Genomic DNA, 144,179 nt, shown 5'->3' with positions numbered 1-144,179 from the left:
AAACATGAATTTAATATTAATACACTGAACATGTATTTAATATTTATACACTAAACATGTATTTAATATTCATAAACTAAACATGTATTTAACATTTATACACTAAACATGTATTTAATATTCATACACTAAACATGTATTTAATATTTATACAGTAAACATGTATTGAATATTCATACACTAAACATGTATTTAATATTATACACTAAACATGCATTTAATATTCATACACTAAACATGTATTTAATATTTATACACTAAACATGTATTCAATATTATTACAAAAACATGTATTTAATTTTAATAAACTAAACATATATTTAAAATTATTACACTAAACATGTATTTAATATTTATACACTGAACATGTACTTAATAGTTATACACTAATCATGTATTTAATATTAATAGACTAATCATCTATTTAATATTCATACACTAAATATGTATTTAATATTCATACACTTAACATGTATTTAATATTTATACACGAAACATGTATTTAATATGTATACACTAAACATGTATTTAATATTCATACATTAAAAATGTATTTAATATTCATACACTAAACATGTATTTAATATGTATACACTAAACATGTATTTAATATTCATACATTAAAAATGTATTTAATAATCATACACTAAACATGTATTTAATATTCATACATTAAACATGTATTTAACATTTATACACTAAGCATGTATTTAATATTCGTACACGAAACATGTATTTAATATTTATACACTAAACATGTATTTAATATTCATACATTAAACATGTATTTAATATTTATACACTAAACATGTATTTAATATTCATACACTAAACATGTGGTTATTATTTATACACTAAACATGTATTTAATATTAATACAGTAAACATGTATTTAATATTAATACACTAAACATGTATTTAATATTAATACAAAAACATGTATTTAATTTTAATAAACTAAATATATATTTAATATTCATACACTAAACGTGTATTTAATATTCATACACTAAACATGTATTTAATATTAATACACTAATCATGTATTTAATATTCATACACTAAATATGTATTTAATATTTATACACTAAACATGTATTTAATATTCGTACATTAAAAATGTATTGAATATTCATACACTAAACATGTATTTAATATTATACACTAAACATGCATTTAATATTCATACACTAAACATGTATTTAATATTTATACACTAAACATGTATTTAATATTTATGCACTAAACATGTATTTAATATTCATACATTAAACATGTATTTAATATTCATACACTAAACATGTATTTAATATTTATACACTAAACATGTATTTAATATTCATACACTAAACATGTATTTAATATTTATACAAAAACATTTATTTAATTTTAATAAACTAAACATATATTTAATATCAATACACTAAACATGTATTTAATATTTATACACTAAACATGTATTTAATATTCATACACTAAACATGTAGTTATTATTTATACACTAAACATGTATTTAATATTAATACAGTAAACATGTATTAAATATTTATACACTAAACATGTATTTAATATTAATACAAAAACATGTATTTAATTTTAATAAACTAAATATATATTTAATATTAATACACTAAACATGTATTTAATATTTGTACACTAAACGTGTATTTAATATTCATACACTAAAAGTGTATTTAATATTCATACACTAAACATGTGTTTAATATTAATACACTAAACATGTAGTTATTATTCATACACTAAACATGTATTTAATATTAATACAAAAACATGTATTTAAGTTTAATAAACTAAACATATATTTAATATTAATACACTAAACATGTATTTAATATTTATACACTAAACATATATTTAACATTCATACACTAAACATGAATCCAATATTAATACACTAAACATGTATTTGAGATTTATACACTTAACATGTATTTAATATTAATACAAAAACATGTATTTAATTTTAATAAACTAAACATGTATTTAATATTCATACACTAAACATATATTTAACATTCATACACTAAACATGAATTTAATATTAATACACTAAACATGTATTTGAGATTCATACACTTAACATGTATTTAATATTAATACAAAAACATGTATTTAATTTTAATAAACTAAACATATATTTAATATTAATACACTAAACATGTATTTAATATTTGTACACTAAACATGTAGTTATTATTCATACACTAAACATGTATTTAATATTAATACAAAAACATGTATTTAAGTTTAATAAACTAAACATATATTTAATATTAATACACTAAACATGTATTTAATATTCATACACTAAACATGTATTTAATATTCATACACTAAACATGTATTTAATATTAATACACTAAACATGTATTTAATATTTATACACTAAACATATATTTAACATTCATACACTAAACATGAATCTAATATTAATACACTAAACATGTATTTGAGATTTATACACTTAACATGTATTTAATATTAATACAAAAACATGTATTTAATTTTAATAAACTAAACATGTATTTAATATTATTACACTAAACATGTATTTAATATTTATACACTAAACATGTATTTAATATTAATACACTAAACATGTATTTAATATTAATACACCAAACATGTATTTAATATTTATACACTAATAATGTATTTAATATTCATACATTAAACATGTATTTAATATTCATACACTAAACACGTATTTAATATTCATACATTAAACATGTATTTAATATTTATACACTAAACATGTATTTAATATTCATACACTAAACATGTATTTAATATTAATACACTGATTATGTATTTAATATAAATACACTGATTATGTATTTAATAATCATATACTAAACGTATATGTAATTACACACTAATCATATATTTAATTTTCATACAGTAAACATGTATTTAATATTTATACACTAAACATGTATTTAATATTCATACACTAAACATGTATTTAATATTAATACACTGAACATGTATTTAATAATCATATACTAAACGTATATGTAATCATATACTAATCATATATTTAATATTCATACTGTAAACATGTATTTATTATCCTTTAAATAAGGCACACTTGGAAATAATGAATTTCTTTATGTGTGCAGTTGCGGCAAAACTCCACAGGAGGGCGCACGTTCCCTCTTAATAAGTCCGGCCCTCTCCGTCTCTCTCCGTCTCTCTCTCTCTCTCTTTTTCTTTTTTTTTTGTTTCTTTTATTTTTTTTACATAAGTTTGGTTTCTCATACACTTATATTTATACACTAAACATGTATTTAATATTAATACACTAAACATGTATTTAATATTAATACACTAAACATGTATTTAATATTAGTACAAAAACATGTATTTAATTTTAATAAACTAAACATATATTTAATATTAATGCACTAAACATGTATTTAATATTAATACAAAAACATGTATTTAATTTTAATAAACTAAACATATATTTAGTATTAATACACTAAACATGTATTAAATATTCATACACTAAACATTTATTTAATATTCATTCAATAAACATGTAGTTATTATTCTTACACTTAATATGTATTTAATATTAATACAAAAACATGTATTTAATTTTAATAAACTAATCATATATATAATATTAATACACTAAACATGTATTTAATATTTTTACACTAAACGTGTATTTAATATTTATACACTAAACATGTATTTAATATTAATACACTAAACATGTATTTAATATTAATACACTAAACATGTATTTAATATTTATACACTAAACATGTATTTAATATTCATAAACTAAACATGTATTTAACATTTATACACTAAACATGTATTTAATATTCATACACTAAACATGTAGTTATTATTTATACACTAAACATGAATTTGATATTAATACACTAAACATGTATTTAATATTTATACACTAAACATGTATTTAATATTAATACACTAAATATGTATTTATTATATATCCACTAAACATGTATTTAATATTCATAAACTAAACATGTATTTAATATTCATACACTAAACGTGTATTTAATATTCATACACTAAACATGTATTTAATAATAATACACTAATCATGTATTTAATATTCATACACTAAATATGTATTTAATATTCATACACTTAACATGTATTTAATATTTATACACGAAACATGTATTTAATATTTATACACTAAACATGTATTTAATATTCATACATTAAAAATGTATTTAATATTCATACACTAAACATGTATTTAATATTCATACATTAAACATGTATTTAATATTTATACACTAAACATGTATTTAATATTCGTACACGAAACATGTATTTAATATTTATACACTAAACATGTATTTAATATTCATACATTAAACATGTATTTAATATTCATACACTTAACATGTATTTAATATTCATACACTAAACATGTATTTAATATTCATACACTAAACATGTATTTAATATTTATACAAAAACATGTATTTAATTTTAATAAACTAAACATATATTTAATATCAATACACTAAACATGTATTTAATATTTATACACTAAACATGTATTTAATATTCATACACTAAACATGTAGTTATTATTTATACACTAAACATGTATTTAATATTAATACAAAAACATGTATTTAATTTTAATAAACTAAATATATATTTAATATTAATACACTAAACATGTATTCAATATTCATAAACTAAACATGTATTTAACATGTATACACTAAACATGTATTTAATATTCATACACTAAACATGTATTTAATTTTTAGTAAACTACACATATATTTAATATTAATACACTAAACATGTATTTAATATTTATACACTAAACATGTATTTAATATTCATACACTAAACATGTATTTAATATTAATACAAAAACATGTATTTAATTTTAATAAACTAAACATATATTTAATATTATTACACTAAACATGTATTTAATATTTATACACTAAACGTGTATTTAATAGTTATACACTAATCATGTATTTAATATTAATACACTAATCATGTATTTAATATTCATACACTAAATATGTATTTAATATTCATACACTTAACATGTATTTAATATTTATACACGAAACATGTATTTAATATTTATACACTAAACATGTATTTAATATTCATACATTAAAAATGAATTTAATATTCATACACTAAACATGTATTTAATATTCATACACTAAACATGTATTTAATATTTATACACTAAACATGTATTTAATATTTATACATTAAAATGTATTTAATATTAATACAAAAACATGTATTTAAGTTTAATAAACTAAATATATATTTAATAATAATACACTAAACATGTATTTAATATTCATAAACTAAACATGTATTTAACATTCATACACTAAACATGTACTTAATATTTATACACTAAACCTGTAGTTATTATTCATACACTAAACATGTATTTAATATTAATACAAAACATGTATTTAATTTTAATAAACTAACTATATATTTAATATTAATACACTAAACATGTATTTAATATGTATGCACTTAACATATATTTAATATTAATACAAAAACATGTATTTAATTTTAATAAAGTAAACATATATTTAATATTATTACACTAAACATGTATTTAATATTTATACATTAAACATGTATTTAATATTCATACACCAAACATTTAGTTATTTACTATTTATACACTATTTTTTTTGTTTCTTTTATTTTTTTTTACATAAGTTTGGTTTCTCATACACTTATATTTATACACTAAACATGTATTTAATATTAATACACTAAACATGTATTTAATAATTATACACTAAACATGTATTTAATATTAGTACAAAAACATGTATTTAATTTTAATAAACTAAACATATATTTAATATTAATACACTAAACATGTATTTAATATTAATACAAAAACATGTATTTAATTTTAATAAACTAAACATATATTTAATATTAATACACTAAACATTTATTTAATATTCATTCAATAAACATGTAGTTATTATTCTTACACTTAATATGTATTTAATATTAATACAAACACATGTATTTAATTTTAATAAACTAATCATATATTTAATATTAATACACTAAACATGTATTTAATATTTATACACTAAACATGTATTTAATATTCATACACTAAACATGAATTTAATATTAATACACTGAACATGTATTTAATATTTATACACTAAACATGTATTTAATATTCATAAACTAAACATGTATTTAACATTTATACACTAAACATGTATTTAATATTCATACACTAAACATGTATTTAATATTTATACAGTAAACATGTATTGAATATTCATACACTAAACATGTATTTAATATTATACACTAAACATGCATTTAATATTCATACACTAAACATGTATTTAATATTTATACACTAAACATGTATTCAATATTATTACAAAAACATGTATTTAATTTTAATAAACTAAACATATATTTAAAATTATTACACTAAACATGTATTTAATATTTATACACTGAACATGTACTTAATAGTTATACACTAATCATGTATTTAATATTAATAGACTAATCATCTATTTAATATTCATACACTAAATATGCATTTAATATTCATACACTTAACATGTATTTAATATTTATACACGAAACATGTATTTAATATGTATACACTAAACATGTATTTAATATTCATACATTAAAAATGTATTTAATATTCATACACTAAACATGTATTTAATATGTATACACTAAACATGTATTTAATATTCATACATTAAAAATGTATTTAATAAACATACACTAAACATGTATTTAATATTCATACATTAAACATGTATTTAACATTTATACACTAAGCATGTATTTAATATTCGTACACGAAACATGTATTTAATATTTATACACTAAACATGTATTTAATATTCATACATTAAACATGTATTTAATATTTATACACTAAACATGTATTTAATATTCATACACTAAACATGTGGTTATTATTTATACACTAAACATGTATTTAATATTAATACAGTAAACATGTATTTAATATTAATACACTAAACATGTATTTAATATTAATACAAAAACATGTATTTAATTTTAATAAACTAAATATATATTTAATATTCATACACTAAACGTGTATTTAATATTCATACACTAAACATGTATTTAATATTAATACACTAATCATGTATTTAATATTCATACACTAAATATGTATTTAATATTTATACACTAAACATGTATTTAATATTCGTACATTAAAAATGTATTGAATATTCATACACTAAACATGTATTTAATATTATACACTAAACATGCATTTAATATTCATACACTAAACATGTATTTAATATTTATACACTAAACATGTATTTAATATTTATGCACTAAACATGTATTTAATATTCATACATTAAACATGTATTTAATATTCATACACTAAACATGTATTTAATATTTATACACTAAACATGTATTTAATATTCATACACTAAACATGTATTTAATATTTATACAAAAACATGTATTTAATTTTAATAAACTAAACATATATTTAATATCAATACACTAAACATGTATTTAATATTTATACACTAAACATGTATTTAATATTCATACACTAAACATGTAGTTATTATTTATACACTAAACATGTATTTAATATTAATACAGTAAACATGTATTAAATATTTATACACTAAACATGTATTTAATATTAATACAAAAACATGTATTTAATTTTAACAAACTAAATATATATTTAATATTAATACACTAAACATGTATTTAATATTTGTACACTAAACGTGTATTTAATATTCATACACTAAAAGTGTATTTAATATTCATACACTAAACATGTGTTTAATATTAATACACTAAACATGTAGTTATTATTCATACACTAAACATGTATTTAATATTAATACAAAAACATGTATTTAAGTTTAATAAACTAAACATATATTTAATATTAATACACTAAACATGTATTTAATATTTATACACTAAACATATATTTAACATTCATACACTAAACATGAATCCAATATTAATACACTAAACATGTATTTGAGATTTATACACTTAACATGTATTTAATATTAATACAAAAACATGTATTTAATTTTAATAAACTAAACATGTATTTAATATTCATACACTAAACATATATTTAACATTCATACATTAAACCTGAATCTAATATTAATACACTAAACATGTATTTGAGATTTATACACTTAACATGTATTTAATATTAATACAAAAACATGTATTTAATTTTAATAAACTAAACATATATTTAATATTAATACACTAAACATGTATTTAATATTTGTACACTAAACATGTAGTTATTATTCATACACTAAACATGTATTTAATATTAATACAAAAACATGTATTTAAGTTTAATAAACTAAACATATATTTAATATTAATACACTAAACATGTATTTAATATTCATACACTAAACATGTATTTAATATTCATACACTAAACATGTATTTAATATTAATACACTAAACATGTATTTAATATTTATACACTAAACATATATTTAACATTCATACACTAAACATGAATCTAATATTAATACACTAAACATGTATTTGAGATTTATACACTTAACATGTATTTAATATTAATACAAAAACATGTATTTAATTTTAATAAACTAAACATGTATTTAATATTATTACACTAAACATGTATTTAATATTTATACACTAAACATGTATTTAATATTAATACACCAAACATGTATTTAATATTTATACACTAATAATGTATTTAATATTCATACATTAAACATGTATTTAATATTCATACACTAAACACGTATTTAATATTCATACATTAAACATGTATTTAATATTTATACACTAAACATGTATTTAATATTCATACACTAAACATGTATTTAATATTAATACACTGATTATGTATTTAATATAAATACACTGATTATGTATTTAATAATCATATACTAAACGTATATGTAATTACACACTAATCATATATTTAATTTTCATACAGTAAACATGTATTTAATATTTATACACTAAACATGTATTTAATATTCATACACTAAACATGTATTTAATATTAATACACTGAACATGTATTTAATAATCATATACTAAACGTATATGTAATCATATACTAATCATATATTTAATATTCATACTGTAAACATGTATTTATTATCCTTTAAATAAGGCACACTTGGAAATAATGAATTTCTTTATGTGTGCAGTTGCGGCAAAACTCCACAGGAGGGCGCACGTTCCCTCTTAATAAGTCCGGCCCTCTCCGTCTCTCTCCGTCTCTCTCTCTCTCTCTTTTTCTTTTTTTTTTGTTTCTTTTATTTTTTTTACATAAGTTTGGTTTCTCATACACTTATATTTATACACTAAACATGTATTTAATATTAATACACTAAACATGTATTTAATATTAATACACTAAACATGTATTTAATATTAGTACAAAAACATGTATTTAATTTTAATAAACTAAACATATATTTAATATTAATGCACTAAACATGTATTTAATATTAATACAAAAACATGTATTTAATTTTAATAAACTAAACATATATTTAGTATTAATACACTAAACATGTATTAAATATTCATACAGTAAACATTTATTTAATATTCATTCAATAAACATGTAGTTATTATTCTTACACTTAATATGTATTTAATATTAATACAAAAACATGTATTTAATTTTAATAAACTAATCATATATATAATATTAATACACTAAACATGTATTTAATATTTTTACACTAAACGTGTATTTAATATTTATACACTAAACATGTATTTAATATTAATACACTAAACATGTATTTAATATTAATACACTAAACATGTATTTAATATTTATACACTAAACATGTATTTAATATTCATAAACTAAACATGTATTTAACATTTATACACTAAACATGTATTTAATATTCATACACTAAACATGTAGTTATTATTTATACACTAAACATGAATTTGATATTAATACACTAAACATGTATTTAATATTTATACACTAAACATGTATTTAATATTAATACACTAAATATGTATTTATTATATATCCACTAAACATGTATTTAATATTCATAAACTAAACATGTATTTAATATTCATACACTAAACGTGTATTTAATATTCATACACTAAACATGTATTTAATAATAATACACTAATCATGTATTTAATATTCATACACTAAATATGTATTTAATATTCATACACTTAACATGTATTTAATATTTATACACGAAACATGTATTTAATATTTATACACTAAACATGTATTTAATATTCATACATTAAAAATGTATTTAATATTCATACACTAAACATGTATTTAATATTCATACATTAAACATGTATTTAATATTTATACACTAAACATGTATTTAATATTCGTACACGAAACATGTATTTAATATTTATACACTAAACATGTATTTAATATTCATACATTAAACATGTATTTAATATTCATACACTTAACATGTATTTAATATTCATACACTAAACATGTATTTAATATTCATACACTAAACATGTATTTAATATTTATACAAAAACATGTATTTAATTTTAATAAACTAAACATATATTTAATATCAAGACACTAAACATGTATTTAATATTTATACACTAAACATGTATTTAATATTCATACACTAAACATGTAGTTATTATTTATACACTAAACATGTATTTAATATTAATACAAAAACATGTATTTAATTTTAATAAACTAAATATATATTTAATATTAATACACTAAACATGTATTCAATATTCATAAACTAAACATGTATTTAACATGTATACACTAAACATGTATTTAATATTCATACACTAAACATGTATTTAATTTTTAGTAAACTACACATATATTTAATATTAATACACTAAACATGTATTTAATATTTATACACTAAACATGTATTTAATATTCATACACTAAACATGTAGTTATTATTCATTCACTAAACATGTATTTAATATTAATACAGTAAACATGTATTAAATATTTATACACTAAACATGTATTTAATATTCATTCAATAAACATGTAGTTATTATTCTTACACTTAATATGTATCTAATATTAATACAAAAACATGTATTTAATTTTAATAAACTAAACATATATTTAATATTAATACAATAAAAATGTATTTAATATTTATACACTAAACATGTATTTAATATTCATACACTAAACATGTAGTTATTATTTATACACTAAACATGTATTTAATATTAATACAGTGAACATGTATTAAATATTTATACACTAAACATGTATTTAATATTAATACAAAAACATGTATTTAATTTTAATAAACTAAATATATATTTAATATTAATACACTAAACATGTATTTAATATTCATACACTAAACATGTATTTAATATTCATACACTAAACATGTATTTAATATTAATACACTAAACATGTATTTAATATTTATACACTAAACATGTATTTAATATTAATACAAAAACATGTATTTAATTTTAATAAACTAAACATGAATCTAATATTAATACACTAAACATGTATTTGAGATTTATACACTTAACATGTATTTAATATTAATACAAAAACATGTATTTAATTTTAATAAACTAAACATATATTTAATATTATTACACTAAACATATATTTAACATTTATACACTAAACATGAATTTAATATTAATACACTAAACATGTATTTAATAATTATACACTAAACATGTATTTAATATTAGTACAAAAACATGTATTTAATTTTAATAAACTAAACATATATTTAATATTAATACACTAAACATGTATTTAATATTAATACAAAAACATGTATTTAATTTTAATAAACTAAACATATATTTAATATTAATACACTAAACATTTATTTAATATTTATTCAATAAACATGTAGTTATTATTCTTACACTTAATATGTATTTAATATTAATACAAACACATGTATTTAATTTTAATAAACTAATCATATATTTAATATTAATACACTAAACATGTATTTAATATTTATACACTAAACATGTATTTAATATTCATACACTAAACATGAATTTAATATTAATACACTGAACATGTATTTAATATTTATACACTAAACATGTATTTAATATTCATAAACTAAACATGTATTTAACATTTATACACTAAACATGTATTTAATATTCATACACTAAACATGTATTTAATATTTATACAGTAAACATGTATTGAATATTCATACACTAAACATGTATTTAATATTATACACTAAACATGCATTTAATATTCATACACTAAACATGTATTTAATATTTATACACTAAACATGTATTTAATATTAATACAAAAACATGTATTTAATTTTAATAAACTAAACATATATTTAAAATTATTACACTAAACATGTATTTAATATTTATACACTGAACATGTATTTAATAGTTATACACTAATCATGTATTTAATATTAATAGACTAATCATCTATTTAATATTCATACACTAAATATGTATTTAATATTCATACACTTAACATGTATTTAATATTTATACACGAAACATGTATTTAATATGTATACACTAAACATGTATTTAATATTCATACATTAAAAATGTATTTAATATTCATACACTAAACATGTATTTAATATTTATACACTGAACATGTATTTAATAGTTATACACTAATCATGTATTTAATATTAATTGACTAATCATCTATTTAATATTCATACACTAAATATGTATTTAATATTCATACACTTAACATGTATTTAATATTTATACACGAAACATGTATTTAATATGTATACACTAAACATGTATTTAATATTCATACATTAAAAATGTATTTAAATTCATACACTAAACATGTATTTAATATGTATACACTAAACATGTATTTAATATTCATACATTAAAAATGTATTTAATAATCATACACTAAACATGTATTTAATATTCATACATTAAACATGTATTTAACATTTATACACTAAGCATGTATTTAATATTCGTACACGAAACATGTATTTAATATTTATACACTAAACATGTATTTAATATTCATACATTAAACATGTATTTAATATTTATACACTAAACATGTATTTAATATTCATACACTAAACATGTGGTTATTATTTATACACTAAACATGTATTTAATATTAATACAGTAAACATGTATTTAATATTAATACACTAAACATGTATTTAATATTAATACAAAAACATGTATTTAATTTTAATAAACTAAATATATATTTAATATTCATACACTAAACGTGTATTTAATATTCATACACTAAACATGTATTTAATATTAATACACTAATCATGTATTTAATATTCATACACTAAATATGTATTTAATATTTATACACTAAACATGTATTTAATATTCGTACATTAAAAATGTATTGAATATTCATACACTAAACATGTATTTAATATTATACACTAAACATGCATTTAATATTCATACACTAAACATGTATTTAATATTTATACACTAAACATGTATTTAATATTTATGCACTAAACATGTATTTAATATTCATACATTAAACATGTATTTAATATTCATACACTAAACATGTATTTAATATTTATACACTAAACATGTATTTAATATTCATACACTAAACATGTATTTAATATTTATACAAAAACATGTATTTAATTTTAATAAACTAAACATGTATTTAATATTCATACACTAAACATATATTTAACATTCATACACTAAACATGAATCTAATATTAATACACTAAACATGTATTTGAGATTTATACACTTAACATGTATTTAATATTAATACAAAAACATGTATTTAATTTTAATAAACTAAACATATATTTAATATTAATACACTAAACATGTATTTAATATTCATACACTAAACATGTATTTAATATTCATACACTAAACATGTAGTTATTATTTATACACTAAACATGTATTTAATATTAATACAGTAAACATGTATTAAATATTTATACACTAAACATGTATTTAATATTAATACAAAAACATGTATTTAATTTTAATAAACTAAATATATATTTAATATTAATACACTAAACATGTATTTAATATTTGTACACTAAACGTGTATTTAATATTCATACACTAAAAGTGTATTTAATATTCATACACTAAACATGTGTTTAATATTAATACACTAAACATGTAGTTATTATTCATACACTAAACATGTATTTAATATTAATACAAAAACATGTATTTAAGTTTAATAAACTAAACATATATTTAATATTAATACACTAAACATGTATTTAATATTTATACACTAAACATATATTTAACATTCATACACTAAACATGAATCCAATATTAATACACTAAACATGTATTTGAGATTTATACACTTAACATGTATTTAATATTAATACAAAAACATGTATTTAATTTTAATAAACTAAACATGTATTTAATATTCATACACTAAACATATATTTAACATTCATACACTAAACATGAATCTAATATTAATACACTAAACATGTATTTGAGATTTATACACTTAACATGTATTTAATATTAATACAAAAACATGTATTTAATTTTAATAAACTAAACATATATTTAATATTAATACACTAAACATGTATTTAATATTTGTACACTAAACATGTAGTTATTATTCATACACTAAACATGTATTTAATATTAATACAAAAACATGTATTTAAGTTTAATAAACTAAACATATATTTAATATTAATACACTAAACATGTATTTACTATTCATACACTAAACATGTATTTAATATTCATACACTAAACATGTATTTAATATTAATACACTAAACATGTATTTAATATTTATACACTAAACATATATTTAACATTCATACACTAAACATGAATCTAATATTAATACACTAAACATGTATTTGAGATTTATACACTTAACATGTATTTAATATTAATACAAAAACATGTATTTAATTTTAATAAACTAAACATGTATTTAATATTATTACACTAAACATGTATTTAATATTTATACACTAAACATGTATTTAATATTAATACACTAAACATGTATTTAATATTAATACACCAAACATGTATTTAATATTTATACACTAATAATGTATTTAATATTCATACATTAAACATGTATTTAATATTCATACACTAAACATGTATTTAATATTCATACATTAAACATGTATTTAATATTTATACACTAAACATGTATTTAATATTCATACACTAAACATGTATTTAATATTAATACACTGATTATGTATTTAATATTAATACACTGATTATGTATTTAATAATCATATACTAAACGTATATGTAATTACACACTAATCATATATTTAATTTTCATACAGTAAACATGTATTTAATATTTATACACTAAACATGTATTTAATATTCATACACTAAACATGTATTTAATATTAATACACTGAACATGTATTTAATAATCATATACTAAACGTATATGTAATCATATACTAATCATATATTTAATATTCATACTGTAAACATGTATTTATTATCCTTTAAATAAGGCACACTTGGAAATAATGAATTTCTTTATGTGTGCAGTTGCGGCAAAACTCCACAGGAGGGCGCACGTTCCCTCTTAATAAGTCCGGCCCTCTCCGTCTCTCTCCGTCTCTCTCTCTCTCTCTTTTTCTTTTTTTTTTGTTTCTTTTATTTTTTTTACATAAGTTTGGTTTCTCATACACTTATATTTATACACTAAACATGTATTTAATATTAATACACTAAACATGTATTTAATATTAATACACTAAACATGTATTTAATATTAATACACTAAACATGTATTTAATATTAGTACAAAAACATGTATTTAATTTTAATAAACTAAACATATATTTAATATTAATGCACTAAACATGTATTTAATATTAATACAAAAACATGTATTTAATTTTAATAAACTAAACATATATTTAGTATTAATACACTAAACATGTATTAAATATTCATACACTAAACATTTATTTAATATTCATTCAATAAACATGTAGTTATTATTCTTACACTTAATATGTATTTAATATTAATACAAAAACATGTATTTAATTTTAATAAACTAATCATATATATAATATTAATACACTAAACATGTATTTAATATTTTTACACTAAACGTGTATTTAATATTTATACACTAAACATGTATTTAATATTAATACACTAAACATGTATTTAATATTAATACACTAAACATGTATTTAATATTTATACACTAAACATGTATTTAATATTCATAAACTAAACATGTATTTAACATTTATACACTAAACATGTATTTAATATTCATACACTAAACATGTAGTTATTATTTATACACTAAACATGAATTTGATATTAATACACTAAACATGTATTTAATATTTATACACTAAACATGTATTTAATATTAATACACTAAATATGTATTTATTATATATCCACTAAACATGTATTTAATATTCATAAACTAAACATGTATTTAATATTCATACACTAAACGTGTATTTAATATTCATACACTAAACATGTATTTAATAATAATACACTAATCATGTATTTAATATTCATACACTAAATATGTATTTAATATTCATACACTTAACATGTATTTAATATTTATACACGAAACATGTATTTAATATTTATACACTAAACATGTATTTAATATTCATACATTAAAAATGTATTTAATATTCATACACTAAACATGTATTTAATATTCATACATTAAACATGTATTTAATATTTATACACTAAACATGTATTTAATATTCGTACACGAAACATGTATTTAATATTTATACACTAAACATGTATTTAATATTCATACATTAAACATGTATTTAATATTCATACACTTAACATGTATTTAATATTCATACACTAAACATGTATTTAATATTCATACACTAAACATGTATTTAATATTTATACAAAAACATGTATTTAATTTTAATAAACTAAACATATATTTAATATCAATACACTAAACATGTATTTAATATTTATACACTAAACATGTATTTAATATTCATACACTAAACATGTAGTTATTATTTATACACTAAACATGTATTTAATATTAATACAAAAACATGTATTTAATTTTAATAAACTAAATATATATTTAATATTAATACACTAAACATGTATTCAATATTCATAAACTAAACATGTATTTAACATGTATACACTAAACATGTATTTAATATTCATACACTAAACATGTATTTAATTTTTAGTAAACTAAACATATATTTAATATTAATACACTAAACATGTATTTAATATTTATACACTAAACATGTATTTAATATTCATACACTAAACATGTAGTTATTATTCATTCACTAAACATGTATTTAATATTAATACAGTAAACATGTATTAAATATTTATACACTAAACATGTATTTAATATTCATTCAATAAACATGTAGTTATTATTCTTACACTTAATATGTATCTAATATTAATACAAAAACATGTATTTAATTTTAATAAACTAAACATATATTTAATATTAATACAATAAAAATGTATTTAATATTCATACACTAAACATGTAGTTATTATTTATACACTAAACATGTATTTAATATTAATACAGTGAACATGTATTAAATATTTATACACTAAACATGTATTTAATATTAATACAAAAACATGTATTTAATTTTAATAAACTAAATATATATTTAATATTAATACACTAAACATGTATTTAATATTCATACACTAAACATGTATTTAATATTCATACACTAAACATGTATTTAATATTAATACACTAAACATGTATTTAATATTTATACACTAAACATGTATTTAATATTAATACAAAAACATGTATTTAATTTTAATAAACTAAACATGAATCTAATATTAATACACTAAACATGTATTTGAGATTTATACACTTAACATGTATTTAATATTAATACAAAAACATGTATTTAATTTTAATAAACTAAACATATATTTAATATTATTACACTAAACATATATTTAACATTTATACACTAAACATGAATTTAATATTAATACACTAAACATGTATTTGAGATTTATACACTTAACATGTATTTAATATTAATACAAAAACATGTATTTAATTTTAATAAACTAAACATATATTTGATATTATTACACTAAACATGTATTTAATATTTATACACTAAACATGTATTTAATATTAATACACTAAACATGTATTTAATATTAATACACCAAACATGTATTTAATATTTATACACTAATAATGTATTTAATATTAATACTCTAATCATGTATTTAATATTTATACACTAAATATGTATTTAATATTCATACACTTAACATGTATTTAATAATTATACACGAAACATGTATTTAATATGTATACACTAAACATGTATTTAATATTCATACATTAAACATGTATTTAATATTCATACACTAAACATGTATTTAATATTCATACAGTAAACATGTATTTAATATTTATACACTAAACATGTATTTAATATTCATACACTAAACATGTATTTAATATTAATACACTGAACATGTATTTAATAATCATATACTAAACGTATATGTAATCATATACTAATCATATATTTAATATTCATACTGTAAACATGTATTTATTATCCTTTAAATAAGGCACACTTGGAAATAATGAATTTCTTTATGTGTGCAGTTGCGGCAAAACTCCACAGGAGGACGCACGTTCCCTCTTAATAAGTCCGGCCCTCTCCGTCTCTCTCCGTCTCTCTCTCTCTCTCTTTTTCCTTTTTTTTTGTTTCTTTTATTTTTTTTACATAAGTTTGGTTTCTCATACACTTATATTTATACACTAAACATGTATTTAATATTAATACACTAAACATGTATTTAATATTAATACACTAAACATGTATTCAATATTAGTACAAAAGCATGTATTTAATTTTAATAAACTAAACATATATTTAATATTAATGCACTAAACATGTATTTAATATTAATACAAAAACATGTATTTAATTTTAATAAACTAAACATATATTTAATATTAATACACTAAACATGTATTTAATATTAATACACTAAACATGTATTTAATATTAATACACTAAACATGTATTTAATAATTATAGACTAAAATGGAATTTAATAATAGACTAAACATGTATTTAATATTTTCACACCAAACATGTATTTAATATTAATACACTAAACATGTATTTAATATTTATACACTAAACATGTAGTTATTATTCATACACTAAACATGTATTTAATATTAATACACTAAACATGTATTTAATATTAATACACTAAACATGTATTTAATATTTATACACTAAACGTGTATTTAATATTTATACACTAAAAGTGTATTTAATATTTATACACTAAACATTTATTTAATATTAATAAACTAAACATGTATTTAATATTCATACACTAAACATGTATTTAATATTAATACACTAAACATGTATTTAATATTTATACACTAAACATGTATTTAATATTAATACAAAAACATGTATTTAATTTTAATAAACTAAATATATATTCAATATTAATACACTAAACATTTATTTAATATTAATACACTAAACATCTATTTAATAATTATACACTAAAATGGAATTTAATAATAGACTAAACATGTATTTAATATTTTCACACCAAACATGTATTTAATTTTAATACACTAAACATGTATTTAATATTTATACACTAAACATGTATTTAATATTCATACACTAAACATGTATTTAATATTAATACACTAAACATGTATTTAATATTTATACACTAAACATGTATTTAATATTTATACACTAAACATGTATTTAATATTAATACAAAAACATGTATTTAATTTTAATAAACTAAATATAAATTTAATATTAATACAGTAAACATGTATTTAATATTCATAAACTAAACATGTATTTAATATTTATACACTAAACATGTATTTAATATTCATACACTAAACATGTAGTTATTATTCATACACTAAATCAATCAATCAATGTTTATTTATATAGCCCCAAATCACAAATGTCTCAAAGGACTGCACAGATCATTACGACTACAACATCCTCGGAAGAACCCACAAAAGGGCAAGGAAAACTCACACCCAGTGGGCAGGGAGAATTCACATTCAGTGGGACGCCAGCGACAATGCTGACTATGAGAAACCTTGGAGAGGACCTCAGATGTGGGCAACCCCCCCCCTCTAGGGGACCGAAAGCAATGGATGTCGAGCGGGTCTAACATGATACTGTGAAAGTTCAATCCATAGTGGCTCCAAGACAGCAGTGAGAGTTCCGTCCACAGGAAACCATCTCAAGCGGATCAGCAGCGTAGAGATGTCCCCAACCGATACAGGCGAGCGGTCCATCCTGGGTCCCGACGAGCGGTCCATCCTGGGTCTCGACTCTGGACAGTCAGTACTTCATCCATGGTCATCGGACCGGACCCCCTCCACAAGGCAGGGGGGGACATAGGAGAAAGAAAAGAAGCGGCAGATCAACTGGTCTAAAAAGGAGGTCTATTTAAAGGCTAGAGTATACAGATGAGTTTTAAGATGAGACTTAAATGCTTCTACTGAGGTAGCATCTCGAACTGTTACCGGGAGGGCATTCCAGAGTACTGGAGCCCGAACGGAAAACGCTCTATAGCCCGCAGACTTTTTTTGAGCTCTAGGAATCACTAATAAGCCGGAGTCTTTTGAACGCAGATTTCTTGCCGGGACATACGGTACAATACAATCGGCAAGATAGGCTGGAGCTAGACCGTGTAGTATTTTATACGTAAGTAGTAAAACCTTAAAGTCACATCTTAAGTGCACAGGAAGCCAGTGCAGGTGAGCCAGTACAGGCGTAATATGATCAAACTTTCTTGTTCTTGTCAAAAGTCTAGCAGCCGCATTTTGTACCAACTGTAATCTTTTAATGCTAGACATTGGGAGACCCGAAAATAATACGTTACAGTAATCGAGACGAGACGTAACAAACGCATGGATAATGATCTCGGCGTCTTTAGTGGACAAAATGGAGCGAATTTTAGCGATATTACGGAGATGAAAGAAGGCCGTTTTAGTAACGCTTTTAATGTGTGACTCAAAGGAGAGAGTTGGGTCGAGGATAATACCCAGATTTTTTACAGAGTCACCTTGTTTTATTATTTGGTTGTCAAATGTTAAAGTTGTATTATTAAATAGAGGTCGGTGTCTAGCAGGACCCATAATCAGCATTTCCGTTTTTTTGGCATTAAGTTGCAAAAAGTTAGCGGACATCCATTGTTTAATTTCATTAAGACACGCTTCCAACTGACTACAGTCCGGCGTGTTGGTCAGCTTTAGGGGCATGTAAAGTTGGGTGTCATCAGCATAACAGTGAAAGCTAATACCGTATTTGCGTATGACGTCACCTAGCGGCAGCATGTAGATGCTGAAGAGTACAGGGCCAAGGACCGAACCCTGGGGAACTCCACACGTTACCTTAACATAGTCCGAGGTCACACTGTTATAGGAGACGCACTGCATCCTATCAGTAAGATAAGAGTTAAACCATGACAGGGCTGAGTCTGAAATACCAATTCGTATTTTGATACGCTCTAATAAAATATTATGATCGACGGTATCGAAAGCAGCGCTAAGATCGAGGAGCAGCAACATAGATGACGCATCAGAGTCCATCGTTAGCAATAGATCATTAGTCAGTTTTGCGAGGGCTGTCTCAGTCGAGTGATTTGCCCTGAAACCGGATTGAAAGGTTTCACATAGATTGTTAAACGCTAAGTGCTCATTTAGCTGCTCTGCAACAATTTTTTCGAGGATTTTTGAAATAAAGGGAAGGTGAGACACCGGTCGGTAGTTTACCATGAGGTCTGGATCGAGGTTAGGTCTTTTAAGGAGAGGATGAATAACCGCTTTTTTGAATGCAACGGGAACAGTGCCCGAGGAAAGTGATAAGTTTATAATATTTAGCACTGATGGACCTAATAATACAAAAAGCTCCTTGATAAGTTTCCCAGGAAGTGGGTCAAGTAAACATGTTGTTTGTTTTATTCCATTTACACGTTGTAACAATCCTTCTAATGTTATTTCATCAAAACGAGAGAAACTATTTTGGATATTTGCAGTATCCGCCGTATATACAATCGTATCTGTGTTACTATAACCCCGTTGTAGCTGGGACGCATTGTCTTTAATCTCCTTTCTAATAAGTTCAATTTTCTTATTAAAGAACTTCATAAAGTCATCTGCCGAATGGGTGGAGCTACTGGAAGGAGTCCCTTGTTGGGTTAGCGATGCTACTGTACTAAACAAAAATTTTGGATCGTTTTTATTAATGCGGATGAGATTTGAGTAATAATTAGTTTTAGCTAAGGTAAGCATGCGTTTATAAGTTATTAAACTATCACTCCATGCTTGATGGTGCACCTCAAGTTTAGTCGTGCGCCATTTGCGTTCCAGCTTTCTACATAATAATTTCTGAGCTCTAGTTTCTTCAGTAAACCATGGCGTACGCCTTTTTGGAGCCTTTTTTAACTTCAGCGGTGCTATACTATCAATGGTTTCGCGCAGGGCGTTGTTAAAGTTTTTAGTGAGGTTATCAATAGAGCCCACATACTTTGGGAACGGTGCCATTACCGAGGGCAGTAGGTCCGCAAGAGTCGTCGTTGTGGCAGCATTAATGTTGCGGCTGCTATAGCAGTTATTATTATTATTAGCTTGCCGAACATGAGTCTGAACTTCGAATTTTATAAGGTAATGATCGGACATTACTTTAGTATACGGGAGTATCATAACTTTGGAGACGGTGATACCTCTGACAAGCACTAGGTCTATCGTATTACCGCTGCGATGCGTCGGTTCATTTATTATTTGTGTAAGACCACAGCTATCAATTATAGTCTGGAGCGCCACGCACGGTGGGTCCAATGGGGTATTCATATGGATATTAAAGTCCCCCATTATAATTATATTATCGGCGTGCGTCACTAGATCAGCAACAAACTCTGAGAATTCACTAATAAAGTCCGAATAGGGCCCTGGGGGGCGGTAGATAACGGCCAGGCACAGAGGCAGAGGTGTGGCAGACTTCATAGAAAGCACCTCAAACGATTTATATTTATTATTTAAGTTAGGACTAAAGTTAAAGTTTTCGTTGTATATTAGTGCGACACCCCCTCCCCTTTTGAGGTGACGGGCAATATGCGCATTCGTATAGTTAGGAGGGGATGCCTCATTTATCGCAAAAAAGTCGTCTGGTTTAAGCCAGGTTTCGCTAAGACCGATGACGTTAAGGTTGTTGTCTCTAATGACCTCATTGACTAATAACGTTTTGGGAGACAAAGATCTGATGTTTAGAAAGCCCATATTATAGGTAGTGGGCTGTTTTAAGGAGTTGTTGATAAAATTATCCGTAGTAGCAATATTAATAATGTTGCGTTTATTATGCGCAGTGTACTTAAAATAATTACGACCATATCTAGGAATTGATATGACGGGAATTTTCAGATTGTCTACTTGGCGCTGCGATAAACTGAACGCATCATAATTTGCCACCTCAGTAGAACGCATGTCTAATTCTGACGAAGTCATAGACACAGTAGAAAAAACATTTTGTGAGTTGTGTATTATTCTACGAAAATTGCTATGTGTACAGGGATCATCCAGCCTGGCGCTGGCTAGCTCTAACTTAACTGACTCCATACCCAGGCTAGCAGGCTCTGTAATTGCCTGTGACTGGGCTTGCTCTAGTGCAGTTAGTCAAATGTGGCTCAATGCGAAGTCTATGTTCCGAGACAAGAGGATAGCGCCTTCCTGGTTAGGGTGAAGGCCGTCTCTCCTCAGCAAGCCAGGTTTGCCCCAGAAAGAGGGCCAATTATCAATAAACGTAAATCCCTGTTGTCTGCAGAAGCTATCCAGCCACCTGTTAAGAGAGACTAATCTGCTATATCTCTCATCATTGCCTCTCCCAGGCAGGGGGCCAGAGACAATTACTCGATGCCTGGACATCTTTCTGGCGAGATTACAAGCCCTGGCTATGTTTCTCTTTGTAATCTCTGATTGTCTCATCCTAACGTCAATGTATTATTCATACATTAAACATGTATTTAATATTTATACACTAAACATGTATTTAATATTCATACATTAAACATGTATTTAATATTCATACATTAAACATGTATTTAATATTCATACACTAAACATGTATTTAATATTTATACACAAACATGTATTTAATATTCATACACTAAACATGTATTTAATATTAATACAAAAACATGTATTTAAGTTTAATAAACTAAACATATATTTAATATTAATACACTAAACATGTATTTAATATTAATACACTGAACATGTATTTAATAATCATATACTAAACGTATATGTAATTATATACTAATCATATATTTAATATTCATACAGTAAACATGTATTTATTATCCTCTAAAAAAGGCACATTTGGAAATAATGAATTACTTTATGTGTGCAGTTGCCGCAGAAGTCCACAGGTGGGCGCACGTTCCCTCTTAATATGCCCGGTCCTCTCCGTCTCTCTCTCTCTCTTTTTCCTTTTTTTTTGTTTCTTTTATTTTTTTTTTACATAAGTTTGGTTTCTCACTAAACATGTATTTAATATTAATACACTAAACATGTATTTAATATTAATACACTAAATATGTATTTATTATATATCCACTAAACATGTATTGAATATTCATACACTAAACATGTATTTAATATGCATACACTAAACATGTATTTAATATTCATACACTAAACATGTATTTAATATTCATACACTAAACATGTATTTAATATTAATACACTAAACATGTATTTAATATTTATACACTAAACGTGTATTTAATATTTATACACTAAACATGTATTTAATATTAATACACTAAACATGTATTTAATATTTATACACTAAACATGTATTTAATATTCATACACTAAACATGTATTTAATATTAATACAATAAACATGTATTTAATATTTATACACTAAACATGTATTTAATATTCATAAACTAAACATGTATTTAACATTTATACACTAAACATGTATTTAATATTAATACACTAAACATGTATTTAATATTAATACACTAAACATGTATTTAATATTAATACACTAAACATGTATTTAATATATATACACTAAACATGTATTTAATATTTATACACTAAACATGTATTTAATATTTATACACTAAACATGTATTTAATATTAATACACTAAACATGTATTTAATATTCATACACTAAACATGTATTTAATATTTATACACTAAACATGTATTTAATATTCATACACTAAACATGTAGTTATTATTTATACACTAAACATGTATTTAATATTAATACACTAAACATGTATTTAATATTTATACACTAAACATGTATTTAATATTAATACACTAATATGTAATTATTATATATCCACTAAACATGTATTTAATATTCATAAACTAAACATGTATTTAATATTCATACACTAAACGTGTATTTAATATTCATACACTAAATGTGTATTTAATATTCATACACTTAACATGTATTTAATATTCATACACGAAACATGTATTTAATATTTGTACACTAAACATGTATTTAATATTCATACATTAAAAATGTATTTAATATTCATACACTTAACATGTATTTAATATTCATACATTAAACACATATTTAATATTTATACACTAAGCATGTATTTAATATTCGTACACGAAACATGTATTTAATATTTATACACTAAACATGTATTTAATATTCATACATTAAACATGTATTTAATATTCATACACTAAACATGTATTTAATATTAATACACTAAACATGTATTTAATATTCATACATTAAACATGTATTTAATATTCATACACTAAACATGTATTTAATATTTATACACTAAACATGTATTTAATATTTATACACTAAACATGTATTTAATATTCATACACTAAACATGTAGTTATTATTCATACACTAAACATGTAGTTATTATTCATACACTAAACATGTATTTAATATTAATACAGTAAACATGTATTAAATATTTATACACTAAACATGTATTTAATATTCATTCAATAAACATGTAGTTATTATTCTTACACATAATATGTATTTAATATTAATACAAAAACATGTATTTAATTTTAATAAACTAAACATATATTTAATATTAATACACTAAACATGTATTTAATATTTATACACTAAACATGTATTTAATATTCATACACTAAACATGTAGTTATTATTTATACACTAAACATGTATTTAATATTAATACAGTAAACATGTATTAAATATTTATACACTAAACACGTATTTAATATTAATACAAAACATGTATTTAATTTTAATAAACTAAATATATATTTAATATTAATACACTAAACATGTATTTAATATTTTTACACTAAACATGTATTTAATATTCATACGCTAAAAGTGTATGTAATATTCATACACTAAAAATGTGTTTAATATTAATACACTAAACATGTATTTAACATTAATACACTAAACATGTATTTAATTTTTAATAAACTAAACATATATTTAATATTAATACACTAAACATGTATTTAATATTTATACACTAAACATGTATTTAATATTCATACACTAAACATGTAGTTATTATTCATACACTAAACATGTATTTAATATTAATACAGTAAACATGTATTAAATATTTATACACTAAACATGTATTTAATATTCATTCAATAAACATGTAGTCATTATTCGTACACATAATATGTATTTAATATTAATACAAAAACATGTATTTAATTTTAATAAACTAAACATATATTTAATATTAATACACTAAACATGTATTTAATATTTATACACTAAACATGTATTTAATATTCATACACTAAACATGTAGTTATTATTCATACACTAAACATGTAGTTATTATTCATACACTAAACATGCATTTAATATTAATACAGTAAACATGTATTAAATATTTATACACTAAACATGTATTTAATATTCATTCAATAAACATGTAGTTATTATTCTTACACATAATATGTATTTAATATTAATACAAAAACATGTATTTAATTTTAATAAACTAAACATATATTTAATATTAATACACTAAACATGTATTTAATATTTATACACTAAACATGTATTTAATATTCATACACTAAACATGTAGTTATTATTTATACACTAAACATGTATTTAATATTAATACACTAAACATGTATTTAATATTCATAAACTAAACATGTATTTAACATTCATACACTAAACATGTATTTAATTTTTAATAAACTAAACATATATTTAATATTAATACACTAAACATGTATTTAATATTTATACACTAAACATGTATTTAATATTCATACACTAAACATGTAGTTATTATTCATACACTAAACATGTGTTTAATATTCATACACTAAACATGTATTTAATATTAATACACTAAACATGTATTTAATATTTATACACTAGACATGTATTTAATATTAATACAAAAACATGTATTTAATTTTAATAAACTAAACATTTAATTATTATTTATACACTAAACATGTAATTAATATTAATACACTAAACATGTATTTAATATTAATACACTAAACATGTATTTAATATTAATACACTAATCCTGTAGTTATTATTTATACACTAAAAATGTATTTAATATTAATACAGTAAACATGTATTAAATATTTATACACTAAACACGTATTTAATATTAATACAAAACATGTATTTAATTTTAATAAACTAAATATATATTTAATATTAATACACTAAACATGTATTTAATATTTTTACACTAAACATGTATTTAATATTCATACACTAAAAGTGTATTTAATATTCATACACTAAAAATGTGTTTAATATTAATACACTAAACATGTATTTAACATTAATACACTAAACATGTATTTAATTTTTAATAAACTAAACATATATTTAATATTAATACACTAAACATGTATTTAATATTTATACACTAAACATGTATTTAATATTCATACACTAAACATGTAGTTATTATTCATACACTAAACATGTATTTAATATTAATACAGTAAACATGTATTAAATATTTATACACTAAACATGTATTTAATATTCATTCAATAAACATGTAGTTATTATTCGTACACATAATATGTATTTAATATTAATACAAAAACATGTATTTAATTTTAATAAACTAAACATATATTTAATATTAATACACTAAACATGTATTTAATATTTATACACTAAACATGTATTTAATATTCATACACTAAACATGTAGTTATTATTTATACACTAAACATGTATTTAATATTAATACAGTAAACATGTATTAAATATTTATACACTAAACATGTATTTAATATTAATACAAAATATGTATTTAATTTTAATAAACTAAATATATATTTAATATTAATACACTAAACATGTATTTAATATTTTTACACTAAACGTGTATTTAATATTCATACACTAAAAGTGTATTTAATATTCATACACTAAACATGTGTTTAATATTAATACACTAAACATGTAGTTATTATTCATACACTAAACATGTATTTAATATTTATACACTAAACATGTATTTAATATTAATACACTAAATATATATTTAATATTAATACACTAAACATGTATTTGATATTAATACACTAAACATGTATTTAATATTTTTACACTAAACATGTATTTAATATTCATACACTAAACATGTATTTAATATTCATACACTAAACATGTATTTAATATTTATACACTAAACATGTATTTAATATTCATACACTAAACATGTATTTAATATTCATACATTAAACATGTATTTAATATTAATACAGTAAACATGTATTAAATATTTATACACTAAACATGTATTTAATATTCATACAGTAAACATGTATTTAATTTTTAATAAACTAAACATATATTTAATATTAATACACTAAACACGTATTTAATATTTATACACTAAACATGTATCTAATATTCATACACTAAACATGTAGTTATTATTCATACACTAAACATGTATTTAATATTAATACAGTAAACATGTATTAAATATTTATACACTAAACATGTATTTAATATTCATTCAATAAACATGTATTTATTATTCTTACACATAATATGTATTTAATATTAATACAAAAACATGTATTTAATTTTAATAAACTAAACATATATTTAATATTAATACACTAAACATGTATTTAATATTCATACACTAAACATGTATTTAATATTCATACACTAAACATGTAGTTATTATTCTTACACTAAACATGTATTTAATATTAATACAGTAAACATGTATTAAATATTTATACACTAAACATGTATTTAATATTCATTCAATAAACATGTAGTTATTATTCGTACACATAATATGTATTTAATATTAATACAAAAACATGTATTTAATTTTAATAAACTAAACATATATTTAATATTAATACACTAAACATGTATTTAATATTCATACACTAAACATGTATTTAATATTCATACACTAAACATGTAGTTATTATTTATACACTAAACATGTATTTAATATTAATACGGTAAACATGTATTAAATATGTATACACTAAACATGTATTTAATATTAATACAAAATATGTATTTAATTTTAATAAACTAAATATATATTTAATATTAATACACTAAATATGTATTTAATATTTTTACACTAAACGTGTATTTAATATTCATACACTAAAAGTGTATTTAATATTCATACACTAAACATGTATTTAATATTAATACACTAAATATGTATTTATTATATATCCACTAAACATGTATTTAATATTCATAAACTAAATATATATTTAATATTAATACACTAAACATGTATTTAATATTAATACACTAAACATGTATTTAATATTTTTACACTAAACATGTATTTAATATTCATACACTAAACATGTATTTAATATTCATACACTAAACATGTATTTAATATTAATACAAAAACATGTATTTAATTGTAATAAACTAAATATATATTTAATATTAATACACTAAACATGTATTTAATATTCATAAACTAAACATGTATTTAACATTTATACACTAAACATGTATTTAATATTCATACACTAAACATGTAGTTATTATTTATACACTAAACATGTATTTAATATTAATACACTAAACATGTATTTAATATTTATACACTAAACATGTATTTAATATTAATAAACTAAATATGTATTTATTATATATCCACTAAACAGGTATTTAATATTCATAAACTTAACATTTATTTAATATTCATACACTAAAGGTGTATTTAATATTCATACACTAAACATGTATTTAATATTAATACAAAACATGTATTTACGTTTAATAAACTAAACATATATTTAATATTAATACACTAAACATGTATTTAATATTTTTACAGTAAACATGTATTGAATATTCATACACTAAACATGTATTTAATATTATACACTAAACATGCATTTAATATTCATACACTAAACATGTATTTAATATTTATACACTAAACATGTATTTAATATTAATACAAAAACATGTATTTAATTTTAATAAACTAAACATATATTTAATATTATTACACTAAACATGTATTTAATATTTATACACTGAACATGTATTTAATAGTTATACACTAATCATGTATTTAATATTAATACACTAATCATGTATTTAATATTCATTAACTAAACATGTATTTAATATTCATACACTTAACACGTGTTTAATATTTATACACGAAACATGTATTTAATATTTATACACTAAACATGTATTTAATATTCATACATTAAAAATGTATTTAATATTCATACACTAAACATGTATTTAATATTCAAACATTAAACATGTATTTAATATTTATACACTAAACATGTATTTAATATTCGTACACGAAACATGTATTTAATATTTATACACTAAACATGTATTTAATATTCATACATTAAACATGTATTTAATATTCATACACTAAACATGTATTTAATATTTATACACTAAACATGTATTTAATATTCATAAATTAAACATGTATTTAATATTCATACACTAAACATGTATTTAATATTAATACACTAAACATGTATTTAATATTTATACACTAAACATGTATTTAATATTTATACACTAAACATGTATTTAATATTCATACACTAAACATTTATTTAATATTTATACAAAAACATGTATTTAATTTTAATAAACTAAACATGTATTTAATATTAATACACTAAACATGTATTTAATATTTATACACTAAACATGTATTTAATATTCATACACTAAACATGTAGTTATTATTTATACACTAAACATGTATTTAATATTAATACAGTAAACATGTATTTAATATTAATACACTAATCATGTATTTAATATTAATACACTAATCATGTATTTAATATTCATTAACTAAATATGTATTTAATATTCATACACTTAACACGTGTTTAATATTTATACACGAAACATGTATTTAATATTTATACACTAAACATGTATTTAATATTCATACATTAAAAATGTATTTAATATTCATACACTAAACATGTATTTAATATTCAAACATTAAACATGTATTTAATATTTATACACTAAACATGTATTTAATATTCGTACACGAAACATGTATTTAATATTTATACACTAAACATGTATTTAATATTCATACATTAAACATGTATTTAATATTCATACACTAAACATGTATTTAATATTTATACACTAAACATGTATTTAATATTCATAAATTAAACATGTATTTAATATTCATACACTAAACATGTATTTAATATTAATACACTAAACATGTATTTAATATTTATACACTAAACATGTATTTAATATTTATACACTAAACATGTATTTAATATTCATACACTAAACATTTATTTAATATTTATACAAAAACATGTATTTAATTTTAATAAACTAAACATGTATTTAATATTAATACACTAAACATGTATTTAATATTTATACACTAAACATGTATTTAATATTCATACACTAAACATGTAGTTATTATTTATACACTAAACATGTATTTAATATTAATACAGTAAACATGTATTTAATATTAATACACTAAACATGTATTTAATATTAATACAAAAACATGTATTTAATTTTAATAAACTAAATATATATTTAATATTAATACACTAAACATGTATTTAATATTCATGAACTAAACATGTATTTAACATTTATACACTAAACTTGTATTTAATTTTTAATAAACTAAACATTTATTTAATATTAATACACTAAACATGTATTTAATATTTATACACTAAACATGTATTTAATATTCATACACTTAACATGTATTTAATATTTATACACGAAACATGTATTTAATATTCATACACTAAACATGTATTTAATATTCATACATTAAACATGTATTTAATATTTATACACTAAATATGTATTTAATATTCATACACTTAACATGTATTTAATATTTATACACTAAACATGTATTTAATATTCATACACTAAACATGTATTTAATATTAATACAAAAACATGTATTTAATTTTAATAAACTAAACATATATTTAATATTATTACACTAAACATGTATTTAATATTTATACACTAAACGTGTATTTAATAGTTATACACTAATCATGTATTTAATATTAATACACTAATCATGTATTTAATATTCATACACTAAATATGTATTTAATATTCATACACTTAACATGTATTTAATATTTATACACGAAACATGTATTTAATATTTATACACTAAACATGTATTTAATATTCATACATTAAAAATGAATTTAATATTCATACACTAAACATGTATTTAATATTCATACACTAAACATGTATTTAATATTTATACACTAAACATGTATTTAATATTTATACATTAAAATGTATTTAATATTAATACAAAAACATGTATTTAAGTTTAATAAACTAAATATATATTTAATAATAATACACTAAACATGTATTTAATATTCATAAACTAAACATGTATTTAACATTCATACACTAAACATGTACTTAATATTTATACACTAAACCTGTAGTTATTATTCATACACTAAACATGTATTTAATATTAATACAAAACATGTATTTAATTTTAATAAACTAACTATATATTTAATATTAATACACTAAACATGTATTTAATATGTATGCACTTAACATATATTTAATATTAATACAAAAACATGTATTTAATTTTAATAAAGTAAACATATATTTAATATTATTACACTAAACATGTATTTAATATTTATACATTAAACATGTATTTAATATTCATACACCAAACATTTAGTTATTTACTATTTATACACTATTTTTTTTGTTTCTTTTATTTTTTTTTACATAAGTTTGGTTTCTCATACACTTATATTTATACACTAAACATGTATTTAATATTAATACACTAAACATGTATTTAATAATTATACACTAAACATGTATTTAATATTAGTACAAAAACATGTATTTAATTTTAATAAACTAAACATATATTTAATATTAATACACTAAACATGTATTTAATATTAATACAAAAACATGTATTTAATTTTAATAAACTAAACATATATTTAATATTAATACACTAAACATTTATTTAATATTCATTCAATAAACATGTAGTTATTATTCTTACACTTAATATGTATTTAATATTAATACAAACACATGTATTTAATTTTAATAAACTAATCATATATTTAATATTAATACACTAAACATGTATTTAATATTTATACACTAAACATGTATTTAATATTCATACACTAAACATGAATTTAATATTAATACACTGAACATGTATTTAATATTTATACACTAAACATGTATTTAATATTCATAAACTAAACATGTATTTAACATTTATACACTAAACATGTATTTAATATTCATACACTAAACATGTATTTAATATTTATACAGTAAACATGTATTGAATATTCATACACTAAACATGTATTTAATATTATACACTAAACATGCATTTAATATTCATACACTAAACATGTATTTAATATTTATACACTAAACATGTATTCAATATTATTACAAAAACATGTATTTAATTTTAATAAACTAAACATATATTTAAAATTATTACACTAAACATGTATTTAATATTTATACACTGAACATGTACTTAATAGTTATACACTAATCATGTATTTAATATTAATAGACTAATCATCTATTTAATATTCATACACTAAATATGCATTTAATATTCATACACTTAACATGTATTTAATATTTATACACGAAACATGTATTTAATATGTATACACTAAACATGTATTTAATATTCATACATTAAAAATGTATTTAATATTCATACACTAAACATGTATTTAATATGTATACACTAAACATGTATTTAATATTCATACATTAAAAATGTATTTAATAAACATACACTAAACATGTATTTAATATTCATACATTAAACATGTATTTAACATTTATACACTAAGCATGTATTTAATATTCGTACACGAAACATGTATTTAATATTTATACACTAAACATGTATTTAATATTCATACATTAAACATGTATTTAATATTTATACACTAAACATGTATTTAATATTCATACACTAAACATGTGGTTATTATTTATACACTAAACATGTATTTAATATTAATACAGTAAACATGTATTTAATATTAATACACTAAACATGTATTTAATATTAATACAAAAACATGTATTTAATTTTAATAAACTAAATATATATTTAATATTCATACACTAAACGTGTATTTAATATTCATACACTAAACATGTATTTAATATTAATACACTAATCATGTATTTAATATTCATACACTAAATATGTATTTAATATTTATACACTAAACATGTATTTAATATTCGTACATTAAAAATGTATTGAATATTCATACACTAAACATGTATTTAATATTATACACTAAACATGCATTTAATATTCATACACTAAACATGTATTTAATATTTATACACTAAACATGTATTTAATATTTATGCACTAAACATGTATTTAATATTCATACATTAAACATGTATTTAATATTCATACACTAAACATGTATTTAATATTTATACACTAAACATGTATTTAATATTCATACACTAAACATGTATTTAATATTTATACAAAAACATGTATTTAATTTTAATAAACTAAACATATATTTAATATCAATACACTAAACATGTATTTAATATTTATACACTAAACATGTATTTAATATTCATACACTAAACATGTAGTTATTATTTATACACTAAACATGTATTTAATATTAATACAGTAAACATGTATTAAATATTTATACACTAAACATGTATTTAATATTAATACAAAAACATGTATTTAATTTTAATAAACTAAATATATATTTAATATTAATACACTAAACATGTATTTAATATTTGTACACTAAACGTGTATTTAATATTCATACACTAAAAGTGTATTTAATATTCATACACTAAACATGTGTTTAATATTAATACACTAAACATGTAGTTATTATTCATACACTAAACATGTATTTAATATTAATACAAAAACATGTATTTAAGTTTAATAAACTAAACATATATTTAATATTAATACACTAAACATGTATTTAATATTTATACACTAAACATATATTTAACATTCATACACTAAACATGAATCCAATATTAATACACTAAACATGTATTTGAGATTTATACACTTAACATGTATTTAATATTAATACAAAAACATGTATTTAATTTTAATAAACTAAACATGTATTTAATATTCATACACTAAACATATATTTAACATTCATACATTAAACCTGAATCTAATATTAATACACTAAACATGTATTTGAGATTTATACACTTAACATGTATTTAATATTAATACAAAAACATGTATTTAATTTTAATAAACTAAACATATATTTAATATTAATACACTAAACATGTATTTAATATTTGTACACTAAACATGTAGTTATTATTCATACACTAAACATGTATTTAATATTAATACAAAAACATGTATTTAAGTTTAATAAACTAAACATATATTTAATATTAATACACTAAACATGTATTTAATATTCATACACTAAACATGTATTTAATATTCATACACTAAACATGTATTTAATATTAATACACTAAACATGTATTTAATATTTATACACTAAACATATATTTAACATTCATACACTAAACATGAATCTAATATTAATACACTAAACATGTATTTGAGATTTATACACTTAACATGTATTTAATATTAATACAAAAACATGTATTTAATTTTAATAAACTAAACATGTATTTAATATTATTACACTAAACATGTATTTAATATTTATACACTAAACATGTATTTAATATTAATACACCAAACATGTATTTAATATTTATACACTAATAATGTATTTAATATTCATACATTAAACATGTATTTAATATTCATACACTAAACACGTATTTAATATTCATACATTAAACATGTATTTAATATTTATACACTAAACATGTATTTAATATTCATACACTAAACATGTATTTAATATTAATACACTGATTATGTATTTAATATAAATACACTGATTATGTATTTAATAATCATATACTAAACGTATATGTAATTACACACTAATCATATATTTAATTTTCATACAGTAAACATGTATTTAATATTTATACACTAAACATGTATTTAATATTCATACACTAAACATGTATTTAATATTAATACACTGAACATGTATTTAATAATCATATACTAAACGTATATGTAATCATATACTAATCATATATTTAATATTCATACTGTAAACATGTATTTATTATCCTTTAAATAAGGCACACTTGGAAATAATGAATTTCTTTATGTGTGCAGTTGCGGCAAAACTCCACAGGAGGGCGCACGTTCCCTCTTAATAAGTCCGGCCCTCTCCGTCTCTCTCCGTCTCTCTCTCTCTCTCTTTTTCTTTTTTTTTTGTTTCTTTTATTTTTTTTACATAAGTTTGGTTTCTCATACACTTATATTTATACACTAAACATGTATTTAATATTAATACACTAAACATGTATTTAATATTAATACACTAAACATGTATTTAATATTAGTACAAAAACATGTATTTAATTTTAATAAACTAAACATATATTTAATATTAATGCACTAAACATGTATTTAATATTAATACAAAAACATGTATTTAATTTTAATAAACTAAACATATATTTAGTATTAATACACTAAACATGTATTAAATATTCATACAGTAAACATTTATTTAATATTCATTCAATAAACATGTAGTTATTATTCTTACACTTAATATGTATTTAATATTAATACAAAAACATGTATTTAATTTTAATAAACTAATCATATATATAATATTAATACACTAAACATGTATTTAATATTTTTACACTAAACGTGTATTTAATATTTATACACTAAACATGTATTTAATATTAATACACTAAACATGTATTTAATATTAATACACTAAACATGTATTTAATATTTATACACTAAACATGTATTTAATATTCATAAACTAAACATGTATTTAACATTTATACACTAAACATGTATTTAATATTCATACACTAAACATGTAGTTATTATTTATACACTAAACATGAATTTGATATTAATACACTAAACATGTATTTAATATTTATACACTAAACATGTATTTAATATTAATACACTAAATATGTATTTATTATATATCCACTAAACATGTATTTAATATTCATAAACTAAACATGTATTTAATATTCATACACTAAACGTGTATTTAATATTCATACACTAAACATGTATTTAATAATAATACACTAATCATGTATTTAATATTCATACACTAAATATGTATTTAATATTCATACACTTAACATGTATTTAATATTTATACACGAAACATGTATTTAATATTTATACACTAAACATGTATTTAATATTCATACATTAAAAATGTATTTAATATTCATACACTAAACATGTATTTAATATTCATACATTAAACATGTATTTAATATTTATACACTAAACATGTATTTAATATTCGTACACGAAACATGTATTTAATATTTATACACTAAACATGTATTTAATATTCATACATTAAACATGTATTTAATATTCATACACTTAACATGTATTTAATATTCATACACTAAACATGTATTTAATATTCATACACTAAACATGTATTTAATATTTATACAAAAACATGTATTTAATTTTAATAAACTAAACATATATTTAATATCAAGACACTAAACATGTATTTAATATTTATACACTAAACATGTATTTAATATTCATACACTAAACATGTAGTTATTATTTATACACTAAACATGTATTTAATATTAATACAAAAACATGTATTTAATTTTAATAAACTAAATATATATTTAATATTAATACACTAAACATGTATTCAATATTCATAAACTAAACATGTATTTAACATGTATACACTAAACATGTATTTAATATTCATACACTAAACATGTATTTAATTTTTAGTAAACTACACATATATTTAATATTAATACACTAAACATGTATTTAATATTTATACACTAAACATGTATTTAATATTCATACACTAAACATGTAGTTATTATTCATTCACTAAACATGTATTTAATATTAATACAGTAAACATGTATTAAATATTTATACACTAAACATGTATTTAATATTCATTCAATAAACATGTAGTTATTATTCTTACACTTAATATGTATCTAATATTAATACAAAAACATGTATTTAATTTTAATAAACTAAACATATATTTAATATTAATACAATAAAAATGTATTTAATATTTATACACTAAACATGTATTTAATATTCATACACTAAACATGTAGTTATTATTTATACACTAAACATGTATTTAATATTAATACAGTGAACATGTATTAAATATTTATACACTAAACATGTATTTAATATTAATACAAAAACATGTATTTAATTTTAATAAACTAAATATATATTTAATATTAATACACTAAACATGTATTTAATATTCATACACTAAACATGTATTTAATATTCATACACTAAACATGTATTTAATATTAATACACTAAACATGTATTTAATATTTATACACTAAACATGTATTTAATATTAATACAAAAACATGTATTTAATTTTAATAAACTAAACATGAATCTAATATTAATACACTAAACATGTATTTGAGATTTATACACTTAACATGTATTTAATATTAATACAAAAACATGTATTTAATTTTAATAAACTAAACATATATTTAATATTATTACACTAAACATATATTTAACATTTATACACTAAACATGAATTTAATATTAATACACTAAACATGTATTTAATAATTATACACTAAACATGTATTTAATATTAGTACAAAAACATGTATTTAATTTTAATAAACTAAACATATATTTAATATTAATACACTAAACATGTATTTAATATTAATACAAAAACATGTATTTAATTTTAATAAACTAAACATATATTTAATATTAATACACTAAACATTTATTTAATATTTATTCAATAAACATGTAGTTATTATTCTTACACTTAATATGTATTTAATATTAATACAAACACATGTATTTAATTTTAATAAACTAATCATATATTTAATATTAATACACTAAACATGTATTTAATATTTATACACTAAACATGTATTTAATATTCATACACTAAACATGAATTTAATATTAATACACTGAACATGTATTTAATATTTATACACTAAACATGTATTTAATATTCATAAACTAAACATGTATTTAACATTTATACACTAAACATGTATTTAATATTCATACACTAAACATGTATTTAATATTTATACAGTAAACATGTATTGAATATTCATACACTAAACATGTATTTAATATTATACACTAAACATGCATTTAATATTCATACACTAAACATGTATTTAATATTTATACACTAAACATGTATTTAATATTAATACAAAAACATGTATTTAATTTTAATAAACTAAACATATATTTAAAATTATTACACTAAACATGTATTTAATATTTATACACTGAACATGTATTTAATAGTTATACACTAATCATGTATTTAATATTAATAGACTAATCATCTATTTAATATTCATACACTAAATATGTATTTAATATTCATACACTTAACATGTATTTAATATTTATACACGAAACATGTATTTAATATGTATACACTAAACATGTATTTAATATTCATACATTAAAAATGTATTTAATATTCATACACTAAACATGTATTTAATATTTATACACTGAACATGTATTTAATAGTTATACACTAATCATGTATTTAATATTAATTGACTAATCATCTATTTAATATTCATACACTAAATATGTATTTAATATTCATACACTTAACATGTATTTAATATTTATACACGAAACATGTATTTAATATGTATACACTAAACATGTATTTAATATTCATACATTAAAAATGTATTTAAATTCATACACTAAACATGTATTTAATATGTATACACTAAACATGTATTTAATATTCATACATTAAAAATGTATTTAATAATCATACACTAAACATGTATTTAATATTCATACATTAAACATGTATTTAACATTTATACACTAAGCATGTATTTAATATTCGTACACGAAACATGTATTTAATATTTATACACTAAACATGTATTTAATATTCATACATTAAACATGTATTTAATATTTATACACTAAACATGTATTTAATATTCATACACTAAACATGTGGTTATTATTTATACACTAAACATGTATTTAATATTAATACAGTAAACATGTATTTAATATTAATACACTAAACATGTATTTAATATTAATACAAAAACATGTATTTAATTTTAATAAACTAAATATATATTTAATATTCATACACTAAACGTGTATTTAATATTCATACACTAAACATGTATTTAATATTAATACACTAATCATGTATTTAATATTCATACACTAAATATGTATTTAATATTTATACACTAAACATGTATTTAATATTCGTACATTAAAAATGTATTGAATATTCATACACTAAACATGTATTTAATATTATACACTAAACATGCATTTAATATTCATACACTAAACATGTATTTAATATTTATACACTAAACATGTATTTAATATTTATGCACTAAACATGTATTTAATATTCATACATTAAACATGTATTTAATATTCATACACTAAACATGTATTTAATATTTATACACTAAACATGTATTTAATATTCATACACTAAACATGTATTTAATATTTATACAAAAACATGTATTTAATTTTAATAAACTAAACATATATTTAATATCAATACACTAAACATGTATTTAATATTTATACACTAAACATGTATTTAATATTCATACACTAAACATGTAGTTATTATTTATACACTAAACATGTATTTAATATTAATACAGTAAACATGTATTAAATATTTATACACTAAACATGTATTTAATATTAATACAAAAACATGTATTTAATTTTAATAAACTAAATATATATTTAATATTAATACACTAAACATGTATTTAATATTTGTACACTAAACGTGTATTTAATATTCATACACTAAAAGTGTATTTAATATTCATACACTAAACATGTGTTTAATATTAATACACTAAACATGTAGTTATTATTCATACACTAAACATGTATTTAATATTAATACAAAAACATGTATTTAAGTTTAATAAACTAAACATATATTTAATATTAATACACTAAACATGTATTTAATATTTATACACTAAACATATATTTAACATTCATACACTAAACATGAATCCAATATTAATACACTAAACATGTATTTGAGATTTATACACTTAACATGTATTTAATATTAATACAAAAACATGTATTTAATTTTAATAAACTAAACATGTATTTAATATTCATACACTAAACATATATTTAACATTCATACACTAAACATGAATCTAATATTAATACACTAAACATGTATTTGAGATTTATACACTTAACATGTATTTAATATTAATACAAAAACATGTATTTAATTTTAATAAACTAAACATATATTTAATATTAATACACTAAACATGTATTTAATATTTGTACACTAAACATGTAGTTATTATTCATACACTAAACATGTATTTAATATTAATACAAAAACATGTATTTAAGTTTAATAAACTAAACATATATTTAATATTAATACACTAAACATGTATTTACTATTCATACACTAAACATGTATTTAATATTCATACACTAAACATGTATTTAATATTAATACACTAAACATGTATTTAATATTTATACACTAAACATATATTTAACATTCATACACTAAACATGAATCTAATATTAATACACTAAACATGTATTTGAGATTTATACACTTAACATGTATTTAATATTAATACAAAAACATGTATTTAATTTTAATAAACTAAACATGTATTTAATATTATTACACTAAACATGTATTTAATATTTATACACTAAACATGTATTTAATATTAATACACTAAACATGTATTTAATATTAATACACCAAACATGTATTTAATATTTATACACTAATAATGTATTTAATATTCATACATTAAACATGTATTTAATATTCATACACTAAACATGTATTTAATATTCATACATTAAACATGTATTTAATATTTATACACTAAACATGTATTTAATATTCATACACTAAACATGTATTTAATATTAATACACTGATTATGTATTTAATATTAATACACTGATTATGTATTTAATAATCATATACTAAACGTATATGTAATTACACACTAATCATATATTTAATTTTCATACAGTAAACATGTATTTAATATTTATACACTAAACATGTATTTAATATTCATACACTAAACATGTATTTAATATTAATACACTGAACATGTATTTAATAATCATATACTAAACGTATATGTAATCATATACTAATCATATATTTAATATTCATACTGTAAACATGTATTTATTATCCTTTAAATAAGGCACACTTGGAAATAATGAATTTCTTTATGTGTGCAGTTGCGGCAAAACTCCACAGGAGGGCGCACGTTCCCTCTTAATAAGTCCGGCCCTCTCCGTCTCTCTCCGTCTCTCTCTCTCTCTCTTTTTCTTTTTTTTTTGTTTCTTTTATTTTTTTTACATAAGTTTGGTTTCTCATACACTTATATTTATACACTAAACATGTATTTAATATTAATACACTAAACATGTATTTAATATTAATACACTAAACATGTATTTAATATTAGTACAAAAACATGTATTTAATTTTAATAAACTAAACATATATTTAATATTAATGCACTAAACATGTATTTAATATTAATACAAAAACATGTATTTAATTTTAATAAACTAAACATATATTTAGTATTAATACACTAAACATGTATTAAATATTCATACACTAAACATTTATTTAATATTCATTCAATAAACATGTAGTTATTATTCTTACACTTAATATGTATTTAATATTAATACAAAAACATGTATTTAATTTTAATAAACTAATCATATATATAATATTAATACACTAAACATGTATTTAATATTTTTACACTAAACGTGTATTTAATATTTATACACTAAACATGTATTTAATATTAATACACTAAACATGTATTTAATATTAATACACTAAACATGTATTTAATATTTATACACTAAACATGTATTTAATATTCATAAACTAAACATGTATTTAACATTTATACACTAAACATGTATTTAATATTCATACACTAAATATGTAGTTATTATTTATACACTAAACATGAATTTGATATTAATACACTAAACATGTATTTAATATTTATACACTAAACATGTATTTAATATTAATACACTAAATATGTATTTATTATATATCCACTAAACATGTATTTAATATTCATAAACTAAACATGTATTTAATATTCATACACTAAACGTGTATTTAATATTCATACACTAAACATGTATTTAATAATAATACACTAATCATGTATTTAATATTCATACACTAAATATGTATTTAATATTCATACACTTAACATGTATTTAATATTTATACACGAAACATGTATTTAATATTTATACACTAAACATGTATTTAATATTCATACATTAAAAATGTATTTAATATTCATACACTAAACATGTATTTAATATTCATACATTAAACATGTATTTAATATTCATACACTAAACATGTATTTAATATTCGTACACGAAACATGTATTTAATATTTATACACTAAACATGTATTTAATATTCATACATTAAACATGTATTTAATATTCATACACTTAACATGTATTTAATATTCATACACTAAACATGTATTTAATATTCATACACTAAACATGTATTTAATATTTATACAAAAACATGTATTTAATTTTAATAAACTAAACATATATTTAATATCAATACACTAAACATGTATTTAATATTTATACACTAAACATGTATTTAATATTCATACACTAAACATGTAGTTATTATTTATACACTAAACATGTATTTAATATTAATACAAAAACATGTATTTAATTTTAATAAACTAAATATATATTTAATATTAATACACTAAACATGTATTCAATATTCGTAAACTAAACATGTATTTAACATGTATACACTAAACATGTATTTAATATTCATACACTAAACATGTATTTAATTTTTAGTAAACTAAACATATATTTAATATTAATACACTAAACATGTATTTAATATTTATACACTAAACATGTATTTAATATTCATACACTAAACATGTAGTTATTATTCATTCACTAAACATATATTTAATATTAATACAGTAAACATGTATTAAATATTTATACACTAAACATGTATTTAATATTCATTCAATAAACATGTAGTTATTATTCTTACACTTAATATGTATCTAATATTAATACAAAAACATGTATTTAATTTTAATAAACTAAACATATATTTAATATTAATACAATAAAAATGTATTTAATATTTATACACTAAACATGTATTTAATATTCATACACTAAACATGTAGTTATTATTTATACACTAAACATGTATTTAATATTAATACAGTAAACATGTATTAAATATTTATACACTAAACATGTATTTAATATTAATACAAAAACATGTATTTAATTTTAATAAACTAAATATATATTTAATATTAATACACTAAACATGTATTTAATATTCATACACTAAACATGTATTTAATATTCATACACTAAACATGTATTTAATATTAATACACTAAACATGTATTTAATATTTATACACTAAACATGTATTTAATATTAATACAAAAACATGTATTTAATTTTAATAAACTAAACATGAATCTAATATTAATACACTAAACATGTATTTAATATTAATACACTGAACATGTATTTAATAATCATATACTAAACGTATATGTAATTATATACTAATCATATATTTAATATCCATACAGTAAACATGTATTTATTATCCTCTAAATAAGGCACACTTGGAAATAATGAATTACTTTATGTGTGCAGTTGCCGCAGAAGTCCACAGGAGGGCGCACGTTCCCTCTTAATATGCCCGGTCCTCTCCGTCTCTCTCTCTCTCTTTTTCCTTTTTTTTTGTTTCTTTTATTTTTTTTTTACATAAGTTTGGTTTCTCATACACTTATATTTATACACTAAACATGTATTTAATATTAATACACTAAACATGTATTTAATATGAATACACTAAATATGTATTTATTATATATCCACTAAACATGTATTGAATATTCATACACTAAACATGTATTTAATATGCATACACTAAACATGTATTTAATATTCATACACTAAACATGTATTTAATATTCATACACTAAACATGTAGTTATTATTCATACACTAAACATGTATTTAATATTAATACAAAAACATGTATTTAATTTTAATAAACTAAACATATATTTAAGATTTATACACTAAACATATATTTAACATTTATACACTAAACATGAATTTAATATTAATACACTAAACATGTATTTGAGATTTATACACTTAACATATATTTAATATTAATACAAAAACATGTATTTAATTTAAATAAACTAAACATATATTTAATATTATTACACTAAACATGTATTTAATATTTATACACTAAACATGTATTTAATATTCATACATTAAACATGTATTTAATATGTATACACTAAACATGTATTTAATATTCGTACACGAAACATGTATTTAATATTTATACACTAAATATGTATTTAATATTCATACACTAAACATGTATTTAATATTCATACAAAAACATGTATTTAATTTTTATAAACCAAACATATATTTAATATTAATACACTAAACATGTATTTAATATTTATACACTAAACATGTATTTAATATTTATACACTAAACATGTAGTTATTATTTATACACTAAACATGTATTAAATATTAATACAGTAATTATGTATTTAATATTAATACACTAAACATGTATTTAATATTAATACAAAAACATGTATTTAATTTTAATAAACTAAATATATATTTAATATTAATACACAAAACATGTATTTAATATTCATAAACTAAACATGTATTTAACATTCATACACTAAACATGTATTTAATATTCATACACTAAACATGTAGTTATTATTTATACACTAAACATGTATTTAATATTAATACACTAAACATGTATTTAATATTTATACACTAAACATGTATTTAATATTAATACACTAAATATGTATTTATTATATATCCACTAAACATGTATTTAATATTCATAAACTAAACATGTATTTAATATTCATACACTAAACGTGTATTTAATATTCATACACTAAACATGTATTTAATATTAATACAAAAACATGTATTTAAGTTTAATAAACTAAACATACATTTAATATAAATACATTAAACATGTTTTTAATATTTATACACTAAACATGTATTTAATATTAATACAAAAACATGTATTTAATTTTAATAAACTAAACATATATTTAATATTATTACACTAAACATGTATTTAATATTTATACACTAAACGTGTATTTAATAGTTATACACTAATCATGTATTTAATATTAATACACTAATCATGTATTTAATATTCATACACTAAATATGTATTTAATATTCGAACACTTAACATGTATTTAATATTTATACACGAAACATGTATTTAATATTTATACACTAAACATGTATTTAATATTCATACATTAAAAATGAATTTAATATTCATACACTAAACATGTATTTAATATTCATACACTAAACATGTATTTAATATTTATACACTAAACATGTATTTAATATTTATACATTAAAATGTATTTAATATTAATACAAAAACATGTATTTAAGTTTAATAAACTAAATATATATTTAATAATAATACACTAAACATGTATTTAATATTCATAAACTAAACATGTATTTAACATTCATACACTAAACATGTACTTAATATTTATACACTAAACCTGTAGTTATTATTCATACACTAAACATGTATTTAATATTAATACAAAACATGTATTTAATTTTAATAAATTAACTATATATTTAATATTAATACACTAAACATGTATTTAATATGTATGCACTTAACATATATTTAATATTAATACAAAAACATGTATTTAATTTTAATAAAGTAAACATATATTTAATATTATTACACTAAACATGTATTTAATATTTATACATTAAACATGTATTTAATATTCATACACCAAACATTTAGTTATTTACTATTTATACACTATTTTTTTTGTTTCTTTTATTTTTTTTTACATAAGTTTGGTTTCTCATACACTTATATTTATACACTAAACATGTATTTAATATTAATACACTAAACATGTATTTAATAATTATACACTAAACATGTATTTAATATTAGTACAAAAACATGTATTTAATTTTAATAAACTAAACATATATTTAATATTAATACACTAAACATGTATTTAATATTAATACAAAAACATGTATTTAATTTTAATAAACTAAACATATATTTAATATTAATACACTAAACATTTATTTAATATTCATTCAATAAACATGTAGTTATTATTCTTACACTTAATATGTATTTAATATTAATACAAACACATGTATTTAATTTTAATAAACTAATCATATATTTAATATTAATACACTAAACATGTATTTAATATTTATACACTAAACATGTATTTAATATTCATACACTAAACATGAATTTAATATTAATACACTGAACATGTATTTAATATTTATACACTAAACATGTATTTAATATTCATAAACTAAACATGTATTTAACATTTATACACTAAACATGTATTTAATATTCATACACTAAACATGTATTTAATATTTATACAGTAAACATGTATTGAATATTCATACACTAAACATGTATTTAATATTATACACTAAACATGCATTTAATATTCATACACTAAACATGTATTTAATATTTATACACTAAACATGTATTTAATATTAATACAAAAACATGTATTTAATTTTAATAAACTAAACATATATTTAAAATTATTACACTAAACATGTATTTAATATTTATACACTGAACATGTACTTAATAGTTATACACTAATCATGTATTTAATATTAATAGACTAATCATCTATTTAATATTCATACACTAAATATGTATTTAATATTCATACACTTAACATGTATTTAATATTTATACACGAAACATGTATTTAATATGTATACACTAAACATGTATTTAATATTCATACATTAAAAATGTATTTAATATTCATACACTAAACATGTATTTAATATGTATACACTAAACATGTATTTAATATTCATACATTAAAAATGTATTTAATAATCATACACTAAACATGTATTTAATATTCATACATTAAACATGTATTTAACATTTATACACTAAGCATGTATTTAATATTCGTACACGAAACATGTATTTAATATTTATACACTAAACATGTATTTAATATTCATACATTAAACATGTATTTAATATTTATACACTAAACATGTATTTAATATTCATACACTAAACATGTGGTTATTATTTATACACTAAACATGTATTTAATATTAATACAGTAAACATGTATTTAATATTAATACACTAAACATGTATTTAATATTAATACAAAAACATGTATTTAATTTTAATAAACTAAATATATATTTAATATTCATACACTAAACGTGTATTTAATATTCATACACTAAACATGTATTTAATATTAATACACTAATCATGTATTTAATATTCATACACTAAATATGTATTTAATATTTATACACTAAACATGTATTTAATATTCGTACATTAAAAATGTATTGAATATTCATACACTAAACATGTATTTAATATTATACACTAAACATGCATTTAATATTCATACACTAAACATGTATTTAATATTTATACACTAAACATGTATTTAATATTTATGCACTAAACATGTATTTAATATTCATACATTAAACATGTATTTAATATTCATACACTAAACATGTATTTAATATTTATACACTAAACATGTATTTAATATTCATACACTAAACATGTATTTAATATTTATACAAAAACATGTATTTAATTTTAATAAACTAAACATATATTTAATATCAATACACTAAACATGTATTTAATATTTATACACTAAACATGTATTTAATATTCATACACTAAACATGTATTTAATATTAATACAGTAAACATGTATTAAATATTTATACACTAAACATGTATTTAATATTAATACAAAAACATGTATTTAATTTTAATAAACTAAATATATATTTAATATTAATACACTAAACATGTATTTAATATTTGTACACTAAACGTGTATTTAATATTCATACACTAAAAGTGTATTTAATATTCATACACTAAACATGTGTTTAATATTAATACACTAAACATGTAGTTATTATTCATACACTAAACATGTATTTAATATTAATACAAAAACATGTATTTAAGTTTAATAAACTAAACATATATTTAATATTAATACACTAAACATGTATTTAATATTTATACACTAAACATATATTTAACATTCATACACTAAACATGAATCCAATATTAATACACTAAACATGTATTTGAGATTTATACACTTAACATGTATTTAATATTAATACAAAAACATGTATTTAATTTTAATAAACTAAACATGTATTTAATATTCATACACTAAACATATATTTAACATTCATACACTAAACATGAATCTAATATTAATACACTAAACATGTATTTGAGATTTATACACTTAACATGTATTTAATATTAATACAAAAACATGTATTTAATTTTAATAAACTAAACATATATTTAATATTAATACACTAAACATGTATTTAATATTTGTACACTAAACATGTAGTTATTATTCATACACTAAACATGTATTTAATATTAATACAAAAACATGTATTTAAGTTTAATAAACTAAATATATATTTAATATTAATACACTAAACATGTATTTAATATTCATACACTAAACATGTATTTAATATTCATACACTAAACATGTATTTAATATTAATACACTAAACATGTATTTAATATTTATACACTAAACATATATTTAACATTCATACACTAAACATGAATCTAATATTAATACACTAAACATGTATTTGAGATTTATACACTTAACATGTATTTAATATTAATACAAAAACATGTATTTAATTTTAATAAACTAAACATGTATTTAATATTATTACACTAAACATGTATTTAATATTTATACACTAAACATGTATTTAATATTAATACACTAAACATGTATTTAATATTAATACACCAAACATGTATTTAATATTTATACACTAATAATGTATTTAATATTCATACATTAAACATGTATTTAATATTCATACACTAAACACGTATTTAATATTCATACATTAAACATGTATTTAATATTTATACACTAAACATGTATTTAATATTCATACACTAAACATGTATTTAATATTAATACACTGATTATGTATTTAATATTAATACACTGATTATGTATTTAATAATCATATACTAAACGTATATGTAATTACACACTAATCATATATTTAATTTTCATACAGTAAACATGTATTTAATATTTATACACTAAACATGTATTTAATATTCATACACTAAACATGTATTTAATATTAATACACTGAACATGTATTTAATAATCATATACTAAACGTATATGTAATCATATACTAATCATATATTTAATATTCATACTGTAAACATGTATTTATTATCCTTTAAATAAGGCACACTTGGAAATAATGAATTTCTTTATGTGTGCAGTTGCGGCAAAACTCCACAGGAGGGCGCACGTTCCCTCTTAATAAGTCCGGCCCTCTCCGTCTCTCTCCGTCTCTCTCTCTCTCTCTTTTTCTTTTTTTTTGTTTCTTTTATTTTTTTTACATAAGTTTGGTTTCTCATACACTTATATTTATACACTAAACATGTATTTAATATTAATACACTAAACATGTATTTAATATTAATACACTAAACATGTATTTAATATTAGTACAAAAACATGTATTTAATTTTAATAAACTAAACATATATTTAATATTAATGCACTAAACATGTATTTAATATTAATACAAAAACATGTATTTAATTTTAATAAACTAAACATATATTTAGTATTAATACACTAAACATGTATTAAATATTCATACACTAAACATTTATTTAATATTCATTCAATAAACATGTAGTTATTATTCTTACACTTAATATGTATTTAATATTAATACAAAAACATGTATTTAATTTTAATAAACTAATCATATATATAATATTAATACACTAAACATGTATTTAATATTTTTACACTAAACGTGTATTTAATATTTATACACTAAACATGTATTTAATATTAATACACTAAACATGTATTTAATATTAATACACTAAACATGTATTTAATATTTATACACTAAACATGTATTTAATATTCATAAACTAAACATGTATTTAACATTTATACACTAAACATGTATTTAATATTCATACACTAAACATGTAGTTATTATTTATACACTAAACATGAATTTGATATTAATACACTAAACATGTATTTAATATTTATACACTAAACATGTATTTAATATTAATACACTAAATATGTATTTATTATATATCCACTAAACATGTATTTAATATTCATAAACTAAACATGTATTTAATATTCATACACTAAACGTGTATTTAATATTCATACACTAAACATGTATTTAATAATAATACACTAATCATGTATTTAATATTCATACACTAAATATGTATTTAATATTCATACACTTAACATGTATTTAATATTTATACACGAAACATGTATTTAATATTTATACACTAAACATGTATTTAATATTCATACATTAAAAATGTATTTAATATTCATACACTAAACATGTATTTAATATTCATACATTAAACATGTATTTAATATTTATACACTAAACATGTATTTAATATTCGTACACGAAACATGTATTTAATATTTATACACTAAACATGTATTTAATATTCATACATTAAACATGTATTTAATATTCATACACTTAACATGTATTTAATATTCATACACTAAACATGTATTTAATATTCATACACTAAACATGTATTTAATATTTATACAAAAACATGTATTTAATTTTAATAAACTAAACATATATTTAATATCAATACACTAAACATGTATTTAATATTTATACACTAAACATGTATTTAATATTCATACACTAAACATGTAGTTATTATTTATACACTAAACATGTATTTAATATTAATACAAAAACATGTATTTAATTTTAATAAACTAAATATATATTTAATATTAATACACTAAACATGTATTCAATATTCATAAACTAAACATGTATTTAACATGTATACACTAAACATGTATTTAATATTCATACACTAAACATGTATTTAATTTTTAGTAAACTAAACATATATTTAATATTAATACACTAAACATGTATTTAATATTTATACACTAAACATGTATTTAATATTCATACACTAAACATGTAGTTATTATTCATTCACTAAACATGTATTTAATATTAATACAGTAAACATGTATTAAATATTTATACACTAAACATGTATTTAATATTCATTCAATAAACATGTAGTTATTATTCTTACACTTAATATGTATCTAATATTAATACAAAAACATGTATTTAATTTTAATAAACTAAACATATATTTAATATTAATACAATAAAAATGTATTTAATATTCATACACTAAACATGTAGTTATTATTTATACACTAAACATGTATTTAATATTAATACAGTGAACATGTATTAAATATTTATACACTAAACATGTATTTAATATTAATACAAAAACATGTATTTAATTTTAATAAACTAAATATATATTTAATATTAATACACTAAACATGTATTTAATATTCATACACTAAACATGTATTTAATATTCATACACTAAACATGTATTTAATATTAATACACTAAACATGTATTTAATATTTATACACTAAACATGTATTTAATATTAATACAAAAACATGTATTTAATTTTAATAAACTAAACATGAATCTAATATTAATACACTAAACATGTATTTGAGATTTATACACTTAACATGTATTTAATATTAATACAAAAACATGTATTTAATTTTAATAAACTAAACATATATTTAATATTATTACACTAAACATATATTTAACATTTATACACTAAACATGAATTTAATATTAATACACTAAACATGTATTTGAGATTTATACACTTAACATGTATTTAATATTAATACAAAAACATGTATTTAATTTTAATAAACTAAACATATATTTGATATTATTACACTAAACATGTATTTAATATTTATACACTAAACATGTATTTAATATTAATACACTAAACATGTATTTAATATTAATACACCAAACATGTATTTAATATTTATACACTAATAATGTATTTAATATTAATACTCTAATCATGTATTTAATATTTATACACTAAATATGTATTTAATATTCATACACTTAACATGTATTTAATAATTATACACGAAACATGTATTTAATATGTATACACTAAACATGTATTTAATATTCATACATTAAACATGTATTTAATATTCATACACTAAACATGTATTTAATATTCATACAGTAAACATGTATTTAATATTTATACACTAAACATGTATTTAATATTCATACACTAAACATGTATTTAATATTAATACACTGAACATGTATTTAATAATCATATACTAAACGTATATGTAATCATATACTAATCATATATTTAATATTCATACTGTAAACATGTATTTATTATCCTTTAAATAAGGCACACTTGGAAATAATGAATTTCTTTATGTGTGCAGTTGCGGCAAAACTCCACAGGAGGACGCACGTTCCCTCTTAATAAGTCCGGCCCTCTCCGTCTCTCTCCGTCTCTCTCTCTCTCTCTTTTTCCTTTTTTTTTGTTTCTTTTATTTTTTTTACATAAGTTTGGTTTCTCATACACTTATATTTATACACTAAACATGTATTTAATATTAATACACTAAACATGTATTTAATATTAATACACTAAACATGTATTCAATATTAGTACAAAAGCATGTATTTAATTTTAATAAACTAAACATATATTTAATATTAATGCACTAAACATGTATTTAATATTAATACAAAAACATGTATTTAATTTTAATAAACTAAACATATATTTAATATTAATACACTAAACATGTATTTAATATTAATACACTAAACATGTATTTAATATTAATACACTAAACATGTATTTAATAATTATAGACTAAAATGGAATTTAATAATAGACTAAACATGTATTTAATATTTTCACACCAAACATGTATTTAATATTAATACACTAAACATGTATTTAATATTTATACACTAAACATGTAGTTATTATTCATACACTAAACATGTATTTAATATTAATACACTAAACATGTATTTAATATTAATACACTAAACATGTATTTAATATTTATACACTAAACGTGTATTTAATATTTATACACTAAAAGTGTATTTAATATTTATACACTAAACATTTATTTAATATTAATAAACTAAACATGTATTTAATATTCATACACTAAACATGTATTTAATATTAATACACTAAACATGTATTTAATATTTATACACTAAACATGTATTTAATATTAATACAAAAACATGTATTTAATTTTAATAAACTAAATATATATTCAATATTAATACACTAAACATTTATTTAATATTAATACACTAAACATCTATTTAATAATTATACACTAAAATGGAATTTAATAATAGACTAAACATGTATTTAATATTTTCACACCAAACATGTATTTAATTTTAATACACTAAACATGTATTTAATATTTATACACTAAACATGTATTTAATATTCATACACTAAACATGTATTTAATATTAATACACTAAACATGTATTTAATATTTATACACTAAACATGTATTTAATATTTATACACTAAACATGTATTTAATATTAATACAAAAACATGTATTTAATTTTAATAAACTAAATATAAATTTAATATTAATACAGTAAACATGTATTTAATATTCATAAACTAAACATGTATTTAATATTTATACACTAAACATGTATTTAATATTCATACACTAAACATGTAGTTATTATTCATACACTAAATCAATCAATCAATGTTTATTTATATAGCCCCAAATCACAAATGTCTCAAAGGACTGCACAGATCATTACGACTACAACATCCTCGGAAGAACCCACAAAAGGGCAAGGAAAACTCACACCCAGTGGGCAGGGAGAATTCACATTCAGTGGGACGCCAGCGACAATGCTGACTATGAGAAACCTTGGAGAGGACCTCAGATGTGGGCAACCCCCCCCCTCTAGGGGACCGAAAGCAATGGATGTCGAGCGGGTCTAACATGATACTGTGAAAGTTCAATCCATAGTGGCTCCAAGACAGCAGTGAGAGTTCCGTCCACAGGAAACCATCTCAAGCGGATCAGCAGCGTAGAGATGTCCCCAACCGATACAGGCGAGCGGTCCATCCTGGGTCCCGACGAGCGGTCCATCCTGGGTCTCGACTCTGGACAGTCAGTACTTCATCCATGGTCATCGGACCGGACCCCCTCCACAAGGCAGGGGGGGACATAGGAGAAAGAAAAGAAGCGGCAGATCAACTGGTCTAAAAAGGAGGTCTATTTAAAGGCTAGAGTATACAGATGAGTTTTAAGATGAGACTTAAATGCTTCTACTGAGGTAGCATCTCGAACTGTTACCGGGAGGGCATTCCAGAGTACTGGAGCCCGAACGGAAAACGCTCTATAGCCCGCAGACTTTTTTTGAGCTCTAGGAATCACTAATAAGCCGGAGTCTTTTGAACGCAGATTTCTTGCCGGGACATACGGTACAATACAATCGGCAAGATAGGCTGGAGCTAGACCGTGTAGTATTTTATACGTAAGTAGTAAAACCTTAAAGTCACATCTTAAGTGCACAGGAAGCCAGTGCAGGTGAGCCAGTACAGGCGTAATATGATCAAACTTTCTTGTTCTTGTCAAAAGTCTAGCAGCCGCATTTTGTACCAACTGTAATCTTTTAATGCTAGACATTGGGAGACCCGAAAATAATACGTTACAGTAATCGAGACGAGACGTAACAAACGCATGGATAATGATCTCGGCGTCTTTAGTGGACAAAATGGAGCGAATTTTAGCGATATTACGGAGATGAAAGAAGGCCGTTTTAGTAACGCTTTTAATGTGTGACTCAAAGGAGAGAGTTGGGTCGAGGATAATACCCAGATTTTTTACAGAGTCACCTTGTTTTATTATTTGGTTGTCAAATGTTAAAGTTGTATTATTAAATAGAGGTCGGTGTCTAGCAGGACCCATAATCAGCATTTCCGTTTTTTTGGCATTAAGTTGCAAAAAGTTAGCGGACATCCATTGTTTAATTTCATTAAGACACGCTTCCAACTGACTACAGTCCGGCGTGTTGGTCAGCTTTAGGGGCATGTAAAGTTGGGTGTCATCAGCATAACAGTGAAAGCTAATACCGTATTTGCGTATGACGTCACCTAGCGGCAGCATGTAGATGCTGAAGAGTACAGGGCCAAGGACCGAACCCTGGGGAACTCCACACGTTACCTTAACATAGTCCGAGGTCACACTGTTATAGGAGACGCACTGCATCCTATCAGTAAGATAAGAGTTAAACCATGACAGGGCTGAGTCTGAAATACCAATTCGTATTTTGATACGCTCTAATAAAATATTATGATCGACGGTATCGAAAGCAGCGCTAAGATCGAGGAGCAGCAACATAGATGACGCATCAGAGTCCATCGTTAGCAATAGATCATTAGTCAGTTTTGCGAGGGCTGTCTCAGTCGAGTGATTTGCCCTGAAACCGGATTGAAAGGTTTCACATAGATTGTTAAACGCTAAGTGCTCATTTAGCTGCTCTGCAACAATTTTTTCGAGGATTTTTGAAATAAAGGGAAGGTGAGACACCGGTCGGTAGTTTACCATGAGGTCTGGATCGAGGTTAGGTCTTTTAAGGAGAGGATGAATAACCGCTTTTTTGAATGCAACGGGAACAGTGCCCGAGGAAAGTGATAAGTTTATAATATTTAGCACTGATGGACCTAATAATACAAAAAGCTCCTTGATAAGTTTCCCAGGAAGTGGGTCAAGTAAACATGTTGTTTGTTTTATTCCATTTACACGTTGTAACAATCCTTCTAATGTTATTTCATCAAAACGAGAGAAACTATTTTGGATATTTGCAGTATCCGCCGTATATACAATCGTATCTGTGTTACTATAACCCCGTTGTAGCTGGGACGCATTGTCTTTAATCTCCTTTCTAATAAGTTCAATTTTCTTATTAAAGAACTTCATAAAGTCATCTGCCGAATGGGTGGAGCTACTGGAAGGAGTCCCTTGTTGGGTTAGCGATGCTACTGTACTAAACAAAAATTTTGGATCGTTTTTATTAATGCGGATGAGATTTGAGTAATAATTAGTTTTAGCTAAGGTAAGCATGCGTTTATAAGTTATTAAACTATCACTCCATGCTTGATGGTGCACCTCAAGTTTAGTCGTGCGCCATTTGCGTTCCAGCTTTCTACATAATAATTTCTGAGCTCTAGTTTCTTCAGTAAACCATGGCGTACGCCTTTTTGGAGCCTTTTTTAACTTCAGCGGTGCTATACTATCAATGGTTTCGCGCAGGGCGTTGTTAAAGTTTTTAGTGAGGTTATCAATAGAGCCCACATACTTTGGGAACGGTGCCATTACCGAGGGCAGTAGGTCCGCAAGAGTCGTCGTTGTGGCAGCATTAATGTTGCGGCTGCTATAGCAGTTATTATTATTATTAGCTTGCCGAACATGAGTCTGAACTTCGAATTTTATAAGGTAATGATCGGACATTACTTTAGTATACGGGAGTATCATAACTTTGGAGACGGTGATACCTCTGACAAGCACTAGGTCTATCGTATTACCGCTGCGATGCGTCGGTTCATTTATTATTTGTGTAAGACCACAGCTATCAATTATAGTCTGGAGCGCCACGCACGGTGGGTCCAATGGGGTATTCATATGGATATTAAAGTCCCCCATTATAATTATATTATCGGCGTGCGTCACTAGATCAGCAACAAACTCTGAGAATTCACTAATAAAGTCCGAATAGGGCCCTGGGGGGCGGTAGATAACGGCCAGGCACAGAGGCAGAGGTGTGGCAGACTTCATAGAAAGCACCTCAAACGATTTATATTTATTATTTAAGTTAGGACTAAAGTTAAAGTTTTCGTTGTATATTAGTGCGACACCCCCTCCCCTTTTGAGGTGACGGGCAATATGCGCATTCGTATAGTTAGGAGGGGATGCCTCATTTATCGCAAAAAAGTCGTCTGGTTTAAGCCAGGTTTCGCTAAGACCGATGACGTTAAGGTTGTTGTCTCTAATGACCTCATTGACTAATAACGTTTTGGGAGACAAAGATCTGATGTTTAGAAAGCCCATATTATAGGTAGTGGGCTGTTTTAAGGAGTTGTTGATAAAATTATCCGTAGTAGCAATATTAATAATGTTGCGTTTATTATGCGCAGTGTACTTAAAATAATTACGACCATATCTAGGAATTGATATGACGGGAATTTTCAGATTGTCTACTTGGCGCTGCGATAAACTGAACGCATCATAATTTGCCACCTCAGTAGAACGCATGTCTAATTCTGACGAAGTCATAGACACAGTAGAAAAAACATTTTGTGAGTTGTGTATTATTCTACGAAAATTGCTATGTGTACAGGGATCATCCAGCCTGGCGCTGGCTAGCTCTAACTTAACTGACTCCATACCCAGGCTAGCAGGCTCTGTAATTGCCTGTGACTGGGCTTGCTCTAGTGCAGTTAGTCAAATGTGGCTCAATGCGAAGTCTATGTTCCGAGACAAGAGGATAGCGCCTTCCTGGTTAGGGTGAAGGCCGTCTCTCCTCAGCAAGCCAGGTTTGCCCCAGAAAGAGGGCCAATTATCAATAAACGTAAATCCCTGTTGTCTGCAGAAGCTATCCAGCCACCTGTTAAGAGAGACTAATCTGCTATATCTCTCATCATTGCCTCTCCCAGGCAGGGGGCCAGAGACAATTACTCGATGCCTGGACATCTTTCTGGCGAGATTACAAGCCCTGGCTATGTTTCTCTTTGTAATCTCTGATTGTCTCATCCTAACGTCAATGTATTATTCATACATTAAACATGTATTTAATATTTATACACTAAACATGTATTTAATATTCATACATTAAACATGTATTTAATATTCATACATTAAACATGTATTTAATATTCATACACTAAACATGTATTTAATATTTATACACAAACATGTATTTAATATTCATACACTAAACATGTATTTAATATTAATACAAAAACATGTATTTAAGTTTAATAAACTAAACATATATTTAATATTAATACACTAAACATGTATTTAATATTAATACACTGAACATGTATTTAATAATCATATACTAAACGTATATGTAATTATATACTAATCATATATTTAATATTCATACAGTAAACATGTATTTATTATCCTCTAAAAAAGGCACATTTGGAAATAATGAATTACTTTATGTGTGCAGTTGCCGCAGAAGTCCACAGGTGGGCGCACGTTCCCTCTTAATATGCCCGGTCCTCTCCGTCTCTCTCTCTCTCTTTTTCCTTTTTTTTTGTTTCTTTTATTTTTTTTTTACATAAGTTTGGTTTCTCACTAAACATGTATTTAATATTAATACACTAAACATGTATTTAATATTAATACACTAAATATGTATTTATTATATATCCACTAAACATGTATTGAATATTCATACACTAAACATGTATTTAATATGCATACACTAAACATGTATTTAATATTCATACACTAAACATGTATTTAATATTCATACACTAAACATGTATTTAATATTAATACACTAAACATGTATTTAATATTTATACACTAAACGTGTATTTAATATTTATACACTAAACATGTATTTAATATTAATACACTAAACATGTATTTAATATTTATACACTAAACATGTATTTAATATTCATACACTAAACATGTATTTAATATTAATACAATAAACATGTATTTAATATTTATACACTAAACATGTATTTAATATTCATAAACTAAACATGTATTTAACATTTATACACTAAACATGTATTTAATATTAATACACTAAACATGTATTTAATATTAATACACTAAACATGTATTTAATATTAATACACTAAACATGTATTTAATATATATACACTAAACATGTATTTAATATTTATACACTAAACATGTATTTAATATTTATACACTAAACATGTATTTAATATTAATACACTAAACATGTATTTAATATTCATACACTAAACATGTATTTAATATTTATACACTAAACATGTATTTAATATTCATACACTAAACATGTAGTTATTATTTATACACTAAACATGTATTTAATATTAATACACTAAACATGTATTTAATATTTATACACTAAACATGTATTTAATATTAATACACTAATATGTAATTATTATATATCCACTAAACATGTATTTAATATTCATAAACTAAACATGTATTTAATATTCATACACTAAACGTGTATTTAATATTCATACACTAAATGTGTATTTAATATTCATACACTTAACATGTATTTAATATTCATACACGAAACATGTATTTAATATTTGTACACTAAACATGTATTTAATATTCATACATTAAAAATGTATTTAATATTCATACACTTAACATGTATTTAATATTCATACATTAAACACATATTTAATATTTATACACTAAGCATGTATTTAATATTCGTACACGAAACATGTATTTAATATTTATACACTAAACATGTATTTAATATTCATACATTAAACATGTATTTAATATTCATACACTAAACATGTATTTAATATTAATACACTAAACATGTATTTAATATTCATACATTAAACATGTATTTAATATTCATACACTAAACATGTATTTAATATTTATACACTAAACATGTATTTAATATTTATACACTAAACATGTATTTAATATTCATACACTAAACATGTAGTTATTATTCATACACTAAACATGTAGTTATTATTCATACACTAAACATGTATTTAATATTAATACAGTAAACATGTATTAAATATTTATACACTAAACATGTATTTAATATTCATTCAATAAACATGTAGTTATTATTCTTACACATAATATGTATTTAATATTAATACAAAAACATGTATTTAATTTTAATAAACTAAACATATATTTAATATTAATACACTAAACATGTATTTAATATTTATACACTAAACATGTATTTAATATTCATACACTAAACATGTAGTTATTATTTATACACTAAACATGTATTTAATATTAATACAGTAAACATGTATTAAATATTTATACACTAAACACGTATTTAATATTAATACAAAACATGTATTTAATTTTAATAAACTAAATATATATTTAATATTAATACACTAAACATGTATTTAATATTTTTACACTAAACATGTATTTAATATTCATACGCTAAAAGTGTATGTAATATTCATACACTAAAAATGTGTTTAATATTAATACACTAAACATGTATTTAACATTAATACACTAAACATGTATTTAATTTTTAATAAACTAAACATATATTTAATATTAATACACTAAACATGTATTTAATATTTATACACTAAACATGTATTTAATATTCATACACTAAACATGTAGTTATTATTCATACACTAAACATGTATTTAATATTAATACAGTAAACATGTATTAAATATTTATACACTAAACATGTATTTAATATTCATTCAATAAACATGTAGTCATTATTCGTACACATAATATGTATTTAATATTAATACAAAAACATGTATTTAATTTTAATAAACTAAACATATATTTAATATTAATACACTAAACATGTATTTAATATTTATACACTAAACATGTATTTAATATTCATACACTAAACATGTAGTTATTATTCATACACTAAACATGTAGTTATTATTCATACACTAAACATGCATTTAATATTAATACAGTAAACATGTATTAAATATTTATACACTAAACATGTATTTAATATTCATTCAATAAACATGTAGTTATTATTCTTACACATAATATGTATTTAATATTAATACAAAAACATGTATTTAATTTTAATAAACTAAACATATATTTAATATTAATACACTAAACATGTATTTAATATTTATACACTAAACATGTATTTAATATTCATACACTAAACATGTAGTTATTATTTATACACTAAACATGTATTTAATATTAATACACTAAACATGTATTTAATATTCATAAACTAAACATGTATTTAACATTCATACACTAAACATGTATTTAATTTTTAATAAACTAAACATATATTTAATATTAATACACTAAACATGTATTTAATATTTATACACTAAACATGTATTTAATATTCATACACTAAACATGTAGTTATTATTCATACACTAAACATGTGTTTAATATTCATACACTAAACATGTATTTAATATTAATACACTAAACATGTATTTAATATTTATACACTAGACATGTATTTAATATTAATACAAAAACATGTATTTAATTTTAATAAACTAAACATTTAATTATTATTTATACACTAAACATGTAATTAATATTAATACACTAAACATGTATTTAATATTAATACACTAAACATGTATTTAATATTAATACACTAATCCTGTAGTTATTATTTATACACTAAAAATGTATTTAATATTAATACAGTAAACATGTATTAAATATTTATACACTAAACACGTATTTAATATTAATACAAAACATGTATTTAATTTTAATAAACTAAATATATATTTAATATTAATACACTAAACATGTATTTAATATTTTTACACTAAACATGTATTTAATATTCATACACTAAAAGTGTATTTAATATTCATACACTAAAAATGTGTTTAATATTAATACACTAAACATGTATTTAACATTAATACACTAAACATGTATTTAATTTTTAATAAACTAAACATATATTTAATATTAATACACTAAACATGTATTTAATATTTATACACTAAACATGTATTTAATATTCATACACTAAACATGTAGTTATTATTCATACACTAAACATGTATTTAATATTAATACAGTAAACATGTATTAAATATTTATACACTAAACATGTATTTAATATTCATTCAATAAACATGTAGTTATTATTCGTACACATAATATGTATTTAATATTAATACAAAAACATGTATTTAATTTTAATAAACTAAACATATATTTAATATTAATACACTAAACATGTATTTAATATTTATACACTAAACATGTATTTAATATTCATACACTAAACATGTAGTTATTATTTATACACTAAACATGTATTTAATATTAATACAGTAAACATGTATTAAATATTTATACACTAAACATGTATTTAATATTAATACAAAATATGTATTTAATTTTAATAAACTAAATATATATTTAATATTAATACACTAAACATGTATTTAATATTTTTACACTAAACGTGTATTTAATATTCATACACTAAAAGTGTATTTAATATTCATACACTAAACATGTGTTTAATATTAATACACTAAACATGTAGTTATTATTCATACACTAAACATGTATTTAATATTTATACACTAAACATGTATTTAATATTAATACACTAAATATATATTTAATATTAATACACTAAACATGTATTTGATATTAATACACTAAACATGTATTTAATATTTTTACACTAAACATGTATTTAATATTCATACACTAAACATGTATTTAATATTCATACACTAAACATGTATTTAATATTTATACACTAAACATGTATTTAATATTCATACACTAAACATGTATTTAATATTCATACATTAAACATGTATTTAATATTAATACAGTAAACATGTATTAAATATTTATACACTAAACATGTATTTAATATTCATACAGTAAACATGTATTTAATTTTTAATAAACTAAACATATATTTAATATTAATACACTAAACACGTATTTAATATTTATACACTAAACATGTATCTAATATTCATACACTAAACATGTAGTTATTATTCATACACTAAACATGTATTTAATATTAATACAGTAAACATGTATTAAATATTTATACACTAAACATGTATTTAATATTCATTCAATAAACATGTATTTATTATTCTTACACATAATATGTATTTAATATTAATACAAAAACATGTATTTAATTTTAATAAACTAAACATATATTTAATATTAATACACTAAACATGTATTTAATATTCATACACTAAACATGTATTTAATATTCATACACTAAACATGTAGTTATTATTCTTACACTAAACATGTATTTAATATTAATACAGTAAACATGTATTAAATATTTATACACTAAACATGTATTTAATATTCATTCAATAAACATGTAGTTATTATTCGTACACATAATATGTATTTAATATTAATACAAAAACATGTATTTAATTTTAATAAACTAAACATATATTTAATATTAATACACTAAACATGTATTTAATATTCATACACTAAACATGTATTTAATATTCATACACTAAACATGTAGTTATTATTTATACACTAAACATGTATTTAATATTAATACGGTAAACATGTATTAAATATGTATACACTAAACATGTATTTAATATTAATACAAAATATGTATTTAATTTTAATAAACTAAATATATATTTAATATTAATACACTAAATATGTATTTAATATTTTTACACTAAACGTGTATTTAATATTCATACACTAAAAGTGTATTTAATATTCATACACTAAACATGTATTTAATATTAATACACTAAATATGTATTTATTATATATCCACTAAACATGTATTTAATATTCATAAACTAAATATATATTTAATATTAATACACTAAACATGTATTTAATATTAATACACTAAACATGTATTTAATATTTTTACACTAAACATGTATTTAATATTCATACACTAAACATGTATTTAATATTCATACACTAAACATGTATTTAATATTAATACAAAAACATGTATTTAATTGTAATAAACTAAATATATATTTAATATTAATACACTAAACATGTATTTAATATTCATAAACTAAACATGTATTTAACATTTATACACTAAACATGTATTTAATATTCATACACTAAACATGTAGTTATTATTTATACACTAAACATGTATTTAATATTAATACACTAAACATGTATTTAATATTTATACACTAAACATGTATTTAATATTAATAAACTAAATATGTATTTATTATATATCCACTAAACAGGTATTTAATATTCATAAACTTAACATTTATTTAATATTCATACACTAAAGGTGTATTTAATATTCATACACTAAACATGTATTTAATATTAATACAAAACATGTATTTACGTTTAATAAACTAAACATATATTTAATATTAATACACTAAACATGTATTTAATATTTTTACAGTAAACATGTATTGAATATTCATACACTAAACATGTATTTAATATTATACACTAAACATGCATTTAATATTCATACACTAAACATGTATTTAATATTTATACACTAAACATGTATTTAATATTAATACAAAAACATGTATTTAATTTTAATAAACTAAACATATATTTAATATTATTACACTAAACATGTATTTAATATTTATACACTGAACATGTATTTAATAGTTATACACTAATCATGTATTTAATATTAATACACTAATCATGTATTTAATATTCATTAACTAAACATGTATTTAATATTCATACACTTAACACGTGTTTAATATTTATACACGAAACATGTATTTAATATTTATACACTAAACATGTATTTAATATTCATACATTAAAAATGTATTTAATATTCATACACTAAACATGTATTTAATATTCAAACATTAAACATGTATTTAATATTTATACACTAAACATGTATTTAATATTCGTACACGAAACATGTATTTAATATTTATACACTAAACATGTATTTAATATTCATACATTAAACATGTATTTAATATTCATACACTAAACATGTATTTAATATTTATACACTAAACATGTATTTAATATTCATAAATTAAACATGTATTTAATATTCATACACTAAACATGTATTTAATATTAATACACTAAACATGTATTTAATATTTATACACTAAACATGTATTTAATATTTATACACTAAACATGTATTTAATATTCATACACTAAACATTTATTTAATATTTATACAAAAACATGTATTTAATTTTAATAAACTAAACATGTATTTAATATTAATACACTAAACATGTATTTAATATTTATACACTAAACATGTATTTAATATTCATACACTAAACATGTAGTTATTATTTATACACTAAACATGTATTTAATATTAATACAGTAAACATGTATTTAATATTAATACACTAATCATGTATTTAATATTAATACACTAATCATGTATTTAATATTCATTAACTAAATATGTATTTAATATTCATACACTTAACACGTGTTTAATATTTATACACGAAACATGTATTTAATATTTATACACTAAACATGTATTTAATATTCATACATTAAAAATGTATTTAATATTCATACACTAAACATGTATTTAATATTCAAACATTAAACATGTATTTAATATTTATACACTAAACATGTATTTAATATTCGTACACGAAACATGTATTTAATATTTATACACTAAACATGTATTTAATATTCATACATTAAACATGTATTTAATATTCATACACTAAACATGTATTTAATATTTATACACTAAACATGTATTTAATATTCATAAATTAAACATGTATTTAATATTCATACACTAAACATGTATTTAATATTAATACACTAAACATGTATTTAATATTTATACACTAAACATGTATTTAATATTTATACACTAAACATGTATTTAATATTCATACACTAAACATTTATTTAATATTTATACAAAAACATGTATTTAATTTTAATAAACTAAACATGTATTTAATATTAATACACTAAACATGTATTTAATATTTATACACTAAACATGTATTTAATATTCATACACTAAACATGTAGTTATTATTTATACACTAAACATGTATTTAATATTAATACAGTAAACATGTATTTAATATTAATACACTAAACATGTATTTAATATTAATACAAAAACATGTATTTAATTTTAATAAACTAAATATATATTTAATATTAATACACTAAACATGTATTTAATATTCATGAACTAAACATGTATTTAACATTTATACACTAAACTTGTATTTAATTTTTAATAAACTAAACATTTATTTAATATTAATACACTAAACATGTATTTAATATTTATACACTAAACATGTATTTAATATTCATACACTTAACATGTATTTAATATTTATACACGAAACATGTATTTAATATTCATACACTAAACATGTATTTAATATTCATACATTAAACATGTATTTAATATTTATACACTAAATATGTATTTAATATTCATACACTTAACATGTATTTAATATTTATACACGAAACATGTATTTAATATTCATACACTAAACATGAATTTAATATTCATACATTAAAAATGTATTTAATATTCATACACTAAACATGTATTTAATATTCATACATTAAACATGTATTTAATATGTATACACTAAACATGTATTTAATATTCGTACACGAAACATGTATTTAATATTTATACACTAAATATGTATTTAATATTCATACACTAAACATGTATTTAATATTCATACAAAAAAATGTATTTAATTTTTATGAACCAAACATATATTTAATATTAATACACTAAACATGTATTTAATATTTATACACTAAACATGTATTTAATATTCATACACTAAACATGTAGTTATTATTTATACACTAAACATGTATTTAATATTAATACAGTAAACATGTATTTAATATTAATACACTAAACATGTATTTAATATTAATACAAAAACATGTATTTAATTTTAATAAACTAAATATATATTTAATATTAATACACTAAACATGTATTTAATATTCATAAACTAAACATGTATTTAACATTCATACACTAAACATGTATTTAATTTTTAATAAACTAAACATATATTTAATATTAATACACTAAACATGTATTTAATATTTATACACTAAACATGTATTTAATATTCATACACTAAACATGTAGTTATTATTCATACACCAAACATGTATTTAATATTAATACAGTAAACATGTATTAAATATTTATACACTAATTATGTATTTAGTATTCATACTCTAATCATGTATTTAATATTTATACACTAAATATGTATTTAATATTCATACACTTAACATGTATTTAATATTTATACACGAAACATGTATTTAATATTTATACACTAAACATGTATTTAATATTCATACATTAAAAATGTATTTAATATTCATACACTAAACATGTATTTAATATTCATACATTAAACATGTATTTAATATGTATACACTAAACATGTATTTAATATTCGTACACGAAACATGTATTTAATATTTATACACTAAATATGTATTTAATATTCATACACTAAACATGTATTTAATATTCATACAAAAACATGTATTTAATTTTTATAAACCAAACATATATTTAATATTAATACACTAAACATGTATTTAATATTTATACACTAAACATGTATTTAATATTTATACACTAAACATGTAGTTATTATTTATACACTAAACATGTATTAAATATTAATACAGTAAACATGTATTTAATATTAATACACTAAATATGTATTTATTATATATCCACTAAACATGTATTTAATATTCATAAACTAAATATATATTTAATATTAATACACTAAACATGTATTTAATATTAATACACTAAACATGTATTTAATATTTTTACACTAAACATGTATTTAATATTCATACACTAAACATGTATTTAATATTCATACACTAAACATGTATTTAATATTAATACAAAAACATGTATTTAATTGTAATAAACTAAATATATATTTAATATTAATACACTAAACATGTATTTAATATTCATAAACTAAACATGTATTTAACATTTATACACTAAACATGTATTTAATATTCATACACTAAACATGTAGTTATTATTTATACACTAAACATGTATTTAATATTAATACACTAAACATGTATTTAATATTTATACACTAAACATGTATTTAATATTAATAAACTAAATATGTATTTATTATATATCCACTAAACAGGTATTTAATATTCATAAACTTAACATTTATTTAATATTCATACACTAAAGGTGTATTTAATATTCATACACTAAACATGTATTTAATATTAATACAAAACATGTATTTACGTTTAATAAACTAAACATATATTTAATATTAATACACTAAACATGTATTTAATATTTTTACAGTAAACATGTATTGAATATTCATACACTAAACATGTATTTAATATTATACACTAAACATGCATTTAATATTCATACACTAAACATGTATTTAATATTTATACACTAAACATGTATTTAATATTAATACAAAAACATGTATTTAATTTTAATAAACTAAACATATATTTAATATTATTACACTAAACATGTATTTAATATTTATACACTGAACATGTATTTAATAGTTATACACTAATCATGTATTTAATATTAATACACTAATCATGTATTTAATATTCATTAACTAAACATGTATTTAATATTCATACACTTAACACGTGTTTAATATTTATACACGAAACATGTATTTAATATTTATACACTAAACATGTATTTAATATTCATACATTAAAAATGTATTTAATATTCATACACTAAACATGTATTTAATATTCAAACATTAAACATGTATTTAATATTTATACACTAAACATGTATTTAATATTCGTACACGAAACATGTATTTAATATTTATACACTAAACATGTATTTAATATTCATACATTAAACATGTATTTAATATTCATACACTAAACATGTATTTAATATTTATACACTAAACATGTATTTAATATTCATAAATTAAACATGTATTTAATATTCATACACTAAACATGTATTTAATATTAATACACTAAACATGTATTTAATATTTATACACTAAACATGTATTTAATATTTATACACTAAACATGTATTTAATATTCATACACTAAACATTTATTTAATATTTATACAAAAACATGTATTTAATTTTAATAAACTAAACATGTATTTAATATTAATACACTAAACATGTATTTAATATTTATACACTAAACATGTATTTAATATTCATACACTAAACATGTAGTTATTATTTATACACTAAACATGTATTTAATATTAATACAGTAAACATGTATTTAATATTAATACACTAATCATGTATTTAATATTAATACACTAATCATGTATTTAATATTCATTAACTAAATATGTATTTAATATTCATACACTTAACACGTGTTTAATATTTATACACGAAACATGTATTTAATATTTATACACTAAACATGTATTTAATATTCATACATTAAAAATGTATTTAATATTCATACACTAAACATGTATTTAATATTCAAACATTAAACATGTATTTAATATTTATACACTAAACATGTATTTAATATTCGTACACGAAACATGTATTTAATATTTATACACTAAACATGTATTTAATATTCATACATTAAACATGTATTTAATATTCATACACTAAACATGTATTTAATATTTATACACTAAACATGTATTTAATATTCATAAATTAAACATGTATTTAATATTCATACACTAAACATGTATTTAATATTAATACACTAAACATGTATTTAATATTTATACACTAAACATGTATTTAATATTTATACACTAAACATGTATTTAATATTCATACACTAAACATTTATTTAATATTTATACAAAAACATGTATTTAATTTTAATAAACTAAACATGTATTTAATATTAATACACTAAACATGTATTTAATATTTATACACTAAACATGTATTTAATATTCATACACTAAACATGTAGTTATTATTTATACACTAAACATGTATTTAATATTAATACAGTAAACATGTATTTAATATTAATACACTAAACATGTATTTAATATTAATACAAAAACATGTATTTAATTTTAATAAACTAAATATATATTTAATATTAATACACTAAACATGTATTTAATATTCATGAACTAAACATGTATTTAACATTTATACACTAAACTTGTATTTAATTTTTAATAAACTAAACATTTATTTAATATTAATACACTAAACATGTATTTAATATTTATACACTAAACATGTATTTAATATTCATACACTTAACATGTATTTAATATTTATACACGAAACATGTATTTAATATTCATACACTAAACATGTATTTAATATTCATACATTAAACATGTATTTAATATTTATACACTAAATATGTATTTAATATTCATACACTTAACATGTATTTAATATTTATACACGAAACATGTATTTAATATTCATACACTAAACATGAATTTAATATTCATACATTAAAAATGTATTTAATATTCATACACTAAACATGTATTTAATATTCATACATTAAACATGTATTTAATATGTATACACTAAACATGTATTTAATATTCGTACACGAAACATGTATTTAATATTTATACACTAAATATGTATTTAATATTCATACACTAAACATGTATTTAATATTCATACAAAAAAATGTATTTAATTTTTATGAACCAAACATATATTTAATATTAATACACTAAACATGTATTTAATATTTATACACTAAACATGTATTTAATATTCATACACTAAACATGTAGTTATTATTTATACACTAAACATGTATTTAATATTAATACAGTAAACATGTATTTAATATTAATACACTAAACATGTATTTAATATTAATACAAAAACATGTATTTAATTTTAATAAACTAAATATATATTTAATATTAATACACTAAACATGTATTTAATATTCATAAACTAAACATGTATTTAACATTCATACACTAAACATGTATTTAATTTTTAATAAACTAAACATATATTTAATATTAATACACTAAACATGTATTTAATATTTATACACTAAACATGTATTTAATATTCATACACTAAACATGTAGTTATTATTCATACACCAAACATGTATTTAATATTAATACAGTAAACATGTATTAAATATTTATACACTAATTATGTATTTAGTATTCATACTCTAATCATGTATTTAATATTTATACACTAAATATGTATTTAATATTCATACACTTAACATGTATTTAATATTTATACACGAAACATGTATTTAATATTTATACACTAAACATGTATTTAATATTCATACATTAAAAATGTATTTAATATTCATACACTAAACATGTATTTAATATTCATACATTAAACATGTATTTAATATGTATACACTAAACATGTATTTAATATTCGTACACGAAACATGTATTTAATATTTATACACTAAATATGTATTTAATATTCATACACTAAACATGTATTTAATATTCATACAAAAACATGTATTTAATTTTTATAAACCAAACATATATTTAATATTAATACACTAAACATGTATTTAATATTTATACACTAAACATGTATTTAATATTTATACACTAAACATGTAGTTATTATTTATACACTAAACATGTATTAAATATTAATACAGTAAACATGTATTTAATATTAATACACTAAACATATATTTAATATTAATACAAAAACATGTATTTAATTTTAATAAACTAAATATATATTTAATATTAATACACAAAACATGTATTTAATATTCATAAACTAAACATGTATTTAACATTCATACACTAAACATGTATTTAATATTCATACAAAACATGTATTTAATATTAATACACTAATCATGTATTTAATATTTATACACTAAATATGTATTTAATATTCATACACTTAACATGTATTTAATATTTATACACGAAACATGTATTTAATATTTATACACTAAACATGTATTTAATATTCATACATTAAAAATGTATTTAATATTCATACACTAAACATGTATTTAATATTCATACACTAAACATGTATTTAATATTTATACACTAAACATGTATTTAATATTTATACATTAAACATGTATTTAATATTTATACAAAAACATGTATTTAATTTTAATAAACTAAACCTATATTTAATATTAATACACTAAACATGTATTTAATATTTATACACTAAACATGTATTTAATATTCATACACTAAACATGTAGTTATTATTTATACACCAAATATGTATTTAATATTAATACAGTAAACATGTATTTAATTTTAATACACTAAACATGTATTTAATATTAATCCAAAAACATGTATTTAATTTTAATAAACTAAATATATATTTAATATTAATACACTAAACATGTATTTAATATTCATAAACTAAACATGTATTTAACATTTATACACTAAACATGTATTTAATATTCATACACTAAACATGTAGTTATTATTTATACACTAAACATGTATTTAATATTAATACACTAAACATGTATTTAATATTTATACACTAAACATGTATTTAATATTAATACACTAAATATGTATTTATTACATATCCACTAAACATGTATTTAATATTCATAAACTAAACATGTATTTAATATTCATACACTAAACGTGTATTTAATATTCATACACTAAACATGTATTTAATATTAATACAAAAACATGTATTTAAGTTTAATAAACTAAACATATATTTAATATTAATACACTAAACATGTTTTTAATATTTATACAGTAAAGATGTATTTAATATTTATACACTAAACATGTATTTAATATTAATACAAAAATATGTATTTAATTTTAATAAACTAAACATATATTTAATATTATTACACTAAACATGTATTAAATATTTATACACTAAACATGTATTTAATATTCATTCAATAAACATGTAGTTATTATTCTTACACTTAATATGTATTTAATATTAATACAAAAACATGTATTTAATTTTAATAAACTAAACATATATTTAATATTTTTACACTAAACGTGTATTTAATATTCATACACTAAAAGTGTATTTAATATTAATACACTAAACATGTATTTAATATTTATACACTAAACATGTATTTATATTCATACACTAAACATGTATTTAATATTAATACACTAAACATGTATTTAATATTTATACACTAAACATGTATTTAATATTAATACAAAAACATGTATTTAATATTAATACACTAAACATGTATTTAATATTAATACAAAAACATGTATTTAATTTTAATAAACTAAACATATATTTAATATTAATACACTAAACATGTATTTAACATTTATACACTAAACATGTTTTTAATATTAATACACCAAACATGTATTTAATATTAATACAAAAACATGTATTTAATTTTAATAAACTAAACATATATTTAATATTTATACACTAAACATGTATTTAACATTTATACACAAAAAATTTATTTAATATGAATACACTAAACATGTATTTAATATTAATACAAAAACATGTATTTAATTTTAATAAACTAAACATATATTTAATATGAATACACTAAACATGTATTTAATATTCATACACTAAACATGTATTTAATATTTATACACTAAACATGTATTTAATATTCATACACTAATCATGTATTTAATATTCATACACTAAACATGTATTTAATATTAATACACTGAACATGTATTTAATAATAATATACCAAACATATATGTAATTATATACTAATCATATATTTAATATTCATACAGTAAACATGTATTTATTATCCTCTAAAAAGGCACACTTGGAAATAATGAATTTCTTTATGTGTGCAGTTGCGGCAGAAGTCCACAGGAGGGCGCACGTTCCCTCTTAATATGCCCGGTCCTCTCCGTCTCTCTCTCTCTCTCTTTTTCCTTTTTTTTTGTTTCTTTTATTTTTTTTACATAAGTTTGGTTTCTCATACACTTATATTTATACACTAAACATGTATTTAATATTAATACACTAAACATGTATTTAATATTTATACACTAAACATGTATTTAATATTAATACAAAAACATGTATTTAATTTTAATAAACCAAACATATATTTAATATTTATACACTAAACATGTATTTAACATTTATACACTAAACATGTATTTAATATTAATACACTAAACATGTATTTAATATTAATACACTAAACATGTATTTAATATAAATACAAAAACATGTATTTAATTTTAATAAACTAAACATATATTTAATATTAATACACTAAACATGTATTTAATATTAATACAAAAACATGTATTTAATTTTAATAAACTAAACATATATTTAATATTAATACACTAAACATGTATTAAATATTCATACACTAAACATGTATTTAATATTAACACACTAAACATATATTTAATATTAATATAAAAACATGTATTTAATTTTAATAAACTAAACATATATTTAATATTAATACACTAAGCATGTATTTAATATTTATACACTAAACATGTATTTAACATTTATACACTAAACATGTATTTAATATTAATACACTAAACATGTATTTAATATTAATACAAAAACATGTATTTATTTTTAATAAACCAAACATATATTTAATATTAATACACTAAACATGTATTTAATATTAATACACTAAAAATGTATTTATTATTCATTAACTAAATATGTAGTTATTATTTATACACTAAACATGTATTTAATATTAATACACTAAACATATATTTAATATTTATACACTAATCATGTATTTAATATTAATACACTAATCATTTATTTAATATTTATATACTAAATATGTATTTAATATTTATACACTTAACATGTATTTAATATTTTTACAATAATCATGTATTTAATATTCATACACGAAACATGTATTTAATATTTATACACTAAACATGTATCTAATATTCATACATTAAACATGTATTTAATATTTATACACTAAACATGTATTTAATATTTATACACTAAACATGTATTTAATATTCATACACTAATCTTGTATTTTTTATATCAATACACTAATCATGTATTTAATATTTATACACTAAATATGTATTTAATATTCATACACTAAACATGTATTTAACATTTATACAATAAACATGTATTTAATATTCATACACGAAACATGTATTTAATATTAATACACTAAACATGTATTTAATATTTATACACTAAACATGTAGTTATTATTTATACACTAAACATGTATTTAATATTAATACAGTAAACATGTATTAAATATTCATACACTAAACATGTATTTAATAATCATATATTAAATGTATATTTAATTATATACTAATCATGTATTTAATATTCATACATTAAACATATATTTAATATTTATACAAAAACATGTATTTAATATTTATACAAAAACATGTATTTAATATTAATACAAAAACATGTATTTAATTTTAATAAACCAAACACATATTTAATATTAATACACTAAACATATATTTAATATTTATACACTAAAAATGTATTTAATATTTATACAAAAAACATGCATTTAATATTAATACACTAAACATGTATTTATTATTTATACACTAAACATGTATTTAATATTAATACAAAAAACATGTATTTAATTTTAATAAACCAAACACATATTTAATATTAATACACTAAACATGTATTTAATATTCATACACTAAACATGTCTTTAATATTTATACAGTAAACATTTATTTAATATTAATTCACTAAACATGTATTTAATATTCCTACACTGAACATGTATTCAATAATCATATATTAAACATATATTTAATTATATACTAATCATATATTTAATATTCATACAGTAAACATGTATTTATTATCCTCTAAATAAGGCACACTCGGAAATAATTAATTTATTTGTGTGCAGTTGCGGCAGAAGTCCACTGGAGGGCGCACGTTCCCTCTTCATAAGTCTGGTCATTCATACACTAAACATAGTTTTTAATATTAATACACTAAACACATTTTTACTATTTGTACACTAAACATATATTTAATATTTATACACTAACCATATGTTTAATATTAATACAAAAAACATGTATTTAATATTAATACAAAAAACATGTATTTAATATTAATACAAAAACACGTATTTAATTTTAATACACTAAACATATATTTAATATTAATACACTAAACATGTCTTTAATATTTATATAGTAAACATTTATTTAATATTAATACACTAAACATGTATTTAATATTAATACACTAAACATGCATTTAATATTCATACACTAAATATGTATTTATTATTTATACACTAAACTTGTATTTATTATTTATACACTAAACATGTATTTAATATTCATACACTAAACTTGTATTTAATATTTATACACTAAACATGTATTTTATATTCATACACTAAACATGTAGTTATTATTCATACACAAAACATGTATTTAATATTCATACACGAAACATGTATTTAATATTTATACACTAAACATGTCTTTAATATTTATACAGTAAACATTTATTTAATATTAATACACTAAACATGTATGTAACTGTTGCGACTAATAATTATAATTTGTTTTATTTCTCTAAAAACAGAATAAGTTAAGTTCACAAAAGGGAATTTAAATCAAAATGTATAAAAGCTCATAAGAAGGCTTTATTTAAGTTACTATGGTTAAAAATGTAATTTCATGCCTTTTTGTTGGGTTTGTGGGCATGTGTTTGTTTTGAAGTGTCTCGATTGGTCTGTGAACGGATATAAAGAAGCTACTTCCGGGTATGAGGAAAATCTGTTTGATGCAATGAGAAGGGATAAAGAGAGCGACTGATGGTTACAAGGACTAAAAAGTGTCACAAGGACTTTCAGCGTTTGGGCCACAAGAGCCAGAAGATCACAATTTCCTCCTAAAAGAAGCATGCAGGCCAACGAGGTATTTGTCATTTGTGTTTGTATTTTACTTCGGTAAATGTTTGAGCCACATGCTGTGCATGTTATTTTTACATTTGTAACGTGCTTTATTTTATTAACAGTTTTCACGGTGAATTGAAGGGAAAGAAAGCCTTCAATAAATCAGTTCAAGAAAGCCATTGTGTCAGTGCTATGTGGAGGGAGTTACAATGTATTTAATATTCATACACTAAACATGCATTTAATATTTATACACTAAACTTGTATTTATTATTTATACACTAAACATGTATTTAATATTCATACACCCAACATGTATTTAATATTCATACACTAAACATGCATTTAATATTCATACACTAAATATGTATTTATTATTTATACACTAAACTTGTATTTATTATTTATACACTAAACATGTATTTAATATTCATACACTGAACATGTATTTATTATTCATACACTAAACTTGTATTTAATATTTATACACTAAACATGTATTTAATATTAATACACTAAACATGTATTTAATATTCATACACTAAACATGTATTTAATATTCATACACTAAACTTGTATTTAATATTTATACACTAAACATGTATTTAATATTAATACACTAAACATGTATTTAATATTAATACACTAAACATGCATTTAATATTCATACACTAAATATGTATTTATTATTTATACACTAAACTTGTATTTATTATTTATACACTAAACATGTATTTAATATTCATACACTAAACTTGTATTTAATATTTATACACTAAACATGTATTTTATATTCATACACTAAACATGTAGTTATTATTCATACACAAAACATGTATTTAATATTCATACACGAAACATGTATTTAATATTTATACACTAAACATGTCTTTAATATTTATACAGTAAACATTTATTTAATATTAATACACTAAACATGTATGTAACTGTTGCGACTAATAATTATAATTTGTTTTATTTCTCTAAAAACAGAATAAGTTAAGTTCACAAAAGGGAATTTAAATCAAAATGTATAAAAGCTCATAAGAAGGCTTTATTTAAGTTACTATGGTTAAAAATGTAATTTCATGCCTTTTTGTTGGGTTTGTGGGCATGTGTTTGTTTTGAAGTGTCTCGATTGGTCTGTGAACGGATATAAAGAAGCTACTTCCGGGTATGAGGAAAATCTGTTTGATGCAATGAGAAGGGATAAAGAGAGCGACTGATGGTTACAAGGACTAAAAAGTGTCACAAGGACTTTCAGCGTTTGGGCCACAAGAGCCAGAAGATCACAATTTCCTCCTAAAAGAAGCATGCAGGCCAACGAGGTATTTGTCATTTGTGTTTGTATTTTACTTCGGTAAATGTTTGAGCCACATGCTGTGCATGTTATTTTTACATTTGTAACGTGCTTTATTTTATTAACAGTTTTCACGGTGAATTGAAGGGAAAGAAAGCCTTCAATAAATCAGTTCAAGAAAGCCATTGTGTCAGTGCTATGTGGAGGGAGTTACAATGTATTTAATATTCATACACTAAACATGCATTTAATATTTATACACTAAACTTGTATTTATTATTTATACACTAAACATGTATTTAATATTCATACACCCAACATGTATTTAATATTCATACACTAAACATGCATTTAATATTCATACACTAAATATGTATTTATTATTTATACACTAAACTTGTATTTATTATTTATACACTAAACATGTATTTAATATTCATACACTAAACATGTATTTATTATTCATACACTAAACTTGTATTTAATATTTATACACTAAACATGTATTTAATATTAATACACTAAACATGTATTTAATATTCATACACTAAACATGTATTTAATATTCATACACTAAACTTGTATTTAATATTTATACACTAAACATGTATTTAATATTTACACACTGAAATATTCGTACACTAAACATGTATTTAATATTCATACACTGAACATGTATTTAATAATCATATACTAAACACATTTAATATTCATATAATAATCATATATTTAATATTCATACAGTAAACATGTATTTATTATTCTCTAAATAAGGCACACTCGGAAATAATTAATTTATTTGTGTGCAGTTGCGGCAAAAGTCCACTGGATGGCGCACATTCCCTCTTAATAAGTCTGGTCATTCATACACTAAACATAGTTTTTAATATTAATACACTAAACATATTTTTACTATTTGTACACTAAACATGTGTACATTAAATACATTAAAAAACATGTATTTAATTTTAATAAACCAAACCCATATTTAATATATTTAATATTAATACACCAAACATGTATTTAATATTTATACAGCAAACATGTATTTAATATTAATACAAAAACATTTATTTAATTTTAATAAACTAAACATGTATTTAATATTCATACACTAAACATGTATTTAATATCCATACACTAAACATGTCTTTAATATTTATACAGTAAACATGTATTTAATATTAATACACTAAACTTGTATTTAATATTTATACACTAAACATGTATTTAATAATCATATACTAAACACATTTAATATTCATATAATAATCATATATTTAATATTCATACTGTAAACATATATTTAATATTCTCTAAATAAGGCACACTCGGAAATAATTAATTTATTTGTGTGCAGTTGCGGCAGAAGTCCACTGGAGGGCGCACGTTCCCGTTCCATAAGTCTGGTCATTCATACACTAAACATAGTTTTTAATATCAATACACTAAACATATTTTTACTATTTGTACACTAAACATATATTTAATATTTATACACTAAACATCTATTTAATATTCATACACTAAACATATATTTAATATTCATACACTAAACATGTATTTAATAATCATACACTAAACATGTATTTAATATTTATACACTAAACATGTATTTAATATTTATACACTAAACATGTATTTAATATTCATACACTAAACATGTATTTAATATTAATACAAAAACATGTATTTAATTTTAATAAACTAAACATATATTTACTATAAATACACTAAACATGAATGAATGAATGAATGAATGAATGAATGAATGAATGGGTTTATTTTGAGCCATGCAAACAAAACAAGAGAATGACATAAAATACAAAAGAAATATATAGATACGTTATTTGTACACCTACATTGAAAACATTACATGTGACTAATCTTTTGTAGATGTCAAGATTGGCTCAAAAGGGAGTGGGAAGAAGTAAACTTATTAGGTCCCACCCCTATACATATACAATATATATATATATATATACAATATATAATACAATAATATATATAATATAATTCAATTCAGTGGTTGCTGCTATATATTGTCTATATAAAATACATTTAAATTCACACACACTTACATAGATACACACACATATACACACACACATATATACAATTTATATATATATATACATATATATATCCATATATATATGTATATATATATATATATATATACAATCTATATATATACATATACACATACACACACAATCACATACATACACATGCATATACCCAAAATACATACATATCCATCACACACACACACACACACACACGCACACACACACACACACACACACACTTATATAAATACTATACATATAATAGTATATATAATATACACTTTTGTCTAAACATTATTAACAGTTTATGGTGCCTATGGGAACAAGCTTTCATTTTGACTGTGATATTAGTGGTTAATAGTGGATCTGTGGCTGTGGAGCTACTTCCCCTGATCAACAGGACCTGAGGACCACCCTTATTATGTGTCCTATGCTGTGCATTAAAAGAGACGAGGGGAGCCCCCTGCCAGAGGAGTTATCCACCAACATAAGATCCCCCACTCGCCTGCCCTGTACTCCAGATAGTGTACCCAAATCCCTTTTCTTAGTTTCCATCGGCACCAATTCTTTAGTCAGAATTCATATTTGTTTTTACATTTGCAGAATATTAGTATTACTCAAATTGCATATAGCATTGTTTTTACACACACACACACACACACACACACACACACACACACACACACACACACACACACACACACACACACACACACACACACACAATTCAATGTATTCCTCTCGTTGATACTAATTCATATAGTTTAACTAGTTGGGTGATGTCATAGAAGTAATAATAATAATGGTAATATCAACAATGACTAAACAATAATAATATCGATAATGATAACAATAATAATAACAATATGAACAATAGCAATAGCAATGACAATAAATGATGACAATAATACATATAAAATAATGAAGATGATGATGATGATGATGATAATAACAACAATAATAATAATAATAACAATAATCCTTATTAGCCAGTGATGGAGTTTAACACTTAGGCATCCATGTTCACATTCATATACATTGCACATACCATTTTTTTGTATCTTGTTTTGAACTGATGGACATTTGAACATTGCTTGAGCTCCACATCCAATCCCTTCCAAAGTTTCACTCCACACACGGACACACACAAACTTTCCCTGGTAGTTCTTACTGTTGGAATAGTAAAGATACTACACCCTCTTAGATTATCAACTCCTTCTCTGTGTTTGAAATGTATTTGAATAATGGCAAGTAGAACCTTTTTGTTGGTTTTAAATAGTAATTGAGCTGTATTAAAATCAACTAGATCAGGCAGTTTTAATAATTTAGATTGTAAAAATAAAATATTTGTGTGGTCACAATATCCCACCTTGTGTAGAATTCTTATTGCAGGTTTTTGGAGTGTAACCAGGGGATGTAGTGAAGTTTTGTAGTTGTTTTGGAGTGTAACCAGGGGATGTAGTGAAGTTTTGTAGTTGTTTTGGAGTGTAACCAGGGGATGTAGTGAAGTTTTGTAGTTGTTTTGGAGTGTAACCAGGGGATGTAGTGAAGTTTTGTAGTTGTTTTGGAGTGTAACCAGGGGATGTAGTGAAGTTTTGTAGTTGTTTTGGAGTGTAACCAGGGGATGTAGTGAAGTTTTGTAGTGGTTTTGGAGTGTAACCAGGGGATGTAGTGAAGTTTTGTAGTTGTTTTGGAGTGTAACCAGGGGATGTAGTGAAGTTTTGTAGTTGTTTTGGAGTGTAACCAGGGGATGTAGTGAAGTTTTGTAGTTGTTTTGGAGTGTAACCAGGGGATGTAGTGAAGTTTTGTAGTTGTTTTGGAGTGTAACCAGGGGATGTAGTGAAGTTTTGTAGTTGTTGCCCTAGATTTCTATGCAGTAATTTAGATATGGCAAGACCAATGAACAATATAATAAATGCAGAGCTGTGTCATTTAAGAAGAATTTGGATTTATTGATAATAGAGATGGTTTTGGAGATTTTGCTTTGTATATGTCTTCTTATGTGTGGTTTCCAGCTTCATTTATTATCAATAGTGACTCCTAAGAATTTAATTTCTGACACCGTTTCTAGAATGACGCCATCTATATTTATTGCTGGTCCTGGATTGGAATAGCCGAATAACATAACTTTTGTTTTCTTTAAATTAAGGGATCATTTGTTTATATCTAACCATGTTTTTAATTTTGCAAGTTCATTATTTAGGGTGGGTACAAAATTTGTATAATTATCGTTAGATTAGAAAATATTAGTGTCGTCTGAGAATATGACTAATTTTAATACATTTGATACTGTAAATATGTCATTAATATATAAGTTAAATAACTTGGGACCAAGAACAGCTCCCTGTGGAACCCCACAAGCAATGTCCAAATGCCCAGATGTAAATATGTCATTAATATATAAGTTAAATAACTTGGGACCAAGAATGGCTCCCTGTGGAACCCCACAAGCAATGTCCAAATGCCCAGATGTAAATATGTCATTAATATATAAGTTAAATAACTTGGGACCAAGAACGGCTCCCTGTGGAACCCCACAAGCAATGTCCAAATGCCCGGATGTAAATATGTCATTAATATATAAGTTAAATAACTTGGGACCAAGAACGGCTCCCTGTGGAACCCCACAAGCAATGTCCAAATGCCCAGATGTAAATATGTCATTAATATATAAGTTAAATAACAAGAACGGCTCCCTGTGGAACCCCACAAGCAATGTCCAAATGCCCGGATGTAAATATGTCATTAATATATAAGTTAAATAACTTGGGACCAAGAACGGCTTCCTGTGGAACCCCACAAGCAATGTCCAAATGCCCAGATGTAAATATGTCATTAATATATAAGTTTGATATTTACACACCAACATCTCCTTCTGTGGTCAGGTGGTGTTGTTTAGCTTTAGCGCACACCCAGACAGTGAAAGAAGGAACATAGAAAACGATGCTTTGGCTTCTCCAGGAGAGGAGTCCTCCATATTTGACCTGACCTCCTCCCAGGAACTGCAGTCCTGTGTAAATCACGCTCTCTGGTAATTAAGCGACTTTTGTTTCAGTAAAGCGTCTCCGACGTCTGTTTGGATCCAGTCGCTCTGCCGTGTCGCCCTTCTGGCCGCACGAGGATGACAAGACCAGAAATACACTTCAAAAGCTCAAGAGTTTTACCTCAAAAATAGAGAGATAAGACAAAGTCAGAGTCAGTTGCACAAAACACCGAAAGGGATTGGCGCGGTTGGGAGAGTGGCCGTGCCAGCAACCTGAGGGTTCCTGGTTCGATCCCCACCTTCTACCAACCTCGTCACGTCCGTTGTGTCCTTGGGCAAGACACTTCACCCTTGCTCCTGATGAGTCGTGGTTATTGCCTTGCATGGCAGCTCCCGCCATCAATGTGTGAATGTGTGTGTGAATGGGTGAATGTGGAAATAGTGTCAAAGCCCTTTGAGTACCTTGAAGGTATAGCAGTATGAACCTTTCAAGTCATGGCTGCAAACTGCCAGTAAGAAGAAGAAGTAATAGAGCTGGTTGCTTGTTTCTCTCGTGAGATCTGACAACATTAATAGTTTAAATTGAACAATTGACAGGTTGACAACATCCAAACAAACCAAGTCATCTCCAATACATCTCAACATTACACACATCCTCCAGGCTGAGTTAGTCTACATGATGAAGTAAGCTGGAAACTACATGTAAGTCATATAAAGAAAACATTTAAAAATTGACTGCGATAACAAATAGAATAAAAAACATCCCCACAAATATTAACTACATTTATTGTACCCAATTGTATTTGAATCATACATTGTTTATTGCATAAAGGTCCAGGGACATACAAACCCTGTTTCCATATGAGTTGGGAAATTGTGTTAGAGGTAAATAAAAACAGAATACAATGATTTGCAAATCCTTTTCAACCCATATTCAATTGAATGCACTACAAAGACAAGATATTTGATGTTCAAACTCATAATTTTTATTATTTTTTTGAAGATAATTAACTTAAAATTTCATGGCTGCAACACGTGCCAAAGTAGTTGGGAAAGGGCATGTTCACCACTGTGTTACATCACCTTTTCTTTTAACAACACTCAATAAACGTTAAGGAACTGAGGAAACTAATTGTTGAAGCTTTGAAAGTGGAATTCTTTCCCATTCTTGTTTTATGTAGAGTTTGAGTCGTTCAACAGTCCAGGGTCTCCGCTGTTGTATTTTACGCTTCATAATGCGCCACACATTTTCCATGGGAGACAGGTCTGGACTGCAGGTAGGCCAGGAAAGTACCCGCAATCTTTGTTTTACGAAGCCACGCTGTTGTAACATATGTTGAATGTGGCTTGGCATTGTCTTGCTGAAATAAACAGGGGTGTCCATGAAAAAGATGGCGCTTAAATGGCAGCATATGTTGTTCCAAATTATTATGTCACACATGTTACTTGTGCTGATGTTACTTAAACTTAAAGTTTTTACAGTTTATTTCAAATCCTGCAGTTTCATTTGCTGCTGCTGTTCTCACCAGCACACTTGTGTTTCTTACACTGGTACTTAGAAGACAATCTTTCACCACACACACTGCAACTCAACACTTTCTCACCTGGGTGTCTTCTCATGTGTACTTTTAAACTTCGATTTATGACATAACTTTTACCACATTCTGAGCAGGAAAAAGGTTTCTCTCCCGTGTGTATTCTCATGTGTGCTTTGAATTGGTACCTTTGAGTAAAATCTTTACCGCAGATTGAACATGTAAAAGGTTTTTCTCCAGTGTGTGTTCTCATGTGTGCTTTAAAATTGTGCTTTTGAGTAAAATCTTTACCGCAAATTGAACATGAAAAAGGTTTTTCTCCAGTGTGTGTTGTCATGTGTAGTTTTAAACTTTGATTTAATACAAATCTTTTACCACATACTGAGCAGGAAAAAGGTTGTTCTCCAGTATGTATTCTCATGTGTACTTTGAAATTGTGCTTTAAAGTAAAACATTTACGACAGATTGAACATGAAAAAGGTTTTTTCTCCAGTGTGTGTTCTCATGTGTCTTACCAGACGACAATGGTACTTAAAAGTTTTGTGACAGTGAGAACATGCGAAGTGAGTGTTGTCCGTGTGACATGTCTTATCATCTTTAGAGTCTTCATCATCAGTGTCAGGAGAGTGTGACGTTGTGTCCTCACTATCTGATAGTGGAGCTAAGAGCTTGTCTGCTTGTGATCCTCCACAGTGGTCTCCATCAGCTTCTGTTGTCATGTGTTGTGTTGAGCTGCTGCTTGGAGGCTCCCCCCCTCCCCTCTCCTCACTTTCACCTTTCACCTCATCATCTTCACTCTTCACAATCAAATGGAACTTCTCCAACCATTCTTGACTGATGCTGTGTTCCTCCTCTTCCTCTTTAAAATGCGGGGTCAGTGGGTTATTTTCTTCCCTTTGCATTTGCAATGTATGTGGCGCCTTCTCTTCCTCCTTAATGTGGAAGGGCTGTGGCTCCTCCTTGCCCATCCTGAAGCTCCACTTCTGTTGCTCAGAGAGAAGATGTTCTTCACAGACGTCTGCAGGACACAGGAAGACAAACATGGTCGAGAGGAGTCCATCTTTTTTTCAGTCACATGTCAGGAGCGATATTGATAAGATTTTACCAATTCAGATTTCATTTTCAATTCTGCTTTACGATTCGGTTATTTGTGGACTCTTTTGCTTTCAAATTCGGTAAAAAGGTGAAGAAACAGGTCGATTAGCACCTACAGTGAGGTCTTAAGAGGCCCAGACCTTACGGGTCCCCTATGGGGTGCCAGAGGACCCTAAGGAAATGTTTCTGCTTTGAAAATATCTATAAAATAAAAACATTTTTGGCTATAAATTAACAAGACACTACAAGTTATTTTGGGGTATTTCACAGAACTTTCCTCCAGAAGATCTTAGCTCCGTCCATGTCAGATGAATATCAAATTGAGCTGTTTGGCCACAATACCCAGGAATATGTTTGGAGGAGAAAAGGTGAGGCCTTTAATCCCAGGACCACCATTCCCACCATCAAGCATGGTGGTGGTAGTATTATTCTCTGGGTCCGTTTTGCTGCCAATGGAACTGCTGCTTTAAATGGGACAATGTAAAAGGAGGATTATCTCCAAATTCTTCAGGACAAGCTAAAATCATCAGCCTGGAGGTTGGGTCTTGGATGCTGTTGGGCGTTCCAACAGGGCAATGACCCCAAACACGTCAAAAGTGGTCAAGGAATGTCTAAATCAGGCTAGAATGAAGGTTTTAGAATGGCCTTCCCAAAGTCCTGACTTAAACGTGTGGACAATGCTGAAGAAACAAGTCTATGTCAGAAAACCAACACATTTAGCTGAACTGCACCAATTTTGTCAAGAGGGGTGGTCAACAACCAAAAGCGCCTTATTGCAGTGAAACTTGCCAATGGACATGCAACCAAACTGCCTTCTGTGGGTCAAAACTCCAGTTTGCTTGTTTTTTTTTTTAACGAATATCACTTTCCGCCAGTGTTTTGTTTTGTTTATTGTGACGGTGCGTTCTTATCACGCCGTCACTTGAAGACCGGCATGTCAGCGGGAGCGAGCGCTCTGTCGGTTGGAAGTGTGGCCGTGCCAGTAACTTGAGGGTTCCAGGTTCGATCCCCGCTTCTGCCATCCTAGTCACTGCCATTGTGTCCTTGGGCAAGACTCTTTACCCACCTGCTCCGTAACTGTCCGGCTTGCCCCTGACAGTTTGGTTGTGTTTTAGTTTTTCCTCTGTGTGTAGTATTTCCTGTCAGCGCCATTATTTATCTGTTTCCTGGTTGTTTCCCTGAGTGCTTTGTCTCCCCAGCTGTGGCTGATTGGCACCTGGCCACACCTGGTGTCAATCAGCCAGATACTATTTAAAGCTGCCTTCCCCACCAGTCAGTGCTGGATTATTGTCGTGTCGTGTGGATGTCACCACTACCTGTCAATGTCATTTATACTAATCGTTGTAGCTGTGTCTACTTCTGTTCACTCTGCTCATGTCATAGTTCCTTCGTGTCACAGTAAGTGTTTTTGCTTTTAGTCCCCAGTTAGCCTTTGTGCTAGTTTTGTTCATAGCCAAGTTTGTTCTCCGCCTTGTGCGCGCCTTTTGTTTGTACCCTTTTGTTTGTTCAGTTTTAGTGTTAAATTAAATCATGTTTTCCTGCACAATGCCTGCCGCCATCTCTGCATCTTGGGGTTCAGCAACAACACCCCCTGACAGTAATTCAGATATTAGGTTTCACTATGTAAAAACGCTTTGAGTCACTAGAGAAAAGCGCTATATAAACATAATTCACATGATTGATAAGCATTCGTTTTTAAATGGTGGTGTTAAAGGCCTACTGAAAGCCACTACTAGCGACCACGCAGTCTGATAGTTTATATATCAATGATGAAATATTAACATTGCAACACATGCCAATACGGCCGCTTTAGTTTACTAAATTGCAATTTTAAATTTACCGGGAGTTTCGTCTTCAAAACGTCGTGTATTGATGACGTGTACGCAAGACGTCACGGGTTTTTAGGAAGTATGAGCGCTGCACACACACACAGCTAAAAGTCGTCTGCTTTAACCGCATAATTACACAGTATTTTGGACATCTGTGTTGCTGAATCTTTTGCAATTTGTTCACTTAATATTGGAGAAGTCACAGTAGAAAGATGGAATTGGGAAGCTCTAGCCTTTAGCCACACAAACACACGATGAGTCCTTGTTTAGAATTCCCGGAAGTGAAACTTTCCTATGGATCACAGCGAACATGGATCCCAACCGAATGTCAACCAACAGGTTTCTCTGAGAAAATTGTGGTAAAAAGTTGCTTCTTACCTGGAGAAATGCTGAGCTTGTGCCATCCATAAAGCTGCCGTCGACTCCCCTTAGACACAGCGCGTCAAGACACCCGTGGACGTACACCTCCGACTATCAGGTACTATTTAACTCACTAAAACACTAGCAACACAATAGAAAGATAAGGGATTTCCCAGAATTATCCTAATAAATATCTCTAAAAACATAACTTTTTTTTAAAATTATTATTATTTTTCTAGTCCGTCGCTATTAATATCCTCAAACACAAATCTTTCATCCTCGCTCAAATTAATGGGGAAATTGTCGTTTTCTCGGTCCAAATAGCTGTTTTTGTTGGAGGCTCCCATTAAAATCAATGTGAATATTTGAGGAGCCCCCACACTTGTGATGTCATCGTCTGCACCAAAAGTTGCAAACTTTATCGTGGATGTTCTCTACTAAATCCTTTCAGCAAAAATATGGCAATATCATGAAATTATCAAGTATGACACATAGAATCTAATTTTAGCAGGCCTTTAAAAAGCAAGTATATCTCCATCTTTAGTGATAAATGTGTCCCCCGGATGAACATGTGTCACAAACATTGTATTAGATGATATGTGGATGTTGTGCTTACTTGGACTGTGATGAAGCTGTGAGGACTCAGGTGGTTTGTCTTCATGCTCTTCAGTCTTCACAGAGACAACAGTCAGTGGAAACTTGCTGACATCAGCCTCCTCCTGCCCTAGAAGACACTCTCCCCCCTGACTGATCCACACTTCCTCCTATTCCTCTTTAATGTGGGGGGGCTGTGGATCCTCCTGCTGCTGAAGGGGACGTTCTTCTTGACGAGCGTTCATCTGTTGGACGTCCGCAAGACAACACAAACAAACTTCAGCTCAGATGTGTCAAATATGTTTTGTCTATCAAATATAATATTTTCCAAGTGGACTGACACCACTTTGTGGTGATGTTCTTCTACACATGGAATAATCATCAGTTATTGATTATTATGAATTGTGTTATTGATCCTGTTTCCTGCATTTACATTAATTATTGATTAAAAAGTAACAACTTATAGAAAACCTCCTGCTGGGATTTTAATACCGTCATGACTGCATGAAGTCAGTCTGCACGTATAAAAGTGTCATTGTGCTGCAGCATCAAGTGACGCCAACTGGCTCCTCCCACTACCAACCTACCAGCCAACCTTGACGTGCACCTCCAAAATAGTCCCACCTCACGTCAACGGTGACCAGGACTACAGAGCTGTGGTCGGTTGGCTTTACTTTTACGCGCAATATCCTCTCCTTGTTCTTCCTTCTGCGAAAGCAACATTCTTAAAACCAACGGAAAAAAAACAGAAGTGCAGTGAAGCACGTGTAACAATTGCCAGCAAGTATATATATATATATATAGATATATACAAATTTATAAATATCAACATATTTTTAGAATATTTGGGTACCTCATGATTCGACTACAAACAAAATATTGATGCAAATTCATTTTGTGTGCAGTATATTAAAGCTATTTTTAATATTTAACATTTATTTAATTAAATATTTATTTTAGTCTGACTGAATAAGCATTATCAATCAATCAATCAATGTTCACTTATATAGCCCTAAATCACTAGTGTCTCAAAGGGCTGCACAAACCACCACGACATCCTCGGTAGGCCCACATAAGGGCAAGGAAAACTCACACCCAGTGGGACATCGGTGACAATGATGACTATGAGAACCTTAGAGAGGAGGAAAGCAATGGATGTCGAGCGGATTAATCACTTACAATTGTGCAAATAGTGTATTCGTAATAACAAACATCAGTTGATTTAATTTCCATGATATGTCCACCCAATGCAGCTGAGCTATAGGCTCCAACACCCCCCACCCCCTCTCGCAACCTCAAATAGGGACAAGCGGTAGAAAAGGTATGGATGGATGTTATCAAGGGAATAGAAGTGCGTGCAAATATCATTTGTATTTATTGCTAATAAAGTTGACACCAATATAAAGCAGACCACTGCAATAATACATTATATTACACTGTCATTACAATAACAATAATATTTTTTGTTCATCCTGTAAAGCATCTTTGAGTACACTGAAAAGCGCTATACCAAATAAAATGTATTATTATTATTATTATTATTATTATACCATGTGACTTATTCCAGACTTAAATTTCGAGACGTTCGTTTCTTTCTAGTAACAAATATTCAATGATGTTAAGCGTGACTGTAATATACAACAAAAAAACAGTTAAAGTATTAAATAAGTCAATATAATTCTCATAGAGAACATATAAAATACACTCCTAAAAAAAACAAAAAACAGTTAAAGTATTAAATAAGTCAATATAATTCTCATAGAGAACATATAAAATACACTCCTCAAAAAAAAAAACGCTCGCATTTGCTACAAAGGCCTGCTAGCGGGCTATAGCTAGCACGTTAGCTTCGAACAACATATGAGGTAAATAAGATAAATAATATGAAAATATATCATGTATATTACCTCATAAGCCGCGTGTACAAGAGAGGAGTGGAATATATTCTTCCTATTGTTACACCAGCAACTCTTTTTTGTCTTCTGTGGCCGGGCGAAGGAAGTGTGCGCCACTCACTATTGTCCCAGTGAAACACGTGTTTGAAGGAAGTGTGTACCACTCACTATTGTCCCAGTGAAACACGTGTTTGAAGGAAGTGTGCGCCACTCACTATTGTCCCAGTGAAACACGTGTTTGAAGAAAGTGTGCACCACTCACTATTGTCCCAGTGAAACACGTGTTTGAAGGAAGCGTGCACCACTCACTATTGTCCCAGTGAAACACGTGTTTGGCCAACATTTGTTCCGCGGTTGACAACACCTCGATGACGTCACACAGGAGGAAGCACAAAACAAGATGGCGTCTGGCGGAGAATACGTTGTTTTGGTTATTATGGTTTCTAGGTCTTAATTACAACGTACATGTGCACAGGTGTGTCGTTTAACGCGGTAAACGTCCTTATTAATAGTTTGTATGCGGATACATTAGTCTGAGTGCACTTTGACGTGCTAGCCTAGCCTGCTGGTTAGCTTAGCTTGTTAGCTGCTAACAAAGAGAGGCGGAAGTGATCGACACATCAAAGCAGAGATCCAATGTAAGTGTAAAGTGTTTTTATTGTGTGAACATGTCTACGTTACAAATGATGTGAGTGTTGGTGACTCAGCGACTAACTGCTGCCGTTGAAGAAATATTTGTGATGTAAAAAAAAAAAAAAAAAAAACGACAACAGAATAAGAGGAGGAACTTTGTTCAACAAAAGAGGAGAAGGAGCGACAACATCAACTACTGGACACAGTTTTCTAGAAACATCAAATTGTGTTACACATCCATCCATCTATCTTCTTCTGCTTATCTGAGGTCGGGTCGCGGGGCCAGCAGCCTAAGTAGGGAAGCCCAGCCTTTCCTTTCTCCAGCCACTTCATACAGCTCTTTCTAGGGGATCCCGAGGCGTTCCAAGGCCAGCCAGTTTCTAACATAATAGTGAGAGTCCAGTCCATAGTGGGGCCAGACAGAGACCATCCCGGGCGCAGACAGGTCAGTAACGCAGAGATGTCCCCAACCGTTGCACAGTTGAGCGGTCCACCCCAGGTTCTGACTCTGGACAGATATACATAGATATATAGATATATATATATATATATATATATATATATATATATATATATATATATATATATACATATACATATACATATATATATATATATATATATATATATATATATATATATATATACACAAAACCTTTCTACATATAAAGTGTAACATTTTCACGTATAAAGTGCAACATTAAACTGCTTCAAGTTGTTGCTCAGATTAAATACAATGACAAAACTTTACTTCTACATACAAAAAGTGCAACATTAAACAGTTTAAAGTCAACTCAGCCTCAGATTAACTTTTCTTCCCCCTCCCCACCATTTTACCCTGGTGACTTTCACTCAATTTTCATGTTTTCTGCCAGAAAAATCCGTTTATCCACATTGTCTGCAGAAAGAGCAGACCTGCTTGCAGTTACAATGTCCCCAACTGTGAAAAATACCCTTTCGCTGGACACGGAGGTCGCAGGTATGGCAAGGTAGTACCTGGCTAACTTGGCAGTAAGAGGATAAATGGGCTCATTGTTTCTCCACCATAGAAGTGTGTCAAAATCTAGTTTTTAATGCAATATGGTCTTAAATCTGCTGCTGTAAAAACATCAACGGCATTTGTTATTGCTTTAGCCCTGCCTGAGTTGCCGAGTAGAAGCTGCTTGAATGCAGTGGGAGCTGCGTTTGTTCGTCTTTCTCTTCGTTGAAGCCATGTTATCCATTGTTGTATCGCACTGCGTAGCCGAAGTGTTCCCAAACGGGAGATCTTAACGAGGCAGGAGTGTCTTTCAGCTCTGGATTTTACACTTTGTAGTAGCCCGGTCATTGCTAGCATGCCGTGTGTTGTGCCTCAGTGTGCATTGTTGACACAACGTGTGGTGCGCTACTTAATATGTCCATGTGGAAACTTGTTCGATACACCACCGGACCGAACCCAAACCCCCGTACCGAAACAGTTCAATACAAATACACGTACCGTTACACCCTTAATACACACACATCTGAAGATTATAAAAAAATAAATATATTTGGTGGGCTAAACAAAATGACTCGGCAAACCAATGTTTGGTATGAGCGATATGACCTCAAATCTATATCCTAATAACAATATATGTCACGATATATCATTTGGTATATGATTGATGATAGAAGAATTTCAAAACTGTTTACAAAGGCTCTTAATTTGGCAGCTGACATATGCAGTAACATATTGTGTCATTTCTAATTGTATTATTTTGTCAAAACAATTATTATTAATGTACTTGTTTATTTACTGTTAATATCTGGTTACTTTATTTGAGAAAATAATCCTGGGAATGATGTAATAATAGGGACGGCGTGGCACAGTGGGAGAGTGGCCGTGCGCAACTCGAGGGTCCCTGGTTCGATCCCCACCTAGTACTAACCTCGTCACGTCCATTGTGTCCTGAGCAAGACACTTCACCCTTGCTCCTGATGGGTGCTGGTTAGCACCTTGCATGGCAGCTCCTTCCATCAGTGTGTGAATGTGTGTGTGAATGGGTAAATGTGGAAGTAGTGTCAAAGCGCTTTGAGTACCTTGAAGGTAGAAAAGCGCTATATAAGTAAAACCCATTTATAGAGGTGTAACAGTACACAAAAATTTCGGTTCGGTACGTACCTCGGTTCAGAGGTCACGGTTCGGTTCATTTTCGGTACAGTAAGAAAAAAACAAAATATACATTTTTTAATTATTTATTTAACACATTTGCTAAATCTTCCACCAAAAATATTTTTCTTAGTGGAATATTTGATGTGAAGTATTGGGAAACTTGGATATAATTCATAATAAAATAGATTTTGATTCAATATTATGTTTTAAGCAATGACAGTTTGAAAGAAAAAAAAACAGCTTAGTTTTATTAGTCAACGTTGCAACTTTTTCTAAATTACATTTAGCCTTTAAGCTCTTTTATTTCACTTTTGTTTATGTTTTTGTTTATTTTAATAGTATTTTTAGAATGTGCTGTGGGCCTTTAAAACATTAGCTGTGTACCGCAAATGGCCTCCAGGGCACACTTTTGACACCCCTGCTATAGATAATAAAAAATTAAATCTGATTAATCAAAGGATAAAAATCAGAGCCTGGCGACGAATGCGCGTTTATCATAACTCTCTCGCTCTCTCTGGCCCTCCCTCACGAATGCTGCTGCGTGCACCACTTTTTGTTTTGTTTTTAACCCCTTCTTAACCCTGAACGTACATTGAAAATACACGCAACCATAACTTAAAATGCCGGACATTCGAGGCATTTAAGAAACTCCACCTGGACACCTCCATAAAGAGGACATATCTCGTGAAAAGAGGAGGTGTGGTCAGTCTATCATATCCCAGTCGTTGCTAGCATGCCGTGTGTTGTTGTTTTTTTGATTGATTGAAACTTTTATTAGTAGATTGCACAGTACAGTACATATTCTGTACAACACCCGAATAAGTTTTTCAACTTGTTTAAGTCGGGGTCCACGTAAATCAATTCATGGTGCCTCGGTGTGCATTATTTACACAACGTGCGCCGCTACTTATATGTCCGTGTCGGATCGGTTCACCTCCGAACCGAACCGAAACCTCCGTACCACAACGGTTCAATACAAATACACGTACCGTTGCACCTCTACCCATTTATCATTATTTATCATTTAATATTTTACTGCATATTTCAGCAACTAAATTAGGAGCCTGTGTAGTCTGTTTTAAAATTGTTCTGTTAATATTTATATGTGAAATAATATATTACAAAATCCCTTTAAACTATGTTGTCTATCCATATGAAAAAGTTCTGTCCATGAATTGATTAACGTGGACCCCGACTTAAACAAGTTGAAAAACTTATTGGGGTGTTACCATTTAGTGGTCAATTGTACGGAATATGTACTGTACTGTGCTATCTACTAATAAAAGTATCAATTAATCAATCAATCAATCAACCTGGTTTGTTTTTCTTTTCCTGTGAATAATGTTGTAAGAGCAGCGTTTTTCTGCGTCACTGAGATTTCAAGACAGTTCATACGATAACTTGTTTTTCCTAAGTGGATGTAAAAGTACTGAACGCATTGTGTGACTGAGCAGAGATGCTGTGTTTGTCTTGCAGACGTCTGTGAAGAACATCTTCACCCTCAGCAACAGAAGTGGAGCTTCAGGATGCAGACGGAGGAGCCACAGCCCTCCCACATTAAGAAGGAAGAGGAATACCTTCAGATCTCCCATTTTAAAAAGGAAGAGGAAAACCCACTAATCCCCCAGTTTAAAGAGGAAGCGGTGGATCCACAGAGCCCACACATTAAGGAAGAAGAGGAGGACCCACTGACCCCTCACAATAAAGAGGAAGAGGAAGAACACAGCATCAATCAGCAGGGAGAGCATCTTGAAGGACTGGAGGAGGTTGATGTCACCAAGATGCCAGTGACTGGTGTCCCTGTGAAGAGTGAAGGTGATGAGGTGAAAGGTGAAAGTGAGGAGAGGGGAGGGGGGGAGCCTCCAAGCAGCAGCTCAACACAACACATGACAACAGAAGCTGATGGAGACCACTGTGGAGGATCACAAGCAGACAAGCTCTTAGCTCCACTATCAGATAGTGAGGACACAACGTCACACTCTCCTGACACTGATGATGAAGACTCTAAAGATGATAAGACATGTCACACTGACAACACTCACTTCACATCTTTTCACTGTCACAAAACCTTTAAATACCATTGTCGTCTGAAAAGACACATGAGAACACACACTGGAGAAAAACCTTTTATCTGTTCAATATGTGGTAATGGTTTTACACAAAGTTGGAGTTTGAAATTGCACATGAGAATACACAGTGGTAAAAAACATTTTGTCTGTTCAACCTGTGGTAAAGGTTTTACACAAAGTACAGATGTGAAAATACACATGAGAACACACACTGGTGAAAAACCTTTTTCCTGTACAACCTGTGGTAAAGGTTTTACAGAAAGTCAAAATTTGAAAAGACACATGAGAACACACACTGGTGAAAAACCTTTTTCTTGCTCAGAATGTGGTAAAGATTTTGTTCAAAGTAAACATTTGAAAGTACACATGAGAACACACTGGTGAAAAACCTTTTTCTTGCTCAGAATGTGGTAAAGGTTTTGTACAAAGTCCCCTTTTAAAAGTACACATGAGAACACACACTGGTGAAAAACCTTTTGTCTGTTCAATCTGTGGTAAAGGTTTTACAGAAAGTCGATGGTTGAAAGTGCACATGAGAACACACACTGGTGAAAAACCGTTTTCCCGGTCAATCTGTGGTAAAGGTTTTACAGAAAACTGGTGTTTGAAAGTACACACTAGAACACACACTGGAGAGAAGTCCCATTCCTGTTCAATCTGTAACAGAAGCTTTTGTGAAGGATCAAACCTTGTAGCACACATGAGAAGACACCCAGGAGAGAAAGTGTTGAGTTGCAGTGTGTGTGGTGAAAGATTGTCTTCTAAGTACCAGTGTAAGAAACACAAGTGTGCTGGTGAGAACAGCAGCAGCAAATGAAACTGCAGGATTTGAAATAAACTGTCCAGACTTTCATTTTGACTTTCTAACAACATCAGCACATATAACATGTGTGACATTGTTGTTTGTGTAACAATCTTTTTAATATGCTTCCACATTTATAGATTAGATATTTTATATTAATGATTTTATCAGTCAAGCACATGCATTAATATGCAACATTGTGTACTTTTATTAAAAAATGGACAGAACAATTTGAGTAGATTAGATAGTAAACAGTACAATACATATTTTACATGCAATAAACATTTTGTGTGTATGTATACACACACACACACACACACACACACACACACACACATATATATATATATATATATATATATATATATATATATATATATATATATATTTATATATATATATAATTATATATATCCTGTATATTCATCATAAAATTTTATATGAAATATTGTATTTGTAATTGTTAATAATCCCATAGATTATCACCTTTATATGATATACATATGTACTGGTTCACATCTGAAACATCTTCTGGACCACTTCAGGAAGCATATTATTATTTACTTTATACATCATTTGAACAGTTGTCTTTCATACAATTTTAAAATGTGTCTTTTTAAACCATTTGTTGGGTCTCTATAATCATTTTTATTCATTATCGTCATTACTCTGTATTATGATGATTGTGTTGTGATTGTTTTATATGTATGTCCCCAGACCTTTATGCAGTATAAAAGTGAGAGAAAATGGCAGAATTTTTTTTTTGTGAAATGATGGTTTTGTTTTTACAAACTTACATTTGTGGATGTATTATATATATTGTGTTTTAAACATTTGTTTTACTGTTTTTTATGTTCTTTTTTAACATCCCCAAAACAACATCAATATCAGTCAAAGTTTGGAGTGTCAGACAAAAGCCAATATTGTACATCATCCCACAGAGATTTACTTTGCATACATTCTTAAAATAAACTTTATTGTGTTTCCCAATCACAGATCGAACAAGTGTTGTCTTCAATTGCAAAACAACATCCAAAATATTACTTTAAGTGGTCAATTCCGTCTTTTTTTTTCTTAAATTAAGTCTTTTGCCTTAGAAAGAATGGAACATTTTAAGTTATGAGTTTTTTTCTTGTTCCAGGTTGTACTTAATGAAATCTTCAAATAATAAACTATTTTTATCAGTCAATAAGTACATCAGTGACCAAATGCCTTTTTCAAACCATTGCTGTTCAGAGATGGATTTGTTTCTCATTTTAATATAAGAACAATTCCATAGTGGAGTATTGTGTGTGATGAAGTTGTGTTTGTAAATTAGTTTCCAATACAACAACACTTGCTGGTAGGGATGGGTACTGTTCACATTTCAACTGATTCGGAACACATTCCACTACCTCCAAATCAATACCAAGCCTCAACAGTACGACTTTTTGGTACTTTTGTGTGTGTTAATCATTTTGATTGTGATAAATTTATATTGCAATGTTTAAAAATAAGATTACTATTGATAATTGCGGTCCTTTCGTTACCCTTTGTTTTGTTTTTTTTGTTTTCATATCATCATTTACATGTAGCTTTATTTACATTTGCAAGTCCAGTACGCTAGATGGCTGTAGTGTAAATTCATAATGTTTTTTGTTGCGCCCAAAAAAGTGTTAATACTGTATATATTGGATTTATTATGCACCAGCTGTCTGATACTAACATTCATCTTAGTTATAGTTTTAATTAACTCATTTGGTGGGTGTTAACGTCATGAGAAATTGCTAATGCTAATCAGTAGCATGTCAATAGCAAAGCCAATGTATATTAGCATCAAGCTAACATAACTTTAATAGCGTTTTTTGAGTCCATTTCTTTGTTGGCATTGACAATTGCAACATTTATCTAAAGGTAGTTTGACTCAGACTGCTCTCAGTGCTGCTGGAGTGACCTCCAAATGCCAAACAGAGGTCAAATGAGTTTCCAAGTTGGATATTCAACAGACATTCAACATCCAGCCAGGCTGACTGTTTGTCCCCGGCACTGAAAACTCATGCCACGTCTGTCAGTCCCTGCTGACAAGTGCTTTAGTTTAAGGGACCGTCAATAAAGTACTTGTCATTAGCTCACTAAGAACATTTCAATTGTCAGTAGCTTTAGTCATGTGACCGAGAACCTCAAACCTACTTTCATATTGTTTGTTCATCACTGCTGTAGTCGGCTCATGCCTTGAATTGTCCAGTTTTAAGGGATAAACAGTAGAAAATGGATGGATGGATGGATGTTTAGTGACAGAGTGGAAACTGTCAAACCTCAAGCCCACCAAGTGCTTGAACCCAAAGCAGTTTTGGGAGAAAAGTTTACTGGTCAGATGAGACTTTGCCTCACCTCCAATCAAGAGTGAAAAGGCTGATCTTTGTACACAAGCAGCTTTTCCAACAAGACAACAATATTAAACACACATAAAAACTGTTTTCAAAGGGTTTCAGGCAGGTTTCTGGAATGTCCGTTCCAGAGACTGGACCTTAACCCTGCTAAACATTTGAGAACATTGCTTTGAACTGGCTCTGTTTCAAGAAAGCAACACATTTCAATCAAATCTACGAGTATTTCCAAGAACGGGGTCAAATATGCAAGTAAAATGTTGCCAGAAGCATCTTGCTTCATTTTTATTTATTTTTACGTGTTGTGAAGAAACCCTTAATTGCTCCGTCGTAAGAACATCAGACTTTCATTCTGACTTCCAGGATTCAAGTCCATAATTTTTATGGACAGAATTTCGAGGCACAGTCAGGGCGTTGAGGGGATCGCGTTTGGTGACTGCAGGATTAGGTTCCTGCTTTTTGCAGATGATGTGGTCCTGATGGCTTCATCTGGCCAGGATCTTCAGCTCTCACTGGATCGGTTTGCAGCCGAATGTGAAGCGACTGGGATGAGAATCAGCACCTCCAAGTCTGAGTCCATGGTTCTTGCCCGGAAAAGGGTGGAGTGCCATCTGCGGATTGGGGAGGAGACCCTGCCCCAAGTGGAGGAGTTCAAGTACCTCGGAGTCTTGTTCACGGACATGATGTTTAATGTGAAATGGTATGAAATTGTCTGATGTATTATGTTGTAAGTATGTTCAATGAAATAAACACAAGAAAGAAATAAAAGAAAGAAAGTATAGATCGACTGACTGAGTTTATAATGCAATTTTACCAAGTGATAAAGTAACAGCACAAAGCACACATCAGTCATATTAAATGATGCATCAAGGACAATACTGTAATGACATCAAATAGATATTTTTAATTTCACCAGAGTACCTGGTTGGTTTCACATCTTGTTCAACCACTTACCAGAGGGAACAAGATACCTCTTTTTTCAAAAATCATCATCAAAAAAGTATAGCTTGAAGAAAGGCTAAAGTGCCATGACACGGAGTCGAACTGGGATTGCAGCGGCCACAACACAGAGTACTAACCACTATACCATCACAGATATAACTGAGAATGTGTTTGCTTCCCTGTTCATGTTCATAGACAGAATAGTCACATCTAGTTTGAATGCTAGTGACCAAGCCCCAACAATTTTTACTCTAACAAGAGGAAGGCGTGCTCAGGTAAGATTTGTTTTGTTTCACCTTTTTCCTCACCCACTTTGTTCTGATTGAATGTCCCGAGTATACCAACAGATACAACGTCCAGTTATCTATTCACAATGATAACAAGACAAAAAATGCATGTTCCAGTTAGTAGGTATTTATTTTAAATGGAGAAAAACACTCTCAAAGAAACAGCACTGAATTTTGTTTCAGTTCAATTAACGAAAACCAATGAGCTACCCAGGAGTTGAACCATGAATATTCTGCTTCGTAGTCAGACACGTTATCCATTGCACCACTAGCCCTATGTGAAGAAATGTTTTACTGTAGTACAAGTTGTATATCGTAAACATCTTACGCCAAAGGAACACACAGTTTACATGAGGCTTACTACCAAAACAGGGCTTTACTGACTGCTTATGTTGGACTTTAAAATCTAGTGACCTTCTATTTGTTGCAGCCTGGGCCTTCACCAACTCTACCTGTTGCAGCTAACCTCCACTAAAAATTAAAGCAAAATGCTTCTGGCAAAATTCTGGGGAGCATCCAAGTTAAATGCAGCTCAGAGTTGGCAACTTTGGAAGAGGAGCTTCTTTTTTGGTCAAAACCTTCTTTGTTGATGACGATGTAAAACTGGCCTATCTGTCAAAAATGAGCTTTGGGTTCAAGCACTTGGGGAGCTTGAGCTTTGACAGTTCCCAGCTTGTCACTGAACATGCTGACTAATTCACTTTCACCTGAGATTGCCAATATGCATGTTATCTCAGATATTGGACAAATCAGTGTTGACAAGGTCCTGGGTAGCTCAGTCGGCAGAGCATCAGACTTTTAATCTGAGGGTCCAGGGTTCAAGTCCCTGTTCAAGTGGCTGATGCTGACCTCCATACGTTTCTCAAAAAATGTCCCTTTGCCCCACTGCAGCAGTCCTTCGAATTTATATTTAATTTTAATAGTTTTCAACAATTATTGTATTTCCTCTATTTCATTTGAAAAACTGATATTCAAAAACATCCCTCACATCCACTTTAGTTCAGGTGGGAGAGCGTTAATGTGATCATCTGAAGGTTTAACCGCAATACCTTAAACACAAATTGTTAGACAGTGTATCTGTATGAAAAAGTTGTGGTTAATATTTTGCTGTAGGTGTGTTAGATGCACCTTCACCTCACACTGAGCTCAGCTTTATTACTCTCAGTTTCAAGTTATACAGTCTAAGACAAACCCCTAAGGCAAGAAATTTGTGTTTGAAACAGCCCGATGTAAGGCTCAGTTAAAGACCAAACTTTGGCTTAAGGAACGATACACCGTTAAACCACGTAACGGTTGTCCAAATTACAAATGGAGGAAAGGTGTGTCACTACTGATACTAGGATTCCACCAGCAAGGCTGGCAGGTCAGGGAGACCATTTCAGTATTCTAAGAGCCACAGAAGGGTTATTAGTAAGAAGACTTGATTCAGAAACTCAGCGAGTTGTGCTGAAACCCGGGATCAAACCAGGGACCTTCAGATCTTCAGTCTGACGCTCTCCCATATGAGCTATTTCAGCTATACAACATCTTCATGGGTTTATACATTCAAATGTAACCAAGGTCTGCCCTATTGGTGACTTTTGAGGGGTGGAAGGAGGTCTTTCCAAGGGGGTCTCAAAGTCTAGTATTGGTCAGCAGAACAGGTACTTGAATCCCGGAAGCTCAAAAAGAATGTCTTACGCTCCATGACTGAGCATATCAGGGTCTCTAAAAAATGTGCCAAAATGCTTCTGGAGAATGTTTTACTACGGAGAATGTTATGATTATTGCAAACATTTGGCAGATTTTTCAGAAATGTTCAAAAGTTCTTAGCTGGCTAATAATTAAGTCTTCAAGTGTAGATGAACCATGCTTAGAAGAAAGGTAGTTTAAACGGTATAAGAACAGATACAACTACCGGTTATACATTCGCAATAATAAAGAGAAAAAAAACACGTTTCAGTTAGTAGATTTAAAAAAAAAGAAAAAAAAAAGAAAAATAAACTCCCCCAAAAATTGTACAGAATACTGTTTCAGTTCAGTTAACAAACAACAGCACGCTGGCCAGGAGTTGAACCTAGAATCTTTTAGTCCGTAGTGAGACACATAATCCATTGCATCACTATCCCTACAGAAAGAAGCATCTTACTGTAAGACAGGTTGTGTTTCGTAAATATCTTACGCCAAAACAACACACAGTTTACATCCTCAGGATGTAAGACATTATTTGGATTCTTATTTGAACGACGTCACACAGAAATGTAATGTATGAATGAGTGAGAATGAGGGAGGGACGTTTTGGGTTGGTGCACTAATTGTAAGTGTATCTTGTGTTGTTTATCTTGATTTAATAATAATAAATAAATAAATGATAAATGGGTTGTACTTGTATAGCGCTTTTCTACCTTCAAGGTACTCAAAGCGCTTTGACACTACTTCCACATTTACCCATTCACACACACATTCACACACTGATGGAGGGAGCTGCCATACAAGGCGACAACCAGCACCCATCAGGAGCAAGGGTGAAGTGTCTTGCTCAGGACACAACGGACGTGACGAGGTTGGTACAAGGTGTGATTTGAACCAGGGCCCCTCAGGTTGCGCATGGCCACTCTACCACTGCGCCACGCCGTCCCAACATCTTTAAGGAAAATGTTATTCTAGGGAATATTAGTTCATGTGCATCTCATAGTTACAAACCCCAAAACCAGTAACGTGTAAATAAAAACAGAATACAATGATCTGCAAATCCTCCTCAACCCACACTCAACCGAATAGACTGCAAAGACAAGATACGAACTGGAAAACTTTGTTGTTTTTTACTAATATTAGCTCATTTGGAATTTGATCCCTGCAAAATGTTTCAAAAAATCTGGCAGAAGAGGTAAAAAAATAAGTTGAGGTATGCTAATCAAACACTTATTTGGAACATCCCACAGGTGAACAGGCTAATTGGGAACAGGTGGGTGCCATGATTGGGTATAAAACCAGCTTCCATGAAATGCTCAATCATTCACAAACAGGGATGGGGTGAGGGTCACCACTTTGTCAACAAATGCGTGAGCAAATTGTCTAACAGTTTAAGAACATTTCTCAACAAACTATTGCAAGGAATTTAGGGATTTCACCATCTACAGTCTGTAACATCATCAAAAGGTTTTGAGTGTCTGGAGAAATCAATGCGCGTAATATTGAATGACCGTGATCTTTGATCCCTCAGGTGGTACTGCATCAAAAACCGACATCAGTGTGTAAAGGATATCGCTACATGGGCTCAGCAACATTTCAGAAAACCACTGTCAGTAACTAAAGTTCGTCTCTACATCTGTAAGTGTAAGTTAAAACTCTACTGTTCAAAGCGAAACCTATTTATCAACAACACCCAGGAACGCCGCTGGCTTCGCTGGGCCCAAGTTCATCTAAGATGGACTGATGCAAAGTGGAAAAGTGTTCGGTGGTCTGACGAGTCCACATTTCAAATTGTTTTTGGAAACTGTGGACGTCATGTGTCCTCCGGAACAAAGAGGAAAAGAACCATCCGGATTAATCCACGTGCAAAGTTCAAAAGCCAGCATCTGTGATGGAATGAGGGTGTATCAGTGCCCAAGGCATGGGTAACTTAAACTTCTGTGAAAGCACCATTCATGCTGAAAGGTACATACAGGTTTTGGAGGAACATATGTTGCCATCCAAGCAACATTATCATGGATGCTCCTGCTTATTTCAGCAAGACAATGCCAAACCATGTGTTACAATAGCGTGGCTTCATAGTAAAAGAGTGCCTGCTACTAGACTGGCCTGCCTGTATTCCAGACCTGTCTCTCATTGAAAATGTGTGGTGCATTATGAAGCCTAAATTATGACAACGGAGGCCCCGTTGAACAACTTAAGCTGTACATCAAGCAAAAATGGGAAATAATTCTACCTGAAAAGCTTTAAAAATTGGTTTCCTCAATTCCCAAACGTTTACTGAGTGTTGTTAAAAGGAAAGGCCATGTAACATAGTCGTAAAAATGCCACTCTGCCAACTTTTTTGCAATGTGTTGCTGCCATTAAATTTTAAATTAATGAATATTTGCACAAAAAAAAAGTTTCTCAGTTCGAACATTAAATATATGGTCTTTGCAGTCTATTCAATTGAACATAAGTTGAAAAGTCTCTGCAAATCATTGTATTCTGTTCTTATTTACAAATTACACAACGATTGTAGCTGAGATAGACACCAGCGCCCCCCGCGACCCCAAAGGGAATAAGCGGTAGAACATGGATGGATGGATGGACAACGCGCCAACTTCGTTGGTTTTAGGTTTTGTACTTTAAGAGTGCTGGTACTGTCGTACGGTACCCTTTCCAATAGTTCTTTCTAATAATAAGGGCCGCTCCTCCCTACACAGATATCAGGCACTGTGCATGTGTGAAGAAGTGCATGCAAAAATCAATCATATCCCCAGTTGCATGTCTTTGGAAGTGTGAGGAAGTAACTTGAGGGAACCCACGCATTCACGGGGAGGACATGCAAACTCCACACAGAAAGATCCCGAGCCCGGGATTGAACCCTGACAACTCAGGATCTTCGTATCGTGAGGCAGACGCACTAAACCTTCTGTCACAGTGAAGCCCCGTGTCATACCAAAGACTATAAAACTGGGACCCATTAGGAGCGGCATAGCTGGGTTGGTAGATGGGCCGTGCCAGCAACCCCAGGACTCCAGGCTCGATTCCCGCCTCCGCCATCCTAGTCACCGCCGCCGTGCCCGTGGGCAAGACACCCCACCCACCCGCCCCCAGTGCCACCCACACCGGTCCAAATGCAACCCAGACAACGGGGCCTCACGATGTAAAGAGCTCTGAGTCACCAGAGAAAAGCGCCATATCAATACAATTCACCTCACTAAGTCCCTGCTTGGCACTCAGCATCAAGGATTGATTGATTGACTGAAACTTCCACTAGTAGACTGCACGGCACAGCACACACTCCGCACAACCGACAACCAAATGGCAACACCAAAATAAGCTCCCCAACTTGTTTAAGTCGGGGTCCACGTTAATCAACTCATGGCAAAAAAAAAGACATGCCGTGACCCGGTGTTGGAAGGGTTGGAATTGGGGGTCAAATCACCAAAAATGATTCCCAGGCGCGGCCACCGCTGCTGCTCACTATTCTCCTCACCTCCCAAGGGGTGATCAAAGGATGATGGGTCAAATGCAGAGAATCATTTCACCACACGTAGTCTGTGCGTCACAATCATGGGTGCTTTAACTTTAAATCCTGCACATTTTATTTACATGTGACCATCACTTCATAATTCATAACGCCGGATTGTAGTCAGCTGGAGGCGTGTCTTAATGAAATTAAACAATGGATGTCCGCTAACTTTTTGCAACTCAACGCCAAAAAAACGGAAATGCTGATTATCGGTCCTGCTAGACACCGACCTCTATTTAATAATTCAACTTTAACATTTGACAACCAAACAATTAAACAAGGCGACACGGTAAAGAATCTGGGTATTATCTTCGACCCAACTCTCTCCTTTGAGGCACACATTAAAAGCTTTACTAAAACGGCCTTCTTTCATCTCCGTAATATCGCTAAAATTCGCTCCATTCTGTCCACTAAAGACGCTGAGATCATTATCCATGCGTTTGTTACGTCTCGCCTCGATTACTGTAACGTATTATTTTCGGGTCTCCCCATGTCTAGCATTAAAAGATTACAGTTGGTACAAAATGCGACTGCTAGAATTTTGACAAGAACAACAAAGTTTGATCACATTACGCCTGTACTGGCTCACCTGCACTGGCTTCCTGTGCACTTAAGATGTGACTTTAAGGTTTTACTACTTACGTATAAAATACTACACGGTCTAGCTCCATCCTATCTTGCCGATTGTATTGTACCATATGTCCCGGCAAGAAATCTGCGTTCAAAAGACTCCAGATTATTAGTGATTCCCAAAGCCCAAAAAAAGTCTGCGGGCTATAGAGCGTTTTCCGTTCGGGCTCCAGTACTCTGGAATGCCCTCCCGGTAACAGTTCGAGATGCCACCTCAGTAGAAGCATTTAAGTCTCACCTTAAAACTCATTTGTATACTCTAGCCTTTAAATAGAGTCCCTTTTTAGACCAGTTGATCTGCCGTTTCTTTTCTTTTTCTCCTATGTCCCACTCTCCCTTGTGGAGGGGGTCCGGTACGGTCCATGTACTGCTTGCCTGTGTATCGGCTGGGGACATCTCTGCGCTGCTGATCCGCCTATGCTTGGGATGTTTTCCTGCTGGCTCCGCTGTGAACGGGACTCTCGCTGCTGTGTTGGATCCGCTTTGGACTGGACTCTCGCGACTGTGTTGGATCCATTATGGATTTAACTTTCACAGTATCATGTTAGACCCGCTCGACATCCTTGCTTTCGTCCTCTCCAAGGTTCTCATAATCATCATTGTCACCGACGTCCCACTGGGTGTGAGTTTTCCTTGCCCTTATGTGGGCCTACCGAGGATGTCGTAGTGGTTTGTGTTGTGGTTTGTGCAGCCCTTTGAGACACTAGTGATTCAGGGCTGTATGAGTAAACTTTGATTGATTGATTGAATTCCAACGCTGTGGTAATGCATGCATGTGTGTGCACGCTGGGACCGGGGAAGCGTACTGCGTTTGAGTACGAGTCGAAGTCACCACAGTCTACCTATAGTAGTGAGAGTGTGCAGGCTAGGGGCGTGTCTACAACGTCAAACCAGGTTGAAGAGTTGTTTGACACTTACTCATCAAGCCATTCATTTCAGTTGCTGTCAGCACGAAATCAGGAAACAGTTATGCTGTTCATATTTTTACAAGCTGTGCTCTCTGTGCAGCTAAAGTGAATCATAGCTGGCTAATCACTGCCAGCTGCCCTTCCCCTTCCCCCTCCGCTCCTTGCCCTGCTAGAGTCTGCGGCTGGCAGGCAAACTCAGGCCTCAGGCTGCAGGAATGAGGGAAATCTTTCATGTGCCACATCAGCATTTATCTTCACTGACCATCGTGCACTTTGCCAGCCAGCTAAAGCCCACCCACTCGTGTCCCGCTGCAATGACAGGACCACTCTGACACACTGGAGGTGGTTCTGGAGTAGGGCTGCAGCTATCCGTTATTTTAGTAATCTATCGATTTGGTCGATTAATTGAGTAATCGGATAAAAAACACTTTATAGCTTCAATTTAATTGAAATGAACATGAACATTTCTGCCTGCCATAACCGTCCCACACCCATGTTTGAAGTTCAAGGTACTCCATGCGGTTTGCACTGTTTTTAATTCTTTTCCAGGGCGACTCTGGGCATAAACAGTGGTAGTCATATTCTTTCAAACAGAAATGCAGTAAAAAACAATACAGTATCAAAAACAGGTGGTCTACTATTTGCAACGTTTCGTGGCTAAGAAATACTCTCATTAATTGTCAACAACCTACAGTCCGATCAGAAGTTTACATACACTTCTCAAGAACATAATGTCATGGCTGTCTTGTGTTTCCAATACTTTCTACAACTTTCTTTTTTTCTTTGTGATAGAGGGATTGGAGCACATACTTGTTGGCAGAGGTGGGTAGTAACGCGCTACATTTACTCCGTTACATCTACTTGAGTAACTTTTGGGATAAATTGTACTTCTAAGAGTAGTTTTTATGCAACATACTTTTACTTTTACTTGAGTATATTTATAGAGAAGAAACGCTACTTTTACTCCGCTCCATTTATCTGCAATCAGGTCGCTACTCGCTACTTTTTTTTTTATCTATCTGTTAATGCACGCTTTGTTTATTTTGATTTTGTCAGACACGCATTCAAAGTAGGAACTACGCATGCCTGCGTTTCACCAATCACATGCAGTCACTGGTGACGTTGGACCAATCAAACAGAGCCAGGTGGTCACGTGACCGTCATACGTAGAACCCGACTTGTTGAAAAACCTATTGGGGTGTTACTATTTAGTGGTCAACTGTACGGAATACTAATAAAAGTTTCAATCAATCAACCAATCAATCAAAAGTGTAAAGGAAAAAAGACACTTTTTATTTCAACCGTACTTCCCGTCAAAAGCCTAAAGACTGATCGCACAGTTCCTGTCTTCACAATAAAAGCGCCGCCCCATCGCGCCTTCGCTAACAAAATAAGAGTCTCCGAAAGCCGGCGCAAACAAGCTAGCAAGCTACGGAGTTTGCCGCCAATGTATTTCTTGTAAAGTGTATAAAAACGAATATGGAAGCTGGACAAATAAGATGCCAAAAACCAACGACTTTCATGTGGTATTAGACAGGAAGGAGCAACTTTTTTTCTCCTCCATTTGAAAACCGGGACGTTATCAGCACTATACTGTCTGATTCCAATCAATGCAAGTGATCAGAATCAGGTAATACACCAACTTATATTCTTGTCTTCATGAAAGATAGGAATCTATATGTTAAACATGCATGTATATTCATTAAAACACTTTAACATGTCAACAAAAACGGCAAAATAAATAAGTATAAATTATATACTGTATATATAAAGGTATGTATGTATGTATATATATATGATATGTGTGTATGTATATGTATATATATATATATATATATATATATATATATATATATATATATATATATATATATATATATATATATATATATATATACATATATATATATATATATGATGTGTGTGTATGTGTATGTATATATGAGGTAGATCACCTCAACATGGTCATTTATTAAGTAATTGACTAACGTTGAAAAACTTATTGGGATGTTACCATTTAGTGGTCAATTGTACGGAATATGTACTGTACTGCAATCTACTAATACAAGTTTCAATCAATCAATTAATCAATCAATCAATCAATCAATAAATGCCTACTGAGCCTACGGTGCTGTTAAGTTATTGTGGCTCAATTTGCCTTAATTTTTTTTAATTTTAATGTGTTATTATTTAATATATAATATTGTTTTAGTTGCTTAAGAGATATTCCTGGCTCTGAATTTGCTCATTGCTATTTTTATGTTTTTGTGCATTACTTGTTGCCGTCATAATTAAACTAACAGGTTACTCATCAGTTACTCAGTACTTGAGTAGTTTTTTCGCGACATACTTTTTACTTTTACTCAAGTAAATATTTGGGTGACTACTCCTTACTTTTACTTGAGTAATAAACCTCTAAAGTAACAGTACTCTTACTTGAGTACAATTTCTGGCTACTCTACCCACCTCTGCTTGTTTGTCACAAAAAAACATTCATGAAGTTTGTTCTTTTAAGAATTTATTATGAATCTACTGAAAATGTGACCAAATCTGCTGGGTCAAAATTATACATACAGCAATTACCTTGAATTGATTAACGTGGACCCCGACTTGAGTTGAATAACTTATTCGGGTGTCCCCATCCAGTGGTCAACTGCACGGAACATGCACTGCACCGCGCAATCCACCAACAAAAGCCTCAATCAATCAATCCATCCATCAATCAATTTTGATATTTGGTTACATGTCCCTTGGCAAGTTTCACTGCAATAAGGCGCTTTTGGTAGCCATCCACAGGCTTTTGACCACTTCTCTTCACAAAATTGGTGCAGTTCAGCTAAATTTTTTGGTTTTCTGACATGGACTTGTTTCTTCAACATTGTCCACACAAATTGACTTTGGGAAGGCCATTCTAAAACCTTAATTCTAGCCTGATTTAGCCATTCCTTTGCCTTTTTTGATGTGTGATTGGGGTCATTGTACTGTTGGAACACCCAAATGCGCCAAAAAACGCATCCTCCGGGCTAATGATTTTAGGTTGCCCTGAAGAACTTGGAGGTTTATATGAATAGATTGAAAATTTACACCAATGAGTTGACTGATGAACATTATCACATCATTTATTCAGAAAATATAAATAACAACAAATAAATTATTAACCGCAACATGTAAGTGTAAAAAATGTGTACATTTTCAGAATGTGCTTGTTCTATTTTCAAACAAAGAAAACAATCTGAAGTTGTCTTTATTTTTAAGTTATCAGGCCGTGATTTCACCACTTGTGAGTAGATTTTTCTCCATGTGGCCCCCGATCTAAAATGAGTTTGACACCACTCTCATAAACATAACACCAGAAGTAAACCAGAAGAAAATCCTCATCTAACATGTACAAGCTTTCCGGCAGAGGCCAGATAATGTGGAATGAGATTGATAGCCCTAAAATGCATTTTAAGCTAAATTTATTGCTAAGTTAAGCTTAATATATTTAGTACACTCCTCATGGCTGAGGACTTCACATTAGTCGCATGGTTTTGGTCTTGACCTCTGATAAGATTATGGCCAATCTTCAAAATGCAACCATCCATCCATCCATTTTCTACCGCTTGTTCCCTTTCGGGGTTGCGGGGGGCGCTGGCGCCTATCTCAGCTACAATCGGGCGGAAGGCGGGGTACACCCTGGACAAGTCGCCACCTCATCGCAGGGCCAACACAGATAGACAGACAACATTCACACTCACATTCACACACTAGGGCCAATTTAGTGTTGCCAATCAACCTATCCCCAGGTGCATGTCTTTGGAAGTGGGAGGAAGCCGGAGTACTCGGAGGGAACCCACGCATTCACGGGGAGAACATGCAAACTCCACACAGAAAGATCCTCAGCCTGGAATTGAACCCAGGACTGCAGGACCTTCGTATTGTGAGGCAGACGCACTAACCCCTCTGCCACCGTGAAGCCCCAAAATGCAACCTTTTAATCAAATTTGAATAATAGGATATCGAGACTGATTTGGTGGATTTAAAGATTCGTTATGTATAAATGTCAACCTATTGGTATGTCGGTATTAAATTGTAAATGGGTATTGGGTGGGTAGATGAAATTAATTGTATTGTACTGTATTTTGTATATAATATGACAATGTATATTTTAACTATGGGTCCCTATCCATAAACTGTATGCTTCTAGGAATACCTGAATAAAAAATATTGAAATTCAACGATTTAGTGCATTTGCAAACAGCTAAAATTATGTACAAAGCAAACTATAACCTGCTACCCAAGAATGTACAACAATTCTTCTCAACAAAAGAGGAGAAATATAACCTTAGAGGAAAATGTAATATTAAAAAAAAGTATGCTCATACACCACTTAAAACCTTTAGCACAGCCGTATGTTGAATTAAATTATAGAATGGATTAACCAAATAAATCAAACAAAGCACCAATATGACAGAACAAGAATTATGATGAATATCTTGAACGCCTTTTATTTTAGATAAAGATTATTTATGTGTGTAATATTTGTTTGCTTACTATGGTATATTATTTATTTATGTTCAAAATAAACGAAAACTGAACTGAAACTTTTTGCAGAACGGACTCTGATATTAACATAAGAAAAAATAATGTAATATAAAAGTATGTCTTCAAAGATATAAATAAACACGTAAAGGGAAGAATATCTAGAGTCGCGTGTCACAACACAGAGGAAGGAAAATGTCACCTTCGTTTTTATAAGTTAACTCAGGGGTGGGCATTACGTCGATCGCGATCGACTGGCCGATCCCGGAGGATGCGCCAGTCGATCCCAAGCCAGGCACCAAAAAACAGACACAAAAATGAGCAATCATCAATCACACCAAGACCCCACCCCCGTCAGCCGTCCGACACTCTCGGCACCCGAGGATCCCGTGAGACGACGCTGGCCGCCGCGAGCCCACACCCAAGAAAAAAATCACCAACAGGGCGGACGCAGAGAAACACATCCCACCTCCAGAGACCCCGCACCCACTGTCAAAACTCCAAAGACCGACCGCACAGCTCCCGTCCCCACCACAAAAGACCTGCCCCATCCCGCCCGCGCCAACAAAACAAGAGTCCCAGAAAGCCAGCGCGCACAAGCCAGCGAGCCACGGAGCTCGACGCCAATGCACCTCCCCCCCGCCCCCAGCGACCGCCCCCCCACCAGCCTGCCCACCCGCACAGCCACCGACGCCACTCACCCGCCGCCAGACACCAAAGGGCCACACACACATGCCACACCCACAACAAAGTGCCCAAAAACGAGCATGCAAGCCGGACAAATGGGATGCCAAATCCAACCACCCCCATGTGGCACTGGACAGAAAGGAGGACCCTATCTTCCTCCCTTTGAAAATGCGGACGCCATCAGCACCACTGTCCAACTCCAACCAACGCAAGTCACCAGAACCAAACACACCAACCTACACTCCTGTCCTCATGAAACAAAGGAATCCATGTGTGCCAAACACGCCTGCACCATCATCAAACACCACCAACCCGTCAACAAAAATGTCCCCCCCACAAACAAACAAACACAAATTATAAATAGGAACGAGCCAGATCTCCACGACCCCGTCAACTGAAAAGTAGCTCACCCGCAGAAAAAGTGCGAGCGCCCCTGAGTTAACCCTTTGTTCATCTATGTTGTCTCCCAAGCATAAGGCAGACTAAAAAACAAAAATTATTAAAAAATAAATTAAAAAAAAGTAAATAAATGCAGACCAAAATTAGCCACATGCTTGGTGTAAGACTCCTGCAATCATCAAGGATTAAGATTAAACATGTAAAAGGATCTGCTACTGTGCAACAGTTATAACTAAGCAGTGTTGTGGTTAATGGGTTATACTTGCATAACCCTTCTCTACATTCAAGGTACTCAAAGCGCTTTGACACAATTTCCACATTCACCCATTCACACACACATTCACACACTGATGGCGAGAGCCCTAACCACGACCCATCAGGAGCAAGGGTGAAGTGTCTTGCTCAAAGACACAACCGATATGACTAGGATGGCGGAAGCCGGGATCGAACCCGGAACCCCCAAGCCGCTGGCACCACGCCGTAATTACTGAGAGTTGAGGACCATCTCTAATTGGAGGACGTCAATGCCAGCGTTTGGTGTGAAGTTTAAAAAGATACTTTTCTGAGCGCGACCATTGCTTCCAGCACAACAGTAAAGCAAGTATCAGGAGTTGAACTGGAAACAAGAAGTCTCCTGCCTGGGTTACGGCTCAGAGACTTCAGCTGAAAGGGGAGAATTGCTGAGTCAATATTATCCATCATCCATCCATTTTCTACCACTTGTCTCTTTCGGAGTCATGGGGGGTGCTGGAGCCTATCTCAGCTGCATTCGGGAAGAAGGCGGAGTACCCCCTGGACAAGTCGCCTCCTCATCGGAGGGCCAACAAAGATAGACAGACAACTTTCAATATCAGTGTTTGGCAAATTGCTTTTGAAAAGTAATTAATTATAAGCTCTTGTTACTTTGTCAAAAAAGTAATTAATCAAAACCCAAACAAAAGTCTGCTTAAAATGGAGCCAATGAATGCCGTGACAAAAGCGCTAACAATACTCCATTTGCATGTTTTGATCTGAATATTAACTAAGTATTAGCAATAATGTTATTATGAGCGCTAACGTTAAGGACCTACATTTAGCGGCGCATTGTTTTCCCGGGATGCAATCGGACTAGACCAGTCATGCCTTGAAGGTAGGAACATTTTTAATTTCTACTCAAAAAAGGGTACAAACAAAAGGCACTTGTAGCGGAGGCAAAAAACTTAACGCAGGGAAGAAAAAAGCACTTTGACGTAAACTAAGGACATAAAACAGAAGACACTAACTTTGGCATAAATAAACAAGAAAATTACTTGCGGTGACGTGAGCAGGGCAGCATGGACTATGAAATTGCAAGAAAGAGTAAACATGGCATGAGGCAGAGTGTGAAAAGATCATGAAACAATGACGCGGCGTAGCTCGGTTGGTAGAGTGGCCGTGTCAGCAACTTGAGGGGTTGCAGGTTCGATTCCTGCTTGTGCCATCCCAGTTACTGCCGTTGTGTCCTTGGGCAAGACACTTCACCCACCTGCTCCCAGTGCCACCCACACTGGTTTAAACATGTAACTTAGATATTGGGTGTCACTATGTAAAGCGCTTTGAGTCACTTGAGAAAAGCGCTATATAAATATAATTCACTTCACTTCACGCCAGAACGACCAACTTAAAAACCAAGTATAAATAATAAGGACATGATTGAAACGGGTGCGTGAATCCCATACGTGAGACAGGTGAATCTAATGAGTCGCCATGGTGACAAAACAAGGGAGTGAAAAAAACAGGAAGCAATGGAGTCTTGAACAAAACAGAACATAACTAAACAAAATATGATCACAAGACATGACGCGCATTGTCACAGAGTGGTGACTAGCTTATGCTGCACTGACGTTGTGAGCTGTTGAGTTACTTTCTCTCCTTGGAACTTGTGAAAGTTTATTCTGAATTATGAATCTTGCCTTTTACCTGGAAAATAAAATTATGTGATCATAAACTGAGAAGTTGGTCCATTTTGACAGCCAATTTAGACACAGTGATGGCAAGACGGACTCGAAAAGACGCTTCGTTACGCTTTTTTTATTTGCGATAATTACGAGTGATCCTTCATCTAAAACATTGATAACCAAACAGTCGGCATTGCAGTGAGAGCGAACATTGTGCAGTAAGTGATGTTTTATTATGTTTGCTGGCTCACATGAGGTCTGCTGTGAGTAGTTATCAGTGATGTTGAAGAGAAAAAGTGTTTGTGAAACCAATGTGCCGCCATATTAGCAAAATACGAAAATATTATATTTTATTAAGAATGTGCCCGTTACTACAATACATATATACTTACAGCATGGAAAGGTGTTTGGAATAGAGCGACTCCCATGGGCTCCATTGTAAGCGGGCTTTTGCTCGCATGGATTTACGAGTTTGAATGCATAAAAAGAAAAAACATGTTGGCTTGTTTTACATAAGGATTGTAAATGATAGGCACAATTCCCCCAAAAAGTGCAGTTTTCCTTCAAACAAAGTAATACAGACTGTTTTAAATTGCAGCATTAATACTAATAACAATAATTATTTGAATATTATGATGGTGGGGCGGGAGGGCGGGGTGAGCGAAACCTATTCCAGCTGCACTCGGACATCCTAAACCATGGGCGCTCACACTTTCTCTGCAGGCGAGCCACCCCCCAACCGACCAAGTCGAGGAGATCCACCTCACTCCCACCTACAATCTACATCCATTTATTTATGAAAGAGACATCCCCGCCAACAAGTCAATGGCGTTCAATGACAACACAAGCATGTTCAACACACATAGACTCCTTCCTTCCATGAAGACAAGAACACAAGCTGGCGCACTTGATTCCGACGACCCGCACCGACTGGAACCAGACAGCGGCGCCGACAACGTCCGCACCCCCAAACGGAGCAGAAAAAAAAAAAAAAAAGTCCTCCTTTCTGTCCAACACCACATGAAAGTGGTTGGACCCGGCATCCCACCCGTCCCCAAACACCCCGTCATGAGAGCAGCACACGTGCGCGGCCCCCCAATGCCCGGCAGCAAGCGAGCGACGCCAGCGAGTGCGCGGGCGGGCAGGCAAGCGAGAAAGCGGTCGCTGAGGGCGGGGGAGAAACACATCGGCACCAAACTCCGCAGCCCGCCAGCCCGCGCGCGCCAGCCCCCCGAGACTCCCACCCCGCCAGCACAGGCAGGACGAAACAGGTCCCCCACGGCGAAGACAGGAACTGCGCAGTCGGTCCCCAGAGCCCCGACAGCAGGCACGGAGTCCCCAGAAACAAAATGTGCCCCTCCGCGTCCGCCCCGCCAGCGATCCCCCTCCTAAATATGAGCTCGCAGCAGCCAGCGCCACCCCACAAGACCCTCGGGTGCCGAGAATGCCAAACAACTAACGAAAGTGAAGTCCCGGCACGACCGGTGACCGCCCATCCCCATGTCCACTCTTCAATGCCTGGCCTGAGATCGACCGACACACCCCCCGAGATCGACCAGTCGACCGCGACCGACGCAATGGGCACCCCTGCCCTAAACAAATCGCCACCTCATCACAGGGCCAACACAGATCGGTGGAGTCTAGCCCAGTCTTGGAATTGTAAATGCATGCAAAGTCTACTACTTGTTAAATAGACTCAGAAGTGTAATACATTAATATAAACCAAATGTTATATGTAAAAAGAAACAATAATAAAAAAAAGAGTAATCCTTCAAGCCGGATTTGAACCAGCGACCTAAGGATTTCAGCATGAGCAACTACAGTCCTCCGCTCTACCAACTGAGCTATCGAAGGTTAGTATCACCTCATACTAACTCTGATTTTTGAGTCACTTTATTATCAAACAATCAAAATTTACTTATATAGCCCTAAATCACAAGTGTCTCAAAGGGCTGCACAAGCCACAACGGCATCCTGGGCTCAGATCCCACATCAGGGCAAGAAAAAACTCAATGGGATGACAATGAGAAACCTTGGAGGGGACTGCAGATGTAATTAGAAATATACCTAAATGAGACCACGTCATTGAAGAATGTTTTACTACCATAAATGTTAGGAATATTGCATACAATTAAACTTCATTTAACCTGCCTGAAACCCTTTGAAACCATCTTGTTTGAATACTCTATTGTGTACCTTGTTCAGCCATTTTGCTGTTGGTTGGTCGCTGACTATTTGTCTCAACTGACTATTAAACTTGTGTCCCCAAGGCATTTGGCTCCAACATGTGGGGAACATCCAAGATAAATCCAGCTCAGAGTTGGCAACTTTGGGAGAGTAGCTTCTTTTTTGGTCAAAACCTTCTTACTTGATGAGGATGTAAAAGTGTCTTAATTGTCAATAATGAGGTTTGTGTTCAAGCAATTGGTGAGTTGAGCTTTGACAGTTCCCAGCTTGTCACTGAAAATCCTAACTAATTCACATCTATCTGAGGTTGCCAATATGGCTATTTTCTTAGATGTTGGGCAAATCAGGTTTGAAGAGGGACTGGGTAGCTCAGACAGCAAAGCATCACACTTTTAATCTGAGGGTCCAGGGTTCAAGTCCTTATTCAGGCAACTGATGCTAGCCTCTTTACATTTCTGCAAAGACTTCACTTAGCAGTCCTGTAACCTGTATTTAGTTTGAGTAGTTTTCAAAAGCAGCCAACAAGATGCCTTACAACCACTTTAGCTCAGGTGGGAGAGCATTAAACTGATCATCTGAAGGTTAAGACGCAAAGTGTTGAAGTGAAGTTGTTAGACTGAATGAAAGTTGTGCTTCATCTCTTGCTGTAAGTGTGTTGAATGCACCCTCACGTCACACTGAGCCCCGCTTTACTACTCTCACTTTCAACTCATACATGTTTGTTTACTTTGGACTGTAAGTGTGTTGGATGCACCCTCACGTCACACTGAGCCCCGCTTTACTACTCTCACTTTCAACTCATACATGTTTGTTTACTTTGGACTGTAAGTGTGTTGGATGCACCCTCACGTCACACTGAGCCCCGCTTTACTACTCTCACTTTCAACTCATACATGTTTGTTTACTTTGGACTGTAAGTGTGTTGGATGCACCCTCACGTCACACTGAGCCCCGCTTTACTACTCTCACTTTCAACTCATACATGTTTGTTTACTTTGGACTGTAAGTGTGTTGGATGCACCCTCACGTCACACTGAGCCCCGCTTTACTACTCTCACTTTCAACTCATACATGTTTGTTTACTTTGGACTGTAAGTGTGTTGGATGCACCCTCACGTCACACTGAGCCCCGCTTTACTACTCTCACTTTCAACTCATACATGTTTGTTTACTTTGGACTGTAAGTGTGTTGGATGCACCCTCACGTCACACTGAGCCCCGCTTTACTACTCTCACTTTCAACTCATACATGTTTGTTTACTTTGGACTGTAAGTGTGTTGGATGCACCCTCACGTCACACTGAGCCCCGCTTTACTACTCTCACTTTCAACTCATACATGTTTGTTTACTTTGGACTGTAAGTGTGTTGGATGCACCCTCACGTCACACTCAGCCCCGCTTTACTACTCTCACTTTCAACTCATACATGTTTGTTTACTTTGGACTGTAAGTGTGTTGGATGCACCCTCACGTCACACTGAGCCCCGCTTTACTACTCTCACTTTCAACTCATACATGTTTGTTTACTTTGGACTGTAAGTGTGTTGGATGCACCCTCACGTCACACTGAGCCCAGCTTTACTACTCTCACTTTCAACTCATACATGTTTGTTTACTTTGGACTGTAAGTGTGTTGGATGCACCCTCACGTCACACTGAGCCCCGCTTTACTACTCTCACTTTCAACTCATACATGTTTGTTTACTTTGGACTGTAAGTGTGTTGGATGCACCCTCACGTCACACTGAGCCCAGCTTTACTACTCTCACTTTCAACTCATACATGTTTGTTTACTTTGGACTGTAAGTGTGTTGGATGCACCCTCACGTCACACTGAGCCCCGCTTTACTACTCTCACTTTCAACTCATACATGTTTGTTTACTTTGGACTGTAAGTGTGTTGGATGCACCCTCACGTCACACTGAGCCCCGCTTTACTACTGTCACTTTCAACTCATACATGTTTGTTTACTTTGGACTGTAAGTGTGTTGGATGCACCCTCACGTCACACTGAGCCCCGCTTTACTACTCTCACTTTCAACTCATACATGTTTGTTTACTTTGGACTGTAAGTGTGTTGGATGCACCCTCACGTCACACTGAGCCCCGCTTTACTACTCTCACTTTCAACTCATACATGTTTGTTTACTTTGGACTGTAAGTGTGTTGGATGCACCCTCACGTCACACTGAGCCCCGCTTTACTACTCTCACTTTCAACTCATACATGTTTGTTTACTTTGGACTGTAAGTGTGTTGGATGCACCCTCACGTCACACTGAGCCCCGCTTTACTACTCTCACTTTCAACTCATACATGTTTGTTTACTTTGGACTGTAAGTGTGTTGGATGCACCCTCACGTCACACTGAGCCCAGCTTTACTACTCTCACTTTCAACTCATACATGTTTGTTTACTTTGGACTGTAAGTGTGTTGGATGCACCCTCACGTCACACTGAGCCCCGCTTTACTACTCTCACTTTCAACTCATACATGTTTGTTTACTTTGGACTGTAAGTGTGTTGGATGCACCCTCACGTCACACTGAGCCCAGCTTTACTACTCTCACTTTCAACTCATACATGTTTGTTTACTTTGGACTGTAAGTGTGTTGGATGCACCCTCACGTCACACTGAGCCCCGCTTTACTACTCTCACTTTCAACTCATACATGTTTGTTTACTTTGGACTGTAAGTGTGTTGGATGCACCCTCACGTCACACTGAGCCCCGCTTTACTACTCTCACTTTCAACTCATACATGTTTGTTTACTTTGGACTGTAAGTGTGTTGGATGCACCCTCACGTCACACTGAGCCCAGCTTTACTACTCTCACTTTCAACTCATACATGTTTGTTTACCTTGGACTGTAAGTGTGTTGGATGCACCCTCACGTCACACTGAGCCCAGCTTTACTACTCTCACTTTCAACTCATACATGTTTGTTTACTTTGGACTGTAAGTGTTTTGGATGCACCCTCACGTCACACTGAGCCCCCGCTTTACTACTCTCACTTTCAACTCATACATGTTTGTTTACTTTGGACTGTAAGTGTGTTGGATGCACCCTCACGTCACACTGAGCCCCGCTTTACTACTCTCACTTTCAACTCATACATGTTTGTTTACTTTGGACTGTAAGTGTGTTGGATGCACCCTCACGTCACACTGAGCCCCGCTTTACTACTCTCACTTTCAACTCATACATGTTTGTTTACTTTGGACTGTAAGTGTGTTGGATGCACCCTCACGTCACACTGAGCCCCGCTTTACTACTCTCACTTTCAACTCATACATGTTTGTTTACTTTGGACTGTAAGTGTGTTGGATGCACCCTCACGTCACACTGAGCCCCGCTTTACTACTCTCACTTTCAACTCATACATGTTTGTTTACTTTGGACTGTAAGTGTGTTGGATGCACCCTCACGTCACACTGAGCCCCGCTTTACTACTCTCACTTTCAACTCATACATGTTTGTTTACTTTGGACTGTAAGTGTGTTGGATGCACCCTCACGTCACACTGAGCCCCGCTTTACTACTCTCACTTTCAACTCATAGATGTTTGTTTACTTTGGACTGTAAGTGTGTTGGATGCACCCTCATGTCACACTGAGCCCAGCTTTACTACTCTAACTTTCAACTCATACATGTTTGTTTACTTTGGACTGTAAGTGTGTTGGATGCACCCTCACGTCACACTGAGCCCCGCTTTACTACTCTCACTTTCAACTCATACATGTTTGTTTACTTTGGACTGTAAGTGTGTTGGATGCACCCTCACGTCACACTGAGCCCCGCTTTACTACTCTCACTTTCAACTCATACATGTTTGTTTACTTTGGACTGTAAGTGTGTTGGATGCACCCTCACGTCACACTGAGCCCCGCTTTACTACTCTCACTTTCAACTCATACATGTTTGTTTACTTTGGACTGTAAGTGTGTTGGATGCACCCTCACGTCACACTGAGCCCCGCTTTACTACTCTCACTTTCAACTCATACATGTTTGTTTACTTTGGACTGTAAGTGTGTTGGATGCACCCTCACGTCACACTGAGCCCCGCTTTACTACTCTAACTTTCAACTCATACATGTTTGTTTACTTTGGACTGTAAGTGTGTTGGATGCACCCTCACGTCACACTGAGCCCCGCTTTACTACTCTCACTTTCAACTCATACATGTTTGTTTACTTTGGACTGTAAGTGTGTTGGATGCACCCTCACGTCACACTGAGCCCCGCTTTACTACTCTCACTTTCAACTCATACATGTTTGTTTACTTTGGACTGTAAGTGTGTTGGATGCACCCTCACGTCACACTGAGCCCCGCTTTACTACTCTCACTTTCAACTCATACATGTTTGTTTACTCTGGACTGTAAGTGTGTTGGATGCACCCTCACGTCACACTGAGCCCCGCTTTACTACTCTCACTTTCAACTCATACATGTTTGTTTACTTTGGACTGTAAGTGTGTTGGATGCACCCTCACGTCACACTGAGCCCCGCTTTACTACTCTTACTTTCAACTCATACATGTTTGTTTACTTTGGACTGTAAGTGTGTTGGATGCACCCTCACGTCACACTGAGCCCAGCTTTACTACTCTCACTTTCAACTCATACATGTTTGTTTACTTTGGACTGTAAGTGTGTTGGATGCACCCTCACGTCACACTGAGCCCCGCTTTACTACTCTCACTTTCAACTCATACATGTTTGTTTACTTTGGACTGTAAGTGTGTTGGATGCACCCTCACGTCACACTGAGCCCAGCTTTACTACTCTCACTTTCAACTCATACATGTTTGTTTACTTTGGACTGTAAGTGTGTTGGATGCACCCTCACGTCACACTGAGCCCCGCTTTACTACTCTCACTTTCAACTCATACATGTTTGTTTACTTTGGACTGTAAGTGTGTTGGATGCACCCTCACGTCACACTGAGCCCCGCTTTACTACTCTCACTTTCAACTCATACATGTTTGTTTACTTTGAACTGTAAGTGTGTTGGATGCACCCTCACGTCACACTGAGCCCCGCTTTACTACTCTCACTTTCAACTCATACATGTTTGTTTACTTTGGACTGTAAGTGTGTTGGATGCACCCTCACGTCACACTGAGCCCCGCTTTACTACTCTCACTTTCAACTCATACATGTTTGTTTACTTTGGACTGTAAGTGTGTTGGATGCACCCTCACGTCACACTGAGCCCCGCTTTACTACTCTCACTTTCAACTCATACATGTTTGTTTACTTTGGACTGTAAGTGTGTTGGATGCACCCTCACGTCACACTGAGCCCCGCTTTACTACTCTCACTTTCAACTCATACATGTTTGTTTACTTTGGACTGTAAGTGTGTTGGATGCACCCTCACGTCACACTGAGCCCCGCTTTACTACTCTCACTTTCAACTCATACATGTTTGTTTACTTTGGACTGTAAGTGTGTTGGATGCACCCTCACGTCACACTGAGCCCCGCTTTACTACTCTCACTTTCAACTCATACATGTTTGTTTACTTTGGACTGTAAGTGTGTTGGATGCACCCTCACGTCACACTGAGCCCCGCTTTACTACTCTCACTTTCAACTCTTACATGTTTGTTTACTTTGGACTGTAAGTGTGTTGGATGCACCCTCACGTCACACTGAGCCCCGCTTTACTACTCTCACTTTCAACTCATACATGTTTGTTTACTTTGGACTGTAAGTGTGTTGGATGCACCCTCACGTCACACTGAGCCCCGCTTTACTACTCTCACTTTCAACTCATAGATGTTTGTTTACTTTGGACTGTAAGTGTGTTGGATGCACCCTCACGTCACACTGAGCCCCGCTTTACTACTCTCACTTTCAACTCATACATGTTTGTTTACTCTGGACTGTAAGTGTGTTGGATGCACCCTCACGTCACACTGAGCCCCGCTTTACTACTCTCACTTTCAACTCATACATGTTTGTTTACTTTGGACTGTAAGTGTGTTGGATGCACCCTCACGTCACACTGAGCCCCGCTTTACTACTCTCACTTTCAACTCATACATGTTTGTTTACTTTGGACTGTAAGTGTGTTGGATGCACCCTCACGTCACACTGAGCCCCGCTTTACTACTCTCACTTTCAACTCATACATGTTTGTTTACTTTGGACTGTAAGTGTGTTGGATGCACCCTCACGTCACACTGAGCCCCGCTTTACTACTCTCACTTTCAACTCATACATGTTTGTTTACTTTGGACTGTAAGTGTGTTGGATGCACCCTCACGTCACACTGAGCCCCGCTTTACTACTCTCACTTTCAACTCATACATGTTTGTTTACTTTGGACTGTAAGTGTGTTGGATGCACCCTCACGTCACACTGAGCCCCGCTTTACTACTCTCACTTTCAACTCATACATGTTTGTTTACTTTGGACTGTAAGTGTGTTGGATGCACCCTCACGTCACACTGAGCCCCGCTTTACTACTCTCACTTTCAACTCATACATGTTTGTTTACTTTGAACTGTAAGTGTGTTGGATGCACCCTCACGTCACACTGAGCCCCGCTTTACTACTCTCACTTTCAACTCATACATGTTTGTTTACTTTGGACTGTAAGTGTGTTGGATGCACCCTCACGTCACACTGAGCCCCGCTTTACTACTCTCACTTTCAACTCATACATGTTTGTTTACTTTGGACTGTAAGTGTGTTGGATGCACCCTCACGTCACACTGAGCCCAGCTTTACTACTCTCACTTTCAACTCATACATGTTTGTTTACTTTGGACTGTAAGTGTGTTGGATGCACCCTCACGTCACACTGAGCCCCGCTTTACTACTCTCTCTTTCAACTCATACATGTTTGTTTACTTTGGACTGTAAGTGTGTTGGATGCACCCTCACGTCACACTGAGCCCCGCTTTACTACTCTCACTTTCAACTCATACATGTTTGTTTACTTTGGACTGTAAGTGTGTTGGATGCACCCTCACGTCACACTGAGCCCCGCTTTACTACTCTCACTTTCAACTCATACATGTTTGTTTACTTTGGACTGTAAGTGTGTTGGATGCACCCTCACGTCACACTGAGCCCCGCTTTACTACTCTCACTTTCAACTCATACATGTTTGTTTACTTTGGACTGTAAGTGTGTTGGATGCACCCTCACGTCACACTGAGCCCAGCTTTACTACTCTCACTTTCAACTCATACATGTTTGTTTACTTTGGACTGTAAGTGTGTTGGATGCACCCTCACGTCACACTGAGCCCCGCTTTACTACTCTCACTTTCAACTCATACATGTTTGTTTACTTTGGACTGTAAGTGTGTTGGATGCACCCTCACGTCACACTGAGCCCCGCTTTACTACTCTCACTTTCAACTCATACATGTTTGTTTACTCTGGACTGTAAGTGTGTTGGATACACCCTCACGTCACACTGAGCCCCGCTTTACTACTCTCACTTTCAACTCATACATGTTTGTTTACTTTGGACTGTAAGTGTGTTGGATGCACCCTCACGTCACACTGAGCCCCGCTTTACTACTCTCACTTTCAACTCATACATGTTTGTTTACTTTGGACTGTAAGTGTGTTGGATGCACCCTCACGTCACACTGAGCCTCGCTTTACTACTCTCACTTTCAACTCATACATGTTTGTTTACTTTGGACTGTAAGTGTGTTGGATGCACCCTCACGTCACACTGAGCCCCGCTTTACTACTCTCACTTTCAACTCATACATGTTTGTTTACTTTGGACTGTAAGTGTGTTGGATGCACCCTCACGTCACACTGAGCCCCGCTTTACTACTCTCACTTTCAACTCATACATGTTTGTTTACTTTGGACTGTAAGTGTGTTGGATGCACCCTCACGTCACACTGAGCCCCGCTTTACTACTCTCACTTTCAACTCATACATGTTTGTTTACTTTTGACCGGCTTTGAGATTGATAGCAAGGTTTGCAGTATCACCAACAGTGACCCACGTGCCCTCAAGGCACTTCAGTGCTAGCAGTGGCGTAAACGTCCAAAGAGTTGGAGAGGCTGAGAAAAAGAGCACCTTGCTCATTGCAGAAAGGTCCTGTCAAGCAGCTTGTCACATTTAAAAATCTGATGTTGAGGTTATTTGCTCAGTTTACGGCCAGACTACACTGAGCATGCCGGATCTGGTCAGCTCTGAGAATGTAAGCCCGGTCAGGCCTGGTTAGTATTTGGATGGGAGAGTGAGCGGGAATACCATGTGCTTTACGCCTTTGGCAATGCACCCTTTTGCTTTTCTTACAACGCTTACAGGAACTTGCCATACTTGTCAATACAGCTACATATTGCTCGTCCAAACAAAACCTTGCTCTTCTGACAGAAAAACATGATACAACCTGCCTATCATGTGATTCTACCATGTTGGCAAAATACAAACACACAATATATTGACATATATAACACATAAAACATGGAATTAGAAGTGAACAGTACCCATCCCTACCAGCAAGTGTTGTTGTACTGGAAACTAATTTACAAACACAACTTCATCACACACAATACTCCACTATGGAATTGTTATATTAAAATGAGAAACAAATCCATCTTTGTACAGCAATGGTTTGAAAAAGGCATTTGGTCGCTGATGCACTTATTGAATGATAAAACTATTTTATTACTTGAATGTTTCATTAAGTACGACCTGCAAACAGACACAATATTTTAAACAATTATAAAGGCTTTTGTTCAAAATATTGTAATTCCTGTAAATCTTTTTTTTTTACTTCTTTACTATTTCTTCTTTACTGTATTTTCTCTGGAACAAAAAAAAAAATAGAAAATACCCATAATTTGAAAGTTTCCATTCTTCTAAACGCCAAAGGGTTAATTTAAGAAAAAAAGCCCCGGATTGATAACTTTAAATAATTTTTGAGATGTTGTTTTGCAATTGAAGACAACACTTGTTCATTCTGTGATAGGGAAACAAAATAAACACTATATTTTATGAATGAAATGAATGAATGAAATCCCTGTGAGACGATGTACAATATCGGCTTTCCCTGACATTCCAAACTTTGATTGATATTAATATTGTTTTGGGGATGTTGAAAAAGAAAAAAAAAAAATGTCGAAAACACAATAAGGGATCTTTCTGTGTGGAGTTTGCATGTTCTCCCCGTGACTGCGTGGGTTCCCTCCGGGTACTCCGGCTTCCCCTCACCTCCAAAGACATGCACCTGGGGATAGGCCCCTCCCACCTCCAAAGACATGCACCTGGGGATAGGCCCCTCCCACCTCCAAAGACATGCACCTGGGGATAGGTTGTTTGGCAACACTAAATGGTCCCTAGTGTGTGAATGTGAGTGTGAATGTTGTCTGTCTATCTGTGTTGGCCCTGTGATGAGGTGGCGACTTATCCAGGTTGTACACTGCCTTCCGCCTGATTGTAGCTGAGATAGGCACCAGCGCCCCCCGTGACCCCAAAGCGAAAAGTGGTAGAAAATGGATGGATGGATGTTTTTAATTCACAAATGTATGTTTGAAAAACAAAACCATCCTTCCACAAACAATTCAGACATTTTCTCTCACTTTTTATTGCATAAAGGTCTGGGGACATACATTTAAAATAATCACAACACAATTATCATAATACAAAAGAGAGTAATAAAGATAATAATAAAATGGATTACAGATTCCCAACAAATGATTCATAAAATCACACATTTTAAAATTGTATAAAAGACAACTGTTTAAATGATGTATAAAGTAAATAATAATATGCTTCCTGAAGTGGTCCAGAAGATGTTTCAGATGTGAACCAGTACATATGTATATCATATAAAGGTGATAATCTATGGGATTATTAACAATTACAAGTACAAATAAGTAATAATTTTATATTTCAAACTATGTAATCTATAAATGTAAAGATCATATTAAACAGATTGTTAGACAAACAACAATGTCACACATGTTATATGTGCTGATGTTGTTAGAAAGTCAAAATGAAAGTCTGGACAGTTTATTTCAAATCCTGCAGTTTCATTTGCTGCTGCTGTTCTCACCAGCACACTTGTGTTTCTTACACTGGTACTTAGAAGACAATCTTTCACCACACACACTGCAACTCAACACTTTCTCTCCTGGGTGTTTTCTCATGTGTGCTACAAGGTTTGGTCGTCGACAAAAGATTCTGTTGCAGATTGAACAGGAATGTGATTTTTTACCAGTGTGTGTTTTCATGTGTCTTTTCACATCTGTACTTCTTGTAAAACCTTTACCACAGATCGAACAGGAAAAAGCTTTTTCACCAGTGTGTGTTCTCATGTGTCTTTTCACATCCTGACTTTGTGCAAAACCTTTACCACAGGTTGAACAGAAAAAAGGCTTTTCACCAGTGTGTGTTCTCATGTGTACTTTCAATTTCTGACTTTCTGTAAAACCTTTACCACAGGTTGAACATGAAAAAGGTTTTTCACCAGTGTGTGTTCTCATGTGTACTTTCAAATGTTGACTTTCTGTAAAACCTTTACCACATATTGAACAGGTAAAAAGGTTTTCTCCAGTGTGTGTTTTCATGTGTCTTTTCAAATTCTGACTTTGTGCATAACCTTTACTACAGATTGAACAAGAGAAAGGTTTTTCTCCAGTGTGTGTTCTCATGTGTCTTTTCAGACGACAATGGTATTTAAAAGTTTTGTGACAGTGAGAACATGCGAAGTGAGTGTTGTCAGTGTGACATGTCTTATCATCTTTAGAGTCTTCATCATCAGTGTCAGGAGAGTGTGACGTTGTGTCCTCACTATCTGATAGTGGAGCTAAGAGCTTGTCTGCTTGTGATCCTCCACAGTGGTCTCCATCAGCTTCTGTTGTCATGTGTTGTGTTGAGCTGCTGCTTGGAGGCTCCCCCCCTCCCCTCTCCTCACTTTCACCTTTCACCTCATCATCTTCACTCTTCACAGGGACACCAATCACTGGGAACTCCTCCAACCATTTAGGCTGACTGATGCCCTCTTCCTCCTCTTCCTCTTTAATGTGCGGCGGCTCTTGGTCCTCCTCTTCCTCTTTAATGTGCGGCACCTCTTGGTCCTCCTCTTCCTCTTTAATGTGCGGCGCCTCTTGGTCCTCCTCTTCCTCTTTAAAGTAGGGGGTCAGTGGGTCCTCCTCTTCCTTTTTAATGTGAGCGGTCAGCAGGTTCTCTTGCTCCTTAAAGTGAGGGGTCAGTGGGTCCACCTCTTCATTTTTGATGTGTAAGATCAGTGGGTCCTCCGCTTGCCCTTTAATGTGAAGGGTCAGTTTAACATTATGGGTCTGTGGCGTCTCGCCTTCCTCTTTAATGTGGGGGGGATGTGGCTCCTCTCCTCCCTCTTTGCTGTGCTGGGAATGTGGTACCTCTTCTTTCTCGCGTATGTTGGGGGACTGTGGTTCCTTCTCCTGCTCATGGGGTAGAGGTTCTTCTTCAACGTCTGCGGGACAGGAGAAAACAAACATTCTTTAGAAAAGTCCAGCTTTGCTCAAATCAAACCAAATCAACTTTACTTATAAAGCACATTTAATATTTACCACAAAATGCTGTACAATAGGCAGGTTAAAAGATAACACAAGGGAAACTAGCAAACACACCACAACACAAACAAAGCACGATAGATAATAAATAAATAAATAAAACATAGAAACAGGTTCACAGCAGGTGCATAATGGGCTGCCATAGCAAAATGGAGATCACAGAATGTTAAAGGCCATGGAATAAAAGTGTGTTTTTAAGAGTGATTTAAAAACAGGAAGAGAGGAGGCCTGTCTAACACTCAAAGTTAAGTTGTTCCAGAGCTTGCGAGTAGCAGCGGCGAAAGCTCTGTCACCGCTTAGCTTCAGCCTTGTGTCAGGGACCGTCAACAGCAGCTGACGTTACTGGACCCCCCCCCCCCCCCCCATGATCTAAGGGATCAGGAGGGGGTGGGGGGGCGTGTTCAGCAAGGCCGAAGGAGGTCGGAGATGTATGTTGGAGCGATGTTGTTTAGACATTTGAAAACAAATAGTAGTTCTACTAATTGATTCGGTAGAGCCCAGGGAGCCAGTGAAGGGACGCTAGTATGGGGGTGATGTGCTCACGCCTGTGGGTCTGTGTTAGTAGACGAGCAGCAGAGTTCTGCACGAGCTGCAGGCAGGCGAGGGAGGCCTGGCTAATGCCTACATACAGGGCGTTGCAGTCGTCAAGACGAGTCGAGATAAATCCCTACGTACAGTAGTTGTAAGTGCCGAGGGGAGGGAGAGCGACTTGGACTAAACAACATAAAATCACAGGGCCAACACTGATAAACAGACAACATTCACACTCACATTCACACACTAGGGCCAATTTAGTGTCGCCAATCAACCTATCCCCAGGTGCATTTCTTTGGAAGTAGGAGGAAGCCGGAGTACCCGGAGGGAACCCACACATTCACAGGGAGGACATGCAAACTCCACACAAAAAGATCCCGAGCCCGGGATTGAACCCTGACTACTCAGGGCCTTCATATTGTGAGGCAGACGCACTAACCCCTCTTCCATCCTCTAAACTCTGCTGGTACTATTCCAGAAGAGAGGCTACTATTGATAATGTTAAGGACGCTTGATCCAATAGTAGCAAGTACCTCCTTAAACACGCGAGGTGGGAGGGCATCTGCAGGAGAACCAGAGGGCTTCATATGACTAACCGTGTCCTTTAGAAAGGAAAAGGACACCGGCTCAAACTGATGGAAAACAGAAGAAAAGTGCAGAGGAATAGAAAGGTCCTAGGAAAGCTGAAATAAACTGGCTCTAGTTGATACAATTTAGTCAGTGAAAAAGTGGACAGAATTTTCACAGAATTCTGAAGAAGCATCAAAACCAACAGATTTGGGAGCGTCAATGACAATGCTAATGGTCTTGAACAGAACTCTGGGGTTGTTACAGTTAGAAGCTATAATCTCAGATAACATGCTCTCTTTAAAAATGGCAAAGGACACATGCAGCCTGTCTTTTTTCCATTGTTCTCTCTGCTCTCCTACATTCGCGCCTGGCGGCACGAGTGATGTCATTCAACCAGGGCTCAGGTGTGGGTTTGGCGCGGCGGAACTTGAAAGGAGGGATAGTATCCAGTGTTTGTAAACAAATAGAGTTGAACCCAGAAACCAACTCTTCAGTATTCAGACACACAGAGGCTGCAGAATTATCATCACAAAGATTCTAAAAAATGGAAGAGAAAACAGAGCAGGAGACGAAGAATTAAACATGCGAGAGCGTTGAGGCGGAGCGCACAATGTAACGGACACTGAGTGGGAATATCAAACAGGATCGGCATATGATCAGAGAACACAGCGTCGCAAACCATACGAGAGCACTAAATGGAGTTTATGCCTGCGTTCATGTGTGGAACCACACACAGACTGTACAAAGTTAAATGAGTCAGGAAGCTCCTGGAAAGCGACTCGTCTGGGCTTAGGTGTGAATATTAAAATCACCAGCAATAAGGACAAGATTATATTTAGGCAGGATTTCAGCCCAAATTTCAGAAAAGTCAGTTATAAAGTCTTTGGGGTACTTGGGTGGTCGATGGACGACGGCACACAGGACGACATCAGAAAGACCCAGTTCAAACTTGCTCAGTTCCAAGCTTGAAAAGGAGGATTGCAGGCGTATCAGACGGCATTTAAATTCATTTTTAAAAACCACTGCTAATCCTCCTCCTTTTCGACCAGACGACCGCGGAGAATAAACGTAGGAACACTCTGGAAGCAGAAGTTCATTAAGAGGGGCGGACTCACCGGCTCTCAGCCATGTTTCCGTCACACAGAATTGGTCAAGTCTGCGGGAAGTTCAATCGTTTTGTTTGTCAAAGATTTTGCGTTCACAAGACTGAACCTGGCAGGGGCCACCACGTCCAAGGCCGCAGCTATTCCAGGTGGGGCCCGACAGACAGCCCGCAGGTGGCGGGAATCCACCCCGCGCCTCCGGGGGCGGGGACAGCAGGAGCAACGGCGGCAAGTCTCATCCTCCAAACCAACGATATAGGAACAAGCCAGGAACTGATGGGATCCAGCGAGCATGGGTGCAGGAGGAGACCGGATACCGCACCATTCCTCCTTCGGGAAGCCATGGGAAGCCGGGCCAGGAGTGCCCTAAATTTCACCAGCTGGCCGCCACGTTTACCACGGCGCCGGAGACACTGCCGCTGGGGGAGAGGAACCAGGGGGCGGGAAAGGAAGGCAGGAATCCATGCAGGTGAAAAAGCTGACTGGGACGGTGAGAAGAGTCAGCTGTGATCTGACCCACACGCCTCCTGGTCCTGGAGGGATGGGAGCTTGCAGCCAATCACCTTCTCAGCAGCACATACGATGCGCTGCAGTCGATGCTTGTCCTGGACTGTGGCGCCGGGGAACCACACAGTGATGGAGGAGGTGAGGATGGACTCGATGATGGATGAATAAAACTGCACCAGCATCTTGGTCGGCACCTTAAGTTTCCTCAGCTGCCGCAGGAAGTACATCCTTTGCTGGGCCTTCTTCGTCATACACAAGCAGTGAGCTGACAGAGACGAAAATAGACGCAAACAACACAAAAACGAACAGAGCTGACAGCGAGACACAGCAGGCCAAAGCACATACTACCGCCATCTTTGAAATACCTAAAACTCATTATTATATCAACGATCAGAGACAGAAACTCTTCATTTAACATAATGTCCTTGTTTGATGCTTCAAAACAGCTCAATTAATACATAAAAAGGAAAAGTTAAATAACAGACGGACAGGGCTTTGCTGTTTGTAACACACACACACACACAGCAAAATGCGCTAACGTTAAAAGCTAATTAGCCTTCACCTCAAGCCAGGACTGCGAGCGAGCTGAGCTGCTGTTTGTTTCTAGAACGTCAAAGGGCTCATAGTGATGTTACTAGTACAAACCCTGTTTCCATATGAGTTGGGAAATTGTGTTGGATGTAAATATAAACGGAATACAACTATTTGCAAATCCTTTTCAACCCATATTCAATTGAATGCACTATAAAGACAAGATATTTGATGTTCAAAGTCATAAACTTTATTTTTTTTACAAATAATAATTAACTTAGAATATCATGGCTGCAACACGTGCCAAAGTAGTTGGGAAAGGGTATGTTCACCACTGTGTTACATCACCTTTTCTTTTAACAACACTCAATAAACATTTGGGAACTGAGGAAACTAATTTTTGAAGCTTTGAAAGTGGATCATTTTTTACCATTCTTGTTTTATGGAGAGCTTCAGTCGTTCAACAGTCCGGGGTCTCCACTGTCGTATTTTACGGTTCATAATGCGCCACACATTTTCCATGGGAGACAGGTCTGGACACTCTTTTTTTACGAAGCCACACTGTTGTAACACTTGTCTTGCTGAAATAAGCAGGAGCGTCCTTGATAACGTTGCTTGGATGACAACATATGGTGCTCCAAAACCTGTATGGACCTTTCAGCATTAATGGTGCCTTCACAGATGTGTAAGTTACCTATGCCTTGGGCACTAATGCACCCCCATACCATCACAGATGCTGCCTTTTGAACTTTGCGCCTACAACAATCCGAATGGTTATTTTCCTCTTTGCTCTGGAGGACACCACGTCCTCTGTTTCCAAATATAATTTGAAATGTAGTTACTGACAGTGGTTTTATGAAGTATTCCTGAGCCCATGTGGTGATATCCTTTACACACTGATGTCGCTTTTTGATGCAGTAACGCCTGAGGGGTCAAAAGTCCGTAATATCATCGCTTACGTGCAGTGATTTCTCCAGATTCTCTAAACGTTTTGATGATTTTACGGACCGTAGATGGCAAAATCCCTAAATTCCTTGCAGTAGGTCGTTGAGAAATGTTGTTCCAAAACTGTTCGACAATATGCATACAAATTGGTGACCCTCAGCCCATTGTTGTTTGTGAATTACTTAGCATTTCATGGAAGCTGCTTTTATACCCAACCATGGCACTGAACTGTTCCCAATTAGCCTGCACACCTGTGGGATGTTCCACATAAGTGTTTGATGAGCATTCCTCAACTTTATCAGTATTTATTGCCACCGTTCCCAACTTCTTTGCTTCTTTGTCACATGTTGCTGGCATCAAATTCTAAAGTTAATGATTTGCGAAAAAAAAAAAAAAAGGTTTATCAGTTTGAACATCAAATATGTTGTGTTTGTAGCATATTCAACTGAATATGGCTTGAAAATGATTTGCAAATCATTGTATTTCATTTATATTTACATCTAACACAATTTCCCAACTCATATGGAAACGGGGTTTGTAGTTGACTGGGAGGTGTTTACTATAATTTGGGGAGAGTCCGCTGGCTGATGCTTACCTGCTAAACACCTACCTGCTCATGACGACGGTGGAGCACTAACTCCTTGCACTGTGAATATGCACTGCTGATTGGCTGTTACTGCTCTGTCTGTAACCAATCAGATGGTTGTGTGGGTGGGACAATGCTGGGTGCTGTGTAGAGTACCGATGGAAACAGGCAGAACGAAGCGGCACAGCTTGTTAAGACTTTAGACTAATATGTTCGTGTGGAAACTCGTTCGTTACACCTCCGAACCGAACCGAAACCCCCATACCGAAACGGTTCAATACAAATACACGTATACACAAATACATCCCCAATCTTCACCACTAAACCTTTGAAATATGCTGACATATGTGCTGCTAAGGTAAATAAACAGTAGCCATATTGAATGTTTGCCTTCATTTGACCACGTGAGGTAAGGAGGACGGCCTCTAGGTCACATGGTTACACCCCAGCAATTACACTGTTGATGATTGATTTTTAAATGGTGGTGTTAAAAAGCAAGTTTATCTCCATCTTTAGTGATAAATGTGGCCCCCGGAAGAATATGTGTCACAAACATTGTATTAGATGATATGTGGATGTTGTGCTTACTTGGACTGTGATGAAGCTGTGAGGACTCAGGTGGTTTGTCTTCATGCTCTTCAGTCTTCACAGAGACAACAGTCAGTGGAAACTTGCTGACATCAGCCTCCTCCTGCCCTACAGGAAAATCTCCCCTCTCTTCCTCTTTAAAATAGGGGGGCTGTGGATACTCCTTGTCCCCTTTAAAATGTGAGGGCTGTGGATACTCTAAAGTGAAACTGTCCCCCTGCAGATGAGGGAGACATTCTTCTTGGTGTCCAATCAGCTGACGGATGTCTACAGGACACAAACAAATCACATTTTAACTCCTACTTGCTATGAAATAATGTGCTGTGGCTATTGAAAATGTTATTAATCAAGTGTTCCACTGGGAACGTTTTCGATTAATCGAGTAACTGGATAAAACATAGTGTTGCTTGGTTAAAAACTAATTTAAGCAACTATAAGACACTTCACTTAATAATGAACGGTCAATTAGTCTGAGATGGTATGAGATCAAGATGTCATCTTTAGATCAGGCTTGGTTTTTCCACAATCACTGCCACGTTAAAAAGTTAAAGTACCAATGATTGTCACACACACACAAGGTGTGGGGAGATTATTCTCTGCATTTGGCCCATTACCCTTGATCAACCCTTGGGAGGTGAAGTGAGCAGTGAGCAGCAGCGGTGGCCGCGCCCAGGAATCTGTTTTATGGGGATTTAACCCCCAATTCCAAACCCAATTCCAACCCTTGATGCTGAGTGCCAAGCAGGAAAGTAATGGGTCCAATTTTTATAGTCTTTGGTATGACTCAGGTGGGGTTTGAAATCACAACCTACCCATCTCAGGGCAGACACTCTAACCACTAGAACACTGAGTAAGTGGATGTAGTAGGTGTTGTAGTAGGTTAATGGCTGCACCAATATGAAGGAACTAATAGCTTTGACACACATATATAACTTGTCAAACCTGCCAGCTAGCAGGCTAGGTTTACAGAGTCAGTCACCATGGTAACTGACTCTGACTTTGTCTTACCTTTCTTATTTTTCGAGGTAAAACTCTCGAGCTTTACATACTCAGGACTTTGCACTTAACCTGCTCTCTGGAATATTCCCCCGGTGACTGTGTGAGTTTTGTGTGAACATGTTGATACACATTGTTACAAACATCAACCTCTCATAAATATTGTGTGTCTGACAAATTCTCCTTCTTATGAACAATGTAAAACAATCAGTGCATCATCCTCACATGACAATTAATCTTCCTGTAGACAATCTATTTAAGAATAGTGTGAATAATGAAATATAAAGTTAGTAAAGATGTGAGAGTAAGAAGTAAACAAACCTGTTCTGTGTAACACAACTTGATGTTTTTCATGTTGTCGCTCCTTCTCTTTTGTTGGACAAAGTTCCTCCTCGTACTCTGCTATGGTTCTTTGGCACATTTTCACACAATCACAACACTTTACACTCACACTTGATCTCTACTTAGTGATGTGTTTTGATCACTTCCGCCTCTCTTTGTTAGCAGCTAACAAGCTAAGCTAACTAGCAGGCTAAGCTAGCTCGAGAAGCATCAAAGTGCGCTCAGACTAATATAACCGGATGCAAACAGTTATTAACGATGTTTACTCTATTTACTAGAGTCTAATAAAGGACATATATGTGTACATGGAGGCATAGATTAAGAACATTGAACTGTGACGACTGCAATAACGTCTTCACCGTCAGACGCCATCTTGCTTTATCCTCGCCGTGTTTGGTTCGCGCGCAGTGTTGTCAGATCTCGCGAGAGAAACAAGTAACCAGCTCTTTTCCAAATCTCGCGAGAGGAATAAGTACAACCAGCTTTCCACCCCCGGTTTACTTCTTGTGAAAATAAAAGTAAACTTGTCCATTTCAAATCAACCAAAAAAAAAAAAAAAAAACATAAAACCTATTTCCATAAAAATATTTAAATATTTGAAAATGTTTTGAAACAACAGTAGCATAAGGAAAGAAAAACAAGAAACAAAATAAATATTACACTCATGGTATTATTTTTGTCTTTGATGGTAATCGTTTTTATAATGTATTTTAGAATGTGGGAGGTTTTCATGTCCTTTTAAAATTTCCTTTGTCGTTATTTATATTATATCTAGCTATATATCTATATATCGATATATATATAGGTATATATATATATATCGATATATATATAGGTATATATATATATATATATATATATATATATATATATATATATATATATATATATATATATATATATATATATATATATATATATATATGTATATTAGGGCTGGGCAACAATTTAAAATTGTAATCAAAGTTAATCGCACTATTTCTCCGATTAATCGCGATTAACTGCATTGTATACGCAAAGCCCAATAATGAATTCAAAAGTAGTGTGTAGTGCACCTTTATTGGAATATTCTCTCACATGAACAAAAGCGCCAAAACATTTGTTGTGCAAACACAATTTAAATCAGTCCTTGTTAAACAGTAGCAGTTAAATAGCATATTTTATGAAAATCAACTCAAAAAATTTAAATACAAACATTTAAGCTTATTGCCACTGCCAGGGTATTAAAGTTATCCTGTTTGTTATGGAAAATAAATATAATCTACATACAAATCTCTGAGCCACAATCATAACATCTGAACAGGCAATTTCTGAGGTAACAGCAGAAACATTTTTTTTTATCAGAGTCTTATGTTTAAAAAAACTATATTACAGGTAGTGGGCTGTTTTAGGGAATGTTTGATCAAATTATCCGTAGTAGCAATATTAATAATGTTGTGTTTATTCTGCGTAGTGCACTTAAAATAATTATGACCATATCTAGGACTTGATATGATGGGAATTTTCCGATTGTTTGCTTGGTGCTTTGATAAACTGAACGCATCATATACATGGTACTATTTGTGATGTTATGAGCCAGGGAAAAAAAGAACTACCTTACCCAGCATGCAACAGGAGTGACGAGCATGCGCGGTAGCCCGGTATAGGTTGTGTGTCGCCATGACAGCATCTTGTATGTTGTGATATGCACGCTCTGAAAGCAAACGTTAAGAACTCAGCCAACACTCCTCGTCTGCATTATTGATAAATAGACAGACAACACAAATACTCCGCTGCTTCACAGGCCGCTGGATGTAGCCGGCAAAGTATTCCCATGCTAGCTAGCCGGTCTAGCAAGCACGCCTCATTCAGTCCAAAACGGCCCGATCTATCCACATCCAGAATTGTCTGGCGGTCGTAAGTGATCCCGGAGTGACCACGCTGTAAGCCAGCCATGAAATTTGCAGAATCGTCTGGTATTTTTGCCAAATGTTCCATCTTTACCAAGAGCCCATCGACGCCGAAGTACATCCGGGAGTTGCCATCTTGTTAAGAAAAGGCGTTAACAAAATAAAAGCATGTAAACAACATACGCAAATGTGAGATAAAATAATTGTCGGCGTTAATAGATTGATGAGTTAACGCATAATTAACCCATTAATTTGCCCACCCCTAATATATATATATATATATATATATATATATATATATATATATATATATATATATATATATATATATATATATATATGTATATATATATATATATACATATATATATATATAGTTTTTTTATATAAATAGTTGGCAGCAGAGGCTCCATGTATTACCTGAAGAAACATTTGACTTCTGACCTTTCCACATTATTTCTCTCATCTTTACTGCTGAAGTTCAGCTCACTGAGGATGTAAGCTCTGTTTTTTGTATTTTAATTATCTTTAATTATTCATAAACAGGCTAAAAACAAACCATTATTATGACTACTTCCTCATTTGTTTCACTCTCTACTAATTAAAACTATTCAGGATGTTAATTCAAACAATATTACACATCCCCAAACGTACCATTTTATTATTGTATTAATATCATACAATATTACATTGAATATTCACATGTTAATGAAAATGTTTATTTCCACTCAGGGATTAATAAAGTATTTCTGATTCTGATTCTGATAATTACATCACTCTCATAAAGCCTTCAAAGCTGAATATGTTTTTACCATAGCTCAGCTTCACAATGTTGGAATATTGACTGCGGATATTGATATTCTTCTATTGTTTACAATATTACACTTTACTCTCTTTCTTTGCTCAAATGAACAGGATGAAAGTGTCTTTAATTGTCACTACTATCTATATATAATTATGTATATAATAATCTTCCATTCTTCACCTTCATTACCGCTTGATTTAACTCTCATCTTATTTTATCCAGAGAGAACTTGACCATAAAAAGATGGCTTAACATCAATAAACTGTCACTAAACTTCAATAATCCAATCAATCCACTTTATTTATATAGCACATTTAAACAACAATAACGTTTCCAAAGTGCTGCACAGCCATGTTAAAAACAATATTATGCTCCATCAATGACTGAATAAAACAAAAATAAATACAAATAAAACCAATAAAAACAATACAAAAACAAATATAATTAAAAACTATTTTAAAGGGTAAAATCAATTAAAACTGTAAAATAATAATCAAAGTGTATAAAAAACACAGAGGACAACAGAGGACAGAGGACCACACAACTCACGTAGTGTTAAAAGCCAAAGAATAAAAGTGGGTGTTAAGACGAGACTTAAAACACTCCACTGTGGAAGCAGTTTGAACATGGAGGGGCAGAGTGTTCCAGAGCTTAGGGCCGACCACAGAGAAGGCCCTGTCTCCCCTGGTCTTAAGTCTGGTTTTGGGCACCACGAGCTGAAGCTGGCTCTCGGACCTCAGAGCGCGCGCAGGAATGTAAATTTGGATGAAGTCCGAGATATATTGAGGTGCCAGTCCATGTAAAGATTTAAAAACAAACAGCAATGTTTTAAAATCAATTCTAAAATGAACAGGGAGCCAGTGCAAACTCTGAAGAATTGGGGTTATATGCTGGCGTTTCCTGGCCCCTGTTAAAAGTCCTGCTGCCGCCTTCTGGACTAACTGCAACCGGGAGAGATTTTTTTGGCTAATGCCAGCATAAAGTGCATTGCAGTAGTCCAGGCCACTTGAAATAAAAGCATGCACGACTTCTTCAAAAAGGTTAAAAAATAAAAACGGTTTAACCTTTACTAAAAGACGAAGGTGATAAGAACACGATTTTAAAACGCACTTGACTTGTTTGTCTAGTTTAAAATCGCTGGTGACTTTGGGACACACATCATTTTGCAATGGTCCCAAGTCAGTGAGGGCCGGACCAAAAACTAAAATTTCCGTTTTTCCCTCATTCATTATTAAAAAATTCTGGGCTAACCAAGCCTTGACGTCACATAGACAGTTAAGAAGGGGTCTCAGGGGGCCGTGGCCTTTTGAAATCGGCATATAAATTTGGAGGTCTTCTGCATAAAAGTGATAAAACACTCCATGTTTCTTAAAAATATCTCCAAGAGGGAGGAAATAAAGAGCGAACAGGATGGGGCCTAAAATAGATCCTTGGGGGACACCACAGTAAAGCGGGGCAGAAGAGGAGGTGGCGTCCCCCAGCCTAACAGAGAAGGACCTCTCAGACAGGTAAGATCTGAACCACTCTAACGCAGTCCCCCTGACACCCACACAGTCTCTCAGGCGGTCTAAAAGAATTGTGTGGTCAACTGTGTCAAAGGCAGCTGTAAGATCTAAAAGCACTAAAATGGCAGAGCTGCCAGAATCAGACATTAAAAGCAAGTCATTAAAAACCTTTAATAGTGCAGATTCAGTACTGTGCAAAGCTTTGTATCCAGACTGAAATGGATCTAAAGTGCTATTTTCATCTAAAAAAGGCTGCAGTTGTGCCAGAACACATTTCTACAAAATCTTTGACACAAAAGGTAATTTGGAAATGGGCCGATAATTTGACAAACTTGTCGAATCAAGACCTGGTTTTTTAATCAAAGGCTCAACAACAGCTCTTTTACAAAAGGAGGGGACACAGCCAGAAATCAAGCTGCTGTTGATGATGTTCCTAACAGACACATCAATAGTGTCCCAGATTTCTTTAAAAAAGCGAGGGGGGACTGGGTCTGTGGAACATGACGAGGGTTTTAGCTTGCCGACTATTCCTGTAAGTTCAGGCATGGACACAGGCTCAAAGTGACAGAACACAGTCGAGCACTGAGTGGCCACATTAAAACTTAATGGAAAACGAGAAAGATTTGCCAGAATAGAAGCAACCTCATCATTAAAAAAGGAGAGAAATTTTTCACAAGTTTCACTTGTCATCTCCAGTGAAGTGGCTGGATTCGGTTTAAGAACATTACTGATGTTATTAAAAAGAACAAATGGCTTACTGATGCTACTTAAAATTAAGTCTGACAAATATTTTGTTTTCTCAGCTTTAACCACACTTTGATAATTTCAACAGTTTTCTTTTAAAATTTGATAGGAGACTTCCAATTGATCCCCTTTCCACTTGTTTCCACTTAAAACTAAATATACCATATTTGGAGATTGTAAAAATGTAAAACACAAATTATGATGGATAATATTGAAATGAAAGGAATAAAGGTCATCACATTTTTAGGAGTTAATATAGATGATGAAGTAAGCTGGACACTACATGTAAGTCATATAAAGAAAACATAAAAAAATGGAGTGCAATACGAAATAGAATAAAATACATACTTATGAATATTAACAATAATTATTGTACCCAACTTTAGTTGAGTCATACATTGTTTATTGCATAAAAGTCTGGGGACATACATATAAAACAATCACAAAACAATATTCATATTACACAAGAAAGTAAAAAGGACAATTAATAGAATGGATTATAGAGACCCAACAAATGATTCATAAAGTCACACATTTTAAAAGTAAATGATCTTGTATAAAAAAACAATTGTTCAAATGATAGATAGATAGATAGATAGATAGATAGATAGATAGATAGATAGATAGATAGATAGATAGATAGATAGATAGATAGATAGTACTTTATTGATTCCTTCAGGAGAGTTCCTTCAGGAAAATTAAAAATTCCAGCAGCAGTGTACAGAGTTGAGATCAATTAAAAAAAAAAAAAAGAAAGTAAAAAGTAAATAATGGGGGTTTAAAAGGAAACAAAATAGAGAAATATTACAAAAAGAATAAAAACAATGGGAACAACAATATAACAGTAAAATAAGAATATAACAAGACAAAGTAGGCAGTAGTGACCATGTTATGAAAATGTATTGCACTGTTATTGTTTTGCATCCCCTGTCATCCTAATACCCCCCGCCCCCCGCCCCAGCGAGGAGTTGTACAGTCTAATGGCGTGTGGGACAAAGGAGTTTTTGAGTCTATTAGTCCTGCACTTGGGATGAAGCAGTCTAGAACTGAACAGGCTCCTCTGGCTACTGATAACGCTATGCAGAGGGTGACTGGCATCATCCAGGATGCTCACTAGTTTGTCCACAGTCCTCTTCTCTGCCACCGTCACCAGTGAGTCCAGTTTCATTCCGATCGTAGAACCGGCCCGCCTGATCAGTTTCTCAAGTCTGGAGCTGTCCTTCTTAGATGTACTGCCCCCCCAGCACACTACCATGTAGAACAGAACACTGGCAACAGCAGACTGGTAGTACATCCACAGGAGTTTTCTACAAATGTTGAAGGAGTGCAGTCTCCTGAGGAAGTACAGCCTGCTCTGTCCTTTCTTGTACTGGTGGTCCGTGTTAACAGTCCAGTCCAGCTTATTGTCCACCCAAACCCCGAGGTACTTGAATGAGTCCACGGTCTGTACTTCAACTCCCTCGATCACAATAGGTTGTGACCGTGGACTCGACCTCCCAAAGTCAATGACCAGCTCCTTGGTCTTTGACGGATTGAGCTGCAAGACGTTCGTGTGGCACCAGACAACAAAGTCCCTCACCAGGTTCCGAAACTCCTCCTCTCTGCCGTCCCTGATGCACCCGACGATGGCTGTGTCATCCGCGTACTTCTAGATGTGACACAGCTCTGAGTTGTAGCAGAAGTCAGCGGTGTACAGGGTGAAGAGAAGAGGGGCCAGCACCGTTCCCTGCACCAATGATGTATAAAGTAAATGATAATATGCTTCCAGAAGTGGTCCAGAAGATGTTTCAGATGTGAACCAGTAAATATGAACTAAGAGGGATTTATGTGTACTCAAAAGCAAAGGTATGAACACATGTAAAACAAATATGTACATCATATATAAGAGTTCATCTATGGAATCATCTACAATTAGAAAATAAAATATGCAACTCTTCATTATTACAAAAAACATATGAAACACTATTATGAATAAGTATAAAAGTAAATTATGGATATCTACACTTAAAATGTTTACTGTAAGTAACATATTTTATATACTATTTATTCTCACCTTTTCAGTCAAAAATCTGTTCATTTCAAAGTACACAAATGTGTATATTAACTCATGTACTTGACTGTAATAAAAGCACTAATCTGAAGTGTCTAATCTATAAATGTAGAAGCATATTAAAAAGAGTGTTACACAAACAACAATGATGTCACACATGTTATATGTGCTGATGTTGTTAGAAAGTCAAAATGAAAGTCTTGACAGTTTATTTCAAATCCTGCAGTTTCATTTGCTGCTGCTGTTCTCACCAGCACACTTGTGTTTCTTACACTGGTACTTAGAAGACAATCTTTCACCACACACACTGCAACTCAACACTTTCTCTCCTGGGTGTCTTCTCATGTGTACTGTGAAAGATTGTCGGTGACGAAAGCTTTTGTTGCAGTTTGAACAAGAGTATGGTTTTTCACCAGAATGTGTTCTCACGTGTGTTTTTAAAAGGGGCCTTAGAGTAAAATCTTTACCACAGATTGAACCCGAAAAAGGTTTTTCACCAGTGTGTGTTCTCATGTGTGCTTTTAAGGTTTGATTTGTTACAAAACTTTTACCACATTCTGAGCAGGAAAAAGT

General features: G+C 28.9%; 3 protein-coding genes and 3 non-coding genes across 7 annotated transcripts; 2 read left to right on the top strand and 4 right to left on the bottom strand.

Moving 5' to 3' along the window:
* The first annotated feature begins 80,123 nt into the window (after positions 1–80,123).
* Positions 80,124–99,320, top strand: LOC133546615 (oocyte zinc finger protein XlCOF8.4-like). 2 transcript variants are annotated; one of them, XM_061892401.1, is made up of 2 exons: positions 80,124–80,357; positions 96,933–99,320. In XM_061892401.1, exon 2 carries the CDS (start codon positions 96,983–96,985, stop codon positions 97,907–97,909), a length of 927 nt encoding a protein of 308 aa, XP_061748385.1. In that variant the 5' UTR covers positions 80,124–80,357; positions 96,933–96,982; the 3' UTR covers positions 97,910–99,320. The 2 variants fall into 2 exon arrangements, with proteins under 2 accessions (XP_061748385.1, XP_061748384.1); XM_061892400.1 differs by lacking the exon at positions 80,124–80,357 and adding an exon at positions 93,053–93,330.
* LOC133546616 (oocyte zinc finger protein XlCOF22-like) lies at positions 86,153–90,958 on the bottom strand. Its single transcript, XM_061892402.1, has 2 exons — positions 90,820–90,958; positions 86,153–87,937 (listed from the first exon to the last, which is right to left on the bottom strand). The coding sequence occupies exon 2, from the start codon at positions 87,885–87,887 to the stop codon at positions 87,375–87,377; it is 513 nt and encodes a 170-aa protein (XP_061748386.1). The 5' UTR covers positions 87,888–87,937; positions 90,820–90,958; the 3' UTR covers positions 86,153–87,374.
* Positions 99,321–102,686: 3,366 nt separating the features above from the next.
* Positions 102,687–102,759, top strand: trnak-uuu (transfer RNA lysine (anticodon UUU)). The gene has a single exon. It is a non-coding gene; the product is annotated as a tRNA-Lys (tRNA).
* A 607-nt stretch (positions 102,760–103,366) lies between these two features.
* trnaf-gaa (transfer RNA phenylalanine (anticodon GAA)) lies at positions 103,367–103,439 on the bottom strand. The gene has a single exon. It is a non-coding gene; the product is annotated as a tRNA-Phe (tRNA).
* A 14,499-nt stretch (positions 103,440–117,938) lies between these two features.
* On the bottom strand, positions 117,939–118,025 carry trnay-gua (transfer RNA tyrosine (anticodon GUA)). The gene is given in 2 exon segments: positions 117,939–117,974; positions 117,989–118,025. It is a non-coding gene; the product is annotated as a tRNA-Tyr (tRNA).
* Positions 118,026–127,915: 9,890 nt separating this feature from the next.
* Positions 127,916–137,006, bottom strand: LOC133546611 (zinc finger protein 239-like). The gene is made up of 3 exons (XM_061892393.1): positions 136,593–137,006; positions 135,276–135,542; positions 127,916–129,811 (listed from the first exon to the last, which is right to left on the bottom strand). Exons 1-3 carry the CDS (start codon positions 136,690–136,692, stop codon positions 128,388–128,390), a joined length of 1,791 nt encoding a protein of 596 aa, XP_061748377.1. The 5' UTR covers positions 136,693–137,006; the 3' UTR covers positions 127,916–128,387.
* Between the last annotated feature and the right edge of the window lie 7,173 nt (positions 137,007–144,179).

Source organism: Nerophis ophidion, unplaced genomic scaffold (assembly GCF_033978795.1).
Source record: "Nerophis ophidion isolate RoL-2023_Sa unplaced genomic scaffold, RoL_Noph_v1.0 HiC_scaffold_34, whole genome shotgun sequence".
NCBI lineage: Eukaryota > Metazoa > Chordata > Actinopteri > Syngnathiformes > Syngnathidae > Nerophis > Nerophis ophidion.
The sequence above is the reverse complement of the archived record's forward strand: the minus strand, read 5'-3'. Positions and strand labels throughout refer to the sequence as shown.

Coding starts and splice junctions, on each gene's coding strand:
- LOC133546616 (XM_061892402.1), bottom strand. CDS start 87,887: ATGGGCAAGGAGGAGCCACAGCCCTTCCACATTAAGGAGGAAGAGAAG.
- LOC133546615 (XM_061892401.1), top strand. CDS start 96,983: ATGCAGACGGAGGAGCCACAGCCCTCCCACATTAAGAAGGAAGAGGAA.
- LOC133546611 (XM_061892393.1), bottom strand. CDS start 136,692: ATGTGCCAAAGAACCATAGCAGAGTACGAGGAGGAACTTTGTCCAACA. Junction 135,543..136,592: donor AGTTGTGTTACACAGAACAG/GTTTGTTTACTT, acceptor TGTGTCCTGTAG/ACATCCGTCAGCTGATTGGA. Junction 129,812..135,275: donor ACAGCTTCATCACAGTCCAA/GTAAGCACAACA, acceptor CCTGTCCCGCAG/ACGTTGAAGAAGAACCTCTA.